The sequence below is a fragment of the Gadus macrocephalus genome, chromosome 15, assembly GCF_031168955.1.
Source record: "Gadus macrocephalus chromosome 15, ASM3116895v1".
Taxonomy (NCBI): Eukaryota; Metazoa; Chordata; class Actinopteri; order Gadiformes; family Gadidae; genus Gadus; species Gadus macrocephalus.
Window position 1 is genome coordinate 15,111,768 of NC_082396.1, and position 128,105 is coordinate 15,239,872.

The following is a 128,105-nucleotide window of genomic DNA, read 5'->3' on the forward strand; positions in this document are numbered from 1 at the left end:
ATTTAATCACCAGCACCTTTCTGAAGAAATAAAGCGTGCGAGAGACAAAGGAGGAAGGAAGGATTCAATTAAATCCTTTGGATTGTGGAGAGAATGAAAGGTCTACCACGCGAGCAGCACTGTGATGTGAAGAGAACCGATTGGTTCTGGGGACGGCCGCGTTGTTCTGATCAAGGCAGCCTACCCTTCTGAAATCGCACCATGTCTTTCACCTTATGGAGAAACAAAACAAAATCATCATGAACCTTGCCGAGGCAAATCCAACGACGATGCACAAAACAAGTTGCCGGTTATCACAAAGAGAGGTGAAGAGACGTGGAGGGAGGGGGAGTGTTGCAGCTTTTCCAGATGAATATGAATGTTTAAATGTTCTGATGTCAAACCCACACAATGCAACATGTAAGCACATATGCTTCCCGTCAACAGCTCTTGGCAATATTTCCAGTTACATGCCAAGTAACTCTGTGGTGTTTTTGTCTCAACACAAAAACACACCATACGGGTGGTGTGTTTTTGTGTTGATAGCTAATTTAGCTGACATATACAGGAGGCATATCAGACCTTTATAATGTTGAACCATGTTTTGTGCAGTCAAAATGTGATTGAAATTCAATTGAAAATGTGGACGTTCTAAGATGTTCTAAGCTTGGGATTCTGGAGCACAGCAAGCCTGGTCCTGCAGGCGACCGGCTGATGGCTGGACCTGGTAGGACAGCAGGGGAGGATGGAGGTCATCCTCCATGCTGGTTCATAGCACGAGGATGGTCTTTTAGATAATCATGTGTGATCGCTATGGGTTTTGTTTATAGTATGAGTAATATTAATGGAGCGATGCACACTGGCAGTGAGCTGGCCCTTTCCTCTCATCTGATTTCTTACTCAAAGTTCTTTCATAAGAGAGAGCATACAACAAGCGACTGTGACACGCCTGGCAAGATACACACAGACATACAGTCGAGCATGAAGACTTGAGACACGGTTGTGCTTTATTTCAACATGGAGCTCTGTATTAGAATTATTTCTTTTTGAATAGTTAACTGAATTATTTGTTTTGTTTTGTAATAAACTATAAATACTTAAACCGATCACAAGATTATCTGGGTATTTTGTTTAACTATGAAATTAGTGGTAGTTTTAAAGTTTATATTAAGAATTACCAATTACATATGTCTGTACATGACACTGTGCACTGTGCTGTGCTTCTCGCCTGTTGTCCACCATCCCTTCAGTCTCTTGTTATAAGAAGCATTGATGTATAAAGCGCTAACATTATTCCATCATGCATCTGTCTGCGTTCTCAACAATGCTTTCTGGGCAAAAACCTGGTTGAGGGTCTCTGAAGAAACTATCTTTAACAACTGTTCAGTATTCTGGCAGTTTATCAATAAGCTTATGCATATGCTATTAGTGTGGTATAATTAGGGGGCCAGGCGCAGAGTGCAAGGCACCCTAATGTACTTTTTTGTATCACTGGTATTTTTCTACAAAAAATACCTAATCAGCCATAATTGCCCTGACCACTCTGATGCTTTTTATGAAGCTTTCACAATGGTAGAGGCTGACCAAAGATGGTCACGTAAAGACTTAAAGGGCCCCTATTATAACACCAGTTGTAAGTGGGATTAGCCATTAAAAGCTGTACGAAAATCTGCCCTTTCCTGTGCCTTAGTGACATCACAAGTGGGACTATCCACCTAGATGTATGCTGGATAGATCAGTCAACTAACCTACCCAGTGGACTGCCGCAAATGTTGCTTATCTATCCATCAACAAGCTATAAACAAGGGGCGGCAAACACTGGAAAGGCAATACTGCTGCCCCTTTGACCTACAGTCAAGAAACGTTGTACACATTAGTTCAATCACCTTAAAGCTTGAGAAAAAGAATGTTTCAGCAGCAATTTAGTCCCTATGAGGTTTTGAAAATGCGTTTTGGGCTTTGAGTTCTAGGAAGGCTGTTAGATGTCATGACCCACGGCAAAGGCCTAACCCTCTCTCGGAGGCAAACATCAAATTCAACAGCTGTCCGAAACAAGCCTCACACATCTGCACATCCACACACACCGTGGCTTTATACCACAAGTGTCTGCGAAGGTTAACATTCTCTTGGACACCGCGGTCAACAGCTGCCCCGACAGCTCTCTACACGTCCATACACACAGCGGCCTTCTCTGTTGTTGAACAGAGATAACAAAGAAGAAGACTACAGCAAAAGCTGTTTCCATGGTAATTAGACCTGCCAGTGGAAAGAATTCTGATGAGCCTCGGCCATCTTCATCTGCTGAAAGGTCTGTTTGTCTGTCTTCCTTAATTACTATATTATTAATACAGTCATTCATGGGATGAAAGAGCAATATCAAATAGTGTGTATTTTGTTGAAAGCCTTCATTGGTTTTGACATCATCCTAATTGCCGTGCTGCGTTACATTTGTTCATTCAGGTCTTGCTTATATATATATTCTTATTATTAATGTATATGAAATTGTATGAGGAGTTTCGTTGAGTCATGCCGTCTTGATTGGCTGGGTAATTCAGTACAGATGAGACCATTGGCCCCGGCATATAACCAGAACTCATTTTGGAATGATGTATGGAGCCTATTGTTAATTAGCAGACATGGTCCATTGCAGAAAATAATCCACAATTATAGCATAACTTTCCGCCACCATATTTAAACTTTTAAATATAGACTTGACATAACTCGGTAAACATAATTTGAAATGCTGAAAGGCATCCCATTTAAAAGCATAATTGATGCAATTTATTTTTTGAGCAGCATACATCCATGCAGTCCACCGTAATTCAACAATATTTAAGCTACCTATTTTATGTCTGCAAACATATTAGTATTTTACATAATAAAGAAAGACCTCGGTTAATCGACTGAGTACACATTGGCAGTAACAACTATGAATTGGTTTCAATGAATGAGCATTTTCTCCTTGAATAGTAATTCTCTCATGATTATTGTAAGCCTTTGTGAATATTATTCATTTATTTTGACCATACCTCAACTCTCTTGCTAAAACTCATTTTAAGTGAATGAGTTTTTAGTTTTCAAATAAGTGAACACTTATGAAAAAATAATTGGCTAGGACTTTCTGCCCTATGAAAGCCCAATCCACTGGTAGTCACATAGCCTGAATTTCCCTTGCATGATATGATATGTCTTAGCGCAGGGCAAGTGGTGCCTATGATATATATTGTAAGTGTCTACTTAGTTTGTGTCAAGTGCGCTGACTATTATTTAATGATATTGCTATTTCTATAAAATGATATATAATAGTAATAATATATCTAAGAATAAATATCTATCTCAAAAGATTTATCTTTTGGTCCTATACAGATAGGATCAAAATGTTAGCTCTCTTTAGCTTTCCAATTTTGCTCTAGAATCTGTTACTGCAAGGTTGTTGGAACTGCTGGAAGCAATTTCTTTAGCACCCACTCCTTGTCCAAAAGAATCATCCACTCACACTGGCTCCAAAATAAACATTGCAGGGCAGATGAAACGGACTCCTAGCAGGGGTCTCTGGGTGTACAGAAGGAGGCAGAAGATACATAAAAGAAAAAGAGAGAGAGACATAAAGAAAGAACTAGAACTACAGAGAGACAGAGATACAAAGAAGGAGTCCACATAGATTTGGTTCTTTGGTCTGCATGCCTGAGACAATTAGCCCTAATGACTTCCACGTTTCTGAACACAACCTTATGACGGACTTGTGCAGAGACGTTTGCCCTGCCACATTCATCAGTGGTGCTCTGTATTGTTTGTCTGTTTCTAACGACAGACCCTCGTGTTTTGTAATGGTTGCATAAATGTATGCGTCAACATTATAGCAAATAAGCGGTTGCATTCACGTCGACATGAACATGAACGGTTTACGCGACTGATATAGTAGAACTATTCTGCTCTATTGCGATGGGTAGATGCAGTACATGATGGGACAAGACCCGGTACCTACCAATCACCATAGAGCAACAGCTCACTGAACCATGTTCAAAGGTTGGTTGCTCAGTTTGCATCACTATAGCATGCAGCATGACAGCGATAAATAAGTAAGTCTATTTTATTCATAATTCACAATTTTAAACATACAAAAATGCACACTGCACAAACATTTGTACTATCTTTCTCTGTTGATGAAACGTTGTTTCTGATGCGTGCTCTGGTAGCGGGGATCGGTATGACTCAAAGAGCAGTAAAGGTTCAAGTGGTTCATTCAGAGATACAAGGTAAACAGAGATACACTCTGGAATTGGATCATGAAGAATCTGTGGGACAAAGGAACTTCTATAGTATTGGTAAGGAAGGTATGGTGATGAAGTCAGACCCTATAGTTAGTTTTATAGTCGGTTTTATCTGATGCAGTTTAACGGTCATGGGGTTCTTTTGACCACTCTACCTGTGAGCAGAAATTAGTGAGAACTGGTGTCAGCTCAAATTCTGTGTCCGGTCCAATGAGGTGATAATTTTAGCTCTTCTCTGTGCAGTCTTATTAGGTCATCTTTCGATGACAATCCGTTGCAACTTATTTTTTGCATCAATACAAAGCATCTGTTTGTCAGCAACAGAAATCCACTGTAGTGCTTCATCTGTCGTCATTTTGAACAGAAATATCTCTTCAGGAGTGCTCTGGTGATTTTCTTTTTTCGGTTTTCATTTTTATATTCTTCAAAGCGAGTAAGAAGGGAAAATAGGCAGTCCTCCGGCGACCTTTTTCTCTTTGAAAGGCTTACATCATCATCCCCATCATACATTTGCCCTTATCGTGTTACAGGTGAATTTCACGGGTAACATGGAATAATTGTTGGATGGACAAATGCCTGCATAGCGTATTTTATTTACAACTAGTACAGTATAGGTGTGCATTATATGTTTTTTGTTGAATGAGAATGCTGCATGATCATTATCCTGTCCATAATATTTACGAGTTATGACATGCACCACAACTTTTTCCCGGCCACCATCCATTTGGTTCAGAATAGGATTTTTTCATTTGTTTTTCTCTCCACAGACCAAATTGAATGATAGAGAGAGAAAAACCCCAAGGACTGATTGAGTCGTGGGTGGATGGCTTTTATACTTAAGACACTCAAATATTTTTGAACTAAAGTGATGGCTGTAGTGGAAAAAGTTGAGTGCTTTAATGAGCGACATATTGAGTAACCTTATCAATTTTATTTACTCCTTATAGGAAAGAGCTATAATTTGAAATCGGCAGAGAAAGGTCAAATTCAGTGTTCAGTATTTTACTCGCTTATTAATATTGCACCGTTTCCCAAGATGAACAGTACTTTGTATTCAATAAACCACCTCGTACATGTGTTTTTCTTAATAACATTACATTAACTCTGTCTATAAGGGAAATCGGTGTGGTGGGAATTCCGGAATCACGTAAATCGTTTCTGTCTAAACTGTTTAACTAAAGAGTCATCCGAACATATAACAATTAGGCTAGTTTATTTGAGTAATAAACATGCACAATCATACAACAAACATTCAGTAATCCGAGGCCTCAGATGGGAGTTCTCCCTACGCCTCTCTCTTAGCTCCACAAGGAGAAGTCCAAAAAATATAATTTTCCCATTATATTCCCCCCTTTTGATAATGATACACATAATCATCACATTCAAATCATCTGCTCAAATACATTCAACTGTCAAGGAAAACAAACAAAACAAGAAAACAAGCAAGAGCAAGAGTGTGTGTTACTACTTATATCAATTAATCGCATTACCGATCCTCTGGCACAGGAAATTACACAACATCCAAACACAGCAAGAAGCGCAATTACGGCGACCAAAGACACAAGGAGTGATGCTACCACTGTTCTCCATTTGCCAACCATGGAGTCTAACCAACCTGTTGAGGAAGCATCTACTCCAGAGTTCTCGGCCAGCTCATAGCGATTTTAGACTTGCCAGAGCTCTAGTCACCGAACCATCCGGGGCAGTGTTATTGGGAATGAACGTGCAGCATGCATCTCCGAACATTACACAAACACCCCCTCTATCCGCTAGCGACATGTCTAATGCCATTCTATTCTGCCATGCCATTAAGGAGGTTGCATCTAGCTTCTTATACAGTAGCACAGGTCTCAGAAATGCTGAGATCAGCTCTGCTCCACACATGATGTGTGATGGAAAAATCTATCCTGTTGTTTCCCCTTCATCATGTAAGCTCTATCTCCTATTCCTTTCACTGTCGAATCACTCTATAACTGTTCCTCACATTATCCAACGTTAACCCTGCCTGAGGTATACCGGGCACGAGGAAGCAGAGATCCCCTTATGCATTCTTCTCCTTGATGAGAATACAGGAAACTCTGTCCTTAAGTAAACATTATTTGATTTGATCCTTGACAATTGACATGTGAGGTGTGACTTCTCGGTTGGACCCCTTGATCATTGACCACCCAAAGTGTGTCAGCGAAAAAGGTACAATCACCAAAGGGCAGTTTACAGAAACAGAATGTGAAAATATAATTTACCCATTACAATAGGCTGCTCATGTTGTTGCAGATAACCATCAGTATTTATATATAGAGCAGCTAAAAATACTTGTAACAACTAAATGGTAAGATAATTTGGTTTTCTTCTTAGTTTTTTGTTAAAGAATATACAATTTTTTCCAGTTTCGAAAGGGAGATGTTTTTACATTGATGTTATGGGTTCTGTCATCTACCAATCCTCTTATGTGAGGACTAGGACTCATTCATTGAAATGGATGCAAAGCAGCTTTTGGCTATTAGCATCTCTATTGAGTGATTGGTGTAGTATTACCAATCCTGACCAATGTTAGGTCAAACATTGGCTGTATATGTAGCGCTATGCCTTTAGTAGCCTGAGGAGCAGGGGAGGGTATTAATACGACAATTTTGCGCCTATGTGTGCCGTGTTCTCTTTACATTAAGGGTCATCGTGGTTTTTGATTTGATACATCCCAAGGTTGATTTATTTTCCTCTTATTTCTTGTTTTGTTTGCTGTGTTGGTTGCATGTTGTAGGCCTAGTAGCTTGTATTGGATCCCTTCACCCCTGTTTTGTCCCCATGCCGGTCCTCGTTTTCAGTTCCCATTACGTCCCATTTCATCTTTTATTCATTTTATTCAACAATAGTGTGCCCTTTCTGTGTGAATGGTGGAAGCTGTCGAAATAAAGTATTATTGCATCGAATTCTCCATCAGCCTTTGGTGCTATTTACTGTGGACCCACACCTGTTTGGGAGATCCCTCCCATGTGTGAGGGTGGCATAGATGATGTTATATGGTACAAACCCTTTACACACACACAGTGTATGGTAATATCATGAAATAAGTTGGCATCACTTATTCCTATTGAGGCAACATATCGATGGCGAATGGCAAAGGGAAAATGTGCAAATGACATTCAAGGCACTTGAGCTTTTTCAAGCTATGTGCATATTTAGGTACTCTTCATATTCCTCCATGTATTATTTTGTATGCAAAACCCTGCATTTATTCTGGAAATTATATTCCAATCGCATCCTAATTGGAAAGTAATGGCAGAGTAGTTATTATTGACATTTTCATCCCTGTCAACACTGCTTTCTAGGATAAAAAAATATGAATTTATCTTCTGAGATGCTTTGAAACTAATTCAAATTTGAATGCAATTCTAAGTGGGGAAGAGTCTGGGAGAATGTCAGTGAATACTTAAAGACAACAACTGCAGACACTGCTAACCCTTACTTCCACAGTTCGCTTATAAAGTTTTTACCCAGAAAACACATGGTCAGTTCTATTTTCTGGGTTTATATTTACCTACTGGTGAATAAGTAGGTATACACAGAGAAACTACTGCTGAAATACTATGAAAAAACCTAAACTATTGCCCATCAACACCACTTAGCACCGTGTAGTTGTGACAGATTCAGGTGGATAATATATAATATATGTAATTGCACACTTATTATATAAGTTTGCAACCAATCCATAGAAACACCTTCTGTATTACCCATCAAATCAAGAATTTAATAATTAGTAACTTTTTCTTGAATAGTAATTGTTCATGGTTAAGCCCATTCATAAAGGGTTCATTATTTACCTAGAAACAATGGAATCTTTAGTTATTTTTTGGTTGAAAAACTAAATCGATACCTGGTACCAACTTCCACAGGACCTGCTTTCCTCTGGTAAATCTTCATGCATCATAGAGATACTTACAAGGTGTGTTTTTATAATTTACTCCTTAAAAAAGCTGAAACTACTGTAAAAGTAAGGCTTGTTTGTTTACATGTTCTTCCCTTGTCCCTTCAATATAATATGCCATTGTCCGTGAAATTAAAATTAACTTGTAGGACTATATGGTCCACACCATTACCAAGTAAAACAGGTTGATTTACTCAGTAAGTCAGCAGAAAATGTACTATTAAAGAAAGCATTATTTGTTGCAATAGTATTACCAGCCTCTTACCATATGTCTTGTAACTTGTTATTCTCTTTTCCAAGCATAATCACGAGCTTTTGCCAAGTATATCCTGTAAAGTAACTCAATTCAACATGCACATTTATTCCTTAAGGGAGCTGAAGCTGTACTGTAAAAGGAAGCCTTGTTGGTTTCATGGTAAAGCCAGCCTCATACTATATGTTTAACGGATTATTACCTTTTCTATGCAGCATTTAGCCTGCATTGACTTTAATGGACTCAAGCCAGTGTCACCAACAGAACAAAGTACTCGTGGAACTTTACTGAGCACTTCCGAGCAGCAATCTCCTTCAACGTTGTTCCATACCATCATACTCCTACTCATCCTCTCATGACCTTTTCTCACTTAATTTGTTCTCTTCAAGTTCTCAGTATGCTTTCAATCCGACAACGAACCCTACGTAGCAATATTAACTTATTGCCCGGTTGTCATGCAAGGCAGTTTTCCTACTGCAAACACTGTTGCAATTCTAAGCTTAAGAAACTCTATTCTAATTTAATCCTCTCAATGCAAAGGATATTTTGCAGAAAGGAAGGAGCATGCTTATCTTCACTGGGCTATAGAATCAGAATCATTTATTGCCATTTATGCTAACATAGGAGGAATTTGTCTCAGCGTTCCAGTGTTTGTGTTTCAACAAATATAGTGCAACAGGACAGTACAGTGCTAACGAGACATAACAGGACAATTAAAAGCAATGCAATGGGTGACAAGATAAATACTAGATAATAAAGTGCAAGTGCAGAATTAAGTCCAATGTGATTCTAGTCCTGGACAGGTTTCACAGGGGAGGAGGGAGGGGGAGGGGGGGGTTGGTAGCCAAAGTCTTTACCAGCCTGGCGGCTGAGGGGAAAAAACTTAGTCTGTGATGGATCTTTGCAGTTCTAGGCAGCCACAACCTTCTCCCAGAAGGAATAGGGGTAAAGGGGCCGTGACCTGGGTGCGAGGGGTCGGCCATGATCTTTTTGTCCTTCAAAAAGTCATGTAGGGACTTGAGGGAGGGCAGGGTACGCCGATCACCCTCTCCGCTGATCAAATCACCCGCTGCAGCTTGGCCTTGTCCTTGTCCACTGCAGCGGAGAACCAGGTGATGATGGAATGGGTGAGGATGGACTCATTGATGGCAGTGTAAAACTGAGTCATCATCGTTCTCGGCAGCCTAAATAGAACATCCTCAGGAGGTCGGTCTGAGATGTGGTCTAGCTTCTCGGACACTTATATATAATGCCACAGTGTGCGTGGATGTGTCTGCTATGCTGTCTGGCCAGAGGCTGATTTAAATGTCCGTGTCTGAGAGAACACTTCCTTCCAGGAACACTTTGCCTGAAACACAGTGGTCTGATTGAATTAAAAACACATTTTAATCTAGAGAGTCCACTCTGGGCTACTGTAGAAGCGTGGAAGAGGACCTGCTCCCTATGTAGATATAAAGGTAGATATGAAGATATGCTAAGGTAACGAAAACAGGATTCTTATTTTGTTGGTAGTGTGCACTAAATAAAACATGCTTAAAAATATTAAATCCCTTTTCTGCCAAGTCTGCTACGCTAGATGCCATTAAATTCTACTCACTGCACCTATAAGTCAGGTCAACTTGTATTTTATTCAGTCTATAGCACCTCAACCGGATCTCCACTTGCCAGGCAGATATTATATGTACCTGCTCTTTTACTGTTGTAGAGCTAGCAGGTTAACCTTCTACCTCCTCTCTTGGACATTTAATCCATTGGGATAATTTTGAAATGTGAGACGTCTCCAGTTTGATTGCGTTTTAGTAAGGCTATCGTTTTTGACGGGGCAGGGTCATTTTCCCTCTTGTGTAGAACTAGTGAGTGAATTGGAGTGCTGCTGCCCGTAAACACTGCATTAGATACGGGACTCATGTCTGTGATCGCATCTGAATTTATTTTATCTGATTGGGGGATGGAAACAAGACGGCCTTCCTTTTACAGTAAAGCTTTAGCTCACTTACTGCCTGATGTAGAAATATCTGCAAGATGTAATACTGTATCCAGTATTTAGGATGACCAATGACACAGAAGAAGTAACCAGGTAAGTATTGATGTCATTTTTCAATTATGGGTGGAGCCATGAACAAGAGCTATTTAAGGAAAAGTAATTTGATGGAAGACTGGGTATCCGAGGCTTCCGCCCCTTATGTTTTATGAATAGCCCTGTACCTAATAAACAAAAATTATAAAAAAAAATAGCCCCTGATCTATTCATCCGTCATTCCAATCATTCATTAAAGCCCTAGAAAATAATGACATTGTTGATCAAAAACCAAAGTACGTTTTGGGTCCTCTGTGTGTCCTCTAAGCAGCACATCTGCTACTCACTACTGGGCACGCCTACATTTTGCGTAAGCGAGAGAAAGAGAAAGACAGAGCGACTACACTTGTTATGGGGCTGTCATTGCAATACACTGCATGAACTATGTGTGTTTGCATGTTTGTATGCGTGTGTATTCCAATAAACTAATGTTAACTGTAGCAAAACCCCATGCTACACAACCTCTAGGTGACTATTCTGGGCTCCATCAAACAAAAAGTACGCAGGTTTGTGATGTTAAATCTGGTTTATTGTTAAAGTCGTAGTTAGCTCCGCTACCATGCAGGAGATCTCCCCAGTTTGTGTGGTGATGGCTGGTTTAACCTGTGCTCACTGATTAATTAATGTACCAGGTGTGCAGCCTCGCCCGACCCAAGAGTCCAATCAGACTCTGCCAGGTGAGGCAGCTCAAACCAGCCATCATCCACACACGCCCACGTTAACATTTAATGTTTTTTTTCTAGTCTGGTACTGTGGCTTGTCAAACAATGGCTAATGGTGGCAGTTGTGAATTGTTCTGCTTGGACTCAATACTAATTACTAACAACTGCTAATATGTGTTACATCATAATTAATAATTCATTTGGAAAGGAAACATGTTTTTGAGGTACACATTTCAAATTTTCAATGACTAATACATGTAATTTGACTGGGAATGAGGTGACGAAGTACAAGCATAAAAATAGAACTTGTTATCAAAAAGATTTACATGAAGGACACCCTTAACGTCCTCGTACCCTAGCAACAACCCCGTAAACATCAATGACACCTTCCAGGAAGGTTCTAGTTTTGATGATTTGTTTTCCTCTACATAGAAGACATGGAGATGAGTAAATGGAAGACAACACGAATGCTTTCAAACTGGTTGAAATGTGATTCCAAGAAGAGGGCTGAAGTGCACTTTGCCAAACGAGACGGACACACGCCTACACACTTGGCCTGCTTGACTGCCATTACTCAAACCTATTGTGGGGAGCGACCTAATGGATCAAGTCAGGCAAAGTCTCTTGTGGGGACGGGGGACACGGATAAGGATCACTTAACAAGCCCACATTCACCCAACACATATTGTGCCCAATTGACCAGACCCACACATTTTCTGAGGATTGAGCGCTCTTTAAGAATTTAGAGAACAATCAAAGGAAGATAAGGATCCTTATCTTGGTCTTACTTGACACGAATGCTGATCACAGAACTGTACCGAGACAAGGTTAAACTGAACAAATGAAGGTTTTTACATTTCAGAGTCCTTCACTCTTGTGCAAACTGGACTGATAGAACAGTGAAGTAATACAAGCGAGTTAACAAAATAGTACTTTGTTTGTTGAGAACAATGCTTTAAGCGCCAGGTGATCCAAATGAATTAACCCCCAGCTGCACCTGCACCTGTCTGTATATCACATATAGCACGTCAACCATTATAGAATGTATGAAATATAACTGTTAATGGATTGAAGTATTCTGCAACATCTAAAACAACCAGCATTTCAAGCTAATTTATGGTGAGGTACATAGCATTTTATGTTACACATATTGTATGTACATTTAGTTGACATATGTATTAATTTCTATGTTTCATGTTTAATCCTAACTGTACTTTTGCGTTTATAATTCTGCTCATATTTATTTGTCTGGAGCGAATCTGCCGAACTACTAGGGGGGGTTTGTCACGCAGCCGTCTGCAGCATTCATTAGCAGGGCAGAATAATATTCTCCTAAGAAACGACCCGTTGCAGATAAAACCCAGATAGGCCTACTAATGACAGCCGTTCGTGGAAATGGATGTGCGGTAGCTAGGAGTAGCGGTGGGCTCCACGCTCGGCAGAGTGCCAACATCTAAGGTCCCCGAGATAAAGGGGGCATTGAGACATAATGTTAGGACCTTTTCCCTTTGACCGTCCCCAGTGAAAGAAGCTTTCTCTGCAGGTTGTCCTTTCTCTGCTCCTTTTCTTCTGTCGTACCCACTGGCTATGAGGGACATTATTTTGAAAGGCATCTCCACCGAACTGATTTGAATACGATATTACACTCCTCCAACAAGAGGCTTCTGTGTGCGTGAAGAGCCGGGAGGTTTGAATGGTTCTGTGGACCTTATCTTTTACATAAATCCATAGGCCATAAAAATGCATGACACGTGCATTATTAATGCAGATGTGTCATAATATGATCAACTGTATTAACCAGTGATTGTAACACTGTGTTGCTTTAGGATATTGGATTTCACATCAGACTCCTATGTTTCTTGGCATTTGCAGATGGTCTGTTCGAGCCAGCGGTTCATACTGGGTCAGGTGTTTATACTCTGAGTCAACGCTGTTTATAAGGTATTGCTGGTTGTTAGGGAAACTGGTCATGAGGGACAAGCGTTTTTTTGACAATCAAAAAAAGGGTTTATAAACAAGGTTTAAGGCTAAAGACAAATATCCTGCTACATTTAAGCTATCTTATTCTGTTATTTCTGGGCTGTTTTACATGGTGCCTATGTGATACATTTTCTTTTTATTTATAGCACTCACACACACACACACACACACACACACACACACACACACACACACACACACACACACACACACACACACACACACACACACACACACACACACACACACACACACACACACACACACACACACACACACACAAACACACACACCCCAAACAAAATATTTGCGTTTGTGTTATGTTGTTCCTCGTTCTCTCTAGAATGCAGCATTCCAGTTCTAGGCATTAGACAATAAAGACAAAAATACAAATTGAATAGGTTATATTCCCAAGTAGCCTAAAATGAAAGTCTGTAAGCGGCCGCCCGCTTGTTGCTTTCCCTATTGACGCAGCTTTGCATCGCTGGGCTGACTCAATCCTTGCCATAGCAACAGCTTGTGCCCATGCCCCCTGGTGCTGAAGAGTCCTCATAAACCTCATCGTGACTGCCAACCCGACCCTCTCCGCTCCTTTAGTGAGTTGGATGGCTCCAAACGAGAGACCCGCTCTTGTCCACAGAAGAAACTGTCCTAGAACCTGTCAGCCCTGAAGAAATGTGGAATGCTTACGCTCTGCCATCAGGGGAACTCTTCTTCTGTTGTTTTCATTTTCCACCTCAATGTTTCTATTTAGTCTCATATTATCCTATATTTATCGTTCCAGCATTTTGGTTTGAGTCACGGAAAAGATGTGGGTCTATATTTGATCTGCTCCCTGCACATTTCAACGAATGTAAGGGTTAAAGTGAGGAGTATATGCAGGTGATGTTGTCCAGACATAGCATTTGAATATCCATAAAGCCGAAAGCGCTTATAATCGCATTAAAATATATTTAGAATTGCAAAATGTCTCATGATAACAACCATTAACCATGTAATCCTCACCGAGGATGACCAAGTTGCATACATATATTAAGACACTCTACACCATGTCAGACATATATAAAGACACTGTAAAAACTGTCATACATATATAAACACACTACACACAGTCATACATATGTAAATATACTATACACAGTCTTACATACATAAACACACTGTATACACTATCATACATATATTAAAATGCTTTAAACTGTCAAACTAAGACACTGTTCTCACTGTCATCCATATATTAAGACACTGTTCACACTATCAAACATTATATTTAGACACTGTACACATGGACATACATATATTCAGGAACATTTTCACACTGTCATGCATATGTAGGCACTGTTCACACTGTCATACATCTTTTAAGGCACTTTACACCCTGGCATACATATATTAAGACTGTTGTAGGACTAGGAATCACTGGAGTTTGTTTATTAAAAAGAAAACATAATAATAAAGCGTCTCAAGTGCATATTAGTAATCAGGGAGAGGCACAATCCCACGCTGAGTCCATTGTTGTGATGTGATTTTAACAAGACCACTACGCCACGGTTGGTAATAAGAGAATATAGTAATGAATGCATTCACAATGTTCCCCTTCTCATATTTATTTAAGACGCCCCCGGGACGGATATTTCAGAGGGTGGATGAAAGCGGTTGGTGGGCCGTGAGTCAGTGGTGCTGGGGCGCCACAGGCAACGCTGTGCTGGGGATACAAATGTGATGATGCGCTAATGAAACTGAAGAGTGCTCCCTGCCTCCCCTGCCCCGCCCGGACACCAGGGGCCATCCATCCTGACGCCGGGAACGCCCACCAGCTCTGTCAGACCAGTCAAGAGAGGATGACGGTGTGTGTGTGTGCGTGTGTGTGTGTGTGCGTGCGTGCGTGCGTGCGTGCGTGCGTGCGTGCGTGCGTGCGTGCGTGCGTGCGTGCGTGCGTGTGTGTGTGTGCGTGTGTGTGTGTGGGTGTGTGAGTTGGACTCAATATATATATGATGTCAATTAGTTTGGAGAGTGACCTTAACACCGTTAAATCCACTCCAAGCTTTAGTCCTCTGAATATTCACAGATCCTTCCAGTAGTACACTTCTTCTGTGGAGTAGAATGAGCCTGCACGCTATGAAACGCAGCCTAACATGCAAATGTGTGTGCACAAGCGTGTGTGTGTGTGTGTGTGTGTGCGTGTGAGTGTGTGTGCGTGCGTGTGTGTGTGTGTGTGTGTGTGTGTGTGTTTGTGTGTGCGCATGTGTTCATTCATGCGTCCTTGCGTTTCTATTTTTATTATCAATCTTGCCCTTGTGACTTTGTCCGCAACACGTTAGACATTAACATGCGCGACACCCCCTGCCTATACGCCAATTGTTCACACTATATGGTGAGCCTGCTTTAGCATAGGAGGTGGCACAGAGCGAGCGCAAGTGCAAATTATTACTTCAACATATTTCTCCATACCGCTTGTCAGGGAAGGACCAAGCGAGCAGGCACTATTAGCCTTCGGCTGAATGGACACATTCTTATGAGCTCTCGTCGAAGTCCAAAAATATCTTACATTTACATTTACATTTAGGGCATTTAGCAGACGCTTTTATCCAAAGCGACTTACAATAAGTACATTGGTCATAAGAAGTGAAACAATATATCGCTGTCAGTACAGTAAAGATGTTCATCGAACCAAGTGCAAGTACTAACAATCACTAGGCTAACCCATTCCCCGTGTACAGCAATGATAGCAGCTACTGCAGATGTTACACAATTAAGTACTATGAATAATGGATCTTCATGTATACTATTTATATTATAAAAGAGAGGGACTTCAGACTATTTAGGAGCAAATCCAAAGAACATTAAAAGTAGTGAACAAACAAAGTCAGGAGGAACACACATTGTCTTTCCTTTGGAGTGTGTGGTGAACACATGGAAGGCACTCCGGGCGTTCTTAAAGGAGCAAGACGCGAGCACGGGAACGTCAATCATGGTCTCCACAGCATCTGGATAAAGAGGAATGTGACGGCCATCACCATGTCCGCGAAGCTGCCGCCCCTAAATAAAGACTAGATTGTGTGAGTAACATCTGGAAAGATCAGATCAAACTCGAATAATAATGTACAACAAATGCTTTTACATTTAGATACTTATTTTCTATAGACCACAACATAATGCACATGCTAAACCGGCCTAAAGTCCAATCTAGGCTGGTTCAATATTGGAGAATAATGTCCAAATAAATATATATTATTTTCCCATAAGGAGACGCCCCTGAGTGCTTTATTCAGCCTACAGCCCCGTGAGCAACAGTGATTAAATATCAGTTACTATTCATATATCACGTTATTGTTTTTGATCGACATCAGCTTAAATTAAAATACTCTTCTGCCGAGCCCTGAGCATATTGGTGTTGATCAACTATTTAAAAATATTCTTCTGAGCATATGGTTCTTGATCGAATATATTAAAACATTCTCCTGAGCTGTTGTTTTTGATCAAATATATATTAAAACATTCCCCTGAGCATATTGTGCCTGATCAAATATATAAAAATATTCTGCTGAGCATATTGTGTTTGCATTGGAAAGGAAACTTCTGGTCGATATTGTATGTTGGATTTGTAGCGCTTGGGAACTGATCAAGGACAGCTGTTTCCTGTCATTGAAAAAACATGCACAACCCTGGACCATTTCTCCCCAATCAGGGTCAATACTTTACCATGCTGTGGTATAAGACCTGGTAAACATCCCATCCCCATTTAAAATATAACTGCACTAGAGAAGGCAGCCGTCCGCCTGGACTCTGACAGATGGTAAAACAAGCTGCTACGAGAAACATGCCACAGTATGGCACACAAACACGCACACATACATACACACACACACACACACACACACACACACACACACACACACACACACACACACACACACACACACACACACACACACACACACACACACACACACATTCACTCACAAACACACACAAACACGCATACACCGTGGGTGGGCTTATTATATAGAACAGAACTGGTCAACAATCAATGCTTTAAAAATACATCTTTAGCGTTCCTAATCGGCAGGAAGCGGGTAATTTGAGTTAGCGTGATGCATGCGTTAAACACACCACCCGTTGAATGTTACCTTGGGTTAACTCTGTCAGATGGACGGACGGACGGACGGACGGACGGACGGACGGACGGACGGACGGACGGACGGACGGACGGACGGACAGACAGACAGACAGACAGACAGACAGACAGACAGACAGACAGACAGACAGACAGACAGACAGACAGACAGACAGACAGACAGACAGACAGACAGACAGACAGACAGACAGACAGACAGACAGACAGACGGACAGACAGAGGGAGAGACAGAGGGAGAGACGAGAAAGATTTAAAGGAAAGTACAAGGAAATGTCGGCTAGCTCCCTCAATGCCCAGGATTGAAGGGGATAGTGTCTGCAGCAAAGGCCATGAAAGTTTTATGGCTCTGTCAAGATGCTGTTTCTGCTGGATTATTTATGAAAGAAGCACATAGCTGTTTATCACACCCCTAATATGTTCTCAAGCACAGAGGAGCTAGACGACTACATATATAAGTTGTCTTGACAAATATGAAATCGTTTCTGAAAGGAACAGAGGAAGAAAAGGGATAATACTTACCTAAGTAAGGAGAGAGCCGATTCGCTGCATGTCTGTTTTTTCATGGTAGAAAAATAGCACGTGGAATGAAAAATTCAAGTAGAATATTAAAGTTGACTAAGTAGTTTTTTTGATACAATCACCATTCTCCAGAATACAGAGTAACAAACAACACGACAAAAATAAAGAGCAAGGGGCTGTGGAGAACCGACAATGCTATTTATTCATGTTCTCTGTACGACTATTGTGGCCATTGCCACAAAATCAGTATTGCATTCTGGATGATTTTGGAACAAATTGGTTTGCACAGGTCAACTGTCCAACCTATTTCTGAGTTATAAGAGGTAGACGATTCTTTCAGAAACATCGTTCAGCAAAATGCCAGGTCATGGCAGCTGCTCTCAATGGTTGCTCTAAAGTCTATTTTTGAGGCTATAAAGCGTCTAGACTGACACAATTTAATTTAAAATTGAGGTTTGACCCAACAGTAAAACCTGTGGGTTTAGTTTACTTTGGTTTGTCAACAATCTGTAGGCCAATGTGAGTGATAAGATCAAACCTGTATGCTGCCTATTGGATGTTTGTCAGATGGCGATGAAGCGCGCACAACGGATCCGGGTAATTGAAACACAATTATACATGTATTATCCGTCAGGCTCTGTCAAAGCTGTCATGTGTACTGTGCCTACTCTACAGTTGTATCATAGAAGTGCATGCATTCAGGCCTATTTTTGTGCATATCGAGTATGCAACGCAATGCATCTCTCATATCCCTGTTGCCTCCTTTGTAATTAATTTGTGTCATGAAGTCAATACAATACACGGTTTCTCAAGAATAAAGTAGTGAATCACGCAAAATACCACTGGGTTTTATGTTGTTATGTCTTTATTGTAGATTATTGATTATTAGGAGGTGAACGTACCAATTATGTTATGGGTGTAAATGATGTTATTAACTGATAGGATCTAGATGATAAAGTGTGCCGCTAAGCACCCCGATGACAGCCATGTGCGGCTGCAGGGCGGAGTTGCCTTGTTAAAGATAACCAACCATGAGTGCGTTGTAGCGTGCTGGACGTACACCCAGCCGGCTGGCCCCCAGGGACCACGGGAGACGTTTTGCAGCAGATTGCCGAGCACTGCCCACACTTGCTAATTATAGGGATTGTTCATGTGAGTCCTGTACGGCAAGCTTGTTTAATTACAAATTATCTGCTGCGGTGGAAATGGAACTATCCGGCCGGCGCTGATGGAGATTTGGTCTTCTTTTCTTTTCTTGAAGAAAAAGTGGAATGAGTCCATTATGTGGTCGTCTTGAATGCACGCAACATTATCCACATTATCTGATCGTACTATGCAGGGGATTTGTTCCATTCTGAGCTGTGAATCTCCCCCCTTTCAATCGTTCTCTGGCTCCCCTGCAAAATGCGCCACCTTAATAGCCTTGTTGGAATGGATTCTACGTTCGTCCATTAGGGTTCTCTTTTGATTGTCTGTATGTGTATTTGTGCGTACATGTGTTTGTGATTGTGTATGAACGCATCTATGTGTCCCTATGTGTGCATGTGTGTGAGAGGGAGAGTGTGTTTTGCTAATGTGTATGCGTAATTGTGTCTGTGTGTTTCTTTGTGTGTCTGTATGTGTGTCTGTCTGTCTTTATATCTGTATGCGTGTGTTTGTGTGGGAGAGCAAGAAAGACTGTGTTTGTTTGCATGTGCATGTTAAAGAGATAAAGAGAGAGTGAGAGAGAGAGAGAGAGAGAGAGAGAGAGAGAGAGAGAGAGAGAGAGAGAGAGAGAGAGAATTATTATGTGTGTACATTGGTTGCATCGCGTGTTGTTGTGTGTGTGCATGCATATGTGTATGCTGGCTGCACGAGTTGGGGGGGGGGGCACTGAGGTGAGCAGGGCCATGTTATGAGATAAAACCTGACACAAAGTGGTGGCAGTGGACCGTGTTGGTGGGAAGGGGTGGTGGGGGGGGAGCATGTCCCTGACAGCCCTCAACACGGCCCAGGAAACAAGGTCAGCACTCTCCGGGGGGGTGCGCCGGGTCTTCCGGCCGGGCTCCAAGAGAGGGGCCCTCCTGGAGGGAGTGACAGCACGGGGGGAGCGAAGCACAAAGGTCCACGGGGCAAGTGAAGGAGGAACACTTACAGGGGTCAGACCTGGAGAGGTTCATCTAGAGAACCCTCGCCCGGTTCTCTCTATGCCCTATGTGTGGGTGTGGACGCGGAATGATGTGTGTGTGTGTGTGTGTGTGTGTGTGTGTGTGTGTGTGTGTGTGTGTGTGTGTGTGTGTGTGTGTGTGTGTGTGCGTGTAGGTGTGTGCGTGTAGGTGTGTGCGTGTGTGTGTGTGTGTGTGTGTGTAGGTGTGTGTAGGTGTGTGTGTGTGTGTGTGTGTGTGTGTGTGTGTGTGTAGGTGTGTGTGTGTGTGTGTGTGTGTGTGTGTGAGTGTGTGTGTGTGTACGTGTGTGGGTGTGTGTGTGTAGGTGTGTGTAGGTGTGTGCGTGTGTGTGTGTGTGTGTGTGTGTGTAGGTGTGTGTGTGTGTGTGTGTGTGTGTGTAGGTGTGTGTGTGTGTGTGTGTGTGTGTGTGTGTGTGTGTGTGTGTGTACGTGTGTGGGTGTGGGTGTGTGTGTGTAGGTGTGCTTATGACATGGACTGCCTTCCCACTAAACAGACTTCAATAGAATGCATACCAATGTAAAGGAATGATTTCACTCTCATATATAAAACATATTTCGAACTGTAAGCTCATTTTGACAAATGAGCTCAAAGTTAATTAAACATATGAACACATTTCTAACTATTTCTAACATTTCTTTCTAGTGCTGCTCCTTTTTCCTGCCCTTTGTTTAGCTCAGTTTGGTTGGTTTTGTATTCATAGTTGATTTATGATTCATAGAAGATGTCTTAGTTTCCCAAATGACTTCATGATGTGCTTGGAGATAATATTTAATAATACAATTACATTACATTGTTTCCAGAGACTTGGATCATTACCAGTTATTTACTAATTGATTTAGTGTGTTCCAGCCACAATGTTGAAGAAATATGGCCTTGAGTAGGTGATATGATCATCAAACATAATAACATAATAATAATAATAAACACGATGGGATTCATGTCCCTGACTCTCCTGTCTTCCACCCTCCCTAACCAATATATCTGACAGACTGACTGACAGACAATTCGAGGCGAAGCCAGGAGGGAAGAGACTAATAAAACACAATAAAAGTTAATATAATATCAACAGTATGATACAATAATTATTTAACGAGGACCATTCATATTAACAAACTCTGCCCCGGGCCATTCATTCATTCCGTTTCCATGGAGACACAGGCAGCCCCCTGCCTTGTTGGCACAGAAGGAGATGTCATCGGTGGGGCTGTGGCTACTGTGGCGTTGGGAAGATCTTGTCTTGCCCATGGCAGAGCAACAGGTAGTCTGCCGTGGTCAGGGAAGAGATCGCCTAGGTTATCACTGTGAAGGTTATATGCCCACGGCTAGACTGTGGATGAGTGTGAGTGTGGGAAACCGAGTTTGTGTGTGTGTGTGTGTGTGTGTGTGTGTGTGTGTGTGTGTGTGTGTGTGTGTGTGTGTGTGTGTGTGTGTGTGTGTGTGTGTGTGCGTGTGCGTGTGCGTGTGTGTGTGTGTGTGTGCGTGTGTGTTCGTATGTTTGTGTGTGTGTGTGTGTGTGTGTGTGTGTGTGTGTGTGTGTATGTGTGTGCGGCACTTTACCGAGCTGTACCATTGTTGTGGACCTATTAATCTTACTATGTGATCTGCTTTTGATGTGCTTACTATTAAACAATATCAGATTAATGATGATGAAGTGTGTGTGGATGATGGCTGGTTTAATCACAACTGTGGCACATTGAGTAATCCGTGTGCGAAGGTTAGACCAGCCATCTCCATACGCACTCTGGAAGTTCTCCTGCATGGCAGCGGAGCACCCTTACCATGTTCAGTATCAAACTCTTGCAATAAACACTGCAATTTTTTGGACTTTTCTACACTGTAGCCCAATGTAGGACCTATCCAGGCTAATGGGGACCATGAAGGGCTCTCCAAGGACGCACTGGCCCCCAGCAGCGGCGATGGGCAGCCACCAACCCAGCACCATAATTGTAATGTCAATTATAACCTCTTACCAGATCAGGGCCAGATTCGCTTTGGTGCAGGGCACTCAGTCCTGCAGCTCTCCCGTACCTGAGCTCTCTCTATCCAAGTATTGTGAGGCCAGCATCTCAGTAGAAAGAGCTGTTCATGATCGGTTCGGATAAAGGTTGGACTCCCGCCAGTGTTGGTTTAGTGTGAAGCAAAGAGAAGGTGAACCGATTGAACCGTGGATAAGAAAAATGGTTTGGAAACCACAGACAGACATCCTAAGGACGTGCATTGATGGCATTGTGGGACGTGAACCCATGTCCTCAGAACCGATAATGAACAGCTCTTTACACCACGTCACCGACACTTATATTATACTTATTATAGAGATAAAACAACTACAAAGTCATTTTACAAAAATGAGAATACATTTGAGTAAAAGTAAAAAAGGAAAGTAAAGATATAACTAACAAGCAAAAAGACAATACAGCATACATTCAGTTTATCATATCATAGGCTTTTAAAATTAGGTACATTTTAAGATATTTTTTGAAAGTAGCTAAAGATGAGTGTTTACGTAGAGTAGCTGGAAAACTGTTCCAAACGACTGGACCTCTGTCCCTAATAGAAAACTGCCCCAGATTTGTTCTGAAAAATTGCCGGTGAAGGAGATCTACAGATCTGGTCTGATGACTATGGATCTGTGACCTGGTTATAAAAAAACTGTTAAAAGAAGAAGGAAGTAAATTATTGAAAAACTGGAAAACAAAAGTGCCGATCTGAAGAGTATTCACATCATATATGCTTAGCAACTCCAGATTCCGAAATAATGGAGCACTATGAGCGTCCCAACTGGAGTTGGTTACAGATCTAACAATTTTTTTCTGTAACAGAAAAATCGAATTTAGACTGGTTTTGTATGTACTAGCCCATACTATATTACCATAGGATATAAAGGGATAAATAAGGCAGTAATATAAATCCATACAAATTTTCCTTGACAGCACGTGTCTTACTCGTCTAATAACCCCAATGTTTCTAGCCAATTTATTGGACACCTGTGATATGTGTTTTTTCCAATTGAGCTTATGGTCAATAAAAACCCCAAGGAACTTAACATTGGAAACATTAGGAAGTGCATTGTTCGCCATAAAAATTGGCTGGATAGGATCGGATAGAATAATATTTTTAGGCTTAAATATCATATAAGCACACTTCTCTACATTAAGGGATAATTTGTTGAATTTGAACCAGTTATCCAGCCGATCGAGTACGCTATTCATTCGATCTATCAACTTGTGTTCATCTTTATCGGTAATGAAAATATTTGTGTCATCGGCATACAAAATAAAAAGAGCTTCATCAGATATTAAATGCAAATCATTAATATAAATAAGGAATAAAAGAGGTCCAAGTATGGAACCTTGAGGAACTCCACACTGTAGATGACTGTGAGTCGAGTTAGCTCCATTCCATACTACATACTGTTTCCTGTTGAACAGATAACTTTTAAACCAATTAAGCTCAGTCCCAGAAACCCCATGAGCCTGTAGCTTAGTTAATAATACATTCGGATCAACGGTATCAAAAGCCTTGGATAAATCAATGAACACTCCAATTGTGACTTCCTTGTTGTCCAAAGCTGTAGATATTCTGTTAACTAATTGGACCAGGGCCATAGAGGTAGAATGTTTGGCACGGAAACCAAACTGATAATCATACAATAAGTTATTATCTTTAAGATGTGCAATTAATCTATTATATAAAAATTTTTCGAGAATTTTGGAGAAGCAAGGTAATAAAGAAATTGGTCTATAATTTGAAAATAGTGATGGATCCCCATTTTTAAATATGGGAATAACCTTAGCCCATTTCAGTTGGTCTGGTACTACACCTGATTGAAGAGAACAGTTAAAAATATGACACAGTGGTTTTACAATGGTGGGGAGACACTGCTTCACTAATTTCATTTTGAGATCATCAAAACCAGCACTTGTTGACTTTAGACTTGATACAATATCCCATATTTCTTTTTCATCCACAGTAGAAAAATGAAACATTGATTGACTGGAAGGAGGTCCTGTACTGTTAGAATAGAGTGGTGTTAGAGGGATTTTTGCAGCCAAAGCGGGACCAATATTGACAAAATAAGTATTGAATTCTTCAGCAATTTCAATGGGATCCTCAATACTAGAATCATTATTGTAAAATATGCTCTGAGAATTAATTTTTGATGAGGGTTTGTTGATAACTTCATTAATAATGGCCCATGTCTTCTTCATATCATTTTCTGATGCATTAAATTTCTGTTGGTAATGATTTCTCTTAGATTTTCTCAACATATGGTTGAGTTTATTTCTGTACTTTGAATATATATTAAAGTTCAGGGGAGAGGGATTTGTCAAATAGTCTTTGTATAGTTTGTGTTTTTTTGATATGCTTTTTTTGAGCTCTTTGGTCAGCCAAGATTTGTGGATTTTGGGCTTAATGGATTGTTTTTCCAATGGAAAGGATTGATTGAAAATGCCAAAGAATTCATTGTTAAAACTAGAGTATGCTTTAATCAAATCATAAGTTGACAAAGTTGAGTTCCATTGATTACTAGATAAATTATTTTCAAATTTCTTCACATTAGACATCTTGAAGTTCCTTAACAACACTCTGGTAATATCTTGACCTATTTCATTGGAGTGATAAACTGTAAAAATAGGAAGATGGTCTGATATATCAGTTAATAATATACCAGATAATCCGTTTTTATTTGTATGGTTGGTAATGATGTTGTCAATTATAGATTTACTTGATGAAGTTATTCTAGTGGCTTGTGATATCAGGGGAAAGAAAGCATTAGCAAATAATGTGTTCAAAAATGTTTCTGAATTGGCGTGAAGTAAGTTTATGTTAAAATCCCCTAGTATGAAGCACGGCTTCTTTTCTTTCTCAATGGAATTCAAAAGCTTGTCCAGATTATCAACAAAGGAGTTAACATTTCCATTTGGTGGTCTGTAAACACAGCCAATGACAGTACTCCCAGAAAAACATGGTGCATTCACTACCTCTATGAAGATGGATTCAACATGAGAATTTGTATTGGCAATATCAGTTGATAGATCTTCTCGCAGGATGTATTTGATAGAATTTTTCACATAGAGTGATACACCGCCCCCTGGTCTATCTTTTCTGTGGTGATAGAGATGATCATAGCCATTCATGGAATAAAAAGACACTTTAGAATCATTTAACCAAGTTTCAGTAAAACCCATTATCGATAAATGAAGAGGTAATAATGTAAGATAGTCAGTTAGAGACTCAAAGTGCTTTGGTAAGCTTCTCACATTCAAGTGAAATAGTGTGAAGGAATTAAAATCTTTTATATTTTTTCCTACACAGACTGATTTTAAAGAGTCTTCAGTAAAATAATTACATGAGTTTAATGTGTTCTCAGGGTCAATGTTGTCACTATCAGGGTCAGCATGTAAGTAGGGAGAAATATCTAGGTTGTTGGTCATCATAATAAGAGAATCACTGTTAAAAGATGAGTTTGGAAGGAATTAACAGCATTTTAAGTTGGGCGAGGTGTTGTGACTCGAGGTGGGTGAACTATCAGCTGGTCGTAGCGCAGATAGGCCACCATTCCCCTGTCCCGTGCTTCTTTGAGCTGTGGCCACAGTTCGGAGCGTTTCTGTCGCACACGTTCGGTGTGCGACAGACTCACCCTTGACAGGAGTTGTTCTGGGTTCTCCAGAGATGTTAACCTACAACTGTCTCTGCTAGACCCTGGCCAGAAACCGATCAGAGGTTATCATTGACATTACAATACACATGGCGGTGTTATGGCTTCATTTGTTTTCCATGGAGACAAGCCTCCCCAGACTTGATCGCAGGTCGTCAGACTGAACACCATCAGCTCTCTCAGCTGCCCCAACTTGACACTAGCTCAGAGCAGTCTGAGGTTAACTTCCTTACCATTCACATGACATTTGGACCTTTCCAAAAAGACTTGCCATCAGAGCACCTTCGGAAGACATTGTAATGTCCTTACAAGACATTACAAGATTACTGGCATTAAAAAGTACATTTACGTTACAGCATGACCTACTGAGGAAGGTGACTATTTCTGCATTTCAAAAAAATGAAAACCCCTTTGCGATTCCTTGTGCATGTCAGTTAGAAAAATGCAGAACTCATTGATACGACAGCTTTTAGTGCTTTCGGCAATCTAAAATAAAGCAGATATGTTCAAGGTCCCATTATGCCGAATGTTCACGTTTGCTTTTCTCTGTCTGTCAGCTTTCCTCTTGCTGCGATGCTGATGATATGATCTGAATTGGTTTAAATTACAGTAACCTTCATTTACAGAGAATCCAACATTCAAATTGGAAACAAGATATCAGTAGCAAATGCACATTCGGCAAAGTGTCACATTGAAAATCTCTCTATTTTTTTCAGTCAAGCGTGTCTTACAGTTATATTGTTGCAAACAATCATGTTTACCCTCCAGGAAAACATTGGATTATAGCAAGCAACAAACGCAGTCATAATGCTGAGTGTTGAACATTTTCTTGAGATAACTCCCACTTGAATTTTTATGAATGATGAAATGCTAGGAAGGAGGCAGAGAGCTACATTCAGATGGAACGCGCGCTCTGTTTACAGAGCAAGGGGAATGTCAGGTTTACCCTACTGTATCGTAAATAACAATGTGAATGCATCTGGGATTTTAACAGTAACGGATTGCTTATTTGAAATCGTGATTCCACAACTGAAAACTTGGATTGCATAACTAACGCATTGAAACGTTAAAACAAAAAAGTTTTAATAGTAACTTTGTGTGTAACCCCTAACACTGGTATTGGCTGCGCAAACGAGACACTAGCTAGAACATTGTGTGAGATTATAATTTATTAATTTACATTAATATTCGCATTCAAATAACATCAATAATGGGTAGACACTGCTCTCGGCGTGGCTTGAACTAATTTCTCCAGGGCTGATAACTGACCGCTTTCTCTTGCGCCACCAAGAACGATTGCAAAGTGTCAACAGAATTAAACAACCAGTCAATCTCAATTCATGAGGCAGGAAATGAGCGCCTTGCTCTTTTAATACCGACGGCTGTTTAGCATAAGAAATCAAACAAACTAAATAGGTGCTCATGTAATCTAAGACATAATCGTTCATAAAGGATACCAATCAAAAGAAACCAATTGACTAAAAAAGTCATCTTGCGTCAGTTGTTTGAGGCCCTGATGGCCCCTCTCCTTAATCCACAGACCACAACATCTCCATTGCACCAAAGACATCGTATCCTGCAACCAAGCATTTATACATGAAGTAAAAGCTTGGCTGTTTAATCAGGTTGCATTAGTTCCGACTTTTGTGTGAGTATAAATGTATGTGCGTTTTGCTACTGCAGAGGGGGAGGGGCCGGCAACTTAAACAAGTGTAGAAATATATAATAACCAACCCGTTATTTGTGATTCCTAGAGAGAGAGAGAGAGAGAGAGAGAGAGAGAGAGAGAGAGAGAGAGAGAGAGAGAGAGAGAGAGAGAGAGAGAGAGAGAGAGAGAGAGAGAGAGAGAGAGAGAGCCCGGGCACCGTGACCTTTGGCACCGCGACCACTCCCGCGTCTCCCGCGACCCCCGCCATGCCCCGTGAACGAATGAATGAATGGCCCGGGAACCACGGGCACCGCGGCCCGGGCAACGCGGACTCCACGAAAACAGATCGCACTCAGAGTCAGAGGCCTAATTAGGCCTATATATTTTGTATTTGAAATGCAACAGTCTTTTCGTGGAGACTACGCTCAGAGCAGCTGGAATTGAACAAGAGGAAGGAGGAAAACGGGCTATGAAACAAAATTTGATATTTTTTTGTTTATCAGTGTTACTATATAAATCATGACGATAGCTGATGTAACGGGAGTCTGGGCGTGTGCAGGACCGAACCGCGCTGTATTATCACTGTTCCACTGCGCAAGTGCGCATAGACAGTAAAAAGTAGCTGAGACGGTAGAGGGGTTAGAAACCAATAAATGAAAATATTTTTTTCACCAAAAAAAAAATAAAGTTTAAAATCTCTCCCCAAAAATGCAATCACGTTCCCAGCACCCCCCTAGGTTGTGCGAACACCCCCCAGGGGGCGGTACCACCCCCGTTGAGAAACCATGTGCTAAATCCTCATCCTCATCCTCATCGTCATCCGCTTATCCGGGGTCGGGTCGCGGGGGGAGCAGCTCAAGCAGGGGGCCCCAGACTTCCCTTTCCCGGGCCACATTGACCAGCTCTGACGGGGGGATCCCGAGGCGTTCCCAGGCCAGTGTTGAGATATAATCTCTCCACCTAGTCCTGGGTCTTCCCCGAGGTCTCCTCCCCACTGGACGTGCCTGAAACACCTCCCAAGGAAGGCGCCCAGGGGGCATCCTTACCAGATGCCCGAACCACCTCAGCTGACTCCTTTCTAAGTAAAGGAGCAGCGGCTCTAATCCGAGTTCCTCACGGATGGCTGAGCTTCTCACCCTATCCCTAAGGGAGACGCCAGCCACCCTTCTGAGAAAACTCATCTCGGCCGCTTGTACCCGCGATCTCGTCCTTTCGGTCATCACCCAGCCCTCATGACCATAGGTGAGGATAGGAACGAAGATCGACCGGTAGATCGAGAGCTTTGCCTTGCGGCTCAGCTCTCTTTTCGTTACAACGGTGCGGTAAAGCGAACGCAATACCGCCCCCGCTGCTCCGATTCTCTGGCCAATCTCACGCTCCATAGTACCCTCACTCGCGAACAAGACCCCGAGGTACTTGAACTCCTTCACTTGGGCTAAGGACTCATTTCCTACCCGGAGTAAGCAATCCACCGGTTTCCTGCTAAGAGTCATGGCCTCAGATTTAGCGGTGCTGATCCTCATCCCAGCCGATTCACACTCGGCCGCCAGCCGATCCAGTGAGTGCTGAAGGTCACAGGCCGATGATCCAATGAGGACCACATCATCTGCAAAAAGCAGTGACGAGATCCTCAGACCACCGAACTGCAACCCCTCCCCACCACGACTACGCCTCGATATCCTGTCCATGTATATCACAAACAGGATTGGTGACAAGGCGCAGCCCTGGCGGAGACCAGCACCCACTGAGAACGAAACTGACTGGCTGCCGAGAACACGAACACAGCTCTCGCTTTGGGAGTACAAAGATTGGATGGCCCTGAGGATAGACCCCCTTACCCCATACTCCCGCAGCACCTCCCACAGTTTCTCCCGGGGGACCCGGTCATACGCCTTCTCCAGATCCACAAAACACATGTAGACCGGATGGGCATACTCCCAGGCCCCCTGCAGGATCCTTGCGAGAGTGAAGAGCTGGTCCGTAGTTCCACGTCCGGGGCGAAAACCGCATTGTTCCTCTTCAATCTGAGGTTCGACGATCGGCCGAACCCTCCTTTCCAGCACCTTGGAGTAGACTTTACCAGGGAGGCTGAGAAGTGTGATACCCCGGTAATTGGCACACACTCTCTGGTCCCCCTTTTTGAACAGGGGAACCACCACCCCGCTTTGCCACTCCTTTGGCACTGTACCCGACTCCCACGCGATGTTGAATAGGTGTGTCAACCATGACAGCCCCTCAACACCCAGAGCCTTTAGCATTTCTGGCTGGATCTCATCAATCCCTGGGGCTTTGCCACTGCGGAGATGTTTGACTACCTCAGTGACCTCCACCAGGGAAATTGACGACGAAACACCATCAACCTCGAGCTCTGCCTCCAACATAGAGGGCGTGTTATTCGGATTCAGGAGTTCCTCAAAGTGTTCCTTCCAAACGTCCGACGACCTCCTCAGTTGAGGTCAACAGAGTCCCATCCTTACTGTACACAGCTTGGATGGTTCCCCGTTTCCCCCTCCTGAGGTGCCGGATAGTCTTCCAGAAACACTTTGGTGCCGACCGAAAGTCCTTCTCCATGGCCTCTCCGAACTTCTCCCACACCCGCTGCTTAGCCTCCGACACGGCAGCTGCTGCAGCCCTTCGAGCCTGTCGGTACCCTGCAACCGAGTCAGGAGTCCTCCAGGATATTATATCCCGGAAGGCCTCCTTCTTCAGTCGGACGGCTTCCCTGACCACCGTAGTCCACCACGGTGTCCGAGGGTTACCGCCCCTTGAGGAGCCTAAGACCCTGAGGCCACAGCTAGCCACCGCAGCTTCAGCAATGGAGGCTTTGAACACCGCCCACTCCGGCTCAATGCCCCCAACCTCCACAGGAATGCCAGAAAAGCTCCGCCGGAGGTGTGAGTTGAAGATACCTAGGACGGGGGCCTCCTCCAGACGTTCCCAGTTCACCCGCACTACTCGTTTGGGCTTACCAGGTCTATCCGGAAATTTCCCCCATTCCCTGATCCAACTCACAACCAGATGGTGGTCGGTTGACAGTTCCGCCCCTCTCTTTACCCGAGTGTCCAAAACATGCGGCCTCAGATCAGATGACACGATCACGAAATCGATCATCGATCTTCGGCCTAGGGTACTCTGGTACCAGGTACACTTATGAGCACCCTTATGTTCGAACATGGTGTTTGTTATGGATAATCCATGACTAGCACAGAAGTCCAATAACAAACGACCGCTCGGGTTTAGATCAGGGAGGCCGTTCCTCCCCACCACGCCTCTCCAGGTGTCTCCATCGTTGCCCACGTGGGCGTTGAAGTCTCCCAGCAGAACTACGGAGTCCCCTACTGGAGCCCCATACAGGACTCCATTCAGGGTCTCCAAGAAGGCTGAGTACTCTGAGCTGCTGTTTGGTGCATACGCACAAACAACAGTCAGAGTTTTCCCCCCTACAACCCTTAGGCGCAGGGAGGCGACCCTCTCGTCTACCGGGGTAAACTCCAACACCGCGGCGCTCAGCCGGGGATTTATGAGTATCCCCACACCCGCCCGGCGCCTCACGCCCTTGGCAACTCCGGAGAAGAATAGAGTCCAACCCTTATCCAGGAGTACGGTACCAGAGCTGAGACTGTGCGTGGAGGTAAGCCCCACCAGATCTAACTGATAGCGCTCCACCTCCCTCACAAGCTCCGGTTCCTTTCCCCACAGCGAGGTGACGTTCCACGTCCCCAGAGCCAGCTTCTGCCGCCCGGGTCTGGTCCGTCGAGACCCCTGACCTTCGCTGCCACCCATGTGGCTGCGCACCCGACCCCAACGGGTCTTCCCACAGGTGGTGGGCCCATGGGATGAAGAGAGGGGGGGTGCCACGTAGTTTGTTCGCACGCACGCACGCACACACACACACACACACACACACACACACACACACACACACACACACACACACACACACACACACACACACACACACACACACACACACACAAGCCTATGAGGGTGTGAAATCGCACATGCACACAGAGAATTTTTTTACTGCACAAGGTAAAAATCAGGTGGGTCCATCAGGTGGGTCCTGATGGAAATGAGTTCAAAACCCCTGAGCCATTTCCACTGGTATTATCTCAATTGGTTCTAAGGCCTGTTAGAAAATGTTCTGTTTTGTTATTTAATGTTGTTGTCATCATTTTGATACGCGTCTACTTTTTCTGCAACAATCATCGTGATTAGGTGATGCAAGTAACTGTAAGACCGAAGCACTATTTGGTGGGGACAGATTTAGTAATACAATTGAGATTTGATACATTGGCCATCAGTGGCTGAGGGAGATTTCACGGCCCCTCCATGTTAGACCAAATGTCCTCCTGGAAACTGGCGCTGGGGTCTTCTGTTGTTCTCGTTCCGAATTGTTATTGTTCATGTATTAAATCTATTGAAAGATGTGTGTGTTCTGATGACATAACAGCCTTCCATGCTCTCTTCCAGAGGCAGTGGAAAGAACATTTTCGTTTAAGATTTCAGACTCATAGGACTCTTTTTTTTTTTTTAAAGCTTTTACCAATACGATAATGAACATGAACTCTTCTTGACTACTTTTCTTTTTCGAACATATACATGGCAATATGAAGTATTTCAAACCCAAAAAGCGTTTTGTGAACACGTCTTTTTTTTCACCACCTTTTATTTATCATATCAAATAGATCATTTCTTTTAACGTCTCTGAAATTGTCAAATGTGAGTGGTTGTATTTTCCATCATGAGATCTCTTACATTCAGTTAAATGTTCATTTGAAAAGAAAACATCTTTAAACTTGGCACTTAGAAAACAACCACAAAGAATTGTCACCTTTATTCATTGAGAACAAAATTTACAAAGCCATTCAAACAGTCATTTTTTAATACTTTTAGATAGATTTTTTAAAGTCAACTTTTGAGAATAATCAAAATACACTTTTTATTTGTTACCCTCTTTCAGTACTTACAAATATGTACATAGAAGTGTCTTTATTGTCTATCATGGTTTTTCCTCCCTTATAACAAAAATCCTTTTTTTGTAGTCCATGTTTTTATTTATACGTGTCTGCAACATGTTGGCTCGATGAGGCTCTCAGGGGTTCCTCATGAGCTGGACTGTCTGTGGAGGGTCCCGGGGAGGGGTGTGTAGGGGAGGGGGGCGGGGGGGGGGGGCTGGTCCCAGGGGGTGCTCAGATAGACGTCCCGTGGCTGGGCTCAATGTCTTCCGGGATGGACCCCCTTGGCACTGACTGGTAGGACATTGGCATGGGCGTCTTGAGGGGGCTCTGCCTGAAGAGCCCACCGTTGGGGGCCCTGTGTTTGCAGCGGATGGACGGCATGGTGGCGCTGCTCAGAGGCAGGGCCAGGCTCCTGCCGGCCAGGCCGCCCAGTGACCTCCCGGCCCCCAGGCCCTCCTGCAGGAAGGTGGTGACAGACAGGGGCGGGCCGCCGCGGTGAGGCGGGTAGTCCCGCACGGACAAGGCCTCCAGGGAGTGGCTGGGCTGCATGCTGCCAATGTCCAGGGCAGAGATCTCGATGGACTGGCCTGGCAGCTGCTTGTGGGCCATGTCGTCGTCCAGCAGGCTGTTCAGACGCTGGTGGACCTGCTCCAGGTTCATCTCCTTGTCCTGCAGGTGGGGGGGGGGGGGGGGGGGGGGGGATATTGGAGGATGGAGGTGGATCGTTCAAGGAATGGTGGAGCATAGATAAGCAGTAGGGAAGATGGAGAGATATGAGACAGGATTGGCCGGGAGGGAGATGGAAGAGAAAGACAGAGGAAAATCGTTAGCTGAAGGCATGCAAATCCTGTTTAAAACAAAACACATCTTAACAGACGTCGTTCAATCCACCTCGTTTACGCCAATTACTTCACCAAATTTAAATGATACAGAAGCTGAAATGAAGATGGAACGACTGGGGAGGCATTGCTTTGCAGACTCTTACGATTTGCAATGATGCAATTGGACAAAAAGTAATGTCTCAACACTTTAACCGAGCCCCAACCAATGTGTCTCTTCTTCCAAGACTAATTAGGTTTATTCCCTGGTCAACCTCATTGCATGAGCATCAGCCTCCCCAAGGCTCCTGACGGACACACAGTGAACTAATCAGACTTTCCAAGAAAATGTGATTCAACAGAGGGCTTAAAGCTGCCATTTATGGCTGCCTTTTCAATTAAGCTGTAATCAGCAAACGTTATTTTTTCCTTTGTACGCAACATCAGACAGTAATGGGGGTGACTTAAATGTGATACGAGAGGGAGAAGCTGGAATGGATCTTGAAAGGGGAAAACCCATTTAAGCTTCAACCACTTTGGCCAGAATTTCAGACAAATCACCATGCAAACCTCAGCCACACTGAACACCACACACAAGGACAAATCCAACACGGCAAACTACAGAGACCATGAGGCGAGATGAAAGATGACATAATGACTTGGACTTTAACTCCACACCTCTTCTCCTCTGACTCCTGTATCATAAGCCTCTTCCCCCGATTCTCACTGTCTCTCTCCCATAAGTCCCTGCAGCCCTTGAGGCCCAACGCTTGCTGTCATTATATGTCAACGGCCTTCTCCCACACTGTAATCCTTTGCCACCTGATAGAAATTATAAACTGCCCCACCTCCCCATTGACCTATTGTTTCAATGAGCTGACATTCAGGTGAAATGCACGAAGCTCCCACTGGGCTGATATTAGATAGGTTAGTTGATAGTAGAAAGCACAACACTTAAGCTAGTGCGGCCATAGTGATAGCTCACTGATCGTATCAACGGTGTGCGTCGAAAAGGAAAACACATCCAGCCACACATAATATTGATAGAGCATGATGACCGAGGTGATGTCCGACCGGAACGCCGTTGTCTACTTCCAACATCAATGAGCAAAATAGCTACAGCCACGGGGATGGGCTATAATGGGGGATAGCCTAGGTGATTATTTTGTGACAGTGATATGTAATCGTTCGGCCACAGCGCAACGTCAAAGACTGCCTCGTAACTTGAAGTCAACAACAGTAACTCAAACTCCCGCTGTGGGCCCATCCATCGCATGGGGGGGGGGGGGGGGAGCTTGATTTACTGCCCCGTTGCCAGGGAGACCTCAGGGTACGGCTGGGCCTTGGGTGTGTGCAGGCCGGTCGGGTTTCCCCCCCCCCCCCCCCCTCTTACTGCCTTATCGATTGTCAAGTCCAGCAGCGGGTCCGATTATGCAGAATCTGCTCACACTTTAATCCAGGGATCCGTGGCGTGCCTCAGTGTCATCGCCGTGCAGCTGGGTGGAGTCAGATCTCGGGTGTTTACACAGACTACTTGAATGGATGCGCTAGACAGGGCCATTGTCTTGCACCACAGCGCTCATTTAACACTCACAAGTAAAATTTAGTTCTGTTGTTTCGTAACGTGCCAATCAATCATGCCTGCCGAGCTCCGACTGCGCTTCCCTGGCGTCATGATGATGAATCCTGTTTGTTTGCTCGGCCAGAATGGTGGTAATTAATGTGATGTGTTTCTAGTAAGCATGGAGAAGAGCGAGATAATCGTGACTTCACAGAAGACCCCCCCCCCCCCGATAACCAGCGCCCAACATGAGCGGCGGATGGATATCAATCACATGATGTTTGAACTCTCACGGTCAGCACAGGGGGGCACACCTATTATAACTGGGTGTACTGCAGCTCGACTAAATCGGGGCTGGTGCCAGCGCCTGCTGGATCCATAAAGTAGAGTGTGGCAGTGGCGTCCCGGGGCAGCACGGGGGGGCCCGGCGGTCTGGGCCTGGACCGGGGCCGGGGCGGGGCCGGGGGCCCCACGGTGGCCACTCGGCTCTGGGCTAGCAGGCCTGCGCCCGGGCTCTGGCCCTGGCCCGACGGGTGGTCAGTGGTGGTGGCGGTCACCTCTTTGGGCTGGGCTCGGCGGCACGGGTGGCTGTTCCACCAGGTCTCCAGAGCGGCCACCAGCAGGGCCAGCAGCAGCCCCGCCGCCAGGATGCAGAAGACGCCGGCGAAGCTGTGCAGCCGCAGGGCCCGGCCCTCTGGCTGGGCGTCGGCGTGGCTGTCCAGGTCGCAGCGGCCCCTCCGGGGCCACCACTTCTGCTTCAGGATGTCCAGGTCCCCCTTCTCCTGGAGCTCCAGGATCCTGAGGCGGAGGGGGAGAACGTCAGGACATCACGTCAGAGAATATGCTACCGACATGTTGGGAACATGGTCGGGTAAAAACGCTTTACTTTCAAAACAAAGAGTTTATTCCTGGTTTTCCAATCTCTTTATGTCAGCACACATTGGGTTCAGATTCAGATTCAGATTCAACTTCATTGTCATTTTGCAAGTACAGAGACAAAATTGTTGTATTGTATAAACTTGAATTTGACTTCCCTCCACGCTTCCAGCAACATGATTGGTCAAAGCAGATATAAAGAGAAAGAAAGCAAAATAAAGGGAAGTGCCGCATTCACCCATACTTGAGCTTGTCTGCCTTCAGACTTTAGATGGGTAATCTCAAGTTTGTGAGAGTAACGCTGTAGTACACTGGGAAATACACCGCGCATCAAGTAGGCAGCGCAGAGAGTCATCTTTTTTACCTTGTGTGCATTGCCAGTATTTTTCCACACAGAAGATCCGCTTCACTGTGTGCATATTGAGTTTTTCCGAGTGATAATGCATTTGCTTATGCAGGGTTTGGAGGGGAAGGCTCCATCCACTGGTACCGAATTAATGAACTAGATAGTTTAAACGACATGATCAAGATACACATTGATTTGATAATGTACTGCAGTTCGCCTCTCCTAATGTTAACACGTGCTGAATAAATGAACTCCTGCGTAAATAATGTGGAGGGAGGGGGCGGGGGGGGGGGGGGGGGGGGGAGGGGAAAGCAGCACGAAAAGAAATGGGTTTCATATCAAGTTGAATCAACTTGAGATGAGCCACAGCGGCAGCAAGCCCATTAGTTAGCTGGCGAGACAGCAGGGCTGAGAGAGGAGAGGAGGGGACGGGTGTAGTGGAGGAGAATGATGAGGGCAGGCTGGAAACAGAAGGTAGCCACTGAATCTCTCTCGACAGAGAGAGAGAGAGAGAGAGAGAGAGAGAGAGAGAGAGAGAGAGAGAGAGAGAGAGAGAGAAAGACGTGCGAGAGAGAGAGAGAGAGAGAAAGACGTGCAAGAGAGAGAGAGAGAGAGAGAAAGACGTGCGAGAGAGAGAGACGCGCGAGAGAGAGAGAGAGAGACTATACTGCTGTCCTGCATGTTCATTAGTCAACCCTAACCGCAACAAGTCACCCATGCACACATTAGCATAGATGCTCAGGCAAAATGAATAGGACCGAACGCTGGCACACACACACATGCGTGTACCCACACAGACGTGCAGACACAAAGGATTTTTTTTTGTTTTATCTGCTATGGCTTTTGACATTCACATTTGGCATTCACTCACACAAACACACAGTTACACACATTGTTCTTTTCATCTAACAAAGCTTTTGACTTCCCCTCCCAAGGGCCCGACATTGAATAGTCCCACGCTTCTTCCAGCTTGTGAACTTGTTTGATGCCATTTAGGTGTTTTTAAATCTTCTGCTCACTGGTTCAATGAATAGTCCACTAAAACATCTGACACGCTGCTAAATGCAAAATAACATCTGACAAGATACATAAATATACATAATTATTATGAGTTTAATTATATATCAATAGAATATTTGGTTTAAATATTTATTATCAATTATCATTATCAACGTACAGCAGGAATAAGGGTAAACCAATATGGCCTAACCTGAAGGTAAACCATGGTTTACATGCATGGGCTATGTAAATAAACAATCTATTTAAAACTTGTCCACCAGCTTCTTTCACTGCAGCAAGAATCAGTTTGCACACTATTGAACACAGATTACCAACGGCCTGCAAGTGGCATCGGGCCTAACATCAGCATTCACTGGGTTAACCATTGGTGTGATGCCAATGTTTCCGTCACATCCACCACCATCAGCAGCCTTGGCGCGTGCCGACTCACTTCTGGGAGAAGAGGTCTCGGTAGGGGCTGCCGTGCTGCAGGGCCACGCCGTAGCCCCTGGTGCTCAGGCTGTTCCCCGTTACCGTCAGGGTGCAGTCATCGTCGGTCAGCGCCGCGTACTCCGCCACCGCCATGTCCCACAGGAAGGCGAAGGGCTCCCTTTTGGCCTGTGGACACACACACACACGCACACATGTGCATAGAGACACATACACACACAGACACACATGCATACACAAACACATACACGTGCATAGACAAACACAGCATGTGCATACGCACACACACACACACGCATAGACAAACAAACACACACACATGCACACACACACACACAAACACACGTGCACACACACACCATGCAAGATAATAAAGCTATTAATGTTATTACGAATGTCTAATGGCTCAAGTCAAACTCAGGAAAGATGGAAAGATTTACCCTTTCCTAAGATACACAATGACAATATGTTATCTTGTTTTCGGGAAAGTTGAATTCTTTGTCTTAACAGGACTGCATTTGGACATCTCCAAGCGTGAAGCATATTTTCAGGGACACTGTGTTTCTCTGGCCTGGAGCACAAAAGAGGTGTGAGGGGTGTTTTTTATATTTTAATATATTTATTTTATTTTTTCTGAATGTCCTGTTCTGTCAGTGTTCCCTCTGGACCCAACAATACTTTCTGCATTACTGTTGTGTAATGCAGTCCCGGTGAAACCCCAAGAAGCATTCCTGCTTCACATTGGATTCTGACTGCATGGTCTCTATATCTTTAGACAGGCGTAAGAAGAAGTTGAAGAATCTTTTTGAGTGAATAAAAAACGAATATATGTCCAATATGTTTCAAGCTTACATCAATAGCAGAAAGGAACTGTCCCCATTGATGTAAGTCTCTCCACGACCATTAAGACCATACACAGCAAAGGCAATTAGCGGCTTCAAATACAAAGCTGTTAAATGGGTTGTGTGCGTGTGTGTGCATGTGTGCCAAGACTGTGTCTAATTGTCCAACTATTAATTAATCCCCTCAAATGCTGTGTGTTGCGTGGGTGAGCGGTACGGAGCAGTTTTGCATTGTTTAAAAGTGTAACGAGAACTTAAGGAATAATACATATGAATCTGATTTGTAACTATTAATTTCAACACACACATGACTATAATAGGATGGCAAAACCAACATAGACGTTTGCATGCGTCGTAAGCGGTTTGGAATGGGAAATACTTATTGGTTCTGTACCAGAGCAAGCTATGGGAAGTTGCCCGCATATGAGTAATGGCTCATTCAGAGTAGACCATTATAATTGTGAGCAGGCAGCATGCCGTTTCTAATGACCCCACAAAGCCACCGTAGGGGCTCAGACAAAGAGAAACCATAAATACGCAGCGCGACCACCTCGACTCTCTATTATGCTCTGGTCTGTTGCGTCCGCTGTGAGTCCCCTTGGGTAACCGGGCTCCTTGTACGGCCTGGGTACTTATGAGGCCCCTTATTAAGTAGACGCAGTACCCTGTGAGCTCCCTGGTGTAGCTGCTCACCGTGTGTGTCCCTGTCTGCTCCCATTCGTAGATACTCCAATAAAGGTAATTTATTCATGTTTTTAAATTCATGGGTTGTACCGTTTGGTTCGGTTCTCTTGCGTTTGGCTTAGTCGCTTCTGTTCCCACTTGACTGGGAGGCCTTTGTTCTGATAGGATTTAACAGGGATTTACACTTCACTGTCTTTTTTGCTGTCATTAGAGTCAGCATGTTAGCAAAAGCAGCAGGCAACAGCTGGCTGTCAGGGCTGTCATTGGTCCTCTTCCCGGGTCATGGCCTCACTGTAGGGGAGTGTTTTTGGGACGGCGGGCCCCATCCGTTACCTCCCACCTATTGACTTGGTGCTGAGTGAGTTGGTGCTCCATCCCCTTCTGTGGTTTGCAGTATGGTTTGTTCGCTGTGTGTTTCCTTTAAGGCACCCATCTAAAAGAAGGGGGTTTTGGTGCAACCTAACAGGAGGGGGGCGGGCCCCCATTGACCATCATGTTTTCATTCCCTGGTCATACAAACTATTATCCTTAATCCACTGCTTTGAGTAATTTATTGTTATCATTATCTGAAATGAACCCATTTAAATTGTAGCCCTTTGTGTCAGTGTTTCATTATTAGTCGAGACACACTGTGGTGAGTGTTTGATCAGCATCTCTTTAGTGAGCGGCCCAAGATGCCCCGGTGTGTTTAACAAGGCTCTAATCTACCACCTGCTTACGTCATGGTAGGAATACTTACTGCTTGCATTGTAAAGAGATAGTTCGAAGGGTAAAACACTCGTCTTGGAGTGAGTGGTTTACACTGAGGCCTCTTACTGAATCTTGGTCACTTTATCGAATACCTCCTGAGTCGTTTTGGCCATTAGGCAAGATGCAAAGCACGCCAGACAAAAGACGAACCGTAATGTTTGCCTAACACAAGCACGGAAGAGCATAAAACATGCTCTCAACCTAGTGGAATTTATTCATACACCCCCTAGTCAGCACACTAATAAAGTCCACGCTTTATATTTCTGTTGCTTAAATCATTTAGACCCCAAACACAGAAACGGCTGATGTTTTTCCCTCCGTCCTTTTCTACATTGAGGAGACTGGCGCTCTGTGCCGTCTGGTCGCCATGGTAACAGCTGATGAGCCACTAGCGCTCGGGCAAAGAGCTTTAGTGTATCTTGTAAACCTCAGATGGAAGTTGAGCATAATAGAAGACATCAGCAAGGCAGACTTTCTTTCTTTTTTTTTTTTGAAGCCTTTTATGAAAGGCCTGAGGCCTTTAGCTGCCAAAATAGGGGCTTTATAAAGGCTAAATTATACAAGGTCTTGCAATGAAATATATCACTGTTTTATTATATTCCCACAGTGAATTGAGATCCATGTCATTAAGGAGCATGCAGTGGCTGTGGAGGGGATTAGACCGTGGGGCTCCAGTTAGACTGAAGAGTCGGGACCTTGGGGATCAAACCCTCTGAGTTAAAGAAACACTTCGGTTCTGTTCAGACGCATTGACTCACTGATCAGGACGAACACCACGCCGTATGTGATTACAGATGCGTTGACCACCAACCCACCTCGCTATACATATCACCATGATAGCAAGACACCTCCGCAAGTGTTTCCTGCTCCCCTATTGGCTGACGGAGGCAGCGGTGCGCTCACCTTCTTGATGCCGTCGGCGGGGCTGAAGACGGAGTTGTCCTGGCCCTGGTTCTTGTTGATGGTCCTCCAGAGCTCAGCGAAGGTGCTGTCCTGCTCCAGGGGGTTGGTGCCCTTGGCCCGGAAGTACTCGTAGACGGCCGACTCACGGACCGTCCCGTACACCAGGTCGGACTGCTTGGACAGGTCCTGGAACGACCTGCAGGGTAGCACAATAAAGGGCGCTACTTTAGCTCACAGGAGCTAACTCTGGCTCTGGTTTCTTTCGTCTCGCTTTTGTTAAAAAAAATAGATGTCCTCTCTTTCCTCTCCCACCCCCAACGGAATGAGTGGAAGCAGAGGAAGTCTCTCAGTAACACCCCCGGATAATCTTGAACAAGTAGATGGCTTAAAGAAAAAGTCAGGCTTTGAGATGAAATTTGTTTTCATGTGGAAACCAAGGAACAAAGAGCAAAGTGATGATGAACCCAGCATGAACCGGCGCATTAGGGAAATGCAGACCAGCCAAAGCAGATGGGCACGGAAATGTTTGGGGTTATTTAGGGCTCACCATGTTTTAATGAAACTAGAGTTTCTGCACGTGCATTGCGCGGGCTCAACCTCTAGTTGTAATTAAACCCATAGCAATAATCTGGAAACCCCATTCGATAATCCAACTGATTTCTAATAATATAAAAACATTTTGCCAAGCATAACATTTTAATGTTACAACGTATAACATTTTGACATTCTGTTCACGCTCATTAGGAAGTATTATGAAGGAGATTTTGAGGGTACAAATGTCAGGATATGTTGGTCGCACATACGGCCCATCAGGAGAATATCAGGACATACGTGTGTCTGAAAGCAGCTAATTTGTGAGCATTTGATTACATTATAAAATGAGTCAATTTATGGGTAGGCTAACAGCGGTAATTTTTCAATGGAAAGTGTAGTTTACTATGCATGTAAATCAATTATTAAATCGCTTTTACTGTTATTCAGGGCTGAAAATGCATTGACATTTTAAAACTACTATTGGTTGGTTTAAAATAATAATCATCATTGAGATTTAACATCTCTTCAAGTGTCCTGGCCAAGACAGGCAGCAGTAACCTACAGTCGCACATAGCATACCCACAAAACATAAAACAAAAAAAATAAAACAACTATAAACGTCCGCAGGGGGGAGTGGGGGATATCAATATCGCAAGTCATTTCGGGAGGCTCAAGGAGGAGGGTAATATTAGATTTGAGCAACAAAGTGTAGTCTTTTATTGTGGTGGACTCAATAGACATAATTCACCATACTGTGTTATTGACATGTTTTTATTCTGTGTTATAGGACGCTGTCTCTTTAAGATCACGTAACTTGCTTGTGTTTTGATATGCCGGTCGGCGCGATGTTTGAATTTAACGTTTTTTATACAAAATGAACGACCTGCCATTGCTTGTCGAGGTGAGAATAGACTCTTCACTTCTTTTATCGCAATTTCTACAGTCTATAGACAGAACATGTTACCTGGGAGAGTTTGTCGACGGTGACACCGTTAAAACAGACGGAAGGGGGGGAGTGGGGATATATATGTGCGGTGTATGTGTGCGTTTGTGCGGGCTTTGTGTGTGTGTGCAAGCTGCAGGCTGCTTGGCACATAAGCACTTACCAACTTGAGTATCTTGTGCGACAGGCCTGCTCTTATATAGTAGTAAGATAAGATGTCTATAAAGCAAGACATAACACATCTAATTAGCATAATAATAATGAATTTTATTTGTAATGCACTTTATATTGAGCAAACAATCTCAAAGTGCTACATAAGAAAAAAAAGTTAAAATTTAGAGATAGAACGTCTCTCCAAAGGAAACAACTAATGAAAGGCTTTTTTAAAAAGGTAGGTTTTTAGGCCTTTTTTAAAAGTGTCCAGGGTCAGTGGTGCTCTCAGGTGGTCAGGGAGAGCATTCCAAAGACAGGGAGCGGCGTGACAGAAAGCTCTGTCTCCCATAATGCTTTGGAGATCAGAGTGACGCTATCTTTCCCAAACATTAGTGTACATGCCACATGATGGCAAGGCTCACGCTATTAATTGACTATTAAGGGTGTTAAAATAAAAAAAGATTAAACCTCAACATTTGTTGGGGTTGAAATTAGGGTTCTATAGCAATCCTAGGGGGCGCTATAGCTCCATCCAGCCTTAAGCTAGAGAACGTTTGGCTGACTTAATAAATACACACACAATAATACCAAAGAAAATACAGCATTATAATTCTCATGCTCGGATAACCACAACATTAGACTCACAATTCAGCCTTTAGTAGGACTGCCGCAACCGAGATTACCAGCACATTAACCGAGATGTGTTCACATTGTTGCTCCTCAATCCCCACCAAACCAGACAGTAAACATGCTGAGCAGATGCTAGGCTTTCGGCTGGGACTAGTAAACAAGCAATAAAGGGGCTCAGTATAACTAACGCCGTTTCAGGAGAATGGATTTCCCTGTTGGCCACACCTGTCATTCAGCACTCAAAACAATTTTCAATTTTCTCATGCAACGATTTCATTAAATTCCATTCAGATACCATTAGTATGTATAGTATAACAGGCTCATTTTATTGCAGGAATGCACTGAATAATCATCTATAATTTTTCCCACCAGTAGTACTCCAATGTTTGTATCATTTAATCGAAATACAACCCCCGGATCAAATGCAAATTAATTTTCCCCTTGAATAAATGTATACATTTCCTATTTAATATAAGATCTTTCAATGAATTTGAACAAATACATTGATTTAAATACAATTCAGTAATGACTTCCCGCCCTATTTAAATCCTAATCTATTGAAGAAAAAATGTTGAATGAATAAATACAGGTTATGAGTACAGTATATATCAGTATACATTATTAAGTATAAAATCAACACCTCATCCACACAGCTAGATAACCTGACATTTTCTCTTTTAGCAGCGTGATCTTCGTCCCTTTACTACTTGCTTCATCATGCTTCAAAGTAAAATAACTCTGTGTCTCCTACTGGCTTTGATCAGCACTGAACTGGAGGACGGTGTTTGTGGTGCCGTGGTGAACAGGCGGAGACCCCTCTTTCCTGAAAGGTCACGGTCTTCCAGGGTGTAAAGTGAGCTTCTCCAATCGCTCCAGCCCATTCTGGGAGTAATTACTACTGCAGCATTGTAACTGGGAGGCTATGATGTTACTGGGAGGTTTGGTGTGACTGGGAGGCTGTGGTGTGACTGGGAGGCTATGGATGATGACAGTGCTTAAAGCTGTTGAGAAAAGCCAGTTATCTTGTTGGTGGATGGGAGGCTTTAGGAGGGGGATGAGATGGAAAAAGAGACAGATTTACCACCGCCTCCTGGACCACTAACACACAGTTTCTTTGAATAAACTGATTCCTAGTCAATACTATCCCCCTGTAAAATACAACCACTCGATCATCAACACACTGATCAACCTGTTGCAGCATAGCATTTAGAGCATGTTTAAAGGAGGTTGATGATGGTGGTTGTGTGTGTCTGTCTGTCTGTCTGTGTGAGGGTGTCTGTCTGTCTGTCTGTCTGTCTGTGTGAGGGTGTCTGTCTGTCTGTCTGTCTGTCTGTCTGCCTGCCTGCCTGCCTGCCTGCCTGTCTGCCTGCCTGCCTGCCTGCCTGCCTGCCTGCCTGCCTGCCTGCCTGCCTGCATGCCTGCCTGCCTGCGAGTGTGTTGGGCAAAGGATCCTTACCACTTGTACACGGTTGTACACGTATTTTTCAGTTTTATAGAACAATGTTTTTCTGCCCTTTCCTATTCTTCTCATAATAGTATTAGACCACTAATAATGGCTGGGATCCAATGCAATCTCAACGGCGTCCATCCAGGAACATTGTTTTCTCTGCTTCCATTCCATTTCGAGATGTGTGACATGACCAATTTGTCATATTTCTTGAACCGAGTGACATGACATGGAGAGAGGGATACACACACACACACACACAGACACACAGAGTAGGGTGGGCGAGAGAGAGAGAGATCTTACTTTTAACAACAATAACACCAACCTGAGTATCCCTTCTGTCCAATAATCTCAGAGGTGAGAGAATAAAGTGGACCAATTCCAGCATTTGATTAGCTGCTGGTGATGTTAATGTTTTTTCCTGCTGTTGTTGTTCTTGTTGTTTTTGTTTTGGAGTCAAGTGACCCACGACTGAGGTCGTATTTCAGGGGGTTAAATTCTCGATTTAGAGACAGCCGTAACTGAGCTGGTCAGCTCCACTGGGATTGTAACACTATGCAATCACTGCAGACGTCTGTATGCATGCACCTTCCAGGGAATGTAATGTATTGGCCAAGGAGCCTTTAAGCTCCGAGACTGCTGTGTTATGATGGGCATGATCATGGGAAGATACGGGCAGCAAAGTTACCAAGCATACATTCCATGAGACAATGGGTGGACATAATTCTTATAGAGAAACTTTCACATCATGAGTAAATACAAAGGAAACAAAGTTGAGGGGGAGTGACCATCGTGGAGAGTTTAGGATTGGCCATGGCTGAATTATGTAAATAGGGTTTATATAATTTGTATATAATTATATTTTATAGTTAAGTGGTGAGCCCATGCTCATTTTAATATTGGGTTTCTGGTTGAGTCCACTGGTACCAAACATCATTTGTTATATCATGCTAGAACATAAGTCATCCTGGCCTTTGATACGGTTTGATCCTTGTCGTTGATGATGTCCTTGATGTCTCTCTTTAATCAACGGCAGCATCACAAAATCAGAAGCCATGAATAGCCATGAAACGTAGATGGTAACATGGTGTCAATTTATGACTTTTCTAAGCGGTGCCCGAGATGAAACATCCTATAGTCAATTACTCCTGCTCACCATAAATGTCGTCTAGCCACCGCTAGAGAACTGGCTTACGAATAATGATATTGACTTTTCAGCACATTTTCTGTCCAAAATTAAATCGAAACAGGGAGTCAGAACACTGAAAGCCTTGTACTTTCAGACACAGAGATTAGCATATTGCTAAAAGAAATGTGTTTACTTTTTGGGCCTTTCTCTGAAAGAATTAAAGCATGTAAGTGATGTTAATGACCAAGGTTGAGAGGATCACAGCATCTCCGACAAAAACAACGAATCTGACGATTGCTACTGCCCCGCCACACACACACACACACACACACACACACACACACACACACACACACACACACACACACACACACACACACACACACACACACACACACACACACACACACACACACACACACACACACACAAATGAGTCAACAAACGGCGATCCGGCCAGAATACTAAGAAGGGAACAGAGATGGAGATTGTTTTAATCAGCCCTGCCTTTCTAAATGGTCTGCTGTTGTGAAATTAATCAAAGTAGTTGGCCTTTCAGCACCACCGTCGAAACAAACGGCACAGAGATCAGGTTCACACGAGAGCATCACAACTATATGTGCGTTGCCATGCGACCCACGCCACGTCCAAAAACATTAGCATTTTTCATATGAGGTTTTATTCCCTGTTGTAGAACTACAGTGAAGGTCTGGCTGGAGGAAGAGGTTTTGGAGAATTAGTGTCTATCTTTTACAGCTTCAGCTATTTGTTGCTGTTTCTTCCAGTCCTGGCTTCTAGTTGTGGCTTCTCTGGTCTTGCATGCTTTAAATTGAGCTGCATCCGACAGCATAGAACCACACTTATGCAAATCATGCAGAACATACAGAAGCCTCATATTCCGATTAAATATTGCTCTATTTTGCCCATAGTTTGTATTCTGTTCACGCTTCTGCTTTCTATAGACAGTAAATAAGTGAGGGAGTTCTTGTGAACTCTCCCAACTTATTGCAAATCTGTGTGTTAATATCTTTATGTGACTCAGCCCTCCCACACATCATTAGAGATGCATATTTAAAGGTTTGTACATTGGCAGGAGAGGTAAACAAAAGTAGTAATTAACCTGTAATCAGTCTATAACTCAAGCTATTGCTTTAATCTGTTTATGGCACTTCATTATTTAGTTATGAGGTTGTTTATAGTTACACATCATCAAAAATAAGCATAACTCTGACCACAAGTTGTAGCCTAAATGTGTCCCTATTGATCGTTAAAAAACCAGCATTTATTATAGTTTCAAGTGCAGTTTTGCAGTACATCGCAAATGCAAAACTGTGATTCTGAATATGCCAATATTAATAACAAAAAAGTAGTGCTATTCCTATTTGTGTCCGTTCAGCATGTCATGTCACGTCATGGTTGTAAGGAAGCCTTGAACAACATCAAGTGTCTTGGCAGCTTGTAGCAGACACAATCTGGTGCTGTTGCCTTGTGCCCGTACCTTGTTGTGGAAAATTGCATGTAACAAAATAACAAAATCCACGAGAGCAGGAACCATTGTAACTAAAAAATAACCAGCTTTGATTCAAACAAATAAACAGAGGATTTGTGGCCCGTATGCTTGACTTCTTAAGGACACAACATTTTAATGTTGTCTTCACGGTTTGAATGCACCAATTTCACAGCATCTTGAGGCAACCAAAAACTTTTGTGCCAGAGTTTTTCTGGCGCTCTTTAAAGTTATATAGTGGAGTATCATTCAGAAAGATTGCGCACACACAAACACACACACACACACACAGTCCTGTTGTGTGTGATGTAGCCTTGCCATTAATCAGCGGTACCACATAGTCAAACTCCTTATGACTATATATTCCCTTGCAGCTTGTTTCATGGCATTATGTCAGGAATCCTTCAGTTAAGACACGATGTAGACGAGACTATCGCCCAGTTGGTATATTCGTGGCAGTTTTATTAACCTTGTTGTCATAGATTCTGTGACAGCTGTAACCAATATCATAGCTATACTCTCAATGCTTGAGCACAGGACATATGCCATTAACCCACACACATTTATCAACCAAAAAACACAAACACAAACATACACTCACACACACTCATCCATGGATGGATGTAGCATTCACCACACACATTAAATTCCTCCTTTGCAAATAGCAAGAGCTTGTTTGTTTCCCCAGCATTATCAAATGTTCTGCCACAGCAGCATTGAATCTAGTAGCCTGATGCGATTAATTTGCCGGAACACAACAAGGTCTAATAAATTGTTTGAGAAATACTCAATAGATATACTCCTAAAACAAAAGACGTAGCCTCATTATACGGGAGTTGAAGAGATAAGATGAAGAGGTTTCAGTGATTGGTAGAAGATAGATGAGTAGGAGGAAGAGCAAAGCATTAAATGAGGTAAGGGAACTGTTAGGCAAATGACGTTTCAGATATACGTTTTAAATAGAGTTATGTTATGCTAGTGGGCAGACAGGGTAGGAGAGCTTTAATTGACTGGATTGTGCTCTTTAATGGAAGGTTGATTGAGCAACGCCCATAAGCCCTGCACATCTTATCAGTATAATATATTAATTCCGATGGTAATAAAGATGAAACATAAACACGAAAGAGATGAAAACATTCCGTATGGTAATGTGACAGGTAGTTTACGTTACATTTACTGCTAGTTTACGTTACGTGCCTTGAATATATTACAAGATAAAGATGATATTTTTTTAAAGCAAGCGGGAAACATAATATAGCGAAGTATGATGGAACAATGGATTATAGGTATCAACAAATGTCATGTTACAAGAAAAACAAAACAAAAAACAGACACATGAATAGGTCTTCATGATGTAATAAATAATCACAACGCAACCGAGCAATGATTCACCATTACAATCGGCAACAACATTTACTGTACAGCCGTGCTCAACCAACGCAGCTCGCTGTCAGCTCCACCTCATTCGGATCATCTCAATCAAATTATATACAATGACAAAGGAAAGCTTTGTGAAATAATCCCCACTGTAACAAAGTTATTTATGTAAGGATCAGAGTGCTCTCGCACTCTCGCACACACACACTTGCACACACACACACACACACTTGCACACACACACACACACACACACACACACACACACACACACACACACACACACACACACACACACACACACACACACACACACACACACACACACACACACACACAAGCACACACACATGTAATGCATTTACATGCGCCCACAGTGCTGCTTACTATTCCCTGTCATTTCTCTATAGTCCAGATGTAGCTGTTTGATCATTCTCCGCACGCAATCCCTCCCAACACAATCACACAGATCCCAGGCCAGCCATTGGGCGGATAGAAAGCTGCACACTGGATTTACTGGCAAATAACGTTTTGCAGCAAGAGGGGAACACATTTCTTCTTGTTAGGCAGCAATTTGGAGATTTCACACACACTCAACATGTCACTGAATGGAGATTGACGAGGAGGACTTTACAGTCGTCTCTACGATAAAATAAACCCACATTTCTGTGCGACTATTATCATTTGTAACCTCGGCTGCTTGAATTTTAATGTCGTCCCACTAAACACGTTCTCTGTGCGTGTGTGTGTGATCTCTGAGCATACGTAAGATAATCCGTTGTGTTTGTTTTTGTATCAGGACTAACAGGTCAGCAATTAGTGGTTACACTGTTTCTCACCAAGACAGCAACACAGTGAAACCAGTTCTTTATTTCTGGGGAAATCAGTGTAAGAATGACTTTAGCTGTGTAGTACATGTTCTTGAGATGACAAGCAATTTGGACCAATCACGGTGTAGCTCGAGACAGCTATGTGATCGCGTACATCTGCGTGGTCATTCAAGAGGGACCACCGAGCAAGAGGGTTTAAATCAAGCGTATTATATTTTCACCATATTCTAGACTCTGGTTATCTTAGGCAGTGTAATTTTTTGCGCAAAGCATTTACCAGGTGCCATATTCTATAATAACCCAAGCTGATAGCGTGCATACTAGTGTCTTTAGGTATTTTGCATTACACTTTCTGAACACCATTAATTGATTTCTGCTCCACCCTACGCAAAATGACTACACTACAAATAAACAACAAAGTAGACACTTGGGGAGAAGGGAGGCAGGGGGGGCGGGGGGGGGGGGGGGGGGCGTCTTACCGAACGGCGTTGTCCATGCGGGACACGGTGAGGTAGGCGGCGAGGTTGGCGGTGTAGGAGGAGCACACGATGAGGGTGAAGAGCCACCAGCTGCCCATCACAATCCGCAGGGCTACGGACCCCAGGATGGAGTCGTTTCCTGGGAACACGGAAGTGAAAGAACCCCCCAATCAATCACATAGACGGGGCTGTCACACACACACACACACACACACACACACACACACACACACACACACACACACACACACACACACACACACACACACACACACACACACACACACACACACACACACACACACACACACGCGCAAACACGCATACACTTAAACACACAATCATTTAGTATAGACACATATACGCACACACACACACACAGTATACACTGACACACGTACGCAAATACACAAAAAGGCTATGTCGGGAGAAGGGAAGTCTGTATACATCTGAAGAGGAAAATGAAAAATGCATTTTTAAAAGGTACTTTCTTTTAACCACTTTACAATTCAACACACTCTCTCTCTCTCTCCCACATACGCGCACACACACACACACACACACACACACACACACACACACACACACACACACACACACACACACACACACACACACACACACACACACACATACACACACACACACACACACACACACCCACACACACACACACGCACACAGAAGCTCTGAGGGCGGTGTCAACCATGCGATACAAGAACCCTCTCATCGGGGAGAGAGGGGGGGGGGGGGGATGAGGAGTCATCGATGCGCAGGGGAGCTCTCCTTCACACTCGCCCCCACACCTGAGCATCAATCCAATAAGCCCCCCCATCCCCCGCCGCACACACAGACTCCGACGACCTGAACACCCAGTTCTAGATATAGCTGCTCCTCTGACCTACCAGCTACCACGACTCGCTGTCAAATACAAATATAAACATAACTGACAGAACAGTCTCATTAATAATGAATGCACAGAGAAGGATTCACAAATGTAACTTGTGATTTATTACTCTCTTCTCACAAATACATTTCAATGCACACACAAATGGATATCGGTATGCATAAATGTAAAATAAATCCATAAACAAAAATAAGTTTCACAAACACATTTCTGATTCACACACAAATGTGTCTTGTTTATTTATTTTTTTTAATAAATCCATAAATATATAAATGAAAAAAATATTTGCAATTTTCATCAAAAAGGTACGGAACCCGTATAGGGACATGAAAAAAAAAAAGTAAACGTTTCTCGTGAGCACGAGAAAGTATCGCGGGCACGGGCACACACAAGCACGATCACGTCTTGCGCTCCGCCTCCAACTACGAGATGGTTAGTTACATCTTTCCTGCTGTTGGCTCCCAGACCGAGGAGCAAAGGTGATACGTTCCCTCCAGGACCGATGCTCTCTCGGGGGCAACACCCTTCACTTTGACCGACAGTGAGTCTGCTTATAGGTCGGAATATGATGGAATGAAGCGGCCACCGATTCTTGACAGGCTGGGTACTTTATTCTTCATTACTTCATTATCGTACATTACTTCACTAGACTGACACGCATGCTATCGCTCGTTCTCCTCGCTCGTCCACCTACTCGCTGACGTCACACATAACACACACACACACACACACACACACACACACACACACACACACACACACACACACACACACACACACACACACACACACACACACACACACACACACACACACACACACACACACACACACACACGCACACGCACACACATTTCTCGTGCGCACGAGAAAGTATCTCGTGAGCACCAGATACTTTCTCGTGCTAACGAGAAACGTTTACTTTTTCTTTTTTTTTCATGTCCCTTTACGGGTTCCGTAAAAAGGTATTTTGATGTTGTTACATTTATAAACAAACTGCTAAACTTGAATTTACAAGACGTTTTTCATTTCTGAAAATTTGTTGTCTGTATTTATATGTGGATTTTTGACACTCTCCTGACGTGGCTGGATTCACAAATACATTTTTTTCAACAAGGAACTCTCGGTAGCCAATCAGATGCCTCTCTCGTTTTCAGCCAATCACATGACTGCAGTGACTGGGTTTTTAGATTGTAGATGCCGTTGAAGCAGCATTAATAATCGTTTACTACTTTAACGGCACCGACCATCCCAAAACCCAGTTGAAACTAGATGGAAAAGTGTGTAGTTCAAAACGTGACGCAGCTTTTACTTCTTCGCCACCTAGAGATTGTTATGTATGATTATTCAAAAACCCCATGTTCTATTTCATGTAGGCTACGCCGTCTAGGCTTCGCCTTATGGGCTTGTCCTGAGCGCTGAAAAATTTCAACTATGCACCAATGAACGTGGGCAGCGCCCACATTTCCCACGGCACCGTGTACATAAGGCGGCGCAAACCGCCGCCCATCCTCCCTTTTCTTTCAGCAATTTGTACTGATCAACGAAGAGATATGACTTCCAACGATAAGATGACCCGTGGCAGCGGCGTGGGCCTCAGTGCGCCTCCTGTCCCGCTTCCCTGGCGCCGGGTAACGGACACCGGGCGTGTTTCAGGTGCCTCTGCGCTGAGCACGCCGCGGCTGCCTTGGTTGCCCCCGCCTCCCGCGCCGCCTGCCGCGCGCTGCCTGAAGAGGGGCTCCTCTCCAGGCACATCTTTTTCTCCCCGTCGGTGGACCTCGCTGAGGCCATCGACATCTTCGGGGCCGGAGTTCCGGACGCCCAGGACGCCGGCGAGCACTTCGAGGCTGATGACGTCGCCTCCTTGGACGACGTCTTTCCTGGCTCTGCGTCCGAGTTCTCCCGCTCTGGGGCTTCCACCAAAGCCACTACCGTCCCGGGGGAGAGACCGCGCCGGATGGCCAATCTCTTCGGCGAAATCATGGGTGACGCGGCGGCCATCAAGGGCATCCCTATGCCAGCCCCGCCTCTCGCCCCCATGTCGGATGACATGCAGGGCCTGTTCGGCAGGCGCACAGGAAGTTTCTCTGTCTCATGTCCCGCGGCGGTTGCATCCCGACATTGTCAGACTGATCTGGCAGAGGTTTCGGGACGGCTCAGGTGGACCTGTTCGTGTGCAGGGAGAACACACACTGCAGGCGGTGGTTCTCTCTCAACCCTCGGGATCTTCCCCCGTTGGGGGTGGATGCGTTGGCGCACACACCTTGGTCGCGGGTTCTCTTTTATGCGTTTCTTCCGCTCCAGCTGATCCTTCCTCTACTGGAACCGCCCTGCTCTGTGGTTTCCAGAGCTGGCGGTGCTCTCACGGACGGCGCCGTGGCCGGTACCGTTCATGCCGGATGCGCTTTCACAGGCCCACGGAACGGTGCACCACCCGCCCGATGTATCGGGACGGTCGTTGCATACACCACGCTGGGATCTCCCCACCGTGTTGCGCGGGTTCTCCAGGGACCCTTTCGAGCCTCTGTCTCAGGCCCCTTTGGTTGCCCTGTCCTTTAAAACGGCGCTCTTATTGGCTTTGGTTTCTGCCAAGCGGGCCTGTGAGCTGACCGCTCTGTCTGTCAGTCCGAGCTGCTTGTGGCTTACCGAGGACGGCTCCTTTGCGCTGCTCAGACCTAATCCTGCGTTCCTCCCTAAGAACATTAATAGTTCTTTCTGGTCGAGGGATATTGTGCTGAAGGCTTTTCACCCCCCGCCTCATTCTAGTGAGGCGGAGGCGGAGTTGCATCTCCTGTGCCCGGTGCGGCCGCTGGCTATGTACGTGAAACGCTTGTTTGTGTGTTATAGCGACGCTAGCAGGGGCCGCTCTCTCTCTAAACAGCGGTTTTCTCGCTGGATATGTGAGGGTGTTTGTTTAGCCTACGCTCGGCAAGGCTTAGCGCCACCGTTGGGCGTTAAAGCTCACTCGACACAGGGCGTGGCCGCTTCAACGGCTCTACTCAGAGGCGTTCCGGTGGAAGACATTTGCGCGGCTGCGTCTTGGTCTTCCCCCGGCCCCTTTGTTCGTTTCTACATGTTAGACATGTCCAGGGGCTCACTCGACAACTCTATGTTGGAGTCCGGTGCCCCTTCTACGGCTTAAGAATGATTTTTCCCTTCACATTCGTGGATTCCATGGAGGACGGATTGGGCCCGGAGTCTTTGGAGACTCACTTTTTTCTCTTGATCATCGCCTTGCTTGATCTAGGAGGAATTCGTTTTTTATTAAGCTGTTGTGTTTTGCACATCCTCTGCTTTTTTGAGTCTTGTGTGCCCTGGTGACTTAAAGTTTCTTGACTGGGGTCCAGCAGGAGTACATTGATTGGGCTCCGCTCCCAGCTTCACCTTAGCCCATAAGGTGAAGCCTAGACGGCGTAGCCTACATGAAATAGAACGATAGTTATGATATTATAACTCTAGTTCTATGATTGTAGGCGTAGCCGTCTAGTTTCCCTCCTGCTGTACCCTCCAAATGCTGAAAGAATAGCGTGGAGGATGGGCCGCGGTTTGCGCCGCCCATGTGGGCGGTGCCCACGTTGATTGGTGCATAGTTTAAATTTTTCAGTGCGCGCAAGCACGCGCACGGGACAAGCCCATAGGGCGAAGCCTAGACGGCTACGCCTACAATCATAGAACTAGAGTTATAATATCATAACTATCGTTATATCCCATAGACATTTGATCGAGGGAACCAGGAGGCTCGGAGGCAGGGCTCTTCAGAGGTCGGAACTGCAGCCATGTGATTGGCTGAAAACGAGGGAGGCATCTGATTGGCTACAGAGAATTCCTTGTTGAAAAATATGTATTTGTGAATCCAGCCAGGAGTCAGGAGTCTCAAAAATCCATGTAAATACAGACCAGTTCACACACAAATGCAAACAAGTTCACAAATGAAAAGCGTCTTGTTAATCCAAGTTTAACAGTTTGCATATAAATGTTACAACATCCAAATCAATTTTTGATGAAAATTGCAAATATTTTTTTAATTCATATATTTATGGATTTATATTACATTTATTTAAACCAAGACACATTTGTGTGTGGATCAGAAATGTGTTTTTGAAACCTATTTTTGTATAGGTATTTATTTTACATTTATACATACCGATATCCATTTGTGTGTGCATTGAAATGTATTTGTGAGAAGAGAGTAATTTATATATAAATCACAAAATACATTTGTGAATCCTTCTGTAGGAGCCTAAATGCCTATTGGCTTTATTTAAGTTCATATTTTACAATGACGTTTGGATTTTCATAAGTGAAATAATATCATAGTTAATTCCGTTAATTTCGAATATATGGAATATTATTTTGCAATTCACTTGCAATATTTTTGGTGTATGCGCACATTTAGTTACTTTATTTTGAAGTGTGACAGGAACTTAATTGTTTTAACTACCGGTGACAGACTGTCAGGACAACAAGCGTGGAGCCACAAAGTTTTTTGACCTCTCTCTCTCTCGTTCACTTTCTATCTCTTACCTCTAATCATAACCTCATTGTGGAAAAGGATTTTTGTATTTTGCGTTGGACAAGTAATCCCTTTAAACATCACGTCGCGGTCCAGTGGATTATTTTTGTGGATATTAGATGAGGTATGCGTCGAAGGGAAAACGGAGCGTCAAGCTGAAGCTTCACTAATTAGACCTATTGATCCTATACCTTCTCTGTGCATTCATTATTAATTCATTATGTGCATTCATTATTAACTTTTCTGACCCCATAGTCTCTGTGCACACAGACGGACACAAAAAAGCATGAATCGTCATTATTATTGTCATCATCATCATTATTATATATATATATATGTATCATCCTCATCATCATCATTATCATCAGAGTCAACACCTGTATGCTTCCTCCTGAACCCTCCACTCATAACACACACTCTGATCTATCTTCATCCAACCCTAACAGGCCAGGGTATGAAGTAGAAAGCTTCTCCTCTTATACATCTGGGTGTGTTGTGTAACTCCTACTACAGCCTATCAAGGCAGCCACAGCACACTGTCATGTCATAATGTTCGCTTTGTGTTCCCTCCGGTCTAACCTCACGTGTCAGTGTGTGGCCTCATGTGTATCCGGCCTTTTCCCCACAAACAAGACACAGATAGATGGTCGCATTGTCTTTGGTATCTTCCCATCGTGTCGGTGTCCGACTCTATGTCCATCTCACTTACTTGAGTCTCAGTGAATGTTCATAACCGAGCACACGAGAGAAGGACGGGGGGGGGGGCGGCTCAGAACACATTGCGGTTTCCAACCGTGAAGCCATACAAATGTCAGAGTAAAAGCTGGGAGGAAATGAGAAAAGTTATGAATATATAGTCGTCGGGAAGCATAAAGGCATGAGCAGCTGTACCCTTTGGATGGCCCAAAAGAAACGCTAACTTTCTAGTCGACAACACTGCATCCATCATCATCTGCTTTCATTCTCCTATGAAATGACTTTGATACGAGGAAAGGTTAAGGTCGCCTGGACATTAGATGAGACAAGGACATTAAGACAATATTGTCCCCCACACATCCCCTGAATTTAAAGTAGCAGTATCGAAATAACAAAAGAAACTCAGACTAGCATGTGTTCCAATAACATTATAGACATGCTGTGTTTGAACATATATCAGCTATTTGTGTGTGCGTCTGTGCGTATGTGTGTGCGTGCGGTTGCGTATGTGTCCGTATCTACAGTACTACAAAGCCACGCCAGATGTGATAACATCATTACGAAATCATCAAGGGAAATACATTTTCCTTCCGACATTCGGAACTTCAGAAGTCTCTATCAAAGAGACTCGGGTTACCCAACTAAATGCAACACGCGATTAAATGAAGCAAGACCAGTCGATATTAAGACCAATAAGCATTGAGAAAAGTAGTCATGGAGTCAAAGAGAATGCAACCTCTCCTTTAAATAAGAGAGGCAGGCTTAAACACACGGCTCACAGAACAATGAATGCTGTAGTGCGAAGGCCTTTTCAGTATCAGTCACTGATATAGACACTTATCGCAGTTGAAGATACTTGAAGGAACGGTGGCATATACCCAGACACAGTTCAAAAGCCAAGGGTGCAGCCATTGCCGTGTTTGTTGGCTCGTGTCTCTTTTCTAAGTAAAAATCTGCTTGGTCCAAGGACTGGATTTCATCCAACCTCAACTACTAAAATAAAGTATACAGTACTAGATATCATTGCCCCCCACACACACACACACATACACACACACCACACACACACACACGCCATTTGCCATGTAGTTCAAAGAATGCATCACATCATTGCCCCACACACATAAACAAGCAAGTTTGTGTGTGTGTGTGAGGTTTGGAAGAATGCATCTGTTGTGTGTGTTTCCTCCTGTTCCATGCGAGTGAAGATGAGCAAAAACCAAAAGGCCAGCTTCGTCGTAACCGCCATTTAAAAAAATAAAACTAGTAACCCGGACCTTCCCGTCCCGTCCCCAAAGAGTCCCGCTCACCTTGTTGGACGAAGGCCCCGTAGACGATCCAGATGGCGCTCTGCAGCGAGTTGGACATGGAGGCCGCTGGGTGAGCGCCTCCACCTCCAGCCCCACCACCACCCACACCACCACCGGCCGAGGCGCTGCCCTGGGACCGCACGGCCGCGATCCGCCGCAGCAGGAAGATCATGACGCCCACCACGGGGATGGCGGCGGCGATGCAGGCCCACACGGCCAGGTCGAAGGGCGCCAGCAGGGAGAAGATGTTAATCTTCTCCTCCGTCTTGCGCATCAGGATGCCCACCGAGTAGTCTAGGTAGCGCTTGCTGAAGTCCACCACGCTCTCCCTCTCCGGGGTGATGGTGATGGCCGACAGGGCCAGGTCGGCCCGCTGCGGACAGACGCAGGACAAGAGGGGTCAGGGTTGGGTCGGTGCAGGGGTGTGGTCGTGGTTGGTCGAGGTTTTGTGTTGTGAGGAAATGGATGGGTCGGGAATTTTTATGTGTCTTCTTAAATGTATTTTTTATACCGTCTTACACCCTCCTGTAGTTCTCCAATACCGAACACATGGCAGAGTGTCTGACCCGGCCCCGGTCTGAGAATTTAGTGGAAATTGTTTCCTGCTCAGCAAATCTCCCCATTGGAATTCAGTGAATGAGTAAAGTAGCTATACAGGATGTAGGGGGAGAGAATAGGCCTCAGGGGTCAGTTGACACAGTATAAAGTAACTCTCAGTGTACTACTGTGCTGCTAGCCCATTACCTTTCCCATTGAGGTCTACTATATTGGGGTCAGGGGACAGCTGATCCAGCACACAGTGAAACCCACAACAACATGTCTGCTATTAGGTGATCATCTTGTTAGCATGTTAACAAGGTCCCCCGAAATCCATGGTGGTAACCAGCCCCGAAAACAACCACAACTATTTCCTTCAGAGAAGTTTATTAAATTGTATTTAGTTACATGAACTGCAACTTATATAATGAGTGAATAAAATGAAATGCAATATACCATTGCATTTCGTATGCCCTTTTGTGTTTGTATTCTTTTATTAAGTCTGCTTTATAAAAATATTAAAAAAATACCTTCACTTTTTTGGTTCAAACCATTGCATACACATACCCGATATATTCTGATCCATCTGTAAATTGTAATAAGGTAATATGGTAGTAAAATTGGGTTTATTTTGTATTTCCTCCACATTAATATCTGAAAGTGACGTCTGTCAGGGCGTTCAAACAGTAGTGATGAGAGCAGTGGATACTTATCCTGTCAGATGTATGGAGCACATACAACCATCAGTCATTCCCACCTAAACCCAGAGGCCCTCAGACACACAGTTTGAGCGATAAGACTGCACCTGACCGAGGCTACAGCCTGATGCTGACTGATGGCTGTTACATGTCCCAGGATCTTATATTAGCAGGGAATATAGGGAACATAAATAAATACTTTGCTAAAATACACCAAAGCTTTCGCCTGTTAACTTTTATCATTAGTTTATGATACATCCCTATCGGCTTAATGTGTTAAAAAAATGTGGATAACAAAGCAACCCTAGTCCTTTTTTAAACAAAAATGATGCTACACATATCATGGTTATGATCACGTTCTACATATCGGGGTTATGCTGACAGAATTCCTTCCACATTCCTGAGCGAGTGCTGAGCGAACGACAGATGGGATGCGGGGGGAATGTGACTGGGAGTGTCATCCCGGGTCTAACCTTGCCGATGAGCTCTCCGATCATGCCGTTCCACGACCCGTTGGCGAGCGCCACGCCGTACTTGCCGTCCCCGACCTGGTAGATGTTGTACTTGAAGCCCAGCGTCTTGGCCAGGGCGTCCAGGACGTCGATGGAGAAGCCCTTGTACCTCTTGGGCTGACCCAGGATGTTCTCTGCCACCATGACGAACGGCTGCTCCTGTTCACGATGAAGTCACCCAGAAGATGGACGGGGGTTAGCTGTTTGCAAATTAGTTGTACGGAAATATATGATGTTTATTGTCTCTGGTTCCGGGGATTACAGCATAGAGATAATGGAGCGGATGGTCTATTTTTTATTATGAAGCACTATATCCGTGATACTTGGATCATAACTGCGTGCGTTGGTGAGTACCTGCTTGTCCATACTTTTATATTTGTGCCTCTGTACTTAATCAAAGACACGCCGTTTACCAGCGGTCAATAATTCCTGTGCGGACTCGATTTTGAAATGTCAGAAAGTCCATCATCTTTAAAAGTTTCCTGTGACACCTAAACTAAGAATTCCTTAAGTGCTCCCAGCCAAACTCTGTCTTAATAAGAAGCCTTTCTTCCTCCATGCGACAGTTGATCTGTAACATTTGGTGCCATGGCAACGGCCTTAGCCTCATCAGTCTGAACTAGCCCGTTCTAAATGTAACGCACCCAACCATGGCTCGTTTGTAATGGGTTGGGAGTATCATCGCGGAATAAAAAGAAAGAGTTGGGTAAGAAGGAGGAGGCAGAGAGAGAGGGAGTGAGACCGCGTGAGAGGTAGGAGCTCGAGGAGAAGGGAAAGGGCAAGGAAAGCAGGGACATAAACTGTGGCTTCTTGCACTGCGAAAGTCAAGGATAGGGTGCGGCAATGAAAGGTTGAATTTAATAGCTTGCCGGTGCTCTGTCGATTCAAAGGTGAGCTGGAATACTTTATAAATCCTCAGAAATGGCCAAAAACTGTGACAAGGACGAAGTGCATCAGGGGAGACACAATGTTTCAGGATCATGTGTCGCTATTTCATCGGCTTGACATGTTTGCTACATATGTATATCGAGCACTTTGTTTAATTGGTACCTTGTTGCAGTGCCTCTTAAAAACCACTAAAAGCATATATACGTGCAAATGTGTCCGATCTATCTTCTTATCTTATCTACTATCCATCCGTCCATCCATCCATCCATGTTCACATCCATCACTCATACCATCCTCTTTAAGCATTTCTAAATGATTATCTCTTGTTTTATGGGGGGGGGTATTTTCCCTGGTGACGCACAACAACATTATTTTTAGTCTGAGGTAATTGCCTGCTGGCCGGGATATAACAGTTTTTCTCAGTCGCTTTGGTACATTTCTCAGATCAGAATCGATCAGAATTGAAATTCTCAAAACTACCTGTTCAATCTTCACATCATTGTGTCGTTTTTGCACATCAAAGAAGCAGTTTCTCATTTCTTTGAACAAGTTGCAAAGGCTTTGGTACATTCATGCAAATGATTATGTACAATTCTCTGCTCTTTCCTACATTATCAATTGCTTATGTCATGTTGATCAAAATGTATTCTAATGGGTCTCTATTGAATAGTTTCACCCCCACAACTTTTAGGCATTAGTTCATTGCATAAGTCTTTACATGCAAAATGGTTGAAAAAGTTGTCATAATATGTCAAGCATATTTCTTTACATTTCCATTAGACTTTTTTTCTAAATCTGTCCTGAATTGGTAAATTGCTACCGGGTGAATCTGGACTTTCTCTAAAGAAGGGAAATGTGTGAAGTGTTAGATCAACCAACGATCAACCAGTTTACTGGAATAGCTCAAAGGTGCATCCCCTGAACCATGAACTGGCAAGTATATATATAAATGGAGCACAACACAATGTTACATTGTCTGAGAATTTGTGGCCCAACAGACAGGAACGTCAGGAGGTGTAGGATGACTGCACTGTAATTCCTACAGCAATGCATGTACCATTTACCCTAAGGAGATTTTCCTATGTTCACATTTCTAGCAATGACATGGTCTGTCAACAAATTACAGTACAAACAGTCAAAGCGTAAATGTGAATCTTGTCCAGTCTCTTGCAATCAATCTCCCACATAAACTAAGGTGTAACTTAGAATTTAATTTAATTGTCTTCAAAACTTAGCCATGGTTTACATCAGAACATCCCTCCAGAGTACACTGTTATATTGACAACATGACTAAGCAATTTGACTGTCTTGTCCGTACACAATGACACAAGAACTTCCAACTTTTAATGGCACTGACATGTTCATTGACACAGATATTTACTTTTGAGAAACAAACTAAGGATTTTGAGCAAGAGACTTGCTTTTGCATGAAATCCATGGTGTTTTGCTATTTGTACGAATTGTTTTGAGAAATGCACTTACGGTTTTGCAAATTTCAATTCTGATCTGAGAAATGTACCAAAGCCACTGAGATTAACTGTAATTGTCAGTGGGCTCCTCCCACCACCAACACCCCCACCAACCCCATCACCCCAAGCACCACCCCTACCCCCACCACCACCCCCATCACCTGCCCCACCCCTCACCTCCACCACTGCCCCCACCTCCACCACTGCCCCCACCTCCACCACCACCACCATCACCACCCCCACTAGCGTCCAAACCCCCAGCACCAACACCTCCACCGCCACCCCCCCCCTGCACCCCGACTCACCAGTAGCGTCACCACCTTGAGGGTGACCCCCTGCATGCTGCTCTCGATGCGATTCTCCTTCAGGCTGCCGTTCATTCCCCTCGTGGAGTCCCAGGTCGCCAGCTGTGGAGGAGAAAACAACAGGGTCACAAGGGGGAGGAGCCCAGAGACGAGGGGAACAGAGAAGGACAGGGGTGGAGGTCACAGGCTCATGTGGTTTGGGTTTTAAAATCTCTTCCGTCTTTATGAAGTGAGATGATAGTCCATTGGGCCCAGTTTTAACCCAGATTTCAACCAGGGCGTGCACAATCTATAAGTGTCCTTGAGTTAGATGCCTACATTTCCTACTTGCTCATAAGTAATCTTGCAATCGTAAGTCGCATTAGACTTTGTAATCAGGTGGCCTATACGTAGCTTAGTGACTCAATGGTAAATGATAGATAAATAGGGAACAAACAAATTGATAATAAAAGTTAAATGGAGTAAGGAACCAAAGGCAGCTCTTTAAATGTGTACTGAGGGCGGACATTTAAAAAGTGAACGGCGGTTCTCATGGCAACCGCATATGGAATTCAAATGCTATAATCAGGACCTTCAAAGCAGACGCTCTGACCGGCTGGCTGACTGAGGGCAACGATAACAGTGGTGAGGACGCTGGTTGCAGTGAGAGAGAGGAGAATTTAAATGGATGACTCCAAGATGACATTAAATGGTGACGTATCCTCAACACTAGGAGCAAAGAACTGACAAAATACAAAGTAGAATACGCAGAGAAGAAAGTTATGTTGTGTGAAATCGTATTGGGAGATCAAGAGGAAAAGACATCACCTACAGAATGTTAGCTAGCTGTGTGAAGGCACGTTGCATTTTTAACTTATAGAGGAAGTCAACTTGATTTAATTCCTAACTAATGAACCTTTGCTTAATGATGGCACACTTGGCTGAATAGGTAAATCATTTGATTGCGATAATTAGATTAATTAAAAAATCAAAGTAAATTAAGGGCAAACACCCTTTCTAAAGATATTAATCTATTCGTAAAACAAAGTGAAAGAAATCTCACACACACACACACACACACACACACACACACACACACACACACACACACACACACACACACACACACACACACACACACACAGGATATACAACTCAATCCTAAGTCATCTTGAGACTTCTGAAAAAACCTTTCCATTCCACACCATCAACTTCTTGAGTTATGTCAGACATCAGAGAACTGAAGCATGTCTTTAAATTCTTAATCAGCGCTGGAGGCGGGACAAACAGTTCCTGAGAGCGCTGACACGTCACCTGGAGTGGTCTTTCAGAGTCAGGCTGACAAGACAAGCAATGTTGGCCAGACATGAGGCTCCTTCAAGGGCTGCTGTCTCCAGCCCACACCCTCATGTGTGTACAGCAGTACCCAATGGGCTATATTGGTATATTTATATTGTATTATGCATTGCTTGCTTTCTAGCCATTCTGCAGTGCCCGATGCATCATGAGTCAAAGTCCTCCAGTGTGTTTCCTCCATTGCGGTCGGAAAAACAAGGTGGAAAGTTAAACATATAATGGGCCATGAATGTGTGGTAGTGTGTGTGTGTGTGTGTGTGTGTGTGTGTGTGTGTGTGTGTGTGTGTGTGTGTGTGTGTGTGTGTGTGTGTGTGTGTGTGTGTGTGTGTGTAGCCTTTTGTTTTGTGTGCGTGTAGATGAAAGATTCTCTTTCTGTAAATAGATCTTAAGCAATGTGCTCAAAATAATGATGAAAGAGTAAGTGAGTGTGTTTGTGTGTGTATGGTACTTGCGTGTGTGTATGTTTGTGTGTGTCTGTGTGTGTGCGTGTGTATGTCTGTCTATCAGAACAACAACAGGAAGAGGAATCATTCCAAATCACATGCTCATGGAAGGTAAGATGGTTTATTTTAGCACAGCAACTTATTAGCCTCAGTAGTAGCTTTGTGTTATGAATGAATGTAAATTCTGAATGTTATAAATTATTATTTTGCAACACTTTGATCGGCGGAGTGACATATTGTATCACAGCAGACTTCCCAAACTGCAAATTTATAAATGTACCATTTACAGAATGTTGGCTTCTTATGTTGAGAGAGGATAGCGAAAGTAAGTCTGGCTAACTATACCAAACTACCCAAACTTGGAAAATAGCCCACTGGAGCAGATCGCGGGAAGCCTGAAACAACAGCCAGTAGCAAATTAAGTAACCATAGAGTAGACTTTGACACATTTCAAGACAATTAATCCTTGAATGAAAAGGAAATCAATGGTGGATGTTTTTTTTAACAATGTCAAAGTGTTTAAGCCTGTATTAATGCTTTAATAAAGGGACATTTCTACTTGTTCGAAAGCATAATATGCATTTAAAACAGTCCAGGTTAAGAGGTAAGAAAACCGAACAATGAATGTTCTTTCTCAAACGACTTGGATTTCACTGCAGAGGTCTACAGGAAAGAAAGAGAAAACACATTCAACTAATGCGCTGGGCATTACGTGTCCACAGGGCAAGTTTTGTTCTTCTTGTGACATGTGCGTCTTAAATGAACAAGAACAAGTATCAGTGCCTTTACAGCACACACAACACCTCAGCCATCTGCAAAGAAACAGGCAAAAGGCAGTTTCTTTAAGACACAAACAAAAAACGTTTGTGTTATGTGTATCAATATAAAAAAAACAAAGCACAGAAAAGCAGACTCCCTCAACTCCCGAACCTATCTTTTTATGCTAAGAACATGAGGCGCTGTGACAGCTCCTGCTTCTGACTCCAACACATTGACGAGGTAATCAAGGCAGGAAGCTATTGACTAAGTGCTCCTCCTGTCTGTTCACTCCGTTCACTCTTTTAGTCTTCGCTCGGGGTTCATTGCATTTGATTGCATCACATGGTGCGTGCAGTCGACTCGTATGTCCACAGGTAATACGTTTTCTGTTGTTGCAGTCTAAATGTGTGTGCTTGTTGTTTGTGCCTGTTTTACGGTTTGGCTCAATGTCCCTAAAAGCATTGCATTGACAGACACAGACACGCGCACACACACGCATACACACGCACACACACACACACACACACGCACAAACACACACACACACACACACACACACAGTGACATGCACAAATACACAGCCACACCCACACACTGATGTTGACACACATACACATAAACACGCACGCACATGCACCCACGTGCACATACACATAAACACGCACGCACATGCACCCACGTGCACACACACACACACACACACACACAAACACTCACACAAGCATACATACACACAAACATAAACACACATACACATACACATACACATACACACACACACACACACACACACTCTGCATCCCGTCATTGTGAAGAGGAGCTGGGGCGATGCCGCCGGGCTTATCTCCACACACCTGAACCGCGGCGATAAACCACCAGCGCTTTAAATGACTCTGAAACAAAAGCGGGGCCTTATCAGCACTGATGTAGCGGCGAGGGGGCCACCAGCCTGCCTGATTGTCTGTCACCCATGCACACACACACACACACACACACACACACACACACACACACACACACACACACACACACACACACACACACACACACACACACACACACACACACACACACACACACACGTGCAGGCACACACATACACAAGCGCACACACATGCACACTCACACACCTTATGTATGAAGGACTTTCAGAGCGAGTAGGGAGGTCCACTTAAAGGACAGGAAGGGTAAAAGGGGATAAGTAGGTGGTCTGGTCGATGGCAGACATACGGACGGACAGACATACAAGGAGGCATTGGGACGGACAGAGAGACCGCACGACATGCTAACTAGCAGGCAGTTGGTCAGGAAGACTCGGCTGATGAACAGATTTAAAGTGCACCTATTATGCTTTTTCGACTTTTAGGACCTATAATAAACGTTGTTATAATGATTTATAGTCATGTTTAACCATAGTAAAGTGTCAAATAATGACGTACATGCATTTAGACGTATTCCCTGCTGACCGTCTGGGTTGGCTGTGCAGAGCACTAAACACTAGGGATGCCGGTCACGATTCACTTATCTACATAGAACAATCCAGATTTTCCATGTATGGTAATGCTGCAACATGCTCTTCCGGCAGGAAACCAATCACAACGGAGTGGGGTTGGCAGGAGGGGGGCGAGGGGGCGGAGAACCCCGAGTGTTGACAGAGAATCCTGAAAGCGCCCAGATGAGAGGAAGAGTTTCCCGAAAATCGACATCGTTTTTTGGGCTGTGATTCGTGTCAGGTTGCTCTATAGGAGTCATTAATAAGAAATTAAGACCAGAAAAGTAGTATAATATGTTACGTATTTTAAGCACATAAGCTGCCCCCACATAGCCACGAGGAACCAGGATCGAACACACAAGCTGCATTACCCTCACATAACCACTAGGAAGCAGGATCGAACACATAATCTGCAATAACTACTCCAGCCACAGATGGCAGCACCTTTAGACAGGTGAGGATGGCGGAGCCATTATGTCACCCCAGTCACGCCCACTTCACATAGGCCACGCCTACTTGACGACCACAGTGCGGAATTCAGATTGAGAAGACAGAACGAATAGGTAGCCCCGCCGAGAGGACCGGGCCTAGGCCCGGGACTCGAAGCAGTGCACGATATTATTCTCAATACGCATTAGATACAATTCCCTCCCTTTTGCTCAAAAGTTACCATACCGAAATAAGCCTACTTTAACAAATATAGTGAGTTAAAAACAACCAAGGATTGGACTACTTTCTTCAAAAAAACGCAACAAACAGGAGATCTTTAAGGACAGACAGAGGGACAGTCGGATCGGAAACACGAATGTACACGCATGCTGTTAGTAAGACAGACAGACAGACAGGGCAGCTGAACAGATCGAAGAACAGACTGACGGACGGAGAAGGAGGCAGAGAGACGGAAACAGTGACAGCGAGAGAGATGTACTATCAGGAGGAGACGGATAGACCAAGAGACGGGGGAGCTTTATGTCTAAGGATATAAAGACGACAGGAACCAGATAAATATAGGTTGGGGGGAGGGGGGGTAGAGGACATTACATTCAAGAGAAGAAGGGAAAACGAGTAGAGATGGAGCGTGAAGAGGAGGAGGAAGATGATGGGATTGAGTCGGAGGGAGACACTCTTCCTTGGAAGAGGATGCAGCTCAGAGGAATCCGATTGAAATCATTTCCGCGGAAATTGCAACTCAAAATTATCACAAATCACTTATTCCCCCGCTCCGTTGATTCCCAATATGGATGCTTTAGTTAAAAACATTGGATACGATCATTTTTAGACTAGATTTAATCAACGTTTCAAAGAGGGCCGTCTACAACTGAGAAGGCGCCTCCTCTTTTCTTGCTTTTCCTTTCTTATGTTTTCTTGCAAACAACTAATCCCTCAAATAGCGCATTGAGCAAGTAAACCGAATGTGACGTCTGACGACAGCGCAACCTGCTTTCTATAGACCACTTTTCTACCATACATCAACATTGACTAAGGCTCATTGGACAAGCTCCACCTTTGCCATCTTCGAGTTTAATCATGTCAAAATGTAATGTTATGTTTCATTATTATCATTATTATACTCGTGCTCTATATCTTAGGGGAAAACGCTCAATTAATTTCCAAATCCAAATAAATCAGGGTATGATAATATTTATTTTGAGGATGAAACCAAACATTATGCATGATCCTTGACTCTGTAAAGGCAGTAATCACAGATCGTTAAAATGGAAATCTTTGTAGAGGCTGGAAGTCATTAGCAATATCTGCAGCTTAGAGACAAGCCGACACATCAATAACCGTAAACAAGGAAACCTAAGCACGGCCACCTGACCACCAACAAACAACAAGAAACAAACAGCCGCATCGATCACGCCACTGCAGCCCTTGGACATGGAAAAACTCACAGCAGCGACCGAGGAAATGGTATTTCAGTCTTCATTACTGCTGCTCACCGAAAATACGACTCATCTGAGAGCCATCAGGCCAAGGAGAAAATGGACCGAATACGGATAAACGATGACAGAGACGGAGAGAGAGAGACAGAGAGAGATAGAAAGAGTGAGAAAAAGAGAGAGATAGAAAGAGTGAGATAGAGAGAGAGAGACAGAGAGAGAGATAGAAAGAGTGAGAGAGAGAGAGAGAGAGAGAGAGAGAGAGAGAGAGAGAGAGAGAGAGAGAGAGAGAGATAGCAAAAGCGAGCGAGAGCCCCAGAGAGCCCTAGATAGAGAGAGAGATAGAGAAAATAACCTGAATAGACGAGGGAAAAGAAATGAAGAGAAGAGATGAAGAGGGGAATGGACGAAGAGGAAGCCATGGAATTGGAAAAATCTCTCTAGTCCCCTCCCGCCCAGCCCAGACGGTAGAATAGCCTTATTTTGCCACATGTTAGGGGTGAGATCCAATACTATCATGATGTCCCACCTAGTTTTGGTCCTACTCCTAATAGCAGCAATGTGTGGTAAAACAAATCAACAAGCTAAACTCCTTCAACACAAGACAGGCCCAGGTCCGGGCTGCCCCAACTACGTGTTCCTTATTTAACAAACTCAGAACGTGTACAATGAACTTAAGCAGTTCATTGTGGCTTCCATGTAACGTAACGTAACCCTAAACACAACAACCTACCATGTCACTGAGGAGGAGCTTGAGCACTCCGGACAGGAGTAGATCCATTCCTATAACTGACAGACTTGACTGTATGTTGAGTTGTACTCATGTACTAATGTATATTGAAACACCTTTAAACAGAATTAAAGATTAAACCGGCACCGTATCCTTTATGGAAACAAGCACCCGCTACTGGGATCAGGGCAATGCATTTTAGTCACAACCCCCCACCCCCCCCCTTCATTAATGATATATATTCTGTATTAAGCTGTATATTCTTGGTCACTAACCGCCACTATTTACACCTGCCTAGGGGTTAATCCCGGTAAATATTCGGGAACTGCGCTTCGTGAGAACTAGCTTGGTGGTGCACCCCGTTTTGATTTAGTAATGTGACTCCCTGACTTACTCAACTCTTACGATATAACTCGACTACGTTTGAACTAATGCTGGTAGGTTGAAAACAGGCTCAAGAATAGCACAGGAACTAATCGCAGGAGGGCGGAAGGGCCAAAGCCCGCTTGATCTTGATTTTCACTCTGAGGACACAGTGTGAAAGTGCGGCCTCACATCCGTCTGAAGTTTTGGGGTAGAGCAGTAGGTGTCAGAGGAGTCACCACAGGGATAACTGGCTTGTGGCTGACAAACGATCGTTGCGACGCCACTTTTTGATCCTTCGACGTCGGCTCTTGCTTACTTTGAGAAACAGAATCCACAGAGCATTGGATTGTTCCCCCCACTAACAGGGAGCGAGAGCTGGGTTTAGACCGCCGTGAGATTGGGTGAAACTCACCCTACTGATGAAGTGCTGGTGCAATAGTAATTCCATCTATCTGCTCCGTGGGCTGGATGGACAAACAGGAGACGCACATACTGGCGACATCATTGTGTAATGAACAACAAGAACAACAACCAATTGGCTGGTCCCATTACCGGGCCCCTGACTCTCCCCTTCTACCGCTAATGGGTTTCAGACACAAGGTCCCGGAGGTTAGGGCCATGGCCTCTGACTCTCTAGCCTACAGCTCATCTGACACCCAAGATGGAGAGCAACACAGTTCTCCTGCCTGTTACTTTTACGCACGTTGAATCTGCAAATAAACTGCTCTTATACGAGTGTGTGAGGGGGTGTGTGGATGTGTTTTTGGGGAGCTGTAGAAGTATGCATGTGTGCAGGTGTGTGTGTGTGCATGCACTTTGTGTGCATGCGTTTGTGTGTGCATGCATGTTTATGTGTGTGTTTTGTGTCTCTGTGTGCCTGCTTGCATGCATGCATGTGTGAATGTGTTTCCGTGTGCATGTGTGTGTTTGTGTGTGCTTGATTGTGCGCATGCATGTGTGTGTGTCCATGTGTACTGATCCTTGTGTGGGGTGTCGTCTCATATTCTAGCTAATGCTAATGGTCACATGATGATGAAGCGGCTTGGGGATTTTCAGTTAGCTGTGAGTGGTGATTAAATCTTCATTAGTGCTTCTGGTCAGCCCTGCACCATAAGACTGCCAGGAGACTCCATTCTTCTTCATTCCTCTCACAGGCCCTGACTGAATAAGGGCAGCTGCCACAACAAATGCCTCACAATCTTAAAAAAAACAATGATTGAAAGGTGATACTCTTGGTTCTTTTGACATACACATTTAAAAGAGGAGGGCTCTGCTGAGATTTCTCAGCGTTACTTATGAACAAACTCACTTATTTAATCACTTACTTAATACTCGGCCATGAATAACAATGAGTAACAACATCTGTGTTCTCCTTTGACGTTTAAAGACACTGAATCAGTATTATTTATGATGACCATTTCAAAAAAGGTAAATAAACTAACCTTGCAACATGTCGCCATCCATTCAGATTCCTGACTTTGAAACAGATATCGATGCCAATCAATGTAATGCAATCTCATCAAGATCAAGACAGGCAGATGATAGTACACCTTATTCAAAGAGATCCAATAGAGGGCACTGTTTAACTTGACTCCCCTGCTCTTTGGAGAAACATTGCCGACAGACAGATGCGGTGGTAAAAAGCACACACGCGAGAGACAACAAAGTGGTAGTAGTGAGACCCTTGGTGATGACCATGACTGTTGCTACGGCGACTGGTTTCCTCCGGGGCGATAGCTCCATTGTGATGTTCACGAGCGATCTTCTCTCCACCGCCCATCAAACACTAGCGTCGTCACACTCAGGGTTCCGTGTACGTTTAAAACACAACTCATTCTGGTTTGTATTACAGGTATGGGCGTAACCATGGTTTAGACATTGGGGGGGGGGTCCAATTTTTTATTATTATTTGTTAAGTGCATTGCCTACAATTCTATATTTATATATGAAAATGTGGACATTTAGAACATAGTTTCGAGGACTACATTGACCATTTGAATTCACATCTAAAGGAATAGTGTAATAATGTAATGTCTGCCCCGCCCCGCCCCCCCCCCCCCACACACACACACATACACACACACTTTGTTTTGGTTAGTTGCTTACTGACCTTAAACACACCTACCAATTACAATTATGCTCTTCCAGTAGTACTGTAGCAAAAAGGATAGCTTCCAATGGAAAAATACCACATACCCAAAGCATGTAATAATGTAATGTCTGCCCCGCCCCCCCCCCACACACACACACACACACACATACACACACACCTGCCTGCATTGTGACCACACGTCATTTTATCAGAAAAAACAGCGACTCATATTTTAATTAGGCTACTCGTTTTATTTGCTCACACATTTAGCTCGGTATCAAGCTACTAATTGTCTGGAGAAAAAAAAAAACGTGTACGCTCGGCTGCTGGTCCAGTTTTATCCGCTTTTTAAGTAACCTTAAATTGTCCGTTACCTCCTCTCCAACACGTTAAATAACGTTACTTACATTCAAATGACTCACCTGATCACCTGCATGTTCAGAGCATGTCCCTGTCTGGCCACTGCTTTCAGCATGCCTGTCTCTCTCCTTCTCTCTCTGTGCTGCCTGCATCGTAACCATGTCATTTTATCAAAAGAACAGCGACTGACCTTCATGAGCTATATTTAACATTCTGCTTTTACGAGGCTACTCGTTTTATTTGCTTTCTCAAAGCTCGGTATCAAGCTGTCTGAAAAAAACTGCGTATGCTTGGCTGTTGGTCCAGTTTCTTCTGCTTTTTAGGTAACCTCAAATCCTCCATTACTCAACTTTACTTTCTTGGCTCTCACTGAAGAAAGAGTGTGGGGTAACCATGACAACGCAGAAAGTCGCGAGGTGGTTTCAAACTAAATCGCACAAGTGTACAATTAGGAGGGGGGATTCACACACTTAACAAATGGAAATAAATTGAAATAAATAAGACATAACAAGAGACCGATCCATTGACAGAGTTCATAAAAAGAGAACATATATTTTACATTTTATCCTGCTGTATATTGGGGGGGACAGGTTAGTATTTTCTCAACATTGGGGGGGACACGACCCCCCCAAAGAATGCGTGGTTACGCCCTTGGTCACATACATAGTAACACTGACCAATAGTAGTTACACTGCCCTGGTGTACCACCGTTTACTGTAAAGTGGGGCTTTGAAGATGGAAGAATGATGATGAGAATGAAAAGGAAAGAGGAATAATAATGAATACAGTTGAACTATAATAGCTAAAACTAATAATATGAAAGAATGGGTGTAGCCCTAATTGTTCCTTGTATGTTGCAGAACAGATTCCAAACCAATCCATTTTAACAGGTGGATGAGAGGGATTCATTTCACAGAGCAGGTTCATAGGAAATTCTTACAAAATATTTTTTGATGCAGCCAGGCCTGATGATTGTAATATTTAAAATATTAAATTGGATGAGTAGCTGAGTCCTAGCTGTCGCCTAGGATGGTTGACTCTGCTGTCTGTGTGTCAATGTGTGTATTAACCGATGCAAGTCGCTTGGGATAAAAGCGTCTGCTAATTGTAATTGTAATTAATTATTTTCAAATTTAGCAGACAATAATCAGGATTGTGTGAGTTCAGTGTGAGCCTAGTCTATGTCTTTAGGGAGTAGGAATAGAGGTTAGGATTCTATCTCTAGGAAGCATAAAAGGGCAGACCAGGGACATGGGGGGGGGGACAAACCCTTCGCTTAGCTTTTCCGTTATCAGTTTACTCTTTACGATTTCCTGTCGGCGATCTTGTAGAAGGAGAGAGAGCCAGGAGGAGGGAAGTGGAGGTGGTGTCGTTACCCTCGGCTCCCAAATGAATTGTTAGGCTTAGGGGAGCTGGGAAAAGGCTCCGTGCTGCGGTCACGGCCACGCCCATGTTATTGTGTGACATCGGAGGGGGACTGTGACCCCCTTTTCCACAGTCAATGTTCTCGGGCCCTTTGACAGCTTAACCGTGAATAAAGGCCGTGCAGACACCGTGCACTGGACTCACCCGTTTCACGTCCTTCCCGAACGTCTCGCTGTAGCTCGTCCCCAGGATCTCAAACTGCACGTGGGAATTGGCGCCGGCAGCACGGAAGTCCATCACCCCTGTCAAACCGCTGATCCGTCCCTATGGCAACAGGCAACACACATCGGATGAGGATTGTTAATATGTTGGCAGAGCACATAGGTGATCTCTCTCTCTCTCTCTCTCTCTCTCTCTCTCTCTCTCTCTCTCTCTCTCTCTCTCTCTCTCTCTCTCTCTCTCTCTCTCTCTCTCTCTCTCTCTCTCTCTCTCTCTCTCTCTCTCTCTCTCTCTCTCTCTCTCTCTAGTATGTTCGATAGTGCACATGGTGGAAATATCTTCTCAGATCACAAGAAATAAGGTTTAAATTCACACCTTGTTCGCCTTCCACACAACGCAGACAGCCTGGATCAGTTTGTGAAAGGACATGGCCTTTTTTTCAACCACCGCATTGAAAGGACTAAAATAAATAATGTTTTTTCTCCATGCAGCACGGTCTCGCCAGCTCTCCCCTTTCGGTGCCACAGACATCCATTGATGTCCGGAAGCCCATAAAAACAAGTCACAAAGCCATCCTGTTATGCCATGCTACCCGCAAGGCCCGCTTTTGTTTGTTTCATCAGGGGATGTCGATGTCATCGTTAGGAAAGAATATAGAATTTGGCCAGTGTATGTGTGTGTCTTTTTGTGTGCATGCGTGTGCATGTGTGTGCGTGTGTGTGTGTGGGAGAGAGCATGCATGTGTGGGTCTAGTTGTAGTATCTCTGTTACAGAGTGAAATATTGCCAATTTACTGCCATTTGTCATGACATTTCAAACAATATAATGCCAATTTTTGTGGGATGGATTTAAGAAAGAAAACATGTTTATTACAATGACGTGGCACTATGACTCATTCCCCTGAGCCCTATAATTGGTGTGCTACAAATTAAATTTTTAGCTCTTATGAATTTAGCTTTTGTTGTAGGATGTTATTATTGTTATTTGGTAGACTGTAATATCCACAAAAAACATTTCATATCCTGGAAATGAACGACTTGACAGCCAGCATCTAACCAGCCACCCAGCCAGACATCCACCCAGCTAGACATACACCAAGCCAGATATCCACCAAGCCAACCAGCCTCAGTGTCAGACAATCAAGTCACCCAGCTGGCCATCCAGTCACAAATACAGCCACCCAGTCATCAAGCCAGCCAGCCAGTCACCAAGCTAGCCCCTCAGTCACCATGCCAGCCACCTATTCACCAAGCCAGCCAACTAGTCACCAAGCCAGCCAGCCAGTCACCAAGCCAGCCACCCGGTCACCACACCAGCCACCTAGTCACCTCACCAAGCCAGCCAGCCAGTCACCAAGCCAGCCAGCCAGTCACCAATCTAGCCGATCAGTCACCAAGCTAGCCATCAAGTCACCAAGCCATCCATCCAGTCACCAAGCCAGCCACCCGGTCACCAAGCCAGCCACCTGGTCGCCAAGCCAGCCCTCCAGTCACCAAGCCTGCCACACAGTCACAACGTGTGCCACACAGTCATCAAAGCAAGCCATCCAGCCACCCAGCCAGCCATCCAGTTCCAGCAGCGTGCTCACCTTTTGTATGGTGTCGAGCATGGACCAGCCCCCGTTCCAGGGCTTGGTGGACTTCCCCATGCAGTTGAGGCTGGCCATGCTATGCCACTTCCGGTCCTCCAACTTGCGGTAGAAGGCGTTGGCCAGCATGAGAACGCTGTCGTACAGGTAGCGGTTGGACACCTGCACGGGGAGAACAACAAATGATGGAGCAAGATGGAGGACGGCTGGAGTTGTTTATCTTTATCTATCTTTTAGTTAACCATGTGAACACTGCAAACATGGCCAACAGAACAGAAACACAAATAAACATACACACATACACTTCTGAATTTCAAAAGGCCTTTCTGGATACCATCCTGAATAAACACATGGAAGATGGAAACTTCAAACAATAGAGTTTGGCGGTTTTCCACTGTTCAGCACTCACTGGATCGGCTGGCGGCCGAGTGTGAATCGGCTGGGATCAGCACCGCTAAATCTGAGGCCATGACTCTTAGCAGGAAACCGGTGGATTGCTTACTCCGGGTAGGAAATGAGTCCTTAGCCCAAGTGAAGGAGTTCAAGTACCTCGGGGTCTTGTTCGCGAGTGAGGGTACTATGGAGCGTGAGATTGGCCGGAGAATCGGAGCAGCGGGGGCGGTATTGCGTTCGCTTTACCGCACCGTTGTAACGAAAAGAGAGCTGAGCCGCAAGGCAAAGCTCTCGATCTACCGGTCGATCTTCGTTCCTATCCTCACCTATGGTCATGAGGGCTGGGTGATGACCGAAAGGACGAGATTGCGGGTACAAGCGGCCGAGATGAGTTTTCTCAGAAGGGTGGCTGGCGTCTCCCTTAGGGATAGGGTGAGAAGCTCAGCCATCCGTGAGGAACTCGGATTAGAGCCGCTGCTCCTTTACTTAGAAAGGAGTCAGCTGAGGTGGTTCGGGCATCTGGTAAGGATGCCCACTGGGCGCCTTCCTTGGGAGGTGTTTCAGGCACGTCCAGTGGGGAGGAGACCTCGGGGAAGACCCAGGACTAGGTGGAGAGATTATATCTCAACACTGGCCTGGGAACGCCTCGGGATCCCCCCGTCAGAGCTGGTCAATGTGGCCCGGGAAAGGGAAGTCTGGGGCCCCCTGCTTGAGCTGCTCCCCCCGCGACCCGACCCCAGATAAGCGGATGACGATGAGGAGGAGGTTTTCCACTGTGAGGAGATAATCCATAACCAGCAGATGAAGCATGTTAAAATGAAGAATATGGACGCGTTGGTCAGAGCTGGACTGCTGTGGATTTTTATTGAAACATATTTATCCCAGGGGGATTTCAGCGCTCCCGTCGGCCATCTTGCAGAAGGAGAGACGGTGGAGAGAAAGAGAGGTCGAGGTGCTGTCATTACGATACCATTTATTGTCGGGTTGGGGTGAAGTGTGAAAAAACGGCTCATATTGAAGTCACAACCACGGTGTGTTATTGTGTGACATTGGACAGCCCCGTGACCCCTTTTCCACTGGTAATACGAGATGTTTTAACAACGCTGAGCACAGTTTGAGCACAAGTCGCTTTTTTTTCCACACAGAAGTTTGGCAGAAAGAGCTGTTCATTATTTTCTCATATCCTGACATGTCCTCAGGTCAACTGAAACTCACTCACTGGGAATCTTCAACAGGGTAAACATTGTTCCTTGTAAAACCTAATTAAAACTTTTGTTGTTTGGAGCTCAGCCACCGAAACAAAGGTCAATTGATTGTGATAGCCTATTAAATATTTGATTGTTAAAAGCACTTGAAAGTATGGTTCTCTCGTGTATCATTTCAGTGCAGGTCAATGTTCAACTCAAACTTCAAACTGTATTAGATTTCTCTACTTTTCTGAGTGGGAGTGGTTCTTTAGCGCTGGACAATTATTCTCTCAATCACTAACCTGCAGTACACAGCAGGTTAGTGGATAGTTCTGTTGAATGCATGAAAAGTTACGCAATGACCCTCTTCTGCAATTCTTTGCACATATCCTCTCCCTGTCCTTGATTTCACGTAGCCAGATGAGAGAAGCATCCATCCATTGAAGTTGCAATACGTTACGCTACAACTCACTCTCGCTGCAAATAGCTTCGCTTAAAATAAACTGCACATATCCGTTGTCAATGCAGATCAATATCGATTTCAAAAATGTTACCAACCAATGACCGATATACTCTACAAAGAGAAAAAGCTGGTATGATGTACTGCATTGGGGACAAGTCTCATCTTACCATCGGCCCTCTCAATACCCCTCCTACTCCTGCCACCCAACCAGCTGGGCTCCGCCGGGTCAGTCAGTTCGCGTCACACAGTAGCACAGCCAGAGCGGACAGGACACTTATATTCAGTCCTTTGATTCTCAAAGACTCCTGCCTACTAACTGGGAGAGGCTCCAATCTTATCCATTGTGATTTTAATAAGCTTGAAGGAAATTAAGGCAATTGATAGAAAATACATGAGACAGCCATGGAGTTCATGGAACATAACTTCCTGACTTTGAATGAACCCTTTGATAACCCTTAATAACCTAATTAGAAGTCGAGTATTGGATTCTTTTGTCCATCACTTTGAGTTCAGGATCTGGGGAGCAGTCCTCTATCCCCGGGGCCTGGGTGAAATCCTATTCTACCACATCAGTAGAGTTCTGGGCCACAGGCACCATCCGGATGAACAGACAGAATATGTGTGTGGATGTTTTGCAAGAGGGGCCAGGGTTTACTTTACCATGTGATTGGAGGGGGGCAGCGGAAGCATAGTGAGCCAGGATGGACCGCAATAAAGGAGACAGTGGTTGGGTAATACCGATGTGGTGCCCATGGTTGAAGGATATTTCCTTTACATAGACCTTTATTACCTTTGCGACTTCACCTCGGTTTAGGATTGTTGTTGAAAAAATCTCTAGCGAGATTTGCAGTTCGGTAGAATCGCGAAAAGAAAGAGGTAAAGATCCCCACGATCATATTACACACCCGAAATATTAAGCAACCTTTCAAAGAACCTTTTGAAAACTGGAAATGGACGCTCGACTGTGATAGGGTGTCAGAATCGTGCACATTGAACAACAAACGACGACCACAGATGACCACATGCAATCCGAGCTCAACGCAGTCCTGTTATTCCCCATTTCTTTCTCCGTGTTGAGGTGGTGCCGGGTTGGTATGGATGGGTGTTTTTAATTACCTGTTAAAACTTGTTGAGATGGCATTCTTATGACATTTACAAGTGTTCCTTGTTTGTCACCATGTGCAAGGTCACCAAATAATGAAGTTTGTGCATGCGCACTGAAACAATGCCATATCGTTCTTTCTCTCACTGACACTTCAACATTCTAAGGTTGGTGGGCTGAAGAATGCCAAGATACACATCCCGCGAGGTCACCGCCCCATACATCCATGCGGCGGGTCGTTTGGCCTTGTAAATGCAATTTTTGAAGGAACAATAACAAATAAGAGAAATTTGTCAAATGCATCTAAAAAAACATATGGATATATACCATAATGGATTGATCTGACCTTATACTATAGAGACTGTTATAAAGTGCCAATTTCAGCCTGCTTTATTTATATATATATATATATATTTTTTTTTATCTTGCAAATAAGTTACACATTTCAAAGACGTCTTTGCGGGTTCAACTTTTTATTGTGTATACCCAGTTAAAAAAATACCACAGATTCTGCCTTCCAATGTCACCACAATGACCAGTTGAGATTGGCAATATAATATTCCTATTCAGCTTTCATAAACCTGCCCCTTTCAAGAATTTTAAAGCAAGCAAGCAGGCCTTCAATTAGAAAATGTATACATCAGAAAAGACCCAAATGCTCATTGAGCAGCATGAATAAATATGTTGAAGTGACACTCATCATCAGGCTTATTCAACCATAATGTACCATATTGTTGGTACAAGTTCATGTTGATGTTCTACATTACACTTTAAAATTATAATAAATAGGGTCATGTTCTTGCATACCAAAATGCTGAACACGCAAAACTAATGTAGAAAAAGAAAGGGAAATCAGGTATTTATAAAATGCATAAAATTACAAGAAATTAGTGACAAGTTACAGTATTAGAGTTACTGTTTTTCACTGAGTTGCATCGCAACCCATGAGTAGGTCACAGCAGGAAACTGGATTTTGTGTGACGGCCACAATTATAATTTTTGCTAGGCCTTGCAAATTGTTCTATTGTGGCCTGTTTCATTTAATCATTGGAATAACGAAGGACAATACAGCTTACCCACACGTAGATAAATGCTATTTGTAATTATAAATATTCACTGAGATACAGTGTTTGGAGTAACGCATTACAAAAGTAATGCATTACTGTAATGCATAACTTTTTGCTGTAACGCGGTAATGTAAGGCATTACAAAAAAATAAGATAATATTTTACTCGGTACAAATCTCTGTGACGCGCGTTACAATGTATTTTAAACTGAAATTTACTTGTGTGTTCTTATACAAACTAATGTCATACATTTCTGAGCGCATAACATAATAACATTTTGCCTAGAATTTTACAATGTATAACATTTGTTCACCACAAATTACTCTTAACAGTGCAAACATTTTAATATTTTTTTACCATTCAACGAACAAAGGGCGACAGGCTGATTATCATTTAGGGGGCCACTCAATGACATGCAGAAGAGTCATCAACAAGCCCACTGAGGTGGTGTGAGAAATAACGCCTTTCTACTCCTCATTCACATAGAAGGTGATTTACATTTCCTATGGAGAAAATAATACCTCAGGGGCAGTATTATTCAGGAGATTTTCAGGGTACAAATGTCAGGATATGTTGTTCACAGATACGGCCCATCAGGAGAATATCAGGACTTACACGTGTGTCTGAAAGCAGCTAGTGTGTGAACATTTGATTTAATTATAAAATAAGTCAATTTATGGTAACAGGGCTAATTGTTCAATGGAAAGTGTGGTATACTATGCATGCAAATCAATTATTAAGTAGCTTTTACAGTTATTCAGGGCTGAAAAGTGTCATTTTAAAATGCAAGGCAACTACTATTGGTTAGTTGAAAATAATAATCATCATTGAGATTAAACATCTCTTCCAGTGTCCTGGCCAAGACAGGCAGCAGTAGCCTACAGTCACACATAGCATACACACAAAACATAAGAAAAATAGAAAACTAAAACAGTCTGCAGGGGGGAGGGCGCGGGATATCAATATTGCAAGACATTTTGGGAGAATCAAGGAGGAGAGTTACATTACATTTGAGCAACAAAGTGTAGGCATAATTCACCATACTGTGTTATTGACATGTTTTCGTTCTACGTTATAGGGACATTGTCTCTTTAAGATCACGTGAATTATGCGTTGAGATGCCGGTCGGTGCAATGTTTGAATTTAATGTTTTTTATATGACAAAATGAACGACCCGCCGTTGCTTGTCGAGGTGAGAAATTGTCTTTTCCCTTTTTTTATTGCAATTTCTACAGTCTATAGCAGTGGTCATCAACCTTTTTAAGCCCAGCTCGACCGGTGTGAAAGGAAAGATCTACCTATTGAAGACTGGAGAAAAAACAGACAGCGCAGAATGTATTTCCAATTTAAGGCCTTTTATTGAGTCTAATTGTTTGAATTACATGTAATTCTTTGCTCAGCTTTTAAATTGATGCAATCAATCAAAACTAACTGAAAACAAAAAATAAAGCCATGTGCCCTATTTCCCATCCATAATATTGTACAACTGTATTTGCACAACACACACACAACACAGCAAACACAACACAACAAAGAGGAAAAAATCTACACACTTGCAGTGGACAGATGTTGAAGTGTAATTAGCTGTTTTGCTTACCCAATGCCCACATGGAAGTTAACAAATGTATGATTCACATTTTAGAAAGTGGAACTGTAATGTGTGCCAATACAATGCTCAGTCATTGCAATTAAGTTAGCGCCACATCCCATATAAAGCAGCATCACCTCACAACGCCATCTAAAGGCAAAACTCTTGCAGTCATGTTACTCAAATTAGTGTGATGGCTGTGACTGAATACTGTCAGCGAGTGCCTTGAAGTCAGTCGAGGTCTGTAAGGCGGCTCCTGTACTATGATTTTGATTAATTTCATTTGTGAAAACGCCATTTCACACAGAAAAGTAGATCCAAAGTAGGCACTCACTCTTAGTGCACATGCAGTGAGGAGAGGATACTTCTCTTTGCCGACCAGTCCCCAAAAGTCACTGTCCCTTGATCTGGTTTTCAGCTCTATGTCATTTTGCAAATCAACCATCTCCATGTCAACTCCACCTGGCAAAGCAAATACCTGCTGGAATCTGTCTGCTACCTGTTCTATATCAATGGGTAGAAATGGGTTTGAGAGGAATGCAACAATATCTGCACAGTACTGCTCAGGGTTAAAAAAATAAAACATCCTTTTTTTTTGATGGTGTGTGACATTTTCTCCAGGTTTGGGAAGTGGGTCAGCCTCTTGTTCTTTAAGTGTGTGGTCCAAACACCCAGCTTGGTCTTGAACCCATTCACTGCGCTAATCATGTGGAGCAGGCGTCTGTCTTTTTTCCCTGCAGCTCGTTGTTGAGTGTGTTAAGTTTTGCCGTTAGGTCTGTCAAAAACCCCAGATCCGGTAGCCGCGCATCATCGGACAGTTCTTCGTGCTCCTCGTTCCTTGTTGACAAAAAAGTCTTTATCTCAGGCAGCAAGTCAACAAATCGCTGCAACACTTTGCCGCGACTCAACCCCCCGGACTTCAGCGTGGAGAAGCAGGTCTCCGTATGCGGCATCAAGCTCATCCAATAACGCCTTCAATAAGCGGTGCTGAAGCGCTTTTGCTCTATCGAGTTTATCAATTTGACGACCAGTGTCATGAAATGGGAAGAGTCCAAGACTTTCCCAACCAATGCCTGTTGATGGATAACACAGTGATAATCCATGAATGTGGGAAATTTGGGGTCATTACGGCTCAGCGCTATGAAACCTGCCCGCACACCTCGCATTGCCGGGACCCCATCAGTAGTAATGGCCACTATAGTTTATTATTGGGGATGCCGTTTTCGTCGATATACTTTTTGAACTCCTGATAAATATCCTCACCTCTCGTTCTCTCCTTTAAGTGCAAAAGAGTAAGGAAGTCCTCATTCTATTATTTTCGGGATCTAAATGGAAAGCCTCAAAGATCGACCAGTCGATCGCGATCGACGGATTGGCGACCAATGGTCTATAGACAGAACGTGTTACCTGGGAGAGTTTGTCGGCCGCGGAGCTGTTATGTTTAAAAACATTACGTCTTACCTGGGCGAGTGTCGCTGCGGAGTGTGCAAGTGCGTGTGTGTTCTTATCTGCGTGTGTGTCGATGGCGGAGCCGTTATGTTTAAAAACATAACGTCTAAGCTCGGCGAGTGTGTCGCTGCCTTTGTCTTGACATACGGTGTGTGCGCGTGCGTGTGTGTGTGCATGCCTGTGTGTGTGCTTCCGTGTATGTGTCGCTGCCTTTGTTTTGATGTGCGATGTGTGCGCGCGTGTGTGTGTGTTTGTGCGCATGTACGTGTGTGCATGCGGTGTGTATGTGTGTGCATGTGTGTGCTTGCGGTGTATGTATGCGTGCTGTGTGTGTGTGTGAGCTGCAGGCGGCTTGGCACATGCGCACATGAGTAACTTGAGTAACTGGGGCTACAGGCCTGCTATTATAGTAGTCGATTTTCGTGAGATTCGCAGAGGAGAAGATCACGGCAGCAGCAGAGTCCAGTGGGGGTGGTTGTAGTCTTTTTGCTCGGTTCTCCGTCTCAACAGTAGGGCTAGAACAGAGCGAAAAGACTACAGCCTTTCCGTTTCCGGTCAACGAGCACATCCAACCGATATCAATGGATTTACAAATTGCCAAATAAAACATGACAGAAACTGTATTTCGCTAAGATACTTGATTTGGAACATCAACGAACACCACTAACCACTTGGTGAGTTGCACATTTCTGAAAACGAACGTTTAGGGTTGTTTTAAGGACAGTTTTGTGAATGCCCATAGCCAGCCATTGTGAAGCAGGCAGGGGCGATTCGAAATGAGCCAAATACCCTAGACGGGATCAAGACTCCAGATTTCGGTGTCAACCACTCTATTTCATCCTAGACAAACCAGAAAGGGGGCTCAATCATTTTTTTTTTTTTACAATCTACCGTTGTAGGCTCTGGCTCTATTGATTTCAATATGAAAACCTAAAGTTACAGTATTTATATTATAAAATGTTAATTTTATAATATATTATAATGTACTTTTGTTAGCCTTAAGCCTAGCTCAGTCATTATGCCATACCACATCACCTCCTGCTGTGTAATGAGCTGCATTGAACACAAGAAGATCTATAAGAACACCAAATGCATATTTGCTGTTATTTTGGTGAAAGTAATGCAAAAGTAATGTAAAAGTAGTGTAATGCCTTACAATTCAAAGACAGTAATATTGTAATGTAACTAATTACTTTGAGTTGACAGTAACAAGTAATAAATAATGCATTAAGCTTTTGAAGTAACTAGCCCAACACTGCTGAGATATAACCCATATATTTTGTAGTTTCTCCTCAGCCAAAAATATCTTTGCAGGTTTGCCATGGCTTGCAAGGTCTCCCGTACAACATACATAACCCACAACCTATTATCCATGAGCTTTCATGTCCAAAGATAGTAACAATCTTCAATGGGAGAATCGCTAACAAGGTGTACATTTTGTGCATCCTGTTGCAACGGGAAAATGCCTCCGACATCAAACAAAAGGCCGTGTCCCGTGCGGTAACTTCCCCCTCCGGCCGCCGCCACCCGGCACTAACCACCTCCCCCCTTACCTCCAAAGACTGCAGGTATCCGTCCTGCGGGTCGCACAGCAGGGAGGAGATGCGGTGGTTGTTCCTCATGCAGCGGACGTTGGTGTCGCGCCACATGGGGAAGATCTGTCGGATGACGGTCATGCGACCCAGGGCGCTGTGCACCAGCTCCATTATCTCCGCATCGCTCACCTCCTGAGGAAACAGCGCGACAGGGGAAGAAGAGCACATTAATCCAAGTCGAGACTCATCAGCACATGTGTCACTCGGGAAGAGCTGCTCGCTTTGTACACAGCTCCAGCCATCATTTATGTCACGGTGGCTTTTTAGCGTGGATCACAGGCGTTGGAAGCGCTCTTTCTTTCATCTCTTACACGAAACACATCCTCTGCCTGTCAATCCGTCAACATGAATTGTGAATGGAAAGCGTACTTCTTTGAGAGTTGTGGTTTTTGAAACTGCTATGCAACAGGACATACGTTGAGGAGGTCATGGGTGAAGGCCGGATTGAAGTTGTTAGCATCTACAGTCAATCGTCATGACATGAGGAGATGGAGGTCATGCCCCCTAGGTTGGACGGTGCTCAGTGTTAATGCAGGTAATTGAGACGAGAGGCTCTCAGAAAGAAACAAGGTTCATGTACAGTCACACAATAACGTCATGTTGCCAGAAGTCCTATTTCATATCCTTCTGCACAACTCCAACCTGAATCCGAACTAGATACAGCAGCGAGTGTGCTAATAGGAAAACGCGGAACACAAGAAGAAACATTCACAACTTTCAGAAAATAAGCCCAATATATTTATCCAGTGCAACATTTATTACACACATGGTGATCAGTGAAATGGTTGGGCTTCAGATATTTAAGAAGATAAGTGAGGCCAGGTCAAGTTTATTCATAACAGGTCTTGATTGCAGGATGTTTGGAGGCTTGACAACAACCACTACTAGGTTAATTTGCTAAGAACCTGTAGCTCTTGAAGCTCATCTTGCCAGATTGTCTTGAGTTTGTTTAGAGTGCTCAAACTGGATGATTAGGAGCCCAAAAACCTGAGGACATATGAGGTTGCAACTCTGAAATATGCCAGGGCATTCATCAGGCATGAAGTTCCTTGTATCCTTTGGATATCCACCCACAGTCCCACCATCCTAGGAGACGCAAAAACATCAAAGCTGCCTTTTAATGAAAGAGAAGCACAGCATAATACATTGATCAAATCAAGCCCTGCTGACAGACAGGCCAACTCATCCCCTTTGAGTCGCAAAGTCAATATTACTAATCACTCCCGAGAAATAAATGAAAAGCTGGCAATCACTAACAGAAATGTAGGTTGCATTGAAGGTGTGTTTTGAAGCTGCAGGATTATGCACAAAAGCTATGGGAGTTTGGGAGGAAGAACAAACACAGGATAAGCAGGATAATGGGTGTGTTTGCCTCAACAACCGACATGCTAGCACACACACACACACACACACACACACCCACACACAAACACACACACGCACACGCGCATGCATGCACGCAGGCACGCACACACACACACACGCACGCACACAAGCACACACAAAGCCTTTGCAGAAAAACAAAACAAGAAAGTCTTAAACTTTGTTGAAAAGGAACCCATCTACACGCATACATTACACACACCACACACAAATGATACACACACATGCACACCCACATGCACTGTTGAAAGTTAAAACAGGTCATATCTGGTCAGATTTCTTTGCTCCGTATCAAAATGCATGTATTTGTAGACACACATTTCTGGAAGGTAATTTCTGAATTAATTTTGAATCCCAGTATGAATACAAATGTTAAGATCTGCCGAGTTGCTCATGGCAAATTACAGGAAGAAAATCTACAATCTTGAAATGCCTAATTGGCTTCGAGGCACAGATGCCAAAAAGTTTAACCGACAGCATCCAAGCCAAAGTCAAAGTCTTCCCAACTTTCTGGATTTTATAGGGATCGGAAACAAATAATTCTCATGACTGTTACAGATAAAAGTGTACTTTTATCTGATGTACTCCTGCACCACCTGGAGTGCTCTGAATAGAGAACTATACGCTATGACGACGTTGACCTAATTCCTCAATGAAATGCAAACTCTAAAATAAGTGTTGAGAGGCGTGTCAGGGCGGGGCCCGGCGGTTGATGGCTGGTTACCACGGACATCAATCAGTCATACTCCCCCCCCCCCACACACACACACATACACACCCTCTGAAAGCTTCGCAGCACCAACTAATCCATCAAACATCTCCCTGTGTCACCCACATCTCCCACCATCACCACCACCACCCAACCCCGCCCCCCACTCGTTTCAAAATGGGAGAAAAAACAAACAAGAAATCCTCCAAGGATGGCCCATCCATCTAGATTCAGTGTGACAGTGTCAGTGGCAGACACTGGTTGGTGAGCTGGCAGCTATCGCGGCGCCCTGGTTTGCGGGGTGATTTAGAGCGAAGGGACACGGGGCTGTCAAGAAGCCGTCCTTCACAATGTTAAACTCTAGACAAACTCCTGTTTTTTTCCACGATGAAGTAAAGTCCAGCACTGAATCATCATAGTCCAGTTGCAATCATTTGACCATAGAGCGTCTCTTGATCTAGATGCACTGAGATAAAGAGGAGCGTAGGAAACCTCCAGGCAGGCGGCAAAAAAAAAGTTGTTTTGCGAGCTTCCTGTAATACAGTCACGGAAGGTCATGGATGTGTGGGCCGTGTTGGCAGGAGCTGTGAAACAAAAACCTGCAATTGGTAGCGTTCACACCTTCGCTTGAGTACAGCTGATTACGGCAAGAGAAAAACACAGGTAACCCATGAGATGACCCTAAAGTGCTGCTTCAGCCTGGTTATTATTTGACCTTGCCTGCATATGCGTTATGAAAACATCCCCGTTTGTGTACTTGGAATTCGGAGTGAGAAGTGAGAAGAGAACTAAATTCAGATAAATGAGAAGACAATTCCATTGCAAGGTTTACATCTATGAAAGCTCCGGTTCAAATGAGGAGAAAACTAATTAGTTATATAGGGTGGTATATTTGGGAGAGTGACAAAAGTTTTATTTCATCTGCAAGTTGTCATTAACATTTAACAAAGAGACAAAGCCACCAGTCACTCCTCTGCTCGATTGAAATTGCCACTTAGAACTTTGAAGTGTGCTCTCTAAAGATATTGAGGGCAAGAATAATGAATTATACCGTGTCTCTCTCCAACGTCATATTGCTGTAAAGAACATGTGTGGTTCACAGGTTTCTCATTTTGAGAACACAATTTATAGTAACTATTGCGTAAAATGTGTCAAAACATGATTCCCATGAACCGAGCGCATTGCATATCATCGTTGCAATGGTAAATCTTTGCACTATCCAGGATGCTGGGGTAATCCTAATGAAAACAAATTGGTTTTACACATCAGCTTCAATGACAACAACGATAACCAGGAATTTTTTAATTGTCCATGTTCGGCCTATGCAGGAACACAATCCAATTAATTTCCTTGTATAGAAAAAAAAGAGAGAGAGAAGAAAGAGATGCATTTAAATGCAAACAAACTAAGTGAATTCTCCCCATTAACAGGGCTTTGTAGATAACAAGAACTGAATAATACAATCACTAAGAGGCCCACATAGATTTACATTTCATTGACATGGAGCTGTTCCATGTTCTTTGATGATTTAGAACTTTTCCCTGGTAACAATATATATTCCTATTGTAAAATTATACATATATACATTCACCATGATTACGTACCGTATATTTATTGCTTCAGAAATAAACATAACGATATTGGTAAATGGTGTTGACAGAGAGACAGACAGAAAGGCAGATAGAAAGATCAATAGCTAGGTCTCACAGGTGTAATTCACACAGACCTCTCACATTTTTACACTAATTAACGCAGTCAAATACAGATGTCAGTTGGGCATGCAGGAAGAGCCACGCTGGATGCATGCTACACACATAATGAAGCTGGGATAGCAAACATAGGTGAGACCAGCTGTGTTGTTATTTAATCCTCCTTGAAAACTGAGCTGCTATACAATCATAGTGCTTATTTTCATTTCTCAAGAAGACCTACAGATACAGACTAATTCAAGTGTGTGTGTGTGTGTGTGACCCAACATTCTTATACGGTTAATTTTAAGTGTAGGCCAATCATAATGACCTCTATATCAGCAGAAATGAGGGCTTATGACTGAGGAAAAAAGATTAAAAAAAATAAATAATAATAACTAGAAAATGCATTTCCTGCAGAAAATACGGTGACTGCTGTCGTGCAAAGTGAGGTTGAAAATATTTTTTAATAGAGCCACATAGATTAAGACATAAAGAAACGTTAAATGGCTTAAATCAAATGAAGGGATTTGAACAAAAGTCCAAATGGAGTAAACAATGTAAACGTGCACACCATTTAAGAAAATGTAAATGATTGGAAACAAATAAAGTGACAGCTGAATGAAAAGCGCAAGGCATTGCTAAAAAATGCAGAGATGTAAAATTAATTGAACTGAAGAATCTGAAAGGTGTGTGTGTGTGTGTGTGTGTGTGTGTGTGTGTGTGTGTGTGTGTGTGTGTGTGTGTGTGTGTGTGTGTGTGTGTGTGTGTGTGTGTGTGTGTGTGTGTGTGTGTGTGTGTGTGTGTGTGTGTGTCTGTCTTTAAGAGAATAGCGAGCCGTTGCGTGATTAAAATAGCACAATACAGCGGGAAAAACCGCCTAATCTGCAACACTGCCTGAATGTCCTCCAGAAGTAGCCCAATCTGGCGGGAAAAAAGGCCCAATCTTGCAACACTGCTGAACATCCTCACGCTCCAGCGTCAACGTTGAACGGTTGAAATTTGACCGAGTTACGATGACTTAAAGGTCCCATGACATGCTATTTTATGGATGCTTTAATATAGGTATTAGTGGGCAACTAACACAGTATTCAAAGACTTCCCGAAATTCAGCCGTGTTGCAGAGTTATAGCCACTCCGAGCCAGTCGCACATTGAGCTTCCACCAAATGTGCTGTTTTGGTGTCCGTAGCTATAATGCAAATGAGGAGGAGCGAGGCGGGTCAAGGAGGAGGGTGGGGGCGTGGCCCTGAGCAGCTTGCAGCCACGGTACCATGCTCTCTGTTTACAGTGGATGTATCGCAATGGCGAGGCGCACACAGCCTTTAGCCGTATTCTGTAAATATTCTAGAACACACGGGAGTCCTGGAGCTCTATATCTAAATAATATCATATTATACATAGATATCTATATCATATAATATATATTATCACAGCCAAAAGCTGTGTGAACCGATATTATGAATCTCAAACGACCACGTTGGGTTCTCCGACGTTCCTGGTTCTTCCACGTCCACATCAATCTAAAGTAGACTGAACTGCGACATGGAGGAGAAAGGGATTGTTGCCGGGCAGCGCTTAGGCACCTCCACCTCCTGCAGCGCCGTGGCGGTGGTCCCTCGGCAGCGGTCCCTCGGCAGCGGGAAGCGGGGCTCAAGCGGGAGACATTCGTGGCCAACAATCCCTTTCTCCTCCATGTCGTGGTTCATGTTCTTGAGGGAGTCAAAGCCAAAGTTCCTTTCCCCCAATTCATTCTCAATCATGGCTGAGATAACCCCCACTACGACTCTTGTTGTAGAAATACCAGAGACGAGAGTCCGACGTGTTATGCGCCATAACACCAAAAGCAGAACGGTTATCCAAATAACAAGGAAGTGTACACTTGCGTTGCAGTCCTGGAGCTCTATATCTAAATAATATCATATCATACATAGATATGTCATATAATACATATTATCATGGCAAAAAGCTGTGTGCGCCTCCAGATGATATTATGAATCACAAACGACTTTGTCGGGTTCTCCGACGTCTCTGGTTCTTCCACTTCCACATCAATCTGAAGTAGACTGAACCGCGCGCTGCCTGCTGCCGGCTGCCCGCTGCCCGCTGCCGGGCGGTGGTGCTTCGCGGCGGTGGTGCCTTGTGGCAACCGGCGGCATGTCGCAGTTCATGTACTTCAGGGAGTCAAAGCCAAAGTTCCTTCCCCCAATTCCTTCTCAACCATGGCTGAGATAACCCCCACTACACTATCGTTGGAAATACAGGAGACTTCAAAGAACCGAGAGCAAACACTTGCGTTACAGTGTGTGTAATCACACACACACACACATGTGGCGCTCGCACGGTCGTGTCTCATTGGCGGGCCAAATTCTCTGGGCGGGCAAGGCAGAGAAAGGGGAGGAGCTTAGATCCTTTATGACGACATATGGGACCACATTCCAAATCAGTGCGCTTGAGCCTCTGTTTTCTTCAAAGGCGAGCAGAACACCTGGTGCTCTGGGGGAGTTTTAGCCACTGGGGGACCATAGGCAGGCTAGGGGAATTCATATTTATGGGACCTTTAAGTAATTCAGGTGTCAGAATGGGCAGTCCTCCCATGTTAAAAAAAAGCAAATATTTTAAAAGTAGAATATCTTAAAAAGTATAAAATATAAAAACTAAATCGGAAACAAAGCGAGCGATTCCAAGCTATTCTGAATATTTTACAATTTGAATGGAGTCTCTAGGTGAAAAATTTAGGAAGGAGATAGTTCCTAAAGTTAATAAGAATAATAAAGGAAGAAAGAAAGAAGGAATAAAACTTATGAAGAACAATAGTTGAGCGCTGCATGCAGCACTCACCTAATTACAAATGTGAGACAAAAATAATACGAAATAACTCTGAAACTGAATGACATACAGTTTTAGAATCCAGTGACAATGCCCAGTCCCGTTAAGATAAATTAACAAGATGGGCCATTAATGTGAGCAGATCAAAAAGCAACAAAGCCACAAAATGGCTGCTCTTCTTCAGGCTACAAGAGTCAGGAGTGTGTGTTTGCAATCTGGACAATGAGCCAATCCTGGCCCTTCACTGCAGAGGCCCCCCATGCTTCACGCAGTGTAGTAAAACCCTGATGACCTCACCTCATTAGCATACACCCAGTGACTGTCCTTTGATGCCAGGTTGGTCTCCACCGCCTGCAGAGAAGGAGACAAGACCACATCGGATAAATAGAGGGAACCCAAAAGAACAAACAAGCACCAATTAAAAAACACTCAGCCGTGGAAAGGCTCCAGCGGTCGTTGCCACCGCCGCTGGAAACCGCCTCGGGCTCCCATTCTCGTCGTGACCTGATCGCATCCGCCGCAGCCAGCCGTGGTAGCAAATGGGCTGTTTTAAATGACTCCGCTGCCGCACTGCCTCGGATGACATCTGCCATGCTCACCGCGCCCGAGCGCCAAAATCCTCACCTTCCCTCCGGAAATTGCATTGTGGTGTGTCTTAACGATTTTATAAAGCAAAGAAGTGGAGGCCGCCAAACAGCGATCCACGGACGGCCTATTACAGTGAAGCCCTGCTTTGCGTTTTCTTTTTTTAAAGTGAATTTTCTGAACAACCCCATGGCTCATCAATACGTGCCGGTTGTAGAACAACCCCAAAAAGCTTCCAATCGATCCCCTAACCTTGAAAGACTCAAGATTAGGTTTAATGTGGCCCTCGTTTGAGATTGATTTCATTAAATTGCGAGGGGGAAAGAAGGAGGGGGCCGGGCCGTGGGAGCAATGGTTATCTCCAGCCTCCGAAATTAAGGCGGAAGTTGACACGCATGGTTCGTTGCACTCACCCAAATCTGTCGGTCTGATTGGGTGTGTGTGTGTGTGTTTCGTGTGTGAGAGGGGGTGTTTAAATGACAACACAATAAATGCCAAAATAGACGGCACATTTACCAGCTCCTGTTCTGAGTGTTCTACCTCAGATAAACTGAGCGGTAAAAATAATTCTGTCAACAGGCTCTGCTCCTAATGCAGATGCAAAATAAAGTTTTGTGCATCCCTTTTTTGGCAATTGAAAAGCTCTACTCAATCAACTAACAACAGCACTTGGTCATGGAAAAACTAAAATAAGTGTTTCAGGAATTCATATAATTTCAAGTTTGCTATCACTTGACCATCTCCAACTGTTCAACAAGATCTGGTATGAGAATAAGCTGTGAATGTGTGCGTGTGTGTGTATTAGAAGAAGTGCAGGTTCTGATGCTGCTTTCTGCCTTGAACCAAGATAAGCAGAAGCATAGACCGTTCCCTGTAATGCAAAAAAAAATGCATAATGGATACCACGCAGAGTCAGCTAGCGCAGGTTGCTAAATGGCTAACAGCTGGGCCATTTGGTTTTGTTGAAAGTCAAAACCGAATGGCTAAAAGGAACACGCTGATTTAAAGGTGAAGACTGCTAACCGCAGGAAGTCACCTCAAGGGAACCTCAGACAGTGTTTAATTTTTATTCGCATAAGGACTTGATAAAGTTAAATAGCAGGTGAGGTTATCAGTAGCCTTCAGAAAGAATTAACCAACGGTTTGCCTTGGAAGTCGCAAGATTAGACCTTCATTGGAAATACAACACTGTACTATCAGACGCCCCTGGTTCCCAACTCAGACCTGTGCCACAAATCCATTCAAACACATATCCGTGCAATGTGCTGTGGGCGAATCAATTACGTATAGACAAGGAATGAACAAATAAATCCCTCTGAGCTCCTCTTACAGAAGGCCCAACGTGTTGGTATTTAACGGGCGCCAGGCGTCCCGACGCGACGTGACTAAGTCTGCCTGTTGCATCAGGTATAATGAGGACAGGTGCTTTTATTCTCTTCCTTCAGTACTTATTCCTTAGTACTGAGGGACGGATCGATCGTTGGCACGGTGATTAGATATAATAAAAAGAAAAAAGGACATTCAGTATTTTTGGCTAAAAGTGTAAAGCAGCGGTCTTGACTTTAAAAAGCCCTATAGGCCTATAAAAATGAGGAGTCTCTGGTTAAATAAGATTGAACTTGAGAAGACACCGGCGAAAAGATCCCTTGTAAACTAAGACGAGGGAGATCCAACCTACATTATGTATTTGTCCGTTAGGATTCACAACCAACACCACTTAAACACAAAAGCCCCCATGTGTGGCCAGCTATTCTTAAATTAATTTTCTTGATCAAACCTTTTCTAATCACACCTAAGATGATTTAGCATAAATGTATGTGTAATCGCATCAAAGCCTCCAAATCCATCCAAGACCATAAATTATATCAATTGTCTTGCAGAGGAATTTTCTTGTAATGCATTTCCATTTTTCCATTTACCTCAGTGAAGGTTGTCACCACTGAGATGTGTGAGGTTTGAGGGCCATATTAGTTGTTTTTAAAGAAATAGAGCGGATGCATGATATCGCGTTGATGTACCCTGTACACTTGGCTAGGGTTAATATTAGTAATCATAGAGCAGCCCAAGGCATTTCTACTGCAGCTGGATGCCAGCCGACCGCCAGCCAGACAAACCAACACACTTTAATCGTACGCCTTGACGGCGGACAGGGGACGGAGGACTTCTGGCAGAAGAATTTACTGCAAATGTCAAATGTGCGGAGAATGCTATTCATCCGACCATCCATCCATCCTTTCGTCTGTGGACCCACCCAACCATCTATCTGTCTATCCATCCCACCATCCATCGCTCCACCCTTGGACCCGACCACCCACCAATCTATCTGTCCTATCATCTATCTGTCCAGCCATCTATTAGTCCATCCCTCCACCCATCTGTGGATCCACCCACCCATCCATCTGTCCATCCATCCATGTGTCCGTCCGTTCTCCCAGTATAGGACATCCTTTTCTACAAGCAGCCAAGGCACAATGGACTGTATAGGGGCTGAATTGTACAAGATCTGTGGGTATAATATGATAATTGCATGATTGCCTCATGTGGTTTGTCGTATTTTTTCACAACTGAATCAGTAACAAAACACTAATGGCTGGTACCTGATTGGGCTGTATTGTAGTTTATTGTATATTACGTTTGACACGCATGAACACAAACATAATGGTCACAAGCTCCCTCTCCACAAATAAGCAAAGTCACACCATTCTCATTTGTTCAGGTTACGGTTTTCGGCTGATAGCTAACTAAGCTAAGATCATTCTGTGAATGAAGCATGGCACATCCCCTGCCAACAAGTGCGTCATTTAGATGACGCTCCTGCTATCAACACCTTGCAGCCGCTGGATGCTCCACGGAACAACAGTCGCCGGGAAAAACATCAACCCATCAGAGGCTTTCCCTCCCCCATGTCGTCCACAGCGAAATGCCTGCTATAATAATAATAATAATAATACATTTCATTTAGAGGCGCCTTTCAAGACACCCAAGGTCACCTTACAGAGCATATAGTCATCATATATAGGGCACCTTTGATTCATCAAATGCAATTGTATCGACATCTGTCCATCTATAAATCGCTCCATCGACCATACCCCATTTACCTGCCACCTAACTACCAATCTCACCATCCGTCCACCATTCCACACATCTGTTGATATCTATCTCTCTGTCTTTCCATTCACCTTTCTGCATCTATCCATCATTTCATCCACTTATCCAGCTATTTATGTACCTTGCATGACGCAGCTTGGCTAACGCTGTCCTCGCTAATGCTGTCCAACAGCACAGTTTAAAGGGCAGGCAGACTGAAAAACCATCTCCTCCTGTTATTACAGTAAAGGCCTTTATTGGAAAAGTTTATTACTGCAGCACACTTATTTGACAATGTTGTGAGGGAAAAGGGGTTTTCCTCTGAGCCTCCCCATCCCTACCTTCCAAGTCTCTTCTCCCTCTCCTTGTCCTCTCCATTCATTGCTTGAGGCTGAACAAAGGGGTCCGTCAGGAGTAATGAGGTCTGTTATGAAATATTCACAACAGTCCCCCGGTCACCATCGCCGCCCCACAGTTGCCGTGGAAACCACGGACCACCAACGTTTTTCGGCGACCCGATTGAATACAAAGTTGGGGTACGGTGACGTCAGAGAGGTAGCTGGGTTTGGGCAGGCCGTGTTAGGCAACGCACAGACGCGCATGCAAGCGCAGTCTCCTATGTCCATAAGGACAATTAAAAGGCGGTACAGTACGGATCCGCTCCCATCGCGATGCACTCGTACACACACGTCAGAAATCTGGGACCGCTTCCCCCTCCGAAGCCAGCGTGCGTCACCCCGACCCTACATCACACAAAGCCTTGACAGTGATTAGCAAAGCCAGGGGGGTATTTGAAGGCAGGTGAAGGCAGTGCGCGGCCCCAGCTTGTAATGATAGACATAATCAAACGACAGAGATCTCCCCCCCCCCCCCCCCGCCGTGGCCCCCTGTCAGTGTACCCCGTGCTGGACGTCCTTCCAGCAGGAATACACTGCGCTGGTGGTGACATTAAACATAATCACCTCTCCCATCTGTCAGGGCACGCAGGGCTGGGCTCGGTGCTCGCAGGCTTGCAGCGTTCCCACAGGCAGTGCCGCGCCATGAGTGGAATCACTAATGCTCTCCTTAGGAGGCTGGACGGCCGACTGAGACGTTACAATACAGGAAATGGAATAGAAGAAATAAATGGTGGCTCCGGGGCAAGATTCTTTTTAAAATCTTTTTCCATTTTGTGATAACGTGTGACAATGTGTGTGTGTGTGTGTGTGTGTGTGCGTGCGTGCGTGCGTGTGTGTGTGTGTGTGTGTGTGCGTGTGTGTGTGTGTGTTGCGGGATGTGTGTGTGTTTCGACAGGCATTGTATGTGTGTGGCCGGGTGTGTAGCGAGAATGTGAGTGTGTGCGAGTGCGTGTGTGTGTATGGGTGTGAGTTGAGGAGCTGTGTGTGTGTCTGTGTGGACCCCCAACAAGGAGCTTTTGAAGAAATTAACGTGAGTATTTTTACCCAGAATCAAGAATCCATTAGTCATGTGCTTTAGCATCTCTCTCTCTCTCTCTCTCTCTCTCTCTCTCTCTCTCTCTCTCTCTCTCTCTCTCTCTCTCTCTCTCTCTAGATGTTTTGGCTCTTAAGCTCTTTAGAGATGAATCAAGAAAGATATGTTTAAAATATATTACGGGAAACACTCGATTGAAATAGATGTAAGTCCCCATAAATGTTGTTGGAAATGTTGCCCCCGGGGGGAAAGGACCACTGCTCCTCTGCTTTTAACTCCTTCTCAGGAGCAATGGGGAAGTCACAGAGCAGCACTCAGGGGACGTAGAAAAAAAGGAAGAAATAATAGAGTCAGAACAAGGGCACAGCGGCGGTGTCAAGGGCACAGGCAGGAGGCATTAATGTAACAAGTCACTTCTAACGCGCCAGCTTCTGATGTGTCAGGAAGCACCGGGGCTAACCTGTGTCAACACGGGTACAACATGCAGACTCAGCAAACAAAGACCACCCCCCCACACACACGCACACACACACACACAGACACATCGGGTTCAAAGCCAGCCCCTTCCTGCTACTAATACATAACGTTTGCAAATAACACACCCTGGACCACCCATGGACCTGATGAAGCACACACATTTGAATAGGGTACATAGTTCCAAACTAAATATCCGAAGGCAGTACATTATGCTATCCTTCTAAAACGTACCCTTAAGTCAGCGCATAAACAACCTCTCTCTACCTAAAAGGAAATACTTCAAAAACGTGACTCCTGATTCCTCAGTTACTGAGTGATACTAAAAGGAAACACTCAGTTTTTACTAACTATGACAGTAAAAACATCCCAAAGCCTTCATAACAGAGGAAAAATAGACAATAACCAAATGACATAATAGAGCAAGCATTACCAGACCAGTTTGCTCTAGCTTTTTTATGCAACCAAATACCATTACTACAACTCACATACAAAACACCTGCTATGTACCTGTCCATCATGTTTATTTCTGTAATTTCGAGGAAAGGCAAATTATAAGATAGTATTATTTTGTTGTTTTGAATATGATATTAAATTATGCAATAGAATGACTCAACAAATATGACTCATACATGGCTATAATGCGTTGAGTCCTTTTGTTAATGCAATAAATGATACCTGATATTGCCTTCCGAAGAGAAAGCTTCCAGCTCAGCGGAAGAGAAGGGCTTAACTCAACTCTTGTTCTTCCGCACCCCAAAAGTCACACTTAAAAGGTACATATTAGGAGACCTGAGCCTTTAATGTTTGAATTATTAACCTGACACCACGGTTATGACTGCCTCCCAGTGCGGAACTAACAGACTTTAAATGAGTTCACTCACAAACAGGTAAACGCAGAAGGCCCCTGGGACGGCCCCACAGCCTCACAGCCACGGCTTAGAAGCTTGTCCCCCCACAGGAGACACAGGAAACGGGAGTGAGCCGGGAAAAAGAGGAGAGGACCAATCAGACGGGAGTCCAAAGGGAAGCTCCTACTGCTGATTCCCCCCAAATGATAACCAACTGCCAATGTTTGTATGGATATATGAGTAGATATATTATGATCCAAAACATAGCCTTGGGTGTTCAGCCCAAATAAAGCACCCGTATTTGTGTTTTTGATATTGTTATTATAAATCATAATATTATTATTATTGTTTTATTATAATTATGATTATGTGTCTTAGAAACATTTAAGGACACCCAGGCCAGCTCCAGTGGTAACGTAATAACTATATTGTTGACCTTCTGCAGTGTAGTGTCAATGAGCTAACCTTCCGGAGGCTTGAATCAAAGCTGGATAAAAGTCACGGAAACAAGGTTATTCTCTGTTACGACTCAGATCAGATTATATAGTCGGCATTTTCAGTACAAACCAAGACATGACCTAACAGTACTCAAACAATCAAAATGCTATTAGTGCCACAGAGTATATTACTTTAACCCTGTCAACACCAAGCCACTAAGACACTAAATGGAAAAACACACATTCTTCTCTGTTTTGCTCTTCTATCAGCCTAATAAAACTGGCCTATCCACCCTCTGAAAAGTGGATGACTCTGTAATTGTCCTCCTTGCATATAGCCGATGTTAGGAAATTACAATTACCTCCTGTATAATTATGACCTGATCCAGACATTGCTATCAAGCTAAAGTGGTCTGTGTGGGTGTCAGCATGAGCCTATCTTAGCTGTGAATACATAGACAGAAGATCTCTGGACAGGAAAACAGCTTTTTTGACTTTAACCCTGCAGCGCTGACATGACCCTTGGTCTCCGAACTGTTTAACCTGCGGTCAACGATCACAGATACAATCGAGGCCTTTGGGGGGGGGGGGGGGGGGGGGGGGTTGAGGCCTTACTGCACACGACAATCCCCATCTGCACACATTCTAGACAGCGTGGAAAACATTCACATCGATAAGATATTCAACCAAAATCAAGCAGAAATAACATTTAAGCAGGAGCAGAAAAATGGAAGAGACATACATCTTCCACCCACACCATGACGCTAGCCACAGGAGTACAGTCAGTGCACGACTCAGACTACCCAGACAAACCACAGAGCACCACATGAAGTCACTGCTGCCTGTGGCCATCAAACTGTTCCAAGTCCGCCATGAGAGGTGAACTCTGGGTCAATAGCCCGGCCCCTTTGACTAATTTAACCACTTTTCCCAGCTTAAACCCATCATGAGTCAACCATTTATGTTTTCAACTGTGCACTATTGCCTTAAAATTATAATAATTGCGCACAGCAATTTAATAATTAAACTGTGAAAGACGCTGGTATATCGGCTGCATTTATTTAAAAGTACATTTTGACTAGCCAATATTCTTGCTTGTACAATTTTTGTATCTTATAAAATGTGTATATATTTCCCAGCATTTGTATTTACATTGTTTTAAACTATATTGTAGGATAGGTATCCAATTATTTTTGCTCTATATTTTATTTCATCAAATGGCTGATGGGTCGTTCCACTGTATACCAGACTGTATTTCCGCACGGTGAAAGTTGGTACCACTCGTCTATGGAGCACACTCTGGTCACAGGAGCAGGGAGGGCTTTGAACCCCACTATCCCCCACTACCAACCTGCCCCACTATTTCACGTGGCTTTGTTGGGAATGCTAGCGATGGCGTCATCCAGTCAAGTCAGCTCCATTCAAGACCTGCATCTCCCTGTCAGGATATATGTGCCGAATAAAGACTGCCTGGCATTGCATTTTCCCTATACATCGCAGACATTTTTACAATTGAGTATTTTCTTATTCTTTCTACGCTTCTATATCCATGTATATTCTTAAACGGGAGCAACTGCAACATGCATCGATATTCCCCCTCGGGGATCAATAAAGTATTTCAGATTCTGATTCTGAATCCTGATCTGCAAGCAGCGCCTCGCGGTTTGTTCTGCCATGTTTATTGACTGGAGTGCCCAAAAGTTATACTCTACACAGTATCGTTTTTCTGCCTCCAGTCTTGGTCCGATACCATCCAAGTTCTACTTGCAGGTCACCGTCAGAAGGCAGGCCCAAATCGCTAGGTTCTGGCCCGATGCTAGGCTCTGGCCCGATGCTAGGCTCTAGCCCTGACTTGCTAGGCTCTAACCCTGACGTGCTAGTCTCTAGGCCCGACACGCTGGGCTCTAGCCCCGATAAGCTAGGCTCTGTCCCCGATGTGCTAGGTTAAGGCCCTGCGTGCTAGGCTCTAGCCAGACCCTCTATTTTTATGGTCAACACACTAGGCTCCAGCCCTGACACGCTAAACTCTGGCTCTGACACGCATAGGCTCTAGCCTGGTGCACTACGGTAGTCCTGACGCGCTAGGCTAAGCGTCTTAGAGTACCATATTAAGCGCTATATAAATTTCATTTATTATTATTATTATTATTAGGCTAGGCCTGACGCACTAGGCTAGGCCTGATGTGCTAGGCTAGGCCTGATGTGCTAGGCTAGACCTGACGCGATAGGCTCTAGCTCTGACAAGCAGGGGTGAGCACTCGAGACGAGACCCCAAACAAAACTACAAAAGCAGCAACAAAGGAAAGAGGGAACAGAATGGGCCAGAGATGAACATGAATGTCATCCTTATTACATTCGGGCGAGACACGCTCCCGTGTCTTCACCAGTGGGAGTGAGGATGTCAGAGGGTAACTTCACTTTGTGTGTGTGTGTGTGTGTGTGTGAGTAAGTGCACACATACATATATGGGTGTGTTTTTCTGTACACATGCATAGATGTGTATGCGTGTCTGTGTGTGTGTGTGTGTGTGTGCTGCTAATTTCCAGAGATTTTGAGATGTGTGACATTGGGGTGTGGTATCAGAGCAAGCAGTGTGCATACAAAGCGATTCCACACAGGGGAGAGGAGAGAGGAGAGAGGGCAGGGGGAGGAGGGAACGGTGACGGCGGCACCATTAGCTTGGAATACCACGCGACCGATGCTAAGGGGTCATTCGAGACGTTTCTACAAAGCACTGTTCTTTACTGCAGAAAGCAAGGAGAGGTAATAGCCAGGGTGGCATCTGGGTAACTTGTTCAATGTGATTATGCATTCACATCTGTTGAATCAACTAATTTATTTACAGCAAACTCCACAAGGGTGATAACAGCAGAGAGTGAACTGCCTACAGTGGCTCTGAAAGCTAATTAAAAAGATGTAACTGCTGGTGTGTCTTCCCTCAGATCATGGTCATCGCAATCTGAATAGGAAAATATGTTAATTTGGTTTCAATAGGCGGTAGGCCTAATTATTGAATAAAAAATACTTAAAATGATTCAATCTGCAGGTAGGTGCACAGTAGCAGCAGGGAGTTCGCTTTCTGTCTCTGTGCGCACAGGGAGAAAAAGCTTTTTGATAAACCTGAGGAACATGTTAATTGAATCTTCCCATCAAGATCAATAAATGTGTCTGACTCACTGCCCCTTCATAGGCCGCTATGAAGGGAGGTTGGCCATTGGCTAGAAACCCATACCCATGGTGAGGGAAATTAAAACCAGGCCAAAAGTGGGTCAGATGTTTTATATATATTAAAGATTTATGAATGATCCTAATGGAGAATGCATCATGATCCTACTGGCAGTGAGAGGAGGAAGCATAGGTAGTGTTTCAAAATGCGACATGGGTGTGTATGTGTGTATGTATGTGTGTGTGCGTGCGTGTGTGTGTGTGTGTGTCTGTCTGTCTAGCATGTGTGTGTGTGTGTGTGTGTGTGTGTGTGTGTGTGTGTGTGTGTGTGTGTGTGTGTGCGTGTGTGTATGCATGCATGTGTTTGTGTGAGTGTCTGTGTGTGTGTGTGTGTGTGTGTGTGTGTGTGTGTGTGTGTCTGTGTGTGTGTGTGTTGGGGGGTCCTGGCAATGGTGATGGGGTGTGCTTGAGCAAAGCCTATATTTTGAAATCACTTACTTCTCCATTAGTTTGATTAATGGGCCAAGTCTCGCATCCAGACACAGGCAAGAGCCTTGAAAAATGATGCAATTATTGCCTTTTGAATAGAGGACTGGAAGGGGGCCTATTGGAGAGGGGGGGGGGCGGGACATGTGTGTGTGTTTGGGCGGGATGCATCAGGGAGGGGAGGGGGATTCTACCGGGTATCCCGGACGGCACACACACCCTTCCTACTCATTCTCTGCTTCCCCCCCCCCCTCACTCATGGCCATTACCGATCCCCGACCAGCCTCCTCTCATCAGCCCCACTGGCGTGCTTGGCAGGCCCTGTCTGAGCTGGGGGTGGGGAGGAACCCTCTGAGCGGTGATTCATATTTATCCCCGCTATATCTTCCCCGCGTTTTGCATCCGCCTCTGCTCAACACGCCTCTCGTTCCTATATAGTACTGCGCTTTCTCTCATGAATCATTCATCCTGATCATGAGTGGATGTGCCCACAGGTGTTTGTGTTACTGTGGTAAATGCATGTGTGTGTGTTCACAATTTTTTTTTTAATCAACAGGAACATCCTCAGCATAGGCATGTGATGGGTTGGACGAAGTCCTCAAGGGAGGGAAAGTTAAACAGCTGTAATTGCCGGTACTCATGTGTCAATTATAGATAATGACATTTTCATGAAAATGTTTATAAGATTATATCCTAAGGCGTCCAGGTTAACTGGAAGAACTAATTGCATTTAACGCGTACGTCAAAAGGAAAAAGCTGTAAACAGGCCAGTACTAAAACATTCAATCAATCTCTAATGAAGTGAGAAAGACAAGTTTTTACCTATGGTTTATTTGCATGTGTGTGTGTGTGTGTGTGTCCGTGTGTGTGTTTGTGTGTGTGCGTTTGTGAATTTGCCTTGGTCAATAAGGGTTAAAAAACAGTTGAGTGATTATAGGCTGATGATTATCTGATCATACCGCTAGGTACACAACTATAGCACTATTGATGATGTGATTAGGATGAAACCCTTTTCTTCTTTCCTTCAACAAGCTCTTCGTTATCCAATATATGAAACATTTACACATTTACAATGGGAGCCCTTAAGGAAATGGTACAATAGGTTTAAAAGTATCATAGTATAGGTATAGTTTTTAGTTCTGAATACGAGAAAAACATGGAGGGTAATTAACTGCATTGTCTTTGCTTTTAGTCATATCCCTGTCCTAATGTGTAAAGACAGCAACAAGAAACAGATTAATATCCAGTTGACTCAGTAACAGTTCAAGACGTATGCTTTTGTTGCAATTCAACGGACCTAAAGAGACATTAAAGCCTAAACGCACAACTACGATGTGTGGCAATAGGACATATCGGAATAGAATCAACCGTAGTCTTGGGGAGGAGGAGTAGGGGAGAGAGGGAGAGAGGGAGAGAGAGAGAGAGAGAGAGAGAGCGAGAGAGAGAGAGAGAGAGAGAGAGAGAGAGTGTGCAAGTGATCCTGGCAGAGTATACTACAAAATATTTTAGTTTCTTTAGACAAGCAGAAAAAAATAGGAATTATACATATAGATAAAATATATATACAGTATATGTGCTTAGTGTCTCGTTAATGTTTATGGCTTCACCTGTCCTAATGAACAATTATGTTCAGCTGTGGCTATCTTCGTGGTCCACCTGGATCCTTGACCTCATTTGCCTCATTTGCCATCCACTAAACATCTCCGTGTTTGGATTTCTTTAATCCGTCTTATATCTGTCTCTCACGCGGAGACGTCCAAACACGATTTCTGAGCGTGGGTTCATCCTGTTGCTCACATGGGTCTATCTGCTCCGAGCAACAGGGGAAATCTGTTACCATCAAACCTGAGGAGCAGAGCTCTGACTCACCCCTCCTGCTCGTCAACGGAAAACAAATCAAGGATCACCAGCGGACACACATTTACCAAAACATATGGTACACACACATACGCTCATACATGGCACACGTTGATGTTTCCAAAGGTGTGCGTGTGGTCGCAACCGAAGAGCAATCCAACCGCTTCGTCGCAGAGATTACTCAAGCACGTATCAGACACTGAGATCTACACAATCCCATTCAAAGGATTCATGTATTCATTAAAAGGTTACACTGGGGCTATACTTAGAGCCCGATAATGTATTCTCTTTGAATTCATTCTAAATTGTAATTGCATTAATGCATGATTCTTTTTTGATGACTAAAGATTTTTCAAAGACGAAAGGACATTGTCAACGGGGTGTGCAAGTGTGTGTGCGTGTGTGTGTGTGTGTGTTTGTTGGCATATGTATCTATGTATAGCAGGCATTTGTGGATAACTGTTTGAATGTCAATGATGCATAAAAAGAGAAAGTTCAATGAGTAAATAGAGAAAATGGAATTTGATATTATTCAACCCTTCTTCCTTCCACAGGGTATGTAATTTAATTGGACGTTTCTTCAGAGCCCCTGGAAGCTAGCACACTGTGTATTGAGTACCTATACGCCCATTGTTTTTCCAATTGGTTGGTTTAGAAATTACCTTTTAACCTGTACTATTTTTTCTCTGTACCACATGGGACCGGGGCAATAATCTTGAGCCGACTGCAGCAATCTCGGTGTCAAAAGTTTTCGACATTCTCTTCAAGCTTTGGTGAACTTGCACAGCACACTTTCTACGTTTGTTCTGGCATAGGAAGATGAATTAGGTGCAATGGTGCATCCTATCCCACATGAGAAATAGACAGCAAACACAATTAATTGTGACAAAACCTGCTTACGAAACAATAAAGAAAACACAAATACATTTCTGAGAATCAAATGAATAAACAATATAGTGATATTACAATGTAAATAATTGTAATAAAGGACAATTTAGCATTACAATTGAGACAGAAATTTTAGGAGGATTGTTATTGTTTAACATGCAAAATATATGGATCTATTTTTTTGTGAATCAATATTTCTCTGCGAAAATGTGTCTATGTTTTTGATGTTTGTATATATACATGTATGTATGCATGTATATATGCATTTTTGTATTTATTTATGTATTTATGCATGTATTTATGCATGTATGTGTGTATCTATTTGTGTATTTATGCAGTTTTGTATTTATGTATGCAGGGATGTGTGTATGTATGTTTGCATGTATGTACCGTATATATGAATGTATGCATGTATGTATGTATGCATGTATGTGTGTATTTATGTATGTATGTGTGCATGTAGGCTATGTGTGCTTGTATGCATGTATGTATGTATGTATGTATGTATGTATGTATGTATGTCTGTCTGTCTGTCTGTCTGTCTGTCTGTCTGTCTGTCTGTCTGTCTGTCTGTCTGTCTGTCTGTCTGTCTGTCTGTCTGTATGTATGTATGTATGTATGTATGTATGCATGCATGTTTGTAAGTTCATTGTTTCTTCCCTTTTTGTTACTTTAAATTTGTTGTAAATCAAGAGGCAGTTTTATGAATGGCCACTGACCAGTTCATAGAGTACGCTTACAGGTCTATTCTAACTTTTAGGCTTTAGCAAGGCTGCAGGCGGACACAAGTCAAAGTAGCATGGCAGAGAAGTTTAACATAAAGCTTAATGGCATTTTACTCATTCAAACATCCTCATTATACTTTGAGGGATACCTACGTTTCCATATTCCCCGTAATGATAATTACTTAATAAAATCATTAAGATGGCCATGATCTTGACTTACAATCAGGTAACCTATTCTGTACTATTACAAAATCCATTACATTATAAAGTGCCCAACTGCCATGATGGTCTCAAATTTATGGCAGACTAGGCCAGAAATAATATATATTACATTATTACATTCATAATATAAAAGTGTTTGTATGATCCTTTATTCTGTGCCCACCTGAGGATATGGTACCATTTACACCATATTTCGGGTGAACTAGTGCTGCATCACAGTGTTTTGTTTTCCCAATATGATCAGACAAACCTCTCTAAATATTTCACAGGCATTCATCTGCAGTTTATCTAAATACCACCAACTTCCTAAATATTTCAACCATATTCATCTGCAGTTTAGCTTTATACCGCAGGTGACTACCAGGTCCCTCAGAGGCCCCCTGCAGGGACAATTCATTCATTATAGACAGCAGCATCTACTGTTGCATAAAATACCTTAGAGATATCAATTATTTATTGACCCAAGACTTATTTCCAGCAGGCGAAAAAAGTTTTTTTTGTTGTTCTTTTACGCTCTGTAAATTCTCCATATACACTTCCAGTGTATCCTAAAAGGATCCTGCTGTGAAGTTGAAATGTGTTACGCTTCATACACTGACATAGATGAGATGAGATGGTTCCCTTGTAAGATGTTGTCCCCAGGCAACCAGCATGATGTAGACAACAGCAAAAATAAATGTTGTCCTTCCATTGGCCTTTCCAACGTCGATATAGTTGATGCATTAAAATTTATATTTGATAATAAACGCAACGCTTATTATAATCGAATATCAAAGGTGAAGGTTTAACAATCTTTATGGCAAAACATTCCGAAGGGAAAAACAACTGATGAGTTGATCCGATGCAGAATAGGTAGATGGGAATAGTGGCCTCAAGGGAAAGTAAAACAGAGAAATGTGCGGTGGTCGACTTCTAAAAGGAGACAGACGCAGACAACGTGAGCCCATGGTGATGAGGGAGGAGGAGGAGGACAGCACGATGAGGTGGCTGAGCAGGGAGAGACACGGCACCATTATGATCGGAAAATACATCGTGGTATGGAACAAAAGAGAGAGAGGGGAAAAGAGGGAGGAGAGAGAGAGAGAGAGAGAGAGAGAGAGAGAGAGAGAGAGAGAGAGAGAGAGAGAGAGAGAGAGAGAGAAGTGAGAGAAAGCGAGACAGTCAGACAGAGACAGAGAGAGCATAGGATAGGATGAAATTTGGGACAGTGATCGATCACGGGCTGGCAGGCACCATTTGTCATGGTTTTATCGTGTGGAGAATGGAGGAGCAGTGTCGAGGGGTCAGGGCGAGGGAGGTGGGGGGCTTTCACCCAGGGGACGGTTAGACCCCCCTGGCCGATCAACTCCTCTCTACACCCTACAGCCATCACCTCTGAGCTCCGGCTGGGTGACCCGGGGACCCAGGAGCACCCATCCTACACACTGTCCCTCCCCTCCCCTCCCCCGGGGCCTGTCTGGACAGGGGCCCGTCACGACGAGGCCCCTCTGCCGGCCGCTTCCATTCCATTTTGCTTACTAATCTTATCCCAGGAAATGAACAAAAATAATAAGGGTTCTGTTCAACCTTTAAAACCAATTCCCGCCGGAGCAACCCTCCCTGAATACGAGTGGACATCCATTCAGCTCTCTGGGTTCAATTGGAGAAGGTAAATAAAGTACTGAAAGTGTCCACTGCACCTGCTCTCCGAAATAGGTTTTGGAGCCAAAAAGGTACATGAATGGGAATAAATTATTCATGAGGCTTTGAATGCCACTTTGTCTGCCACATCCTACATTGAGGGTTAGCCATAACTCTTTTTTTAAATGACTCTGGTTGAGCAATTAAAAAAAAAATTGAATCACTCACCTCATTAGCATGCAGGTCCTGTCTAATTAAATCTTCTGGGGTGGCTGCAAGTGTTTCCCTCATTACCAGAGAAGAAAAATCTGGCTGGATAGCGCCTCGGGAGCTGTTGAATTATTACCTGGCCTTATTCATTTGTGCTAAGGGATGGTGCGCTGAAAGCTGGCAGTGATGGATCTGAGGGGGAGAAATCAGGGCTGCTGCCCATATATGGACGCACGCACACCACCTGCACAGACACCTGTGTGGGGGTGTGGGAGGGGGAGCTATGCATCTGGGCACGTTTGTGTGTATACGGGGGATTCAAGTGTGAGTGAGTGTGTGCCGTGTGTGTGTTGTGTACATGTGGGTATGCGGTATGCAAGTGAAAGGGTGTATTTGCCTGTGTGTTGGTGTGCGTGAGTGCGTGTGTGCTTGTGCGTGTGTTTCTGTTTGTGTGTGAATGTGTGTGCGTACATGTGTGCACGTGTGTTTGCGTGCGCGAAGCCATTGGTTTGTAGTGTGTGTCAGTCTGGAGGGCGGATCATACACCCTTATCAACAGGGGGTTTAATTAGCACCAACTCAACGTAAATGTCTAACTTTGTATTTTTAGCAAACAAATAAAGTATAGACTATTCAAAAATCATTATTAATTATTATTTTTATTGAAATAAATGACCAAATATTTTTATTTGATCAAAGTTGAACACATAATCAGTTCCTCCTTCCTCTCCGGGGGGGCTGATCTGCCCCCAGTACGGCTGATTGACTTTTTGGATAGGTGAAATGTCAGTACGACATTTATGAGAATGCACCTTCCCACCTTCCGTTTTTTGTCCAAAAGACGTTTGTTTTGTCAAAAAGCTTTCGCCCTCTCAGACTAATTGTCTTGTCCCAGCCGGTGTTGACACAATGGCTCAGTGAGTGTTGGGGGCAGCTGCGACCCGCCTCTATGTTATTCAGGGTTGCATCACTCTCTTCAAGCGCAGGCATGGCAGTGGATCTAGAAAGACCTGTGCCGCCTCAAATGACCTGGATGAAGTACATTTCTTTGTAGACTTAATGCATGTTTTGCAGGGTTTGGAGATTGTGGATGGGTTCTGTGCTGCTCTTAATGACACACGATGTAGCATGCCTTGCGTTGAGGTGCAAACGCTGTGTCCCATTGTTCCTCGGGTTAATGGCGTTTCCGCTGCATCAAGCTCCAAGCAGTTCAAATTAAAACCAAACATTTGTGGGGAGTGCAATTAGCAGAAGAATAGAGAAATCTTCTTTTGTGTTTGAGCACTGTGCAACACTGAATGGTTCCCTATAACTCTGAAATCTAAAATACTTTGTGATGTATTGTTAGTTTATCTTTAGTTATTTTACCTTCCAGCAAAGTACAATAAGCATTTGGTTGTGGAAAAACAGTTGTGGGAAATCATTTTGGAAGTCAAGCAATGCGCATAACTTTTAGATATTATTAGTATTCCAATAACTTGGAGATAGGATATGAAATCGCAGTGTGGACAGTTGGGACATGAGATGTTATTTTGATATAAATATGACAAATGGAGTCTAGGCTATGTCTAAGCGAAAATAGAGAAAAGAGAAAATAACTAAGATAACCTTATTGTAGAACATAAAAATGCTTTGCTGTTGTTTTAGCCAAAAGGGCAAAGAATATCTACATACAATACATTTTTCATGTGTGTGTGTGTGTGTGTGTGTGTGTGTGTGTGTGTGTGTGTGTGTGTGTGTGTTTGTGGGTTTCTCTGTATATATATATATTAGAGCTGTCAAGCGATTCAAATATTTAATCGTGATTAATCGCATTAATGTCATAGTTAACTCATGATTAATCGCGATTAATCGCAAATTATTTTTCTATGCTAAATATCCCTTGATTTTTTTGTCCCATAATTCTTCTCATTTTAATTCTCTTATCAACATGGTGAAGTGCATCGGCTTGCCTTGTGCAAATGATTTTTTATTGATAACAACATTGGCATATACTGATCAAAACAGGACGATACAAAAAAGAGCCTATAGTGCAATTAAACGACTGCTTTGAACAAATGTAATTTGAACATAGCAGTCAGGCTACTGCTTCTTTGTTTTGAGCCAAAGAAAAAAAATAAGATTATTATTATTTTTTTTTTTTTTTAACTGACAGCTCTAATATATATATATATAATGTGTGTGTTTGTGTGTGTGTCAGTCTGTGTGTAAGTGTCTCTGTACATGTATGTTTTTTCTGTATGTGCCTGTATGTTTGTAAGTGTCTTTCGCATGTGTATGAGAGTGTGTGTGCCAGTTAATGTATGCCTGTTTGCATGTGTGTGTGTGTGTGTGTGTGTGTGTGTGTGTGTGTGTGTGTGTGTGTGTGTGTGTGTGTGTGTGTGTGTGTGTGTGTGTGTTTGTGTGTGTGTGTGTGTGTGTGTGTGTGTGTGTGCACGTGCTGGCATGACAATGGTAGTGCTGTCAGCAGCCTTGAGTTCCCTCTAGTCCATCTGTGACCATCTGTGGTGGCTGTCCATCTGCAAAGCATCCCATCATAGTATGTCAAACTGAGCCACTGTGAAATCACAGTCCGTCAACACCTGTGACAGCCTTATGGAAAAGTCCTTGGCATCAAAATACAATTCCTCGACAAGGGCACGCATATTTATAACAGCTTACGGGTGTGGGTAGTTTTTTTGTGGGTTTTGTCAACTTTCTCTCCCACTCCTGTATAAAATGTTCTTGGAGCTTATTCTCAAAACACCTGGGTGTCTTTAAGTTATTTAGAGGTGCAAGACGATAAGTAAGTAGGAATAGAAAGTTATTATTTCATTCCAATAAAATACACCATATTGTCTTCCATGTATTTAACTTTCGGTCCGGTGTCAATATGTTAGCATGTGAGGTGTAAGTGTTAAACATGTACAACATCTAACATTACACATCATTTTTATACGTTGAAAACATGCTCTGTACTATTGTATTACTACTTAAATGTGCTTTGAATAAGTGATGTGTTTTGTGGTTAAAAAAGCATTGAATTTGGCCGCATTGAACTTTTCAGTGTTCAATATGGCAGGATTAGCAATAACATTAATTGTTCTTCTGTGTTCTCAGTTGACCCTGAGTTTGTGTTTTTATCCTCGTTTCAAGGCTTCCACATCTATACCTCAATTGCTATTTTATATTCTGTTGTTTTATTTATGTTCTGAACACATTTTACCTTTGGCATGGGAAACTGTTTCTTTTAATTTACTAGGAACTATGAAAGGTCTGTCAAAATTGCATATGTAAATAATTGTACCTAATAAAACGTAACGGGGCCAGAAGTGTCTTAGAGCAACAAAAACAACATTTGCTCAGACATTATCAAATGTTGAATTGCTAAATTGGTAAATGCCTGCAGTTTTCAAATGTCAATGCAGATTCGCAACCGCCTCGTGCCAACAGATATATTGGCTCTCATGAATTATTAGTGACAATGTTATATAGAACCAAAATGCAAAAATTGAAAAGCAACAGCTCATCGTGAGATGCTGTTAGGCTTCCGGGAGGAGGCTGTAATCCCGGGCGTGTCAAGGGCATCTAGATAGGAGTGATTTACCCCCACTGCGTCTCTGAATCTAGAATCAGCCAAGCAGCTGATTAACACAGAGAATGAAAGAAAGAAAGAGAGAAAGAATTAATGAACAAAAGAATGAACGAACGGAAGAACGAATAGAAGAAGAAAAGGAGCAGCTGGTGAAATTAATTGTACTTTTCTTGCAGGAGGTGTTGGCGAATATTCGAGAACAGTACGGGTCCACATTAATGATTAATTTTCCTTCCTTCTCGGTTTAACTTAGCCTAAATTTCTGGATAATTTACCATTAACTATAATCATAGAGTACCATGGGATCGTTTTAACTTTCGAGGGAGGTCTTTTTTATTGCAGGTGCAGCACAGTTTGAGCTAGTGTTTTCAAAATCCCCCCCCCCCCCCCCCGCCCCCGATTCGTTCCGAGGAGGTGATAATATAGTAATAGGTCAGGGCTTTGATGCGTTTCCCCCTCAGTGTGCTCTCGTGCAGGTTCAGCTGGTGCACATTAAATGTGGAGAGTGCCTCTTTATGCTTTGGAGGAATCCTTTTAGCGGTCTACACGATGCAAGGTTGGAACCGTGTTGGACCCGTGTTTGTCTGTAGGATCTCCACGACTCGAGACTCACCTCCCAACGCTCAGAAACAGGGCCCCAATGCAAGATTTCACTTTCATGTATCGTATCCAAGAATTCCTTGCAGAAACATTTAGCACGATTATGAACATCAAATCGGCCATTCGTCCTTATTTAAACTTAATTCAACTGTATGCTTGTGTATGTAAAACAGTTTTATGTAATTGCATTGTTGTTTGTTTTTGTGAGCGGAGGACATGGAGTGTTTGACACCACGGAGTAGATGACTTTGAGTCTTCTTCTTCTTCTTCTTCTTCTTCTTTTCGTTTCACTGAAGCGTTTATATGACAGTTTCCCATTTCATTACACAGTCCTTTGCATTGTTGTTGAAAACTGCAAGGTCTTTTGGGCTGCAGGGGTTGGGTAGTAGAGTGCAGACAAGGCAGTGCTCCATTGTGTGGTCTGCTTCTCCACATTCACAGGTGGTTGGGCCAGTCTTGTAGCCCCATCTGACCAGAGCATCTTTGGATCGTCCTGTTCTTGTTCTGAGGCGGTTTAGTGTTTTCCATTGGGTCCATGATGCTTCTGCACCAGGGGGTAGTTTTTCAGTGGGGGGTATTCCCATGCCAGTTGGAGGTGGGTCATTCTCAAGTTTTTCCATCCAGAGTTGGATTCTGGTTTCTTCCCGAGACTTTGTTAGGGGCTGGACATGGCTGAGAAAGCTTCTTCTTGACTTTAGCCGTTGGGCCGGAGGGTGACATCCATGGAGGAGATGGCGTTCATCGATTGCAGATTTTGTTTTCTCGACTCGGCTGGTAACTTTCCGTCTAATATCAGAAGGGGCAATGCCAGCAAGGAGGTGGAGGTTGCTTGTGTTGGTGGGTTTCAAGCAGCCAGTGATCAGACGGCAGGTGTTGTTCAATGCTGAGTCAAGTTTCTTGGCATGGGTTGACCTCTCCCAAACAGGACATGCATATTCCGCAGAGGAATAGCACAGGGCCAAGGCAGTAGATTTTAATGTGTGTGCTGTGGCTCCCCATTTGGAGTTGGTCAGTTTCCGTAGGATGTTGTTTCGGGAACCGACTTTGGATTTTGTGTTTTTGATGTGTTCCTTAAAGGTGAGGGTACTTTGAGTCTGATTGGGTTCTATAAAGACTTTCAGCACTTTGTTACAGTTCAATGGCTGAGTGCAGAATGTAGAAATCGTAAACTTTTCAGAAGTTCAAAATATAAATCATCTTCCTCTTTTGTCTGCTTCTCTGTTAAAGTATTGAGTGAGCCTTTATATAAGCAATGCTCTGTCTACTCTTATTTGAAGATGTTTGCTGTTTGGATTTATGTAAAAAAGATCACCAACAATTCAAGATGATCTCTCCAAATTGTCTTTCTCAAAGTTAGGATCAACATTTAATGTTGTCATCTGAATTTTGTATGCTGTGTATGTATCGTTCCATGACAGTGAGCACGGTGAAATTAGATTAGATTAGGACAATTAAGAAAAACAAAAAGCGCAAGAAATTAATTTGCAAACTTTTAAGATATTTGGTGAAAATTCAGCTAGACCATGAGTGATTGTAAATTAGTGTGTAGAATAGATCATGTCCTGCATCTTCATCTTAGTACTAGTATGACTAGTCTGTACAAGCTTTCCTGGCAAGTGTGGTTAAATCATTTGAATCTTAAGCCATGTGAAGTTGTTTCACTGTTGACAATTAATAATATTTACCTCCATTGACAAGGGACTTGCCATATATTATCTACATTCAAAGCAACACGTAATAGTATATTTTGTCATCTGAATTCCATTTGCATTTATATTATCTGGTCACTGATTAAGGTAGGAAGTCAGGAGAGAGAATCTTAGCATATGAACAAGAATAAAGTCTTCAAAAAGAGTCATAACTCCAGACAGTTGGGCTATAGTTTGCGGTATAGAAAAAAAACGGTACCTAAACTATGTCAGTCCTTATGCAGTCAAAGTAATGCCAAAAATAATAGATAAAAAAAAAACTTGTAGATTTAAGACTTTATCTGAGTGACCAATCAAGTCGTCCCTTCCATTCACCCCGCAGCCACGTACAAATCACGTCAATTCAGAGCGTGAGAAAAAAACGTAAAAACTAATTGTGAGAAAACACAATTACAATTGAATTCATTACCTTTATGAAGGTACATTTTCATTCATAATTCAGATTATTATTATTATTATTTTTATCATGAGAAGCATTTCCGCATCTATGCCTTCTTACGGCATCAATCATGACTCCATACCTCCCGTGTGTGCGTCTGGTCAGAACACATTGCGGGAGAGCACATTAAGTGCTAAGATAACCCGCAAAACAAAGCCAACTCCAGAATAACGTCTCTTATTCCACTGAATTGCTGTTGCCTCGATCATCTCCACCGTGAAGCGACGATGACGATGGCATTCGTGGCGATGCGGTGATTAATGACTTAAAAAACATGTGGGAAAAAAAGGTTGAGAGTGAGGCGGCAGTGCAGATAAAGAGAGGGACGTGCGCGTGTGCCCTGCTGCAGCTGAACACCCTGCATACATTACTGCTCCCCAGTACAACACGTTCCAGCGGCTGAGGGGCCCTTTTTGTGCTGTGGTTTCAATGTGCTGCAATTCTCCCTGAAGCAAACTCAAACGCTCTCCCTAGAAGCTGAATCTCTCAAAGTAGCGTCGCTCACACACTATTCTTCACTTTCCTAACTATCCTTTCACACGCTGTATCAAACCGACACTTTTTAAGATTTGCGTCACTCCTGTGAGGCAGTTGTACTGAATGGGAGCTCCACTGAGAAAAGTCTCCATTGACAAATATACATCACGTCTGGTAAAGCATTCTTTTTTTTGTGTCATAATGTGTTATTGTTATAGTGGTATCCGACCCCATAAGCAGATGGTGACGGGTTATACAAAGACACAGCACATTGCACTTCTATTGATAATGATTCAATAATACAAATGCTCAATCATTCCGTAACAATGTTTTTTGCATCAAACAATGTCTGAGATAAGCCCTGGTATCGACAGCGACAGTAACAATGCGTAAACAATGTTTACAGTCTTCTATTCATTCAAGTTCAGTCATCAAAACAAAAGAACAAAACAAACACTCGGACTCGGAAGGTCATCCATGCGCCAATTACGGATTGCGAGTTCACATTTTCTTGTAACTTCCAGTTCATAACCCTTATTCTTATAATGCTCACATGCTGGCTCTCTCTACCTCTCTCTCCCTCGCATTCACTGAATCCTCTTTGGCCTCGACGCAAACTCCTTCCCACTCTCCCCTCTTCCCTCGCAGCTAGCACTATTGCTTCAGTCAGCCTCCTGGATCATTGGTACACACACACACACACACACACACACACACACACACACACACACACACACACACACAAGCACGTGCACACACACACACACACACACACACACACAAGCACGTGCACACACACACACACACACACACAAGAACACACACATAAGCGCGCGCACACACACACACATGCAAGCATACACATGCAAGCACACACACACACACACACACAAGCGCGTGCACACACACACACACACACAAACACACACACACACACACGCAATCCGCCTCCCCCTCCTCACCTCTCTTCTGCCAGGGAGCCCCATCCATCACCCACTGTGTGCAGTTGACACACCCTGTCTGACGCCTCTCATTCTGCTGCACCCCCGCTTGTTAAAGTCCCTCTCAGGGCTCACCTACCCAGGGTGTATAGCGGATATGGATCATATTAAGATACCATTACATATGAAATCAAAATAACTATTACTATTTTGACGGGCCCTCATTGGTTGAAGAACTTTATGCTGACCCTGGAAGCATAACTAAAGAGGCCACCCGTAATGGAGAAAATACAAACAAAGATTTGTACTGGCTTCATCTTTAGAGAATGTAGTTTGAGCTGCAGATAAAAACTTTTTGGTCTTCATGCATGAGCTAACTGAACTGAGTGGAATAAATGATGCGACCTTCAGTCACTAAATGTGTTTTGCTAAGAAATGTGAAGGCATATTTGTTTTCAAGTTGACATGTCCAACGGAAATAATGCCAGGTCTGTTCTTTTGGGCTCAAACCCTTCTGCTCTCACGCTTGACGAGCCTTACAAATGTGTATTCTTGTTCTGTACCTTGGCCTCTCAATTCTCTGCTTCTTTGTTTTGGCTCCTTTTTCTATTAGTGTTGCCAACTTCGTCCCTGTGAAGGAGTTTATCCTGGCTTACTCTCCACCTGCCAGGTGATACAGCCCCACAGGCTTGGCTTTGATCGCTGATTGGTTAGACCAGAAACGGTTCTGCCCCCTTGCATATGATTTGACGAGGCTTCCTCAGTGTCAACCAATGGTCTTCCTGCCAATCTGCCAGACTCTTGCGATAACTCTTTAATTAAATTCTAATAAAAACTGAAACCAGAATAATCTCACAACGACTGCAGCCTGAAGTATTTCTATCCCATTCTGTTTTACGTTTTAATCATTTTTAGTGAAAACAAATGATCTGGCGAAGACTCTGCAGAGCCAGATTCCTAATTTGGGTGTCATCAAGATAGACGGCCCGGAGTAGCTGCACCGACAATTAATAGGATGGAGACCTTGCAAGGGCATAAAATGTTTTAAGCATTTGCCCCAAATGAATAAGCTTGCAAATGGCAACTAATAAAAACTTCAAGGGCACAGAAAAATATGATAGTCTAATAAGATAGCCGGGTTCTTCTGGTGGAAACGGCTCTGTGACCCCGGCTGGGTACACTATCTGGGAGGAAGCAGGGTAAGTGATTTGATATGAAGACGGAAAGCCACATGGTTGGCAAAAGATTATATATATATATATATATATATATATATATATATATATATATATATATATATGGACACACACACATAAAGCCGCACACACAGATAAAAATACAACTGTCGTAAGGAAGCCAAATGGCTTTGCTCACCGATTACAGCTGCAGACGACTCAATTGAACAGTATTCCATTTTGAATTGGATTGGCTGGATTCAAATAGGATTTATCTTTTGGTTTCACAATATCATATTTGAAATTAATATTTCCAAATGTATATTGCACTGAATTGGCTGAAAATTGATTCTTTATCAACCTAAACCAACTGGGACAGACAAGATCATTAATAACTGTAGCTGGAAACCCTAGAAGCTCTCCTTTCTCTTGTCGTAATCTTAATTAGATGTTGGATGAATAATATTGCATATCTTGGTGTCAATCTCTAGTTTCCATGGTAACTTTCACGGTCTGTTTTTTTCCCTTCCAAGCATTCATATCTGCACACTTATTCCTTTCATCCTGGAGTACATCAACATCCTCTCAGATATTAGCATATTTACGTTGTAATCCCATTGGATGAGGTGTGAGTAAGCGCCATGAATACAGTTACCCATTCCTTAATGAGCTTTTGATAGATTAACAGCCCTATCCGCTCTTAATACTAGAACATATTCAATGTAGCCGACAGTGAGTTAGAGCCAAGCTTAGTCCTCTGTCCTCCGAAAGACAACTACTTAATTGTATAAGGGACCATCAAAGAGTATAATTAGCAAGATTAAATGCAGTCTTAGAGAGAAGAGAAAAAGGTGGAGTAACAAAGTGATGTTCTCTGTATGATTTTGTGTGTGTGTGCTGCTTGTGTGTGTGGGTTTCTGTTTGTGTTTGTGTGTGTGTGAGTGTGTGTGTTTGACTTCAGGAAGTTGTGGTGTTTGCAATGGGATTTATTTCAGATACAATGGCGCAATCAAAGCAGTGTGTCAATAATTAAACTTTTAAGCCAGTGCGTACCGGGCATTGCATTGATTCTTTTGTCCATGAATGCCTCAATAGCTTCCTTAGTGAAGGGAATTAGTGAGCAGACACTTGGGATGACTCTGTTTTTGACCCATGCTGCAGGTCGTCAGACTGTGATTGCTCGTCTGTAAATCGGAAGATTTGGAATGCGGCCACGTTCATGTGTGAAAGTTCGAGAACGAGAAATTACGTTATTATGGGAGGAATTACAAATGATAAATGATTGATTGAGATAGTTACCTTACTAATCCAATAATGATTAAAAATGATCATTATTAGATCGTGTGCAATCTGTTTTAAATGGGTATGCATAATTCAGAATAGTCTCAGGATTGATTCATATGCCTTGGTGTAAGTATGCTCCCTTCACCCTTTCATCTCCTCTATAGCGATGAATATCTGAACAATTGGCATGATACTGTTTCACAATGTGCATAATTTCCCTTCACAAAGCCAGGTTACAAATGACGTCTGAGAATTCTCCCACTGACACTTAACACTCCGAGCAGAAAGGTTTGAAAGCACTTTGTACGCGAGACCATTGAAGTGGCTTTGAAGCTCACTTCAACTGCTGGAGGTTGTTTTTTCTGTTTTGTTTGTTGCTTTCTTAATGGTTACCACTGCAGCTACTCAGGTAATCACTAGTTATCACAGTCATCAAGTTATTGTTGTGAACCGTTTATGTTTTTGTGGCAGAAAATGTCTTTCCAAAGCATCCAACTTCAGGTCGCTGTCAGGGGCTCTTATTAAACCTAAACACTGGACATAATTCATAATCAAGTCATGACGTCATACAACTGGCAGCCTTTGAAATGTATAAATAATTCTTGAAATGAGCAATATTATTCTGAACCTTTGCATAAAGCACTGGTTGGATCTCTTCATGCCATTGATTAGCGGCCAAGGACAGCTGATTGGTCGCAGTAATAGATGTGTGGAAGCATGTAATCATGGTGCGCCAAAGTGCACCGCAGAACAATCTAAATGACCTCTCTCTCTCTCTCTCTCTCTCTCGGCACTGAGCCTTGATGAGAAAAGTAGATTGTAGGTATGAGTCAAAGCCCCCAAACCAGTGCCTTAACCAGAACATAAGTACAGAGTGCAGCGTGTGTACTCTCGCCGTCCGGTCACTGTGCCTCAGGTGGTTGCGTCTGTTTGATGTGGTTTCAGGTCAACCCGCCATTAAGTGTGTCCAATGGGATTTGGCCCGCTAATGAACCCGGTACTATAACTCTCTGATACCAACTTACATTGAGCCTTTTATGTATCGAGGCGACATATTGGCCTCCTGAAGCTCACGATGAGGGATGTTCTTGTTAAGATGAATCTTTAATGAGCCTTGAGTCTTGTTTACTACACTTGAGCATGGAGGCCCTCGTGCAAGCGATTACTTTGAACGCTCTGACAACTTGTACTGTGGTGTTTAGTATGTCTCTGACTTCTCTCACCCTGGTGGATTAAATCATTACTAGGCCGAGCAGGGACACCTGCTAAGTTTAACTCTTCCTTCGACCTGTGTTATCTTGTTGATTTGTTTAAACATTCTATTAATGTATTCATATTTTAGAAGCGTGTAGCTTGCGGGATGGCAGCCCACAGGTAATTAAAGTTAGAAAAGCATGTAGCAAATCTATTAAACCACTGCCATTTTTTGTAGACTTACAATTATGTCTGGGCTTGTTTTGGTAATGCACTGTGCACATGCAAACCAACAACACCTATATCTTGAACCATGCATCCTTTGTGCCGGCAGCCATTAGGCAATTAGGCTGTTCAACAGTGCCTGATGATGATTGTGTTTGTGTATGTCTATGTGTTTGCATATGCATGTGTGTGTTTAGGTATGCGTATATATGTGTATATGCATCACCCATCTTGATGTTGGTTCTGTTTGTCTTGTTTTTGTCCCTATTAACTATAAGCGTCTACTTATGCATTAGCACTTTGTATTTATTTATTGTATTTATTACATTGTTTTTTTGTCCTGTGTCCTTCCACTGCTGCTGCAACAAACACATTTCTCCTACGGGGGATTAATAAAGTTATATCTTATCTTATCTTATTGTCAGGCCTCCATTTTGATTTGCCTTCACCTCACCAAATAAATTAACTGGCGGAATTGAGCCAGCAAATGGCTCTGGTAAATTGAATGCATTTATATCGTGCTTTTATCCAAAGCGCTTTACGGTACTGGACTGGACTGCATGGACTGCATTTATATACCGCTTTTTTTGTAACCAGTGGCAACCCAAAGTGCTGTACAATATTGCCAGACATCCACCCACTCATGCACACATTCACACACCGACGGCGGCGTAGGCCATGCAAGGCGACAGCCAGCTCGCCGGGAGCAGTTAGTGTTAGGTGACTTGCTCATGGACACCTTGATGCTAGGACGAGCTGGGGATCAAACTAGCAACCTCGCGGTTACCAGCCACCCCCACTCTACATCCTGAGCTACTGTCCCCCGGCTCTTTAACATCGCCTCTTCCCAGCCTTTATCAAGGTACATATTATTGTGTACATATTGTTATCATCATTTAAGTCACGCAATCAACAATTCCGTGGTATCAAAACGACTGTCATTCTTACCATTGATGATGCATCTATCTATCAACTAGCTGGTCATCAAGCATCGAGGAGATAAGGAACAGCACAGGAGGACTCTTGACGATGATGATGATGCCGCTCTGAGACGCCTCACCTGGTGGATGAAGACCTGGGCTCCCCGCGGGCTCATGAGCAGCACGGCGCGGCGCAGCGTGTCCCGGTAGCGGTTGAGCTCCTCGGTGCGCATGGTGCTGAACAGGTCGCTGAAGACGCGGCTAACGTTGCGGTCGACGCGCTGCAGGGATACGTCCAGGCCCAGCCGGGAAGCCTGGTCCATGAAGGCCTGCAGGCCCCGGATGTCTGGCAGGGAGAGAGAGGGCAGAGAGACATTGGACGACATAGTAGGAGAGAGAGAGATTTGTTGTTTTTCTACGATATTTAAGTCGAGAGAGAGGGGAAGAGAGACAGAGAGAGTGAATAAATAGTCGTTAAACAAAGCAACCCAGAGAGCTGGATAACTCTTCATCTACACAGACCTTGATCGGAGAGAGAATGTTTCTCTCTGATCAAGGTCTGTCTAGACAAAGAATTAAGAGAGATGAGACGGCGATGGAGCTTCTCAGATCTAGGAAAAGTCAGTTTGATGGAGATAGAGATAGAGCGGTAGAGTGAAGAGTTGTGTACGGAAAAGACGGAGATGGAGACAGAGGGAAAGCAAGGGGGCAAGGCAGTGACACACAGTCTCAGGTACAGAAAGAGATATGTGGACAGAGTAGGAGACAGAGGTTGATACTGCTATATACAGCAATGTGGTTGACGAAGAGGCAGACAGACAGACGTAGGGACCAAAGGATGAATAGAAGGACTTTGAGACGGACTGACAAAGATATAGAACACATCTGACACATCTGAGCCCAAAGAGTGGCAATACAATTGAAAATCCTGTTGAAATTAGATCACATGAGATTGGAAGGCAGGTTCTTTGCATGGGTGTGTATGTGAGTGTGTGTGTCTCGGGGGGTGGAGGCCGTGGAAAACAGAATCAGGAATCAAAGGTAGGGTCCTAGCCTAGCCAAGGTTGCTCACTAAAGCTACGCAGAGGGAGCTAGAGAGCTTGCACTGTAAAGCAGCGTTGTCACAGGAAGAGGAAGGGCTGGTGGGTAGTGTGTGTGTGTGTGTGTGTGTGTGTGTGTGTGTGTGTGTGTGTGTGTGTGTGTGTGTGTGTTGGGGGCGGCACGCGCGCGGGGGGGGGGTTACACAGTACTGGAGGTGCGTCTGTCTCTGCCTACACTACATCAAATTCAAAGTCAAAGTCAAAGTCAAAGTCAAAGTGAACTTTATTGTCAGATCGACCATGCAAGTTACATAGAGGACCGAAATTGCATTTCCCTATACTCCAAATGTGCTATAAATAATCTTTACCACACAACAAAACAGAACATATATCATAATAACATCATAACATTATGTTACATGTGTGTGTTTATGTGTGTGTGTAGGTGTGGGTGTGTGTGTGCGTATGTGCGTGTGTGCGCGCGTGTGTGTGTGTGTGTGCGTGTGTGTGCGTGTGCGTGTGTGTGCGTGTGTGTGTGTGTGTGTGTGTGTGTGTGTGTGTGTGTGTGTGTGTGTGTGTGTGTGTGGGTGGGTGGTAGAGGTGTGTGTGTGTGTGTGTGTGCGGGTGTGAGTGGGGCTGGTGGGTTTTCTTCTCCATACTGTATAATTTCCCATAATTTCGCTCTACACCAAGCATGAAATGCCTTTATTGTTTTAAAGTTAAAGTCTTAGCTGAGGATGTTCTGCAGGCCCCTCCCTCTCTGCTGCTGTCCATGAGTCATCCATGAGGGCTGTCAGGCACGACCCAACACACAAGAGGGAAGGCCAAACGTAGCAGGCCTAATGGATTCACATACACATATATTGTAATACACAAACACCAAAATACATATTTCGAACAGTTTTGTTGGATATTAGTCATTACTTTCCAGAACAACAAATATATCCCACGCATGGAAAAAACGGACAAGCAGTTCAACGCTGCCTCACTGTCACCATTGAAAAACGTGTTTGTTATTATAACTTGTTTATAAATGTAGCACACGAAGCAGCTTGTTTTTTTTTAAAGCTGTACATACTTGCATGAATCTTGCACTTTTTGAGATGTTTAAGTGCAATGGTTGATTGAACTTATGCTAGTCACTCTGGACAAAGAGCGAGCGAACAAAAAATAAATACAGTAAGTGCAGCAATTCCTTGCTTTGAAACCCATTGTTAATGGTTAAGCTCTATGGATGTTAAACTAAGGATAAAGATTGTGTTTAGGAGATGTAGTCTATACTAAAATGTGAATTGATGTACTCCTAGGGGAAATTGATGGATCTTCTGAGAGAAGGTAATAAAGATGTTAAACATGCAATGATTTAATTGAGACGCAAACATTACACTGACCTTAAATTTTCAACTCCTGTATTATAAAGTTTAGTTTTTCGTCATCAGCCAATAAAGCATAATAAAGTTGTCGTCCCCCTCCCAAGGGGGGGGGACGCGCTGTGAAAACGATGACTTCAAAAAATGCGAGCACAATTCAAAATTTGTCCTGCTCTCGTCTTTGTACAATCTGTTTTATGGCGAGGCGTAAACGCTATTGTCATTGGATTTTCTTCGGCATTGCAATCTTCAAAGGGCGGAACAAAACCCTAAATTAAAGCATGCATCATTCTGAGGCATCGCCAAACACTTGCAGCTCATAACTCTTTTGAGAGCTCATTTTCCTGACCAACAAATACAGACGGGCTCTTAAGGGGCCTCTGCCTGCTCTCAATTGTTTTTCCACCACTGAGGGAATACTGTGGTGGAAAAACCACGGTACTATTGTCTGTGCTGGGACACACACAAACAGGCATGCACACACACACACAATTGCAAGCACACACGCTTGCAAGCACTGGCACGCACTTTTGCAAGCACTTGCACACAATTTTGTGTGTTGCACACACACACACCAAATGTAATCATAGTTCTGTTCCCTTATGTCCCTCTAATGGACCACTCCAATTAATATATATTTCTTTATTGGATGTCACATGAATAGCTTTTTACTAAGACGTGTGGAGCGATTAAATAGGAAATTGGAATAAAAATGACCATTAAGTGCACTATCATCAAATATCATCTTGGGCTTGGCTGAAATTGAGTGTTTTATCTAACTTTTTATGTGTTATAATTTGTAGGGGATTTGAGTTTAGCACATATAACCCTATTAAGTTGTAAAAAAGTGTTTTACTAAAAGTTTTACTGGTAACAAATAAACTCAGAGAGAAAATAGGGGTAAGTAAGGGTATGAAATGGTCATAGCATGCAAAAATGTGCCACAAACATTCAACTGCCACAAACAGACAATTTCTTATCCAAAAACAGCCCCAGAAGCCACACATTATGGTCTTGAGGCCCCTTATTGTGGGCTTTGACTTCAAAGTGGCTTTTCCTCACAGGGGGGAATCTTTATCAAGCCAGGAAAGAGGGCAAACATAATGACATTCTGACATGATACAGGGCTGCCAACCACATATGGCATGTCACTCACTCTTTCAGCATCAATCTCACGCACAAGAAATTTCAAACCAAAATCCATTTTTCTCCACTCTCAATCCGTTCATTTTATTTTGATGACTACAATAGAACACGTGGTATTGTATCTTAATGACAGGAGAGGAGTTTAAGACACATAACTGTAACAGCTGTAACATCTGCCTGCATCTCACTGCAGTATTCTCTGATTGTTGATTGGCTGAAAACCTTGCACCTGATACGTCAGAGCATAGGTTCGGAGCATGGTTAGGAGTCAGTGTCAACAGATTATAAATTGTTGTTTTTTCATAGATCAGGGTTTATACTAAGTAAAGAAGGACTGACATTTTAAAATGAGGGTTAGGGTTCCCAATAATCTATTTTTAGATTAAATGTTTTACAGTCTCACTCCAGCCAAAGTCCCAAAGTTGGCAGCCCTGCATGATAGCTTACAGCATCATAGTGGATTCGCCATTCTTCGGGCATGAACGCCCGACGAATGATATTCAAAAAAGGATATTCAAGTACCAAATGCTAACTACCCACTGCTGAAATACATCCAGCACCAGTGTCCAGTGCTGCCTCTACCGCAACGTAGCAGGAACACATGTCATTATTTCAGTCACAGTGGGCAGACAGATCTAATTAAAGCAAAGCGGATACAGCTGGGGATGGCACCATCAGACAGAACGTACGCCTTACTGTCGAACGTATATAAACTGCTGTGTTTCCGTTCTGTGGAAGAAAATCCCTCTTGCTCCATCTCAATCAGTGTCTATTTCCTCTGGAGCATTACGGGCTGACAAAAGGGAAAGATGTCTGCAGTGACTTCCAAATGATCCAAACTAGCAGTACATTCAAACAGGTCGTTAGGGAGCAGGCAGAGGGCTCAGATCTGGCTGATTGGCAGTGGAAATTGGGGGTTCGAATCTGGTACTGCCCGTCTGGCGTCTGCTAATGGTAACACTGCAGCAACGATACTACAAATCCGATACCACTGATACATAGAAATGGATGGAAGAACAGACAAAGGGAGATTTAGATTGTTCCACAGTGGCAAGAACTGTTTGCAGCTAAAGTAGCTCTCTTGGATTGGTGCAAGGCTGTGAATGAAAGAGCTTGCCAAAATCAAGGGTGCAACTGGAAGGGGCTTGGCTAGCTTCTGCAGAACTGCATGGATGTACTCTGAGAACTAGTGCCATGCTAACCAAGCGGTTCCACTCAGCACTAGTGGTAAAGCTGGAACTATTACCCATGATGCAATATACAGGGAGCATGCATGTTATGGACTGTCACAGGAACTGTAAGAAGAGAAGAAGAGAAGGAAGAGAAAGAGGGGGAAGGAAGATAAAAAGAGGAGGTTGAAGGAAGGGAGAAGGTAAAAAAGTGGAACAAGAAAATACAAGGAGGTGTGACAGGAGTAGCATTGGAACCAGATGAATCTTGCAAGCTAATTTTTCAATTGCTCTGCAGAAAAGGTCTGGCTACCCTCCCATACAAAAAGATGTTTGCCTGGTATGAGATAGATCCACAACAACCGTTTATCTAGAAGAAGGCGAGATAAATATGATGACGCTGCAGAAGAGCGCCTTTGAGGCATTCTCAACAACAATACAGATGGCTGCCTCTGATGTAGAACAGTCTATTGATAACGCTATCGAGACAGTATTAAACAAAGCGGACGGTATGCTTTCACTAAAGAAGAACAAACGACTGCACTTAAAGCTTTTGTTGAGAGGAAAGATGTTTTTTCGTCATTTAGTGTTGCGTCACCCATTTCTTTGCTAGGATTGGTTGAGGTCTTATTAAATAGTGTCCGGAGTAATTTTGCTTTGTGCAGAACGGAAGGTTCCAGACTGATTGCAGTGTGCACTTCGCCTGGTGATGGCAGGCTAGGAAGGGACAGTCTCACATGAAGGTAGTTCCATGGACACTCACAACAACAGGCTCAAGTTGTTGCTTTGTTATTGCTTAATCATCTAAGTATTCTTTCTTAGACTTAAGGCAGCTGTGTTAAGACAGTGGAAATTTAAAGACGCCTGAAAGATGGTTGAGGCCTATGAACAGGCTAACCCCACAAATGGCCCTCCATTCTGTTTCAGTGATAAAGGACTGCATTATTGGCAATCGACAGTCATCCTCATGGTTCTTCTTCAAGCATAATTTCCTTCAGATCAATGTGCTGTGATTTCTTCTCCCTATACTTTTACAGACAGAGCCTCCGTTGTGAGAAAAGCAGATGTGAGGACCAGAGGACACAGTAAAACTAATTGTCCTGCTGCTAACAATCACACAAAATTGAGGCTTTACAATTTTGAAATGTGTTTTTGCAGGAGCAAATTGGGCTTATTGTTTTCAGCAGAAAAACAATATTTTTCATGATCAGCTTTCATTCCTTATATTACTTTATTTTGTTCTTCCTTGCTGCCACACCAACATCTCTCTTATGTCCTTCACATGTGTGTACCATGCATGATGCTGCTACCGCATTCCAACTCCATCTTCTTTCAACCTCTATCAAACCGGACTTCTACTAGATCGAAAGGAGGAGAAAAACAATCAGAGAAGCCCATTCACCACAGCCAATCTGTCAACTTGTACGGTGTTTGTCTCCTATTCATAGAGATCAACATCAGGTGAAAGATAAAGTAGCTTGAGCTGTTGCTTAAATTTAAGATCCACATTTCAATCAAACCTTTACCGTACAATACCCAATTTCAGTTGTGGTATTTCAGTTACAACGCATTACATCAGTTGAACTTTGCATTCCAGTTGTTTTAATATTTACTCAAGCCAGGCTTGAGTAAATATTAAAGCACATGGAATGCAAAGTTCAACAGTGCTCATTGTCTGTTTGCAACAAAAGTTCCTGCACATTTTGTGTCTCCTGTTTATCTTCCACTAAAACCCATCTCCCGTTGCCTTCCACCTCCTCAATACCCAGATAAGGCCCGCTGTGTTTGGCTCCGTGCATCCCTCGCCCGTCCAATTAAAGGGACTCAACGCAGCGAGAGACGCCTACAAGCTGGTGTTTAGGCGGGGGAATCAATCCTCATCCCTTATGCAAGCCTATAACACCCTTCCTCTCCGCAGAGAGCAGGAACTCAGCCTCCACAAAGAGAAGAGGACGCTCTGACAGTCATTACCCAATGACATCTGAAGTCAGTGACCCCGGCTTCTTAACTACGCCCCCCCCCCCCCCCCCCCCCCCCCCTAGCCCCCACCCTGGTAATGACACCAGAAATGACAATCCATTTTTCCCAGAGATTTTGAAGGAGATGAGTGCAAAACGAAAAAGGGAAGGAGTGGGAAAGGAGCTTGGCATTCTCCGAGCAGAATGCATTCTCCGATCCCCCCTCCCCCCTCTTATAGAATCAATGAACCCCGTCTTTCATTTCCATTCAAAGTGCTGCGGAAGCAGGTCCTGAGCCAAACACATGCTGCTTGTTTAGATGACCGCTCAAAGGCCCAGCAGGTATGGCTCTCTAAGAGGCTCCTTCTAATTGGCTGAGGGATTTAGGAGAATAATGGCACCAGCAGCAGGAAAAATGTGACATTTAGTGTGTATATATATATTTATTAATTTAATTCTAATCCATTTGGGATTTACCCTTTGAACAAGCAGGAAGACGGACGAACAGGCAGACAGACATGCGTTCTCTCTCATTATAAAACAACCCAGTCAATATGCCAGTTCTGCTTATTCCATGTAAACAACATTTGCACATTCAATGTACACACCTTCTCCGTATTCATAATTTCGGCATACTCGTTAGACCCAGGGCTCCATAATAAACTAACTCTATTTCAGGTTTATTGACATGCTCAGTTCCCCTGTCACCCTGGGTACTGAGTTAAGACGGAGGTTTCAAAGTCAGTCAGCCTCCGTCTCTCCGTGGCATGGTTGGAATGGTAGAAAAAGCCATGTCATGCCTGCGTTCAATTTCAATTTCTCCCAGTGAGCTCTTATATGTTTCATTAGATGCGGCATAAAACTAAAAAAAGAAAAGACTTGCCCTAAGGCAGCAGCCAGTCACCATGTTCCAGAAGCAAAGAAACATCTCATGAAATACAGATGAATACACAACGTAATATGTTACGCTAAACGGAATCCCTTACTCAACTTCCTTCATGCCGCCTTCAACTGTTTCAGTTTCAAGAAGGCTCAACGGCAAGAGGACAGGACAGCAGGCCTACATATGAAGCAGAGCTGGTGGGCTTCACGACGGATCCGACAGACTTTTCAGCATTACATTAACTTGGCTATGGGCCCTGGCAGTCCCCTCGTGTTCCATTTGTTGCATTTATAAATAGAGGACAGCGTGAGATATTAACACAGCGAGAGAGATTCAAAGGTCATATTGGTCACTTATTGCGTTGGAAAGCCTTTCCATTTGCAGTTCCCTTCTTCCCTCCCTGCTGTGCATCAAGGTGCATAAAGACTTCTCTAAAGGCCAGCTCTGCTTGTGCAAAAGCCTTCCGCTGTCTGGCGTCGCCAGTAGTGAAGAAGCCCGGCTCGTGGCGTCCGCCCCGTATTGATTCGGTACGCCGACCAAGTTGCCGGAGACGACACCCGGAGATGACTTGGAAGTGTGGAGGAGTCTGATACCGACTGTTCGCCGATGCCTTTGAGATGACGGCCGAAGCGATACAGGCTTGGAGAGCCCACCTTCCTGCCAAGGTCCATTGTGGCGAGACACAGTTTACCTCCAGAGATTAGACAAGCCAGCTGTTTGAGGCGCCATGAAAGACAACCAGGTGGGCGTTTCACTGACAGAAGCAGCATATTGTGGCACCGTTGTAATAAATAGATAAACAGAAGGAGGGAGATTTGCGTTAGCCTCGTTGTACTTTTTATGGTTTCTATGGCAATATATGGAAGCGCATTTCATTCAAATGATAATTTGGCACCATGAAACAGATTTACTATCCATCATTTTTCAGGAGGCGCTCTGTAACAAAATAACTGAACTGACTTTGCCCAGTCCCTGACATGCAGTCAAATGGCACTCGTCCCTGGATTAGTAAACAAGGCAGAGGGTTGATTGAGTCGCCGTGTAATCAGGCAGCGCCGGCCTCAACAGCCTCTCACATCGTCCTACTTTCCCCTAAGCTGTCACTCAAGGAAACATGTTGTCCACGTAGATCAAAAGGCTAGGCCACTGCTTTGACACGGTGTGTACAGGAGCCATACCGTCTTCCCTGTCCCTCGAGCGTTATGAGTCAGTGTGCGTGTGTGCGTGTGTGTGTGTGTGTGTGTGTGTGTGTGTGTGTGTGTGTGTGTGTGCGTGTGAGTGTGTGCGTATGAGTGTGTGTCTGTGTGCGTGTGCATGTGCATGTGCATGTGTGGGTTGATCTCGAGGAGGGGGGCGGGGGGCTTGTCTATTGACAGGCTTAACATCTGCTGGGTGATGGCCCTGTAATACATTTCTGACATGCCCTGCCAGATGTGTCGGTGAACTCTGGCGTTTTAATTAGCGCAGCGTCGGAGGCCTGTGACTGACGACCCACGTCCAGGGGCTCTGTGGAGGCTCCACACTGCTCCGTGTCACCTCACTCCGTCTCTCTGCCTCCTCACAGTAGTACCAGACATGATGGGAATGAGTTTTCACTCTGTGCTGTGCGACATCCTGGGACTCAATCCATCGGTGGTTTTGACAGAAAAACACTTTCCTTGTCCATTATCAAAGACTTTACAAAGGAGCTACAGTTATCCATGTGTAAGTATTGTCTGAGTGTTTTTTTGGTTCTCCACTGTGATAAATATGGATCTGTGTCTTGATAATACAGTATTTTTCATTTATGGATCGGGCTCTTCTCTCCAATTCTCTCTTATCTTATGTTCTTTCATTCCAACTACCGACTCAATGCCTCCACACACTCCTCCAGGCTTTTTTGTTCTCCCCTGCGCTTTTGGACGCCCGGGATACGAGAGGTCTCACTCGGTGAGCGTACGCATCACCGCACAACTAGACTCTCTCTCTCTCTCCGCTCTAGAATATGGAGAGGCATCACAGAAGCTGCTGTTCTGTGTGAAAGTACTGAAGCCTTGTATTGAGCCCTACATTATAGCCAGCTGCTGACAGCGAGAGAGTGGGGAAGAGTAGGAGGAGGGAAAGGGAGAGAGAGAGAGAGAGGTTCAGAGACAGAGTTAGGGAGAAGTCTCAGTACCCTGACAAGATCACATCCTGAGAACTTGATCTCAGCCTGTATAAGCCCACTGAAAGGTTTGCTCATATCCTTCCTGAGTAGCTTTGGATTTAACTAATCTAGCAGCAGGGGAGGATGTGAGGTAAGGGGGATGGAGGGGGGAGGGAGGGGGAGAGGGAGGCAAGAGGATTGAAACAGATATTCGCCCCACTGATGGCCCCAACCATTTTATAACATGGGCAGCACGGTCAAAACATTGACATTGTGTCCCACAGTGTGGGGTGTATGAAGACTGGTTTGAGCAGCCTAAACCGCCGGCCCCAGAGTCGAATCAGGCTCAGGCCAGGGGAGGCTTCTCAAACCAGTCTACATCCACTCACACAATCCACACTTTGGGATACGATGTAAATTCTTTCTGC

The 128,105-nt window shown here is 43.8% G+C and overlaps 1 protein-coding gene across 1 annotated transcript; it reads right to left on the minus strand.

Moving 5' to 3' along the window:
• Nucleotides 1–32,072: 32,072 nt before the first annotated feature.
• Nucleotides 32,073–119,124, minus strand: LOC132472723 (glutamate receptor ionotropic, delta-1-like). The gene is made up of 13 exons (XM_060072456.1): nucleotides 118,127–119,124; nucleotides 89,709–89,762; nucleotides 82,762–82,935; nucleotides 73,960–74,121; nucleotides 72,357–72,476; nucleotides 61,328–61,429; nucleotides 58,627–58,824; nucleotides 56,919–57,291; nucleotides 49,493–49,631; nucleotides 40,464–40,659; nucleotides 37,286–37,452; nucleotides 35,171–35,411; nucleotides 32,073–32,903 (listed from the first exon to the last, which is right to left on the minus strand). Exons 1-13 carry the CDS (start codon nucleotides 118,496–118,498, stop codon nucleotides 32,466–32,468), a joined length of 2,736 nt encoding a protein of 911 aa, XP_059928439.1. The 5' UTR covers nucleotides 118,499–119,124; the 3' UTR covers nucleotides 32,073–32,465.
• Nucleotides 119,125–128,105: the final 8,981 nt, after the last annotated feature.

What these genes read in the sequence shown, in the direction of transcription:
- LOC132472723 (XM_060072456.1), bottom strand. Translation starts at nt 118,498, where the DNA reads ATGAAGAGTTATCCAGCTCTCTGGGTTGCTTTGTTTAACGACTATTTA. An exon ending in TCGGAGAGCTCATCGGCAAG is followed by an intron (nt 57,292 to 58,626) that starts GTTAGACCCGGG and finishes GTCTGTCCGCAG; the next exon opens with CGGGCCGACCTGGCCCTGTC. An exon ending in CGAGACCTCTTCTCCCAGAA is followed by an intron (nt 35,412 to 37,285) that starts GTGAGTCGGCAC and finishes CCTCCGCCTCAG; the next exon opens with GATCCTGGAGCTCCAGGAGA.